This window comes from Columba livia, chromosome 4, assembly GCF_036013475.1.
Source record: "Columba livia isolate bColLiv1 breed racing homer chromosome 4, bColLiv1.pat.W.v2, whole genome shotgun sequence".
In the NCBI taxonomy this organism is placed as follows: domain Eukaryota; kingdom Metazoa; phylum Chordata; class Aves; order Columbiformes; family Columbidae; genus Columba; species Columba livia.
Genome location: NC_088605.1, coordinates 63554743 through 63698921, shown reverse-complemented (window position 1 = coordinate 63698921; position 144179 = coordinate 63554743). Strand labels below are relative to the sequence as shown.

Sequence of the window (144179 nt, the reverse complement as noted above, 5' to 3'; positions counted from 1 at the left end):
AGGCACATTTATACTGACAGCTAGCCTGGATTCTAGCAGAAATGTGATGTGTATCTAATCCTCTGTCCAGACTGCTTAGTCCCACAGGTACTTGTTTTAGCAGATAAATTAGACCCCCTAGCTTTAAAGTTCCAGACCAATGATTTGGACACCGGCAGCCAGCCAACCTGGATCACAGCACACTGGTGTCACAGCTGTCTGCTTATTGCAGAAAGGGCTTTGCACGTTTTACATTAGCACAGCTTTGCGTTTTGACTTGAGCTCTCCATGCGGCATTAATTTATTGAGGTGACCATGATAGCCCTAGGCTTCTGGCTAATAAGTGCACTTTGCTACAGGTATTGCTAGTGTTATAAAGAATGCATAGTGCCAGCTATTAAAATGTAGGTTTTTGCCATTATACCGTTGGAAATACTTAATCTTTGTGTTATGCTAGATTCTTTGTTACAATATGTATATATTTTTTCCATTAGTGGTGCACAGCACTTGGAAAAATCTAGAGGCATAGTCAACTCTTTCCAGGTTTGAATTACTCAAATGTTAAAGTACCAACTTCAAGCAGGTCTGTTGGGAGTCCAGGGCATGTGCTTCAATTGGAGATGTTTATAGATTCAGTTTCATAACTGCTAAGAGAGCTGTACTTTTTGTGTTGGAGACAAGAGAATACCATATGTGAGGATTAGGGTTACCGAGTTAGCAATTTGCAGTGGTAAATAAAGATGTCATTTTTGAGGTTTTGCAGAGAGTACTGTTCTATGTAGGACTTTGGCATCCATTCAGCTGCTTTAAAGCAAAAGCACTTGATCCATGAGTACATCAGTCTCAGAAGTGCTTTACAAGGAAGTCCAGTTTCCCAGGGGTCTTCTGAATCTCACAAGGACTATGTTCTTCCATTCTCAGTTCAATAATTAATGTCTTCCCACTCTTCATACCCTTGCATACTTCAGAGATGGCAGAGCACTCAAATGAAATTTGGTTTTGTTAATAAGACCGTATTATATATATATATTTCTATGTGACACAGACCATGATATTTTTAATGCTGAAGGTTATTATTGCTATTATTGACTCTTGAGAGCTAACACAAAAAAAGCCAAAGCCTCTTTCCTCTAACATACAGAGAAGTATAGCACTTCATTCTTGGCTATAGGTCTTCTTACTATGCTTGTCGACCCTTAGAAGGGCTGAATGATGTGGAAATAAACTGTTTCACAGGAGACTTCAAGGAAATTTCTACTTGAATGAGTGGTGGTCCCATTTTCAAGGCTCATGGTATGGCTTCTAAGTTAGGACAGCATGATTTTGGTTTAGTCCTGGAGCAATCATGGGACAGAGGAAACTTCAACGCAAAAGTAAACAGATTTCTGTCATGGGTCAGTTCTGATTCAAGAATGGTGACATGATTTTCTGCAGCAGCCTTATTGGCTTTGTAGGCTTACTCACCTACTGCAGAGCTGCCTGCTCTCTGGAGAGTGCGCTTGCAGCTCTCTTAGGAGATGTGTAGAGCCAGGCAGTCCTCTGTCCTTTGTCACCTGAGCATTAAAGAGTCTCTACACACATCACAGAATCACAGACCTCTGAAGATCATCTAATCCAACCCACCTGCTTAAAGCAGGTACACCTAGAGTAAAAGGTAGTATGGTCAAGTTTTTTTTTCTTGTCAAAATAGTTATATTTGTTTTGCAGTCATAGAAAATCAGGCATATATTGGGCAGGTGTCAAAAGTGGCTGCAGAAGAAGAATGCTGGCCTTAGACTGGCTTAGACAGTTGGAACTCAGAGTGCATAACATTGCCCCCTACTGTATAAAACAATATGAAAATACAGAAGGAATAACTATAGTGAGGCTGTGCTGGTTTGACTGAAATTGGGTAAATTTTCTTTGTTTGGTTAGAAGCCTTTATTTTTCATAGCTAGCATGCTCATTATTTGTACTCAGTTGGAGAACAAGCAGATAACACCCCAGCACAGAGCTCATGTTTTTAATTGCTCTGGTCTGAGAGCCAAGGACACTCTGAATGCTCTGCCTATAGGTGTGAGGCAGATCTTGACTGACATTCAGACTGATCAATGAGAGTATTTTATCCCATTAACGTCATGCTAATTATTTAAGAAGTCAGGGCCTTCTGCTTGACCCTTCTGATATCTCCTGCTCTCTCTCTGGGTGTAGCCAGGGAAGTTTGGTCGGAATGTTTATCTTGGACTTTTTGCCATTTTGCAGAGGCCTCTGGGCTTTTCCACCCTTTTCCTCTCTTTTCTCTATCTGAGATCGGCTTTAGGACCAGCTGTGGCTTGCTGGGATTGGCTGCTCAGTTGTGGATGGAGTTTGTTTGGAATTGCCTTGAGTATCTGTTATTTCTATTATATATATGTATATATATTTACTAGTAGTGTATTAGTATTTTGTTTTTTTATTAAACTGTGTTCATTTCAATCCAAGTTTCTCCCTTCCCTATTGATTCTCTCCCAAGTTGGGGGTGGAGGAGGCAGGGGTGAGTGAGGGGCTATTGTGGTTGTGTTGCTAGCTTGGGTTAAACCATGACAGAGGCAGAGTTAATATTTAATCAGTTTTGTTGTTGGTTTGTTTGTTTGTTGTTTTTTTTGTTTGCTTTGTTTTGTTTTCTTCTTCAGATTTTAGCTGTATCAACTCTGCTTAGCTAGTACTGTCTAGCCATGTAATTTTACGGATGCTTGGACAGAACTCCTAAAGTCCTGTAGAGTGAACGGAGAGACACGAAGAGTTGTAGCTAGAGGGCGCTTTAGCTGCTCTGCCAGTGTCTGTTAACATTAGGCGCAGCTCAGAGTAGCTTAGGTTAGCCTAGCTTAGGTTGCTCAGTAAGTCTTGCTGTCTAAATGGGAAAGCAGGGAATCCCAGGCATCACAAGAATACATGTAATACATACATATATCATAGTGCAAGACAGTTAATATCTACCAGACGAAATGAAGCTAGTAAAATAAATCCAAGCCCTTCTAAACTTCGAGTGGAAACACACATTAAACAAATCTAAACTGCAGTGTACCAAGTATACATGTGGAAAACAATGTCTGAAAGAAAGAATCCTTTTAGGAAAAAAATGATGTAGCCCCATTCTTAATGTCTGGTCAAGTCTCTGGGAAAGGTTTCCCACTAAGTTCCAGTGAAAATGTTTTGACCTCCCTGAAGTCCCATCAGCTTCAAAGGAAGCTGAGACCCAAACCAGCAACTTGCTTTGAGAGTCAAAACCCTTTGAGGGGGTTTTTTCGCTTACATTTCTCTTTTGCGTACCTGTCCAGAGGGAAAGGCAGTATGATGGCTTGTGTATATCTGTAGTGTTAGAACTGGGATAGGAAAACATTAAAATTACAAAAGAATGAATACAAGGAGATAGCTAAAAGCAGTATAAGTGATAGGAAAACATGCCTCTTGCTGCAGAAAACCTTTCCTATTACAGCTTCTTCTCTCTCCTGAAAGCCCACTAGTGTTGTTACTGTTTTGTGAGCTCATGACCTGGTGAACAGAGAAGGATTTTCTCAACAAAGTACTTGAGATCTAGGAGTCAGAGGAAATCTGGATAAACTTGCATTTTGTTTCATGGTTTTATTAGGAAGGACTCACTTCTATAAGATCATGGCTCCCTAGACAGGACAGACAGAACTGCTCAAGATTGTTTCACTAATATTTCTGTTTTCTCTGACTGATACTTGTCTGAATGCAGGACTTATCTGTGGGTTGTGGAACAGCTTTAGCTGCTATTGAATGTGATGGGAATGTCCTGCTATCAAGTTCAAGGCATCAACTTCTGATTAGTATGTGCAGGTTAATAGTTGTAGAGAAACTGGATATTCCAAACTGGATTCCTTCCTCTCTGTAAATGTAGATAAGAGATACAGAACAACAGTGAAATCTGTTGGCTAGGTTAATTCAAGTTCTCTGCTATGCAGGTACAGAGAGATTTAATAAATACATGCATGGTATGTGTTGTGTGTTCATTTCTTCCCATATTTCAGGCTGGCAGCTTTAACTAAATTAGATGTCAAGCACCTGCTGTTTTCTTCTCATCTCTATTACAACATTATTTGACATTCTGGGACATCTCTCTAAAAGTATTCAGAAATGAATATATCATAATTAGCTTGTCATAGATAGTGACAGCCTTAAGGAAAGGGGAAGTAAGTCAAACAGAACAAATCGCAAATTGGCAAGGAAAACAAGAAAAAACCCACAAAAGCTCTGTAAAGTTCCCAAGTACAGTGGCTTGGCTGGTCCCTGGCAGGGAAACATCAGCAGGACCTTGCATTCCAGCTTCATTTAATCACTGCTGCTGCTGTCACTCCACAGAGCTGGAGCTGCTTTCGAACCAGTTGCAAAGCATCTCAAATAGCTTGCTAATACATGGAGGTCTGTACAAATGTCACCAGAGAATATACTGCGAAGGAAATGAATTACACATGTTTTAATTTTAAGTCTTCCCCTCTTGTGGACAACTTTGTGTTACTACCATAGTCAGATGGCTAACTCAGTGCTTTCCCATGACTTTACAGCAGCACCTGTCTCTGTATCAGTCATTAGCAAATGTAAGATTCAGCAGACAGAAGTGGTGAGATGTTTTAGCCTTGTAGCATATGTTTTGCATTTGTGATGGAGATGATAATGAGCTGCTCACCAGAATCTTTGAGTAAGCAATTCTGTGCTTGTCTTCTATTGACATTGCAAGAGTGGACTTACAGGGAAGTGCATATCAGAATATGTTATGAAACTTAAGCCCACTAGTCAGTCTGAAAACCGCTGCTCTGCACTGAACACAATGCCATGTAGTCCAGAGCGTAGTAACCACTTCACTCTGCTAGGTGTCTGAATAGAGCATGGGAACTAGAACTTGGGGTCTTTTGCTTCAAAAACTAATGTTTGCACTAACAGTGTCGTTTACTGAGCATCATTGAACTTACTACTACTGAGTGTAGTAAGTGGATTTAATATGCTTTACCCCAAAGGTTTATCAGCACAAGTAAACACTGGAGTTACTGCCCTCCCCAGTCATATGATATTTTTGAATATTATTATATTTTGGAAGATTTTTTTTCCTCTTGTCTGATGGATATAGTGCAGTGTCTTCCAACTGTCCAGGCAAGATGCAACCAGAGTGAGAAAACACTTTCTGAGGTTTACTCTTAGAAAAAATACTGGAATTTAAATAGTGGACTTCTGTCTTGTTTTGCTGTATTTTATTTTTTCCACAGTCTGTAGAATGATTTCACTGCTGTGGATTTTAGAAAAGTGACAGAACTGAACCTGCCTCTCCTGGCATCTAGTCTTGTGCCCTGTTAAGAATTACTTTATCCTCTAATTATTTCACAAATGAAATGGAACTCTTGAGAGGGGAAAAAAAGATTTCCACCTGACTGGTAACTGCTTTATACTCCAGTGGTAGAATTCCCTTGATTTCAGTAGAGCTTCATCATTGCAAACTGGGCTAAACAGTGGGTTTGTGTATTACAGATGGATAAGAGCTGTCACTATCTAGTGCCACCTCTCTTGTCCTGGGTGCTTTGTGGGAACTCAGGGAAAATGAGCCATCAGTCAGTGATCTGTGCATTTAAAGAAGTGTTTAGTGGAAGCAATGGTGTACAAGGTTGCGTGACTTTCTTCAAAGGAATATTCAAGGTAACTTGTATGACTTAATCTTGCTGAGAGACCTGGTAGATTCCTGTAAAATCCAGAAGCAATGCAAAAGATGACCTTGATATCTTGTGTGATCAAGAGATAACCATGCACTTCCATTTGGAAATCTTGCTTGGGATGATTACCATGCTGGAAACACGCGAAGCTTCTATGAAACAGGATTTATCTTTACCTTGAATAAAATGAAGTATTTTTAATATATTATAGTTCAGTATTGAACTGAGTTCTCAGAAAGTTGAGTACAATATTACAGGACTAGAATTTATTACTCAAATTTATACAATGGAAAACTTTCTACATTCCAAAACTGGAAAACAGTGGTTAGGATGAAGCATGAAGGACAACTTGGTTCAAAATAATTCCTGTCTTTCAAAAGGAGAATGGAAAGAATAGACACTGAGGGAGCAGTGATTGCTCTACTACTTATGTGTGGAAGAAACTTTATATTTATAAATTTGAAATGCAAGAAAATCTGACTTATGAAAGAGAAACTGATACTGTGGGAGCATAGCCTCAGCCCAAATTGAATCCAGACTTTTCTGAAATGATGTTACAGGGCATACAGGCCAATATCAAATATGGTTAAAACTCACTTTATTCCTTCCATCCTCAAAAAATAACATTTTTCTGAGGGGCTCATTCTGTTCCAGGCAAACAGTGACAAACTAATTCAATCAGGACATTATTATTGTTTTTGTAACACCAGGAATTGTATCGTCTTTATAGACAAAGGAGGAAAAATGGTAATGTCCCTACCTCAAGGGCTTAATTATTGAGAGTTGTGAAGCTGTAGAAGAGTAAATTGCTGAAAGGGGGACAAGGTGCTGAGGATTGATCTGTCTGTGATATCTGTTTTGTTAAAGCTAAGTGCTAAGATGAGAGCCCATTTCTATATAACTTCCTGCTTGTCAACATAAAGCTTCTGGGTGTAAATCTCGTAGTATGAAGCTGAAGCAGGATATTTAATAGTGTGGATTTATGCTGGAGTACGAGCACCTGTGGTCAAGTTGTCATTACAGCAAATAATGGTATTTGTTTTGTGTTGTGTGTAGCATATATATACAGCTGCCATTTCCTTTCTGAAATCAGGCAGCAGCTGAGCTGAGTGTCCTTAAGGTTTTGGTAGAGAAATATATGTTCCTTTAAATCGCTTTGATTGTCATGCAGTAACAAGCCAATTCTAAATAAGTTTTTGTTTAAGATGATGCTGGTCACCAGATCAGGCTGAGGAAGTTGATGAGGCCTTCTATGGGCAGCTGAGAGTGGCCTCACAGTCACAGGCCCTGGTTGTTGTGGGGGATTTTAACTTCCCTGATGTTTGCTGGAAGGACCATTCAGCCAGCCAGCCACAGTCCAGGAGGTTCCTCCAGTGCATTGATGATAATTTCCTCATGCAGATGGTGGAGGAGCCGACTAGGAGAGGTGCACTGCTGGATCTCATCCTCACTAACAAGGAGGGTCTGGTCGAAGCAGTAAAGGTTGAGGGCTGCTGGGTGGCAGTGACCACGAGATGGTGGAGTTCAGCATCTTGTGTGGCAGGAACAGAATAGCAAGTAGAATTGCAACCCTGGACTTTACCAGGGATAACTTTGGCCTTTTCAAGCAATTGCTGGTGGAAATCCCATGGGCAAGACTGCTTGAAGGAAAAGGGGCCCAAGATAGCTGGATTGCATTCAGAGATTGCTTCTTCCACGCTCAGGATCAGAGCATCCCCACACGTAGGAAGTCAAGGAAGGGAGCCAGGAGGCCTGCGTGCTTGAATAGAGATCTGTTGGGTATGCTCAAGCAGAAGAGGAGAGTTTACAGGTCATGGAAGCAGGGGCTGGCCACTTGGGAAGAATATAAGGCTGCTGTTAGAGGATGTAGGAAGGCAGCTAGGATAGCCAAGGCCTCCTTAGAATTACAGCTGGCGAGAGGGGTCAAGGACAGCAAAAAGAACTTTTTCAAATACATAGCAGATAAAACTAATACCAGAGGCAATGTAGGCCCACTGATGAATAGGGTGGGTGCCCTGGTGGCAGAAGATACAGAGAAGGCAGAATTACTGAATGCCTTCTTTGTCTCTGTCTACTCTGCCGGAGACTGTCCTGGGGAGCCCTGTACCCCTGAGACCCCGGATGAAGCCAGGTCAATGGAGGAGTTTGCTTTAGTCGATGAGGACTGGGTTAGGGAGCAATTAAACAGTCTGGACATCCATAAATCCATGGGTCCAGATGGGATGCATCCGCTGGTGTTGAGGGAGCTGGCTGAAGTCATTGCTGGACTACTCTCCATCATCTTTGCCAAGTCTTGGGAAACGGGGGAGGTGCCTGAGGATTGGAGGAAAGCAAATGTCACTCCAGTCTTCAAAAAGGGCAAGAAGGAGGACCTGGGTAATTATAGACCAGTCAGCCTCACCTCTGTCCCTGGGAAAGTAATGGAACAGCTTATCCTTGGTGCCATCTCAAGGCATATCAAGGATAAGAGGGTTATTAGGGGCAGTCAGCATGGCTTTACCAAGGGTAAGTCATGCTTGACCAACCTCATAGCCTTTTATGAGAATGTAACAAGGTGGATGGATGATGGCAGAGCGGTGGATGTGGTCTACCTTGACTTCAGTAAAGCCTTTGACACAGTCTCCCACAGCATCCTCACAGCTAAGTTGAGGAGGTGTGGTCTGGACAATAGAGTAGTGAGGTGGGTTGCAAACTGGCTTAAGGAGAGAAGCCAGAGAGTGGTAGTCAATGGTGTGGAGTCTAGTTGGAGGCCAGTATCTAGTGGAGTGCCTCAGGGGTCAGTACTGGGGTCAATATTATTCAATATATTCATTAACGATTTAGATGAGGGAATAGAGTGTACTATCAGCAAGTTTGCTGATGACACCAAGCTGGGAGGAGTGGCTGACACGCCAGAAGGCTGTGCTGTCATCCAGCGGGACCTGGACAGGCTGGAGAGTTGGGCGGGGAATAACCTAATGAAATTTAACAAGGGAAAGTGTAGAGTCCTGCATCTGGGCAGGAACAACCCCAGGTTCCAGTATAGGTTGGGAAATTACATATTAGAGAGCAGTGTAGGGGAAAGGGACCTGGGGGTCCTGGTGGACAACAGGATGACCATGAGCCAGCACTGTGCCCTTGTGGCCAGGAAGGCCAATGGCATCCTGGGGTGTATTAGAAGGGGGGTGGTTAGTAGGTCGAGAGAGGTCCTCCTTCCCCTCTACTCCGCCCTGGTGAGACCCCATCTGGAATATTGTGTCCAGTTCTGGGCCCCTCAGTTCCAGAAGGGCAGGGAACTGCTGGAGAGGGTCCAGCGTAGGGCAACGAAGATGATTAAGGGAGTGGAGCACCTCCCTTATGAAGAAAGGCTGAGGGAGCTGGGTCTCTTTAGTTTGGAGAAGGGGAGACTGAGGGGTGACCTTATTAATGTTTATAAATATATAGAGGCTGAGTGCCATGAGGATGGAGCCAGGCTCTTCTCGGTGGCAAACAATGATAGGACAAGGGGTAATGGGATCAAGCTGGAACACAAGAGGTTCCACTTAAATTTGAGAAAAAACTTCTTCTCAGTGAGGGTGACAGACACTGGAACAGGCTGCCCAGGGAGGTTGTGGAGTCTCCTTCTCTGGAGACATTCAAAACCCGCCTGGACATGTTCCTGTGCGACCTCACCTAGGCGTTCCTGCTCCAGCAGGGGGATTGGACTAGATGATCTTTTGAGGTCCCTTCCAATCCCTAACATACTGTGATACTGTGATACTGTGTGGTTTTGAAAATCTTGTGAAATCTGATGGATGACACAGAAAATCAGTAGCCTGTCCTTCCCATTTTACAGGGACTTTCCCTCAAGTTTAGGTCTCAACAAGACAGAATAAATTAATTCAGAATCAGCTGGAATAGCTATTTTTCCCATGTGCACTTCAAAAACAAGTGTTTAATTTTTTAAAAATTTGTATTAAGGTGGTTCTTGGGGGTGAAGACCATAATAAAACTTTCTTAAAAAACAAACAAAAAATTGTGGGTCAATAGTTGTTAGTCCAGTGGCTACTAAAATAGCTTCTGATAGGTTTGGCATTTCTAGGGCTGCCTACTTAACTGTTTGTAAACTAGTATCAAATGTCAGCTATTTTGCTGATAATTATTTCACGTCATTTGCAAATATTTCTCTGGAAAGACTGGTTAGGTATAAGGTGTAGGGCAAAAATGAACCAGTTGATACAACTTGATATGTGCAAGTAAACAGAGATCCGTGTGGATTTGGGGACATGTACAGGCAGGAGAAACCTCACTGGAGGAAGATGAGTTTGAGCACATGGGTATTTTTTTGTGTGGTGCTTTTCCCTGTGAAGCCTGGCTGGATGAAGAGCTGGAATTGCAACTGTTGCTGCCAGTAATTGCCAAGTGGAATATTGAGCTGGAAGGTTTTTTTGTCATGAGGTGAGCATTCCGAATAACTCTTCCCTGCTTTGAGTCCCCTTTAATACTCTGGATTGTGTGCTAAATACTGTATCAGAGGATTGAAAGAGAATGGAAAGGAGTGGCTACTTTCTTCATCCTGTCCATATTTTGCCCTCAAATTGCTGCAATTTGTTACCTTTCTCCTCAAACAGACCTTGCTTCACACTTGAAACTTTGGAAAGGGGGGTGGATTTCTTTAGGTTGGGGAAAAAATACTTTCTTCTTTTTAAGCATTAGATTATTATTAAGTGATCTTATTTTTGAAATAAAGGTTGTCTAGTATACCTATAATTCTGCCTTGAAAGGCTATTTTCTCAGTTTATACTGGAATCAATTTTTCTTTGCTAGCAGATTTTTCCTTTCTGCTGTGTGAACACATTTCTCAAGGAAATAATTGACATCTTAGGACAGGGTCATAAGGATGTAACTGTGAATGATCCTGCATGTTTAAGACTCCCATTGAAATAGTATGTGATATGTGTATACTGAGAACTGACACTGTACCTTAGATATTTTTAGGAAATGGCAAATATACAGATTTTTCTCACTTTGCAAGCCCAAGAACACATACACAGCAGTTTCATAACAACAGTGTTTCTCATCATAGCTTGCTTACCTGAAACCTTCCACTAGAAATGAAAATATGGGTACACCTTGCATTTTATCCTTTACACTTGTAGCATGATGAAGGCATGGCACAGCTGTCAAAAAAAATGTCTAGTATTTATGAAATTACCGGGTACAACAAAAATGGCTTAAATGTACAATTACTGCCTGCTGTATATATAACAAAGATGATGGCTGCTTATACTTTTTCATGTCTAGGAATATAAACGGTAGAGAAACCTGTTGCTTTGGTATCTTCAAGCTGATTCAAGCTTCATTATTTCCCCAAACATTTACACGTGCTGTATGTACAGATCACTACACCTTTGCTGTACAGTCCCTGCTTCCTCTGTGAAAGAATTTATCAGTGGTCTACTAATAGATATTTCAAGACTAAAACTATTTTGTTTCCCCTGTCTTTTGATTAGAAAATTCTGTGATTTTGCATTCAGCTGTGTACTTCCATATTAGAAAACTTATGGTCAATTTATTTCACTATGCTGTGTTAGCATGAAAATGCAATCAAAGAAATCCCTGTGAGTGACTGCTTGCTTCCCATGGCATAGCCATTCCTATATGTATGCTCTTTGCCTCCACAGGGGCCTGGTATACAGCTGCTAAGAAACTCTTCTTAAAAAGTCCTTCCTTGCAGTGATTCATTTCAGCCTAGCAGTCTGTAAGGGGCTAATTATAGCCAGCTGCAATTAGCCAACCAGCCCCACGAGGGGCTAATTGCAGCCACGAGCAGCCACCGTGCTTGACTGCAGGGGCCAGCGAGCAGCCTGGGATGAAGGCAGGGGAAGAAAGGCATTTTTCCCTGGGACTCAGAGGCATGGCTGGAAAGCGCAGTCACCCAGGGAGCTCCTGCCCTTGCTGGCCTGGCCATGGGGCTGAGGGCAGAGCTGGGGATGGTATGGGCAAGTCCTGTGCCTGGCTGTCCTAACTGCGGAGGTGGCCTTTAGCTGTTTGAAAGCTTGCCGTTGTAAATTTTGTCTGAATAAAACTTGTCTTCCGCTTTCAGAGCATTGTCACTTGTATTTTCATGGGAAGGCTGGCCCACGCCTGCCTGCAGCTCCCTGACCAGAGCTGCCTCCTGCAGCCCTGTGCTCGACAACAGCAAAGTCCTTGGATTTTCCTTTTGCAGAACTTGGTGACCTTTAATGGGACAGTGCCACAACAAGAGCCAAGTAAGAGCAGGAGTGCTAAGAAATAATGTTTAAATCAAAGGCAATGAGGAATGACAACAATGGGGTGGCAGGAGGGAATGCTTGAGAGATAGATGGTGCTGTTCTGAGTGGTTTTAGTCAGCAGTAAAGGTACTGGCTCTGCTGCTGATGGGTGAGCAGCTGGATCTCCATGGTGCCTCGTGTGCCTGCATTCCTGATCTTCAGGCCAAGCCTTGGTTAGCTCCCGTTAGGGGTGCAGGGAGAGGGGAATGGAAAAGGGACAGTGCACAGACAGATTTTGTTCTGGGGTGTGACTGGGACAGAGCTTATTTATATACTCTTTATAGATACGATCTCTCACTGCACTCCTATTTATTGATAATGCTTTTCCCAAAATGGCATTTTCAGGACCTGGCCTTCTGTTTAATCTCAGTAACCATACTTGGGCTGAAAAATGCTCTTCTGTGTGCATTGGGGAAATACTGTCTTTTCAGACAATCATTTAAAAGACTTGAGGAACTGCAGAGGCTGGGGGAACATGGAAATAAAGAAGCTGGGCTTTGCCCTTTGGAAGTTTGTACAACGCCAGTCTTTTGTGATATTGAGTCTCACAGGAAAGTCTTAGAGATAAATGTAGTTCCCACTGCTACTAGAATCCATTTTTCACTGAGTTACATGAGAATGGGGTCATGCCATACTGTGGTTTAACAAACTAGGATCTTATTTTGAGAAAATTCTCCTGAGTCCCTCCTGGGGTTCATTTTACATGGTGATACATGGCATTGATATGTCCCTATAAATACTTTGCCTTCCTGAGATACAAATAATCTAGCAGTTCTTAATATTCATTTTCCTTGGCTCTGAACTCTACCGATTATTTCTTCAGCTTCACAATTTTAGTTCCAATGTCTTGATTCACTTAAGTTTATGTGGACTTTTTTTTCCCCCAGGATAACTCCTATTCATGTATTTAATCACAATTCCTAACATCTGCTGTGAATGGCAAGTATGTACTTCTTGGAGCAGAATTAGAGGTTATCTTTAACATAAAGTATCTATTAGTCAAAGGCAATTGCATTTAATGCACTTTTGGTACTAAGTTACAGCAGGCCCTTGACACAAGTTGTTAACATGTTTCAGAAGACTAGTGGCATACATTGGCAAAATGCTTCCTTATTTTTTATTTTTATTGGTGTAATTAAGTTTTTCAAAGATCCTTGAGTGTTTGCTGGCATGTGTTTTGGACTATTTTCTGTAAACGGAAAGCCTTTTGGTTGCTGGAGCAGGAAATGTGAATGAATAAAAGGGTGGCTTAGAAACTATCTGCAGCAATATTTAAAACCATCTAATAATATATCAGTAAGGAAAAAATGGAGATGGGGGGAGAAGGACTTCAGTAAACATGGATCATGGAGGCAAGATTTGAGGCTTAAGATACTAATTAATCTTCTAGGTCAACCTGAAGACTATGTAAGGCGGCCAGCCTTGCATTTGATTTTATGATATCGTTTGCTTTTGTCACGTTTCTCTGATTTTTTGTTGAAATAACACAAGAGCTGTTCACAACATTTTGATAGAAGCCAAGATATGTGCCCCTTTTTAGGTCAAAAAGAAATTGCAAGTACAGTCTGGGGCTGATTTCAATCTAATGTCATTTTTTTCCTGCTTCTGATTTAGTGTTTACATACTGGGTTTCCTCTAGCATGCATTTTTCCATCACATGTATTCTCAGCTTGTGCTGGAAATGCTCGCCCTTACTGTGGTAGCTGGGCTTGAGCTCTGTTTCTGCAGATGTTCTGCAACACATGTGTTATGTCAGTAGTGCGGCCGATCACATGGGAACACAACAAATTATAATAATTACATTCTTGTCCATGACGTTTCTACTTTGCACGGAAAGGAGCTGGTGATATTTGTTTGTAATTAGCTTTCTGAGCTGCTGTAATTATACATTTGGCAAACGATGGCATTTTACTTTTCCTCATTGTTCAAAAGAACAGATGACTGTAGATGAACAACCTTGTAGTGGCTCTGAATTACATTTCAGTGTTTGCTGTTTAATACTGCTTGATCTGGTGTTATTACCTTTACTGTTTTTGAGTGTTTACTTGTGTTCAATTCGATGGATTTTATAATGTTGGCGTATCTGATTGTTCTGGCTTCAAATTCCAGTTAGTATATGAACTGCTAAGTTGTCTCTCAGTGCCATTGTGTATATACACATGCCATGTAAGCCCATCTCTGTTTACATACCATGTATGGGGAGCTGATCAGGATTTGATATTTTTATCTTGTGCCCCTGACTGTTTCACTTGCTTTACGTCTTTTTTTAATCTCTCTCTCCAGGATTTACAGTGGCATTTCAGTTTCATGAGGCAGTGCGAATAATTGTCATTAAAAAAGATATACTGAAAGGAAAACACTTTGTCTTACAGTATTCGTCCTCCTACCCAGTGCAGAGCTTCACTCCAGCCCTAACAGAAAACTTCATATTTTGCCAGACATTCTCTATAACTGGAGAAGTCCATGCTGCTGTGAGCAGAATACATGTATTTGGTTAGTGTATGTGTAATGGCTGAATTTCATTAGTGACCGATGGAGAACTCTCTGTAATTTTCAGTTTGTGAAGTACACAAGTTTGGAATGCAGGTTAACAGACATATGCTATTGAAACATACTTTTCTGAAGTTTTGAAAAGGTATTTGTTCTTTTTCTCAAGTTTTATTAATAAAGCCAGCTCTTGTAGTACCATGATTATATAATCTCCTCTCTCAAAAGAGATGATTTACAGAAAGAGCTGGGAAAATGTAGACATTCAGATAATAATGTCCTATGAAGTCATGTCATTCAGACAACAATTTCAGCCCAGCTCACTGTTGTACTCTGGGGAGCTCTTCTTTGGAAGAATCACATTTTTAATGTGATATTTGTAAATAAATTACTTAGACTTTTTTTTTTTTTTTTTTTTCCCCATCAAAATGAGGTTTTGAAAATTAAGTTGACTTGTGTCATCAGATGCCATCAGTATAGCAGCATTTTTGCGTATTATAATGCTGTACATTTAAGTCTAGTAATAATATGTCTTTCTGGCATAACCTGTAATTCCTCATATACCTTTTCTTGGCTGCTTATTCCTACATTAATCTAATTTGCAGCCCTGTGACTTGTAGTGGAACACCTGTATGTGGAGCCATGCTGTAAACTGGATCACCATCTGAGCGTCCTCCTCTCCTAAAAGGATGATGTTGGTTGCAACTTTGTACATGCTTAGAGAGTGAATGCAGGTACTGTCCAGGGGATTGATACAGATGTGTATTATACTTTACTCACAATTATGAGCCTGGAAACTTAAAATCTGATATTTCTAAAGGTCTTTGTATGCTTTTATTACATGTGCATCATGATACCTCAGATATAAATATGCACAAATTTGGGACTACTTGGAAAGATTAAAGTCCAAACTCTTAAGACCAGTTCAGCTGCAGGTGTGCCTAAGATTAAAATAATAGCATTTCTGCTTGGATGTAGCACAAGACATTAGCAGTATAGTGTTTCCAGCAACATAATGCATCATGAGAATTTTGGAGGGTGTAAATCCTTATTATAAAATCTACAATAAATTTATGTATTTAAATTACTGAGAACATTTTCCCCTTTTCTTTTAACTTGTATTTATGCGCTTCAATTATAGTTCTGGGCTTCATTTTCCTCCATGCACTAGAAAAAATTTGAGCTTATTAAATCCCAAGTCTTTTCAGTGTCTGTCACAAATGTAAATGAACAGTCTGTAGTGTTGCATGCTCTCTGGATTGCTCTGATGATCATGTTGCCATGGTGATAACAGAGCATACAGGTTCATGAGACAGTATTAGTAATGCAACAGTTTGAAACCTAATCGATGTACTGCTACTTCTCCATATTTCAATATCACTTCAACAAAATTGAATTCTGGTCAGTTGTCAGTCTAGTTTATTTCCTATGGATTTCTTCTACAAAATTTCCCTCTTTATTCTAGGTACTGGTCATGATATAGTAATTGAAATCTCTAGTGGTCTGTCATACTAATTACATGACTCTGTCTTGTAGCAGGCAATCTTTGGCTGCTGTATTCAGCAGAAAGCTGGAGAGAAATATTTTGGGCTGAATACATAAATCATAAGTTTTGTGCAGAAAAGATTAATTCTTTTTCAGAAGATTCATCTTGGATAGTTTTGTTAATTTTGACAAAGTTCAAGCATGGTGTAGAACTGGAAAATGACTGTGCCTGTTAGAAGTAAGTTAAAGCTGTCAAACCAACCAAATGAACCCTGTCTCCTAGATCTTAAAAAATACATTGACAGGAAGGTATTTTTCTCTTACGAAACATTAATCAAAAACATGTTCACAGCGGTACCTCAGATTCTCTCGCTTCGGGGAGAAATTTGACTTTTAAAATAATGTCATCAAATGATTTTTGATAGTTATTCATCTATTGATAGTATCATTAAAGGCAAACAGTGAGATAGGGATCTATATATTTTTAGAGATGAACGTTGATATGTAGTTAAAATAATGCAAATTCTTCCCATGTGAACAGCTTTGATCATATTTGTTCAAGAGTAGCATCATAAAACCCTTAAGTTTTATGTACTGCATGTTAGTGCTAAAAATTATACACCTATTTTTTTATTTTAGAGTGCCATGTTAATGACATTTGACATGCACGATCATACTAAACTGAATTTGCACCTATGAGTTGTAAATCACAAAAGCTGTTCTTTGAAGGTTTTTAATATCACAAAACATCATACATGTATAACACAGCTGTCCCTAGACTGAATAAAAGCCTATAATTAATTTCAAAGCTGCTTCTTATGCCACAAACATTCAGAAACAGCTTTTATTTGTTTATGAGGCATAACATGAGGGTAAATTCAGCTTGATACGCTCTCCAGAATCTCTTCTGGAAACAGCACGGCAGAAGATGTTGAAGCTGAAATTAAACTCTGCCAAAATATGTTTTCTACTATTTTTTTTTTTCCTAGCTAAGCAGTGCCATTTATATGCAACTGGTTACAATTTTATGGTAGTGATAGTTTAAACATCTGTAGCTCTTTTCATTTTACTTGAATATATTTAATCATTGTGTGTGGTTTTGTTTTGTTATTTTTTTTTTTAAATGAGCCATTTTTCTGAACAGACTTGAAGTCCTGGGTAAAAACTGCTGTTAGCAGGTCACAGACTGGAAAAGCAGGGCAGTGAAAAGGGATCTGTCTTCTGTTGGGTTATTCAGGGAATTGTCACTTGAGCAGGAACCGGACCTCTGAAGCCCTTGCTCATGATCTCTTCTAGCATCATGATTGCTCTTCAGGCCTGAACAGCTTACAGTGCTGTCACACACACATTAGAGAAGACCGAATTTTTAGTTCTGCATATACTTGTGTGTGTTGTTTTAAACTACTAAACTAAAACCAGTTTGCATTATTTATTTAAATAAATTTGGAAAGCACAGGATATGGAAAGACAAGAGATGAAGCCGTTTAAAAATGTGTGATTAACTGACTGCAAAGTTAACTGGTTTATCAAATTTTGTGGACAAAATCAGCCTTATTGACTCAAAACATGTATGTTGGAAGTGCAGGATCTATTTCTTAACAAGTATTTAGAGCATAAGCTTTCAGAAGTTATATAACTTCAATGTTTTAGCTTCCCCCCTCAATAAAACATCTTTCTCAAGTTATGTTGTAGGGCTACATGATGATTCATGGATGAGGTCGTTCAGCGCACAGGGCTCTCCAAACTCCTTACACACAGACTTACTGTATCTCACACAGTGTACCAAATAAGTATTTTCCTTTTAACCTCCTGCTGAACATGTGGGATGCCTGTAAGAAACCTTTATCACAAAACCAGAGATTTAGAGGGCAGAACATGACCTGATGGGAATACAGGGAGGAGAATCACTGTGAGGCAGACCTGGATGTGCAATCACTCTAAGTCTCATTTCAGCCTTCCAAAATAGCTCTTATGAAGGTTGCTGGTAACAGGCTGGTTTGGGGCCAGATCTTCACAGCTGAAAAACTGAAGGTAAAGAGTTGTTACTTTTTTACTGTCCTGTTTTCACATGTAGCTGTTGCCAAAAATCTGCAGGGCAGTAATGAGTCACGTCTCTGGAGTATGTGTGCACAAGAAATGTGTGCAGTCAGAGCCCAGAGAGTTGCAGTAACTACTCTGTTTGACTCTTTCAAGGCTCCGAATCCCAAGGGACCATATAGTTTGCTCTCCCACCTCCCCCTCTTCAGATAAGCCTACAGTAGTTTGGAAAGTTTCTCAGGGAAATGCAATTAGTAAAAGGATTTAATAAAAGCAAAACAACTGAATATGAGGAGAGGAGTCACTATTCTTTTGTTCTTCCTATGTAATGTAAGATAATAGTGAGAAAACGATTACATTACAACTAAATGAATTAAACAAAGCTCCAAAACATAAATTAGAATTTAACTGTGCCATTAAAAACTAATTTAATTTGCAAGCCATCATTACTAGATAATAAAGACCTACTGCAAAATGCACAACAATCTCTTGTGAACACAAGAAAAAAAAGCAAGCAATAAATCTCATTGAGCAGATGAGTTTCTGTTACATTAGTAGAGGAAAAAAATGCTGAATGGATGTTTTAGTACATAATGAGAAGGAGAAAGTAATAGAACAATTGGGCAGCTTAACTTTAGCCATAAATGGTTTTATAGTTAAGGGAAGACTCTAGGACAGGGGTGTCAAACTCATTTTTACCCGGGGGCCACATCAGTCTCCCAGTTGCCTTCGAAGAGCCGAATGTAATTTTAGGACTGTAGAAATGTAACTACTCCTACATTTATACAGAGAATATTAGAAGAAAATGTATGCAGTATTGATGTTCTTGGTATGAAGCTTTTAAAAATCAAAATAGCTTATGAATTTACAGTAACATTAAATTGAAAGACATTAGATGTTATCTTTAGTTTCAGAAAAAACAGTGAGTTGAAGGCTCCAGCCAGCTTCTTACATGGAGATTTATGGCATGGAAATACAAAGTGTAAGTGTACATCAAAAGGTGCTCACTTTCCTCAGACAAAAATAACCTTCAGTCTGATTAATATTTTTCTGTGTTCCTAGAGTTTCATCTAGTATTGAATTTGTGTACTACCTGCATTAAAACCTGCTTCCAGGTTTGTGTATGCGAGCAAACCTCTACTCTGCTTCTGCAGTTAGCCTTTGGTTTTGGTTTTCTGTATAAACTTACGCTGGTCCCTATTACATCTTCCAGTACACAGCAGAAAGCATCATAATATCTGTATTTCTTGATGCAACCCAAGGGCGGTTATTTTGGTGCGGTGCCACTGGCAGATGTGCCAAGAGCCAAGTCCTGCAAGAGCTGCTGAACAGTATTTTGGTGCCATGCTTTTGTTAGACGGCAGTGCCAGCAGATGGCAGTCTGGTACTATGCTTCTAGTCTACTAGTGGTCAGGTTACAGAATTTTAGTTTTAATTTTGATGCAATTAATGTTGTTGTGAAGAGAAATGCTTTTAGCTTGATTATTCCAATGATTTTGTTTCCTTCTTTCCCATTTTTACCAAGGCTCTGGCGGGAAGTCTACCCCTCTGCTTTCTCTTCTGCATGATACCAGAGTTCAAACTTCACCCCCAAAGCATGGGAATTTGAAATTGAGCGTAAGTGTATGGAAGTTGCTGTGTAGTCAGTCCCTGTGGCATTGATGGGACTATATAATTTGTAAGCTTTGTATTTTAAGACCCATTCCATCTGAATAATTTTAATAAGCCTACTGCAGTTCTCCCTGTAGTATTGTGAGGTCAGACACTCTCTCGCCTCAGTGGTTGTGTCGTTTTGATGTATGAAGCTAAAACAGCTGCCATGCTCAATCACAGAGGCATAAGAAATATACTTTTTAATTTAGTCCCCACTCTTGCAAACACTTAAGCACATGCACAGCTTCAGGCATGTAAGTAGTTTTCTTAGCAGTTGGAGCTACTCAGGGTTACAGTTATCTATAGACTTATACATGATTGCAGGATCGGGGTATTGCTTGTGAATCAACATGTAGAACTGGCCAAGGTACTCCAATCACGCTGAATACAGAGCTGTATTAATGATAGTTGGCATTATTTTACTGAAAAACATCCTGACTCATTGCAGCCACCAGGTTAAGAGTCCTCAAAGAGAAAGACCATTCTTATCTCTAAGCTTGAACTGTTCATTTTATTTTTGCTTTGGTTTATTATTTATGTGTTCCCATAAATGCTTCTTGTACTGCTTCTGTGGGTGCATACATAATACTCACCAAAAGAACATCTTACAATACAACAGCATAGACCTTGTCTTTTTAGCGGTGTGACTTTTCCTGACAAGAGAAAGCATTTGGGAACTCGGGGGATTCTAGAAGCTGAGGCTGAGCAGAATAATTACCCAGTATCTCCTGGGCTGTCATTTTCACCAGCTTGTCTCAGTGCAGACTTGTGCAGAGCAGTGGAAGGGAATATGCTAGAACATTGGCAACGGTTTCCAGGAGGAGCTTGAAATCTATCAACACACGTGATTGCATTTGGGAAAAAAATTAATAATATCTTAAAGCTTTTTCTAATATCACTTCCCACTCTGTCTAGACATGACTTCACACTGGAGACAAAGCTGGTGATGTGCATTAATGATATTCTCTGAGTGTAACTATTTACACAGCCATACTACGCCTGAAAAGAGATGGTTAACACCAGTGACCAGTGAATAGAGTTACCTGATGAACTGCTATAATCTGACCCCAAGGCCAAGCTTTTACTGCTTGCGTGTCTTTGCCTCTCCCCAAGCTGCTTTGATGTTGAATTCTTAGACAGCATTAAGCTACCACCACTGTGTTTTCTAAAAGTGAAAAAAACCCCTAAACACAGTCTGACGAAAAGAGATTGATAGGTTATAATATCTCCACAGGATGATGCTTAAAGAGTAGGCTTAATAATGCTAGTAAAGTACTGTTATAAACAATTTGAGTGGGTGAGAGTATGGATAAATGTACTGTGCTGTACTGTTCCTTCACTCTTGCTGTGACACCAGTCCTATTTGAAAATGTACTAGGATCAGCTGCCCCTGAATTAAAGAATATCTAACTCTGTAACTAGTGGCTTGGAAACCAGTTGGGCTTTACAGTGCATAAAATACTGGCAGAAATTGTCTCAGAATTAAGGAATGATGTGATACATTCTCACTGGTAAGTTGCCTTTACTGGTATGATTCTACTGAAGAAAATAGGGCTGCTTGTGTGACTGCAGGTTCTATTGCAGAATTAGTCATTAGTCTGTTCTAGCATATCGGGACTGGGTAGTTTATGTTATGTACAAACTATAACACAAAGAGTGATTAAAAACCAGGTAATCACCCATAATGCTAATGGACTTGTTGCCACAGAAAAGAAATGTCAATTAAAATTCTTATGAATTATTTACACAGTCTTTTTCCCCCTATAATTTGATTCTAAATTGAATGTTAGCTTTAGGTCAGAGTTTTATGTGGAGATCTGTAACCCTTCTGAGCTGCACATGCACTCATTAGCTACAGGCACATTTGCAAATGAGCTGGAGTTCTCTCTTGTAGCTGCCAGTCTATTAAACAAAGATCAGCTTCCCTCCTTGAAGCCCTGCTGCTCTGTTGCCTCCTACAGGAATACGCCTTACACTTCTAAAAGCTGTCTCCTCCCAAGGATCCTCTATCAGATTCGAGGAAATGACCAGCTGTCAAGTTAACAGCTACGACAGTTGCTTTGTATTTTACTTTGATTTCAGGCAATTAGTATCCAGCTTCTAGCAGTGGTGTAAATATCAACAAAATATAAAAGATTCGCAGTATTCTCTCTCTGTGTATGTAATGCCTAGCTTCACCTCTTGTTCTTTGAACCAATGAGAGATGTAGTCATGTGAGTAATTATGAAGTAGAGATATTTCACAAACGTGTGAAACTTCTGCATGCCACCTGAAGAACATGCCTTGCAGGCTTCTTTAACACAGGAGTGCAACGCATGTTACCATCTCTGACACTGTCATGATAGATTTGATAAAAGGGTTGTGTTGTCCTATACATGTTTCAAACATGTAGAAGGTGCATAAAAGTTGGTAATTTAGGTAACTGTCACAGTGAAGACCATGGAATTAGATTGACTGGTGTTTTTTCTTCTGTTCTATTGGTTGTCTGTTGCTGTGATTTAATTTTTTGCATATCAACACAAGTATCTATAATCTGAAGGTGATTAAACAATGCTTTCCTTGTCAGGCTCTAGTAGACAATTGAGTGGCTCCTGTGAGGACAAGAGAACCACCAATGAAATGGAGACCATGTCCTGTCTGCAGGAAGATACAATCTTTTCCTCTTGTACAAACTTTTTTTCACTGCATTGTCATATCTGTTGATTGTGGGTTTTTTTATTACTCTTTTTTACTAGCAGCAATTCAGTTTTGAAAGTTTCACTTGCAGGTGTAGTGTTTACCATTGAGCAGGATTTTTTTCTTCCTGATGTGTCAGTAGCGTTGCTGGACAAGTTCCACTGGTCGGATCAGTTAAGTTCATGGCCAGGCAGGTGGTACTGAATATCTTGCAGGAGCATCATAGAGTGTAGGATCAGTTTAAATGTAATAACTTGTGGAAAAAAAACCCCAAACCACTACTGCTAGTATTTACATATTAAATAGAAAGACCTTGTACAGTCTCTTTGATCCAAATAAACTTAGCATTGTTGGGAGTCAAAACAGAGCTTGTTTTTGCATGCAAAGTGTGTGTATTTGACCTAGGAGTCACTGAAGGACAAAATGCTATTCTTTTCCCCAAAACAACTGCAGAGTAGACCTGAGCCTTGATTAGCTATTTCTTTCACAAATGTTCCCCTATTTGGAACATTGCTGGAGTCTTTGATTTGGTACTAGGAATTTATTGTTTGTTAAAAGTGGGTTTCATTTCATTGTTGAGCTTTCAGGATCTGATCTTGTATGCTTGCCTCTTCCAATGACAGAGGCGTGTGTGAGGGAGGAAACCTGTTCAGGTGTTTATTACATTTTGTGGATACTTTCTGCTGTAGTTGCTTGTGTGAAGTAGAGAACTAGTATGTTGACCATAGAAATGTTGTCTCTTGCTCTTGTGGAATTCTGGGAGGGTTTTGCCTTTTTAACATTTTTGAATTGAATGGAAGAGGGGAAGGATGAGGAGTGAGGAGCCAGACTTTTTTTTTTTTTTTGCTAGTATCTTGGTCTTGTGAAGTGCCTGCTGCAATCCAGTGGCACAGAACTGACTTTTTTTTCCCCCTCTGGATGTGTTAATAGTACAGACAAAATACTTGAGGTCTTGTCTCTGCCCCAACAAATACTCAGGGATTATGTGCAAAGTGGAAATATTCCCACAGAAAAGGACAACAGAAATCCATCAGAGAGTAGCAGGCCCTAGGGTGTTCAGGCTGGCCTTCTGCAGGCTGCGACAGGAGGACTCAACACTTCCCTCCCTGTCAGGCTTGGTGTGGGATCCAGATTTTAATTGCACAGTGCAGGTAAGTTTCCTGCCTGAAGAGATATTGTGAAGGAAAGGGATGCTCCGACCCTCACTATGTTTTCCTTGGCTTTGTGACATTTTCCTAATCTATGTTTCTTAACCCTCCTCAGAACAGTTTTTCATCCACAACCACAAAGTTAAGCAGAAATCAGTCTCATGGCAGCTAAAACTGTGTTACTGATGGGTAAAATCTTCAACAATAATGACATCTTGCTAGTACTGGCATGGCACAGAAGGTTTGGGGTTGAAGTGGTGTTACTGATGCTTGGGAGCTCTCAATAGTACAAAAGTTACTGGGATAATCCTGACAGCTCTGGGATTTTGTATTCCTTAGTAAAGCCTGTCTCAGACGTCAGGGTTTGGTTTTTATCTTTCCCTTTTCCTCTTAACAGTATGTTTACTGGTTTCACAACAATATCCTGGGATTTGTGCTTCTGTAAAGCCAGCAAGAATGATGTGGTTAATCTTCCTCACTGCTTTACAAATGTATACCCTTTTTCTCAGTCTTCCTAACTAAGTATTTTGTATTAGCCTATATGTATTTCTCCTTGTCATCTTCTTCACATCCTATTTTCTCAATTCTGTTTCATTTTATTAACCAGAGTGATATACATATTATAGATGTCACTTCCATAATACCTAAGCTAGTCCAGTATTAGAATAATCTCCTTTAATTTCAACGTGCTTAAGCATTGTTTCTTGTCCCTTTTTTGTATAAAATCAGCCAATTGACCAGAAGTTGAAGAATTTCACGTATTCTTTTCAGTTCTTACTTCTGGTTGGTGTTTTTTACCATACAGCAGCAACTACTGAAAAAAAAAAAAAAGGCTGGCAGAAAAGGGAATATTTTAGAGAAATGTGGGTTTACAGCATACTATTTCCTGCATTGAAATGTTAAAATGCAAACCTTTTCAGTAGTTGCCTCTCTGTCCATTGAAGATAGAGTTCCCTTTTCTTGTTATTTTGAGCACAGATTCATTATCTTACCTTTTTCCAAATTGAATTGCATAAGCCACTTATCTGCCCATGATTCTAGTCTAGCCAAGTCCCTGGGAATTTTATTGCTTTTCTATTGTGTATTTGTTGATCCACCCATTTCGTATCATCAGCACATTTCATCACTTTTACTGCATTTTCTTCCTTTCAGGTTTAAAAAGTAAACAAAATCAATACTAACGTTACAGTATTTCACGAGTCTACTCCTTCTGCTTGGAAAAGCTTCTAGTCCTAAGGACCTTCTGGCTTTAGTGTGCTAGCTAGTTTTGATCCATTCAAGCAGCTCATCTCCTATATTGCACATACTAATGTGACTATGCAATAATTTGCAAAACATCTTACAGCATTCTTCATTGGAAGTCAAACACTGCTTCAAGTCACGTCTGAAACAGCTGACCAAAAAATTGTTTAAGCTCTTTAAAAAGCAAATTGGAGAGATTACCCCTAGAGGTTTCCTAAAAAGAAGGGCTTTATATCTGCCGCCTCTTTGCTCATTCTTTTCTCTATGTTACGAGGCTCTTCCGCATATCATTATATTACTGGACAGTTTTTTAGCTGGTGAGAACTGGTGAAGCTCGACTAGTCTCTGTGGTGTTATGATGATTTATGCTTGATTAGCACCTGACTCAGGCTGCTTAAGTAACGAATGATGTTAGTGCCCTGCCGTGGTGATATTTGCTGAATACGATTTTGTGACCTTGATATCAAGTATCACGGTTCCATGCATGCATGACGATCTTCCATCATGATCAGACTCCAGATACTCTGTGCCAAGAAGACAAGAACTGGCATTTGTGCAAGAAGGGTAACTCTCAGCTCCAAATGCCTAATAGACTGTTGTATCTCCTTGCAGTGGTCACTAAAGAGATTAGACAAACAACAACAAACTGCTGCTTTTGCTTTCTCCAGACAAGACCCAGCCTATTTTCCAAAATATTTGCAATCAATATCAAAGTAAACACGGGAACACTTGAACACTGGAACAGGCTGCCCAGGGCGATTGCTAGTCTCCTTCTCTGGAGACATTCAAAACCTGCCTGGACACCTTCCTGTGTAGCCTCATCTAGATGTTCCTGCTCCAGCAGGGGGATTGGACTAGATGACCTTTTGAGGTCCCTTCCAATCCCTAACATTCTGTGATTCTTTGTCTTACAAAGTCATAAAATATTACATTGCAGGAATGCCAGCTATGTCATGTTTTACCTGGTATTTAATGAGAAACCTACGCATGAACCTGCATCTGGAATGAGATTTGTTATTCAGTGAACCTATGAGGAAAGAGCTTGTGAAAAAAGGAGGGAGATCTATGTCTGCCTTTCTTTTTGCTGAAATGCACAAAACCAGCTAGCATGAACAAGTATGTTGTAGGGAATTTCATTTTGAATGAGGACTGGACCCTGACATGGCAGTTACATTTAGAGTGGGCACTTGGTGTCATTGCACCAGTCATTTAAAAAAAAAAAACCCAAACAAACAGGGAGAGAGTCCACCCTTAGAAATACGAGTTTCAATAAGCAAGACCAATTCTGGAAGCAACGGGAGGGAAGCATCAAGATGTGAAGTAAATTGATTACAGTCATACTGTAAATAAGTGGCTTTAAAGCAGTTTTATTTATATCCCTTGAAAGAAAAATACATTTTAAGCAAGGCTTCAAAAAAAAGCTGAGAGATTCATATCTTCATGAAGCCCATCCTATTATATCCAGTGGCATGTACAAATCAAACAGAATTTCTTCAGTGGCCTCTGACTCCACAATAAATTCCAGACACAAAAGAGGTGCTATCCTTTCATTTCCACAATATGAATGTTATCTTGCTTTCCATTTCTAGTTCATGTACTTGTGTTTGACATTGATAGGACTTTCTGCTTGTGTAAAATACAGAGGACGAAAGGCTGGTCTGCATGTTGCAAGCATTATGGGCTGGATTTGTTTGCCCTAAAAAAAAGAAGAAAGTCTATACTTTTGCTTCTCCAGAAGCAGTACTGTTTCTACACTGTCTGGCTTTTGACATTCACCTGATTCAGTTTAAATGCTTAATTGTTTTGAGGTGAGTTCTTTGTCATTATTTTAGGACTGTCTTCAAGGTCTGTGGACAAGGTTAAGAAGCAGGATAACAGCAAAGAGCCCAGTCTAGCCATGTTTACATCTTTGTCCTTTCTCAATAACTGTTATATCTACTGTTCACTCCCTGAATTGCACAGCTTAATTGTGTTTGTCAGCAAAAAAGGACAAATTGGGTTTTAAAGGTGCATTGGGGTTTTTCCTCCTGACAAGTCTGTTGGCTGTAATGAATGGAAGCAATGCCTCCTGCGTTTTGCAACACATTTGGACTGGAAGATCTATCTGGTCAGTCATCCACTTCATTCTTCTGTATTCTGTGTTTCCTAATATTCTATCAAAGTGCCGGGTTCTCTGTCCTCACGAACCCATCACTCAAAATTACTGTGTTCTTCCATCCAGGAATTTTCACTGTTACCATTAATAGAACTGAGAAGATGCCAGTCACCTCACTGAGACCAGTTCTTGCCTTAGTGAACCTTATAGTTTGCATAATAGGTTCTGTAGGCTTGATTCTCCATTGCTTTCACCTTGAGTAGCCACCCATGCCCATAGAAAATGACTGTTCAGAATGGTCTCATTTAGCATCCAGTCAGGATAAATGTCAAGGAGTGCAGGACAGTGTGGATCGAATGTTTCTGTTTTCAGTGTATTTCAGTGAAAATGAAGAATGTTTTTTTCTGGGTATAATTTCCTTGATAATGCTGTTTTGAGGTGCCATTTTCAGGAATGAAGCATATAAATAATTCAGATACTGCCCTTCCTAATTGTATAATGCAGCATGTTTTACATATTCTTAGCTAGAATATAACTGCTGTAATCCTTTTCTGTGCAGTATTAATTCACTATTGCTGTCATAGTGGGCAAATAGCTTGCACTACTACAGAGCACCTCGCTGGCTAGTTAAGGAGATAGCCACGAACTAATTTACTAATTATGTTCATCTCAAGATCTTTAAGCCCAACAGGATTTCACAAAGGAAGTGAACACAAATTGCACTGTAAGGTGAAAATAATGCAGGCTCTATTTTAACAGTTGCTGCCAGGTTCATACTAGCAGTCTCTAGTACTCCTACAGGTTTTTGTTTTGAAATTTTCAGGGAGTCAGTAAAAAGAGGAACCTGTGAGTCCCTATTAGCTGTTACAAGTCCCACATTGCTCTTTAATTAGCAAGTAAATAACAGTGCTGAAGACCAAGAGGGCCACAGTTCAAAGTGAGTGTTTTTGTGAGAGAGCAGTGAGAACTCTCCCTTTTGAGGTGCATTAGCGATGCGGTTTCATTACTTGCTGACTGTACTCTAACCTACAAATTAATTCTTTTTTTGTTCTAAATGCAGTTATCCATGTACCCATGTGTTGGCTTTCTTGAGAAGGTAACCAGATTAGGTGCTGGTGCTGAGGAACACCTCTCCAGTTCTCATAGCAGCTGACCCATCACGTACACTAAATGGAGTTCATTTGCGATTTGGACAGAGGCAGAGTAAATTAAATTGGTCAGATTAAAGCAGACTGCTACTAGTAGTGCATTTCATGGATGCCTCCTGCTCTCTGTCTGACTTGGTCTCTGTGAAGCTGCTGCACATAAAACACTCAGAAATGACAATTTTATATATTTGGAAGAGAAAAAAAAAATCATAGCCTGAAATAGCACATTCTTTCTTTCTAACTGACAAGCAGTATCATAAAGGCAGCTGCTGGGAGCATAGCATATCTGTCAAAATGTAAATTGTTTGTGACTGAAGCACCCTTCTGCAAAGATACAGCACCTTCCTCTTCAAAGGAGCTGTGTTGAATCAGAACTGTACAGATATCATACCTTATTGTAGGAGAGCCTGTAAGTAAGCTTTTAAAGCTATATCCCATGGTTTTCTCAGGATTTATGGCAAATTATGTTCCAGGATTTGTTATTTTTACTGCATATTACTACAAAGTTGGTTTAAAAAAAATGTACAGATGCAGTGAACCTGAATGGAGCCTCTGCCTTTCCCCCAAATAGCATCAGAATGGAAGTATTTTGACCTGATCCTCCCTTTCAGAAAATTGGCTGGTGCAGATTGTCTCTAGATGGCAGTGGAGCTCTTTCAATGACGGATTTGCTTCCTTCCCCCACTCTTTTTACATTTCTTCTGGAGAGTCTTTTCCAGCAGTACTGCACTATGATTTAACAGGGCTTTGATGCTGTAAGATGTTGGCGGGCACAAATCAGACTTTTTTTTTTCTAAAAGGATAATATACTGCTTTTTCAAAGTCAATTAACACTTAGGGCAAATGAAATGGGGAGAGCTAAAGGTCAATTACTAAAGGATGGCCACAAAAACCTTTCTGGTTTACACAGCATTCATCCAGGGACTGCAGATCACTGGGAAAAGAAAGGAAAAAGTAATTAGCTCATTTCATTTCTTGATGGTTACCAATAAGATGGTTTAATATAGCTTATCTGTGTGATTTTCAATCAAGTGTGACTGGTGCTAATAATCATCCTGACCAGCCCAAGATAGTGTTATTTCAAAGCATTGTACAGTCATCACAGTAGCTGGGAGATTGTTGTGGCAATTTATGCACCAGGCAAATGTTAGCATAGAGAATAACATTAAAACTTCAAGTTTGGAGTGCACTTAATAAGCTTTATGTGTAAAAGAAATACTGTAGCTGGGCAGTCCAGCCACTAAACAAACACAGGCGTGAAAGAGATGAAGAGCCAGTGGCATTTTTACTGTCATTCATCATTCTATTAAAAACAAGTAGGTAAGTTAAAGCTGGGCCTTTGGAGGTATGTGGTGGTGATTCCTTGGTTTACCAGCTGTTGCCTTTTCATGTCATGAGCACAATGCTGCTTTACAGGTGGACTGCTGTGGATGTAAAGATTTTATCAGTCAGGGCTCAAGTGCTGCTTAGACGTACTGGCCTTTGTGCTACTCATGTGAGTCACTCTGACATCAGTGAGGCAACTCACCAGTGAGAAGTACAAGCAATGTCTAAATCCTTTTGAGATGTGTTTGGAAAAGGGAGACTAATGTCAGGAGGGCACACAGCTTAGAGGAAACTTTGATAAAAATAATAGTAACCCCAAATTAAATGACTGTTCATAACAAAATGAGGTAGCAGGTAACTGTCTCGTCAGCTTAATGGTGTCTAAACTTGAAAATGGCCAGACTGGAGTTGAATCTATGCTTTCCACTTGCTTTTTGTGTGTCAAACAGCTTTCTAGGCAAGACTCACGCTCAAGATAGCAGTCACAGTTCATTCCTGTCTTTTTTAAAAATAACTCTGCAGAATTTAATAACGTTTTCCGTTTTGAATAAGGAGTTTCTGTTTGCAGTCACATGAAAAGAAAAAAAGGCCAGTGCTACAGGCAGCAGGAGATGATTTCATGCCTACCCACTCAAAGAGGGTTTTACAAGAGCACAAGTGCCAGGCAAAGCACATAATGAGCAAACCCTTGTGAGGTAAATTATTATTTGGGATTCTGAATGGGCCATTAATGTGTAGGGGAACCTATACTGCCAACTAGTTGTGTGTGGCACTTGACTTGCAGGTAAGTAGGCACTTTACCTGATAGCTGTCATCCCTGCCTCATGTCACTGTCTGTGACAGCAGGGAAAGGAAGAAACAAAGTGCTGGACCTAGAAGTTGTGATCGCTTGTTTGCTGCTGTGTCAGAGACAGGCCGCTTTCTAGCCATTGATGTGCATGGGTAGTGCACTAATTGTCTGCCCTCACCTACGTGCAGCCAGCAGTCTTTGTCCTTTGGGTTTGAAAAGCACAGCAGCCCAGCTCTTGAACAACAGCCACTGAGGCACAGTGCTTAATTTGGTTCCTTGAGTTTACAAAAGGAACAATGATCAAACGTGGAGCTCCCGTTCCTCAGCTACAGACTATGTCTCACTTTAAGGATATATGTAAACTTTTGTTAGGCTGCAGATACATTTACATTGCACAGTCCAGTCCAAAATGAGCAATTTTGCTTGAAAATGTGGCAGCTGCGTGGATGCAATGTTTTCTCCTGACTGATCAATCCTCTTGCTAAGCTGACAGGTAGATAATGTATCTTTCTGGGGATCTGTACCATGTAGGGCTGTTTCAGTGTGTCTGCAGCAACAATGTCCGGAAAACAAAACATGCCCACGGCACACGTTCACATCAGTTGTAGTGTGCCTACAACTGATCTGCATGTGTATCATAACTCAGTGCAAGGGTCACATGTGGGGAAGGGTGCACATGTATCTTTTTGTTCGGGAAGAATACCAGCTCTGCTGATGTTGTCTCAGATTTGTCACTGTAATGACCATAAAGCAATTTTGGAGAACCCTCTGCAGGGTTTTGAACCACTTCATGAGAGCATGTGTTCTGTTGGTCACATGTTGGGGAGCAAGAAATTCCATCAGAGCTTGTCTGTAGACATGCAGGGAGATACATTTTCCCACAAGCAACTTAATTGTAAGACTGCCCCTCCTCCCTTCCTTTTTTGGACTTATTTTGTTCTCTGTTGAATGAGATGAGATCTATACTATGCTATTAAAGAAAAAGAAAATTTGGATGCAACTTTTGTCTTCACAGCTTTGAATTGGTAAGCTTGTGAGAACAGCTGTTCTTTATTTCAGCAAAATCAGGAAATGCAGAGATGAGCAACAACAAAAAAACCCCTGGGTGATCAAAACCAGTCCCTAAAGCTTTGTTTGTGTATACTGTCTTTGCATCTGAGCCAGCATCTGTTAAAATCAATGATACTTGCTTTTCTTTGTTGTTGATGGAAACAGCTTCAGGCAAAATTGGCAAGTTATGTTAGACGGCATTTTCCCAGTGTGTTATGTTTTAGGGAACCCACTCTGCCACCAGTATATATAGCATACACGCCATTGTTTTACCTGGAGTGAGTAAGCAATAGATATACCGCCAGTTTTTAAACTATTTGGTTTTAGTGTATGGATTTAACAAATACTTTTGAAGTATATTTTCAATACATCTTCATCTAAACCTTACAAGCTAGAAAAAATAGATTAGTTACAGTTCTCTGCAATAGTAAGTTTCTTTAACAAAAATGAAACCTTTTCTCATGAGTTGATATCATGGCTCATTTCAGACAATCTGATCTTCCTGAATACATGCATATAAAACAGGATGGCATGTGGCCATTGCCATTTAAGACTCCTCGTGGTCCTACTTGTGAGCCACTCAGATCAGTCAGAACCTTTCAGAAAACATACATTTTATTCTGAAATCCCAATGATCAGGTAGCTGGAGAGTAGTGATTTATGAGAAAAGATGAAAGTCTCCCAAGAATCAGTCAGTAATGCATTTGTGCTCTTCACTGCTTTGATCGCTATGGATAGCAGGGCCAGAGCTATGAACATGTATTTACTGGTTATTTCTATTATTTCACTATTTCCAGTGGATTGTAAGGAGAGTAACAAAAATTACCTTAAAATAGCAGAATTAATATTTTGTATCTCTTAATTCAATTGAGAGTTTTTTGTGAGGTTGATAAGGCGCATTAATTCATCTGCTGTTTGGCTGGAAGATGCATCTTTCATTTTCATTCAAGCTATGAAAGATGCAATATTTTGGTTTCTTGACTTCCTTAAAATCTGCACTCTTGTGCCTCTTGCCTATTATAAATAGGGTTTGGATTATTGGAAATGATTTGCTGGATCTTATGTTAGACATTGGGTTAATGTGACAAGTTCAATAGGAATTAAGAAAACCGCACAGAATTGTTATCTATTTCCTTTGTGTAGCTAGGAAGCTAATTCAGAAGGTCTGTGAAGATGTTTCTTTCTGGAATAAAAAAAACACGGCATGAGGATAAGGAAGTCTAAACACCCTTCTCAATGTCACTTCTCTGTCACCTTGGAGCTAGAAGGAAGTCTTAGTGTATCAGAAACCAGATGGAAGCATGATATGTTATGGGCTTCACAGGATTTGTCAGGATCAGGAATATTCAGATGCGTTCCCAGTCTTTACTTACTTTTCACATGGGAAGACCCTGGCGGCTGGCTCTTCAGGAACCTGTAGCTACAGGAGCCTGAGGCAGCACGGCTTGGAGGGAGGAGGTAGAGAACATCATGAACTGAAGGTGGGTGGTGTGTTTGTGGAAGAGACTCCCTGATAGAAAGCCCCTGGTAGTCTCTTTTCCTTGGACAAATCTATAAGAAAGAAAGGAGATGAGTAAATAAAAACTGCTTCTTTGGTTCAAGCCAGCCCCAGAAATGGTTGCTTCCCCATGTGGAAACCAACTCTTGATTTAATATATTTGTCCTGTACCCAAAAGATCCCTAAAATACTATTGGAACTTGGAGCAATTAATTAATTAATCAATTACAAAATTGGGTTTACTATGAGGCAAGTTTTAACATAGCCCTAGTTTTGTGAGCTTTGAAAGTGAAATATCGCCCTGCCTCATTCTGTTCCCAGTGTCAGACTTGGAACAGTCATTGTCATTCTTTTTGCTTCTGGAAAGCCTTATTACTCCTGAGGCAGGAGTAGTACTTAGGTTTTACTTTTTTATTTTATTTTCAGCAATGCTTTAATTCAAGTGCCGATTAAACAGCGCATGTTGAATGTTGCTGAATGTCTTTCATGTAATTCATATGGTATTTTTATCACGTTTCCTATGAAATGACTTTTAAGCAGTGGATTTAACCGTACCTTCCCTGTCAAGCACATACAGGTTGGTTTTCTGAGGGTGCAATATTAAGTTCTCACACTGCTGAAGGAGTGATCAATGACCTTCTTTCTGGAAGATTGTCCATTTGTATTACTCTGGGTTGAGTGCTGCATGTTTCATGATTCTAAAGCTTCTAAACCTTTTATTTATTTTTAAAGGGAGGAGCTTTTTTTTTTTTTTTTTTTTGTTTTTTTCCAATACCATAAGGAATGATGTGCAAGAGAATATAGAGCGTGTCAGAATCTTTTTAGATTCATCATTTCAATATTTTCTTCTGCTACAATGGTTTAATTAGAGTAGTCTTCTTTTGGTAAGGGCTTTTGTATATCTTTAATGAAACTGAAGAGCATGAAATGTGGTTTCCCTGCTTTTAAATGAAGCCACTTTTAGAGAAATAAAATGAGAAATGAATAAATTGTTGAAGTCACAGTGCATGAAATTAAGAGAGCCCTGACTATATTGGCAACAATTTTTTTCTTTAGTATATTGATGACCATATAGCTAAGTGGTGGTGGGCTAATTGTGAAGAGATTTTCCTGTTTTGGTTCATATGCCTTTGATGGTTATGTTGCCTTTTGGTTCATCTGAGCAATTCATGGTCCTCATTCTGCAGATGTCTTGAGGTAGGTGGAGCTTTGTGCTCTGGTGGAGTCTCACTGGCTCCAACTACATCTTCTGTGCATAGAAGATGTGCTTGCAGGTAGGTAGTGCAGGGTTCTGCACAGACCTGTGCCTTTTCCTGGACACAAAGATTTGCAGAATCTGATTTTTTAAAAACTTTCAATGAGTTCCTAGTCCTCCGTGAAAAATCTGGTCTAATGCAGTGTGGTGGGTTAACGTTGGCTAAAGGCCAAACACCCACCCAACCCGGACCTCACTCCTCTCCAGCAGGACGGGGTGAGGAAACAAATGGATGGGAAAGCTCCTTGGTTGAGGTAAAGACAAGGAGACCACATAGCAGTTACTGTTGCAGGCAAAACAGGCTCAACTTGAGGAAAATTAGTTTGTTGCCAACTAAAATAGATCAGAGTAGTGAGAAACAAAGACGGATGTTAAAACGTTGCTTGTCCTCTCACCCTCTTCCTCTCTTCTCTGCTTCACTACCCGCACCGAGCAGCACAGAACGATAAAGGGGGTATGTCATGTTCTGAAATTGGGCTTTTCTAAACTATCCCCCATGAAGTAATCTGCTTGTTCTGAAGCAAGCTGACATTTCTTTCTAAAAGAAAGATTGTTTTCAAATGATAAAGATTTATTATTATTATTTATTTTTTCTCTGAAGCAGATTTGCCGCAAAATGCTCACCATGGCAGTTTTCTTCTGCAAACTGCACTTTCATCTAAATAAAAATATTTTACAGCAGTTTGCCATTTGCAATTAAAAAAATTCTAAAAGTACACATTCAAATTGAAATTGCATGTTATTTGGATGTTTTTTGTTAGAAATTAACTTAGCATCTATGAGTATGTGTTTAATACCCCATAAGCCAGGGCGCACTGGATGGTTAGTGGGCGGCTGGTGTGCCCAATGCAGTAGAACTGTCCCAGAAAATGGTCCCTGAGGTGCTTTCTTTGCTGCCAGGCAGTCTCAGCACATCTTGCAAACTGTGGAACACCTTCCGTATCTTCTAGAAAACTTCAGACTCTTCCAGGGCTTCTGGAGACAAAATCCTTCATGAAAGGGGAGGAGAGAGAAATTACATTAATTAAAAAAAGCTAAGGCCTTAAAAAAAAATGGGAGAGTAAAATAAATCAAAATTCAATAGAGATAACAGTGAGAAAGAGAAATTCAGCATTCTCAGAGTCTAAACCAAAGATGCAGTAGATTTCAGAATAGGACCTTTTTAGACCATTTTGGAAGTATAATTTTTCAAAATGGAACAGAAATTCTGACTTTCCACCACCAAAAAAAAAAAAAAAGTCAAGAGATGTTTTACTGAATAGAGTCCTAATTTTGAATGAGTACTCATCAGAACAGATCAGTATTCTACCACTTTTGCTAAACAGAACATTTCTTTTTAAAAGCGCTTTGAGAGGTGTTAGATTCTTTTGAATTGTGACATTTCCCCATGCATTTTCAATTTTGTGTGTGTCCCTGAGCACTGTTTCAGTAACCTAAAAGACAAAGTTCGTGTTCTTTATGACAGTAAAATCGTGACTCAGCAGTTCCTTGGTTTTAGCAATGTCCTTATGCTGCTGTTGCACTTTCCATAGAGACTGACTGACTCCAATGGAATTGAAGTGCTGTGCTGATTCGGGGTCTAAATCCGCACAGTTCCCCTGAAGGTTTTAACCAGCTGAAGATCTGGCCTCACATGAACACAACCGTATGTATTTAAATAAAAAGTCAGTGCCTCTTCTGGTATTTTAATAGCTTTAAATACATGTCTCTAGTAATAATTGCATGGTGTCACATTTGACTTCTGGTCAGCGTAACAAAGCTTGCAAGCTTACAATGCTTGTAAACCAGTTCTATAATGTTTTAGTGAGGAAGATGAGAAAAGACAAATATTGGTTTCTTGGTGAGGGAGAGTAGAGTGGGAATCCATGAGGTACATTAAGAATTTGGTAGAGAAGAATATAATTTGGCCATGTAGTTTTAACTATAAGCAATGGAAGCTTGACTGTGTGTGGTGACTAAATGGTAAATCACTAACCCCTGTCAAAGATGCTGGGTCTCTAATCCCTGTCTTAGAAATTAAGGATCAATTTGTGTAACCAAAAAATTATGGTTAATCAGGAGTACCGCTGCATGAGAATGGGAATAATTGTTTGTGGTTTTCATGAGAAGATTGCCAGTTTGCAGATTTGAATTGCATACAAACTTGTTTTTTATGTCTGTAATTGAAGATGTGTTGTCTTTAGGGAGGATTGACTTGACATTGACAAACTTCAACAGAATACAAAGACATGAAAATGGGTTTGTGTTTGCCTTGAAAATGATTCACTGGCTCATACTGTGATGTTTCTTTTATTCTTAAGAATGCCGTAGGATGTTAAATTTACTTACTTCTACGTGAGAATAAAGGTGCTAGTTACACAGCAGTGGCAAGTGGTGTTGAAGCACAAACAGGCCATGCAGAAAGACTTGGATTTCCAAAAGAGACATATTTTATTTTTGAGATGAAAACTCATACAAAAGATGATTTTGAAGTGATAGTGTTCATGAAGTTTTCCTTTTAATGAGTAAAATTTACTCTAGAGCAGACACAAGGTGTTCTATAGATTTTATTATTTAAAACCTGATATGTATTAGACTAAGAAGTGTGTATGCTTTTAGGGTGAGCTTCATCCTGTATAGACATAATTTGGGAATCTTCTCACATTTTTTGAGGTGATACAGTAATGTTTATTACTTATATTTATTTAAAGTACAATATGTGTTGTTAAATGACAGACTTTTTTGCGTTTTTTGCCAGATTCCCGTGTATTTTTATTCTTAAAAAATGTACATCATACTGTTTTGTTTGTTTGTTTGCTTGTTTTTTAATAGCACAGAATTGCATTTCTTCTATACCTGTTAGGATCACTTTTTTTGTTTGTCTTTAATCAGGGGAGTCATTTCTAGATGATATAGGATAGTGTAGTTTCTGAGACCTGAACAGTTTGTCAATGAAAGTCACGGCATGATAGAAGAAGATAAGGAAAACAGTGTGAATTCTGAAAAAAAGGGTACCGTTAGCTCAAGGGCGTTGTCTGCTTCATATAGCTAAACCAAGACTGAGTTGGCTTGGAATATAGGCAAAATTTGCTTGCGTTTGTCTTTAGCTGCCTGTAAAGATGCATTTATTTTTATTATTACTATAGGCTTTGGAACATGTCAGTTGCTGCTAAATGAATGTTACACTAATTTTCTTACTTTAGACATGTAATAAAAATAATGCACAACTACATATTGATGTTAACTGTATTAAAATGATGGTAAAAGCACAACTGGAATATGGTAACTAGTAATGTATAACGTATTTAATTTGTGAGGCTACAGATGTACAGCAGAGTTGCATTCTGCAGTATGCTGAATGTATAGAGCAAATGCATTTCCAAGCATTGATACAATGTTCTGAAGAAAACAGAGTAAAGCATATTATTTCCTTGCAAAACTACCTTATACAGATAAACGATTATAGAAACTAGTTCAAACACAGAGTTTAGTGAGTGTTCATCACAAGAGAAGCATGCCATTGATGGTCTCTCCTAGCCTGGAGGTGAAAGATGCAAGAATGACTTTCTGTTTTATTTCACCCCTTCAGTTCTCTTCCATTTATATGAGAAAGACAGGAGATCAGCTCAAAATTACAACCTAACCCATATTTTCAAGTGGCAGTTTTTGAGACATGAACATCAATAACATGTTGTTATAGACCGTGAGTCAATATGGGTTTATAGGGGCTTCTAGAGAATGAAAATGTGTTTCCTGACCATAATTTTGAGATTTACATTGCCTGTTTAATCATATTGTTTGTCCCACTTATGAAAAGGGATGAAAATGAATGTAGATATAGGAGATCCATAACAAAAACATATGGTGAGTTGCTCAACACATGAATTTTCATCTGATTGCACCTGAGGATGAATGAGTGGGTTATTAATGCCTTGTCTAAAATACATTTGCATTTATGAATTGGCAGAAACAGACGTATTCTCTGGATGACTGTTAAAGTGCCTGGTATACCACCAAGGACTTCAATGACTAAACTGTCAATGGGTATTATTATTAAATCCTGGGGACTAAAAAGCCTCAAAGAACCGTGTTACAGTTTTATGAAGATTAGATTTTTGTCATCTTTACCCGAACTGGATTTCACCTTACTCTGTGTAATCGTCTGATTTCTTCGTTTGCCCAGAATGAGATTCTGTGATACCTGAGTAGCCTGTAGGTTAAATGTACCTTATTACTGTAGTCAGAACTTGGCCCTTGACACCCCTCTCCCCTCTGCCTGAGAAACTGAGCGGTTTTCATCTGGCTGTAGATCACAAAGAAAAAGAAGGGCAAATTTCTAGAGCGGAATACCTTGCTTTGTCAGGAGAGTGTGTTGCAAACACATCTATTTTGGCCATTAAACCAAAGAGAAAATAGTAGTCACTGCAATAATATTGTGTATTAGAAAAGATTACTTAAAACATTCAAAACTCACCTGGATGTGTTCTTGTGTAGCCTCATCTAGGTGTTCCTTCTCTGTCAGGGGGATTGGACTAGATGATCTTTCAAGATCCCTTCTAATCCCTGACATTCTTTGATTCAGTGATTCAACATACATGCAAAACCCAGTATATTATATTACGCTCAGATATTACAACATGAAGTAAGTAGAGATGTTACTCTGAAGTGAAAAAAAACTAGAAAAGGCACTTGCTGACTGCATAAAGAATTTTCTTTGTAAAAATAAGAATACAGCTGCAAACAGACTGTCTGCCAGTCTCTCACAGAGGAACCATGCATGTGACAGGTGGCCTGCTGTAAAACAAACCTCCTGCACAGAAGACAAAGGAAAAGAGATTTTTCAGTGAATATATGAAATGTAACTTAAGGCAGAAGTGAAGATTTTTGTTATATTTATCTAAATGGTCTTTATTCAAATTGGGCATAATTTACACCTAAAATAAGAGTTAATAAAACCGTTGTGGCTTCTTCAGGTAATATCCATCATTTCACAGAACTAGAGTAGTTTCAGAAAAAAACCAACAACAATGAACAAATGAAGAAAGCCCTCTTTGGAGCTGCAGTTTTAGTGCACACACAACCTGTACGTGTCAGTAACTGCGTGTTTACTTTTCTTTCTAACCACATGTGCAATTTTAAATAAAAGTTCCCGTGTATCTGCATGCAGCTTGGGTAGGATATTTAAAAGCACTTCCAATTGGCCTTTGTGTATTCTGGTGGCAAATCTTTACAGTAGGTTTAGTGGAAGCAGAAGCCTCCCAGAACAGTTAGTAAGTCTGACTACTTTTTACACTTGCTCTATTATTTTATTTTTGAACAAAAACCCTGAAATCTGGCCAGATGAAGTAAATCTGTTCATTGGAAATCAACTTACATAAAATAATCCCTTTAGTAAAGTAGCTACCAGAAAACTTCACACAGACCAGAATGGTAAAATAAAAAGTATGCAGCTTTATATTAACATTTCATCTACATGGTGTCCCTACACATAGAGATTTCCTGTATAGCATACTCATCACATGTGGCAGTTTAAGATCATCTAAATCCTATTGTAACAGCTTTCTAGATGCTAAGGTGTTAATTTTGGTGAAGACCTTACTTTGTGTAAAACTCTTTGTTTTTCTAAAGCATCCTGTTTATGGGACCATTCCCAAGAAGAGAAAGCTCAAAAAATCTCTGTAACACCTTTGGATTAAATGAATACTGACAACAAAATGAAACAAAACAGTTGTGAAGTAAAGAGAAAGGATAAAACCTGTCATTCCCAGACTAGATTCTCTTCACTTACATCCAGACAAAAACACTTTCTGGAGGTAAGAATTAATTGTGTGCTACTTCTTTCCCATTCAGTTTGAAATAGTAATACAGACCTTTGATTTTTGACTTTGGCATATCTTCAGTTAGGTATACACTTTTTTAGCTTCTTTGAAAAATAACTTGCAACTCAAAGGGTTTTCCTGGATGTTATTTTTCAAAAATGACACTAGGTTCATAGAAGCTTTTTGCTCAAGAGTTGTTTGGGACTTGTTGAGGTTAATAATAATAATAATAATAAAAGAAGCTGAAAGTATCAAGTAGTCACTTGTTTACTCTTCCTACGCAGTTTGGGAAAAACATACCATTTACTTTCTGTTGGAGGCTCTATATGTATGTCACGTCATACATTAGCTGATGCATAATACAGCACGTTAAAAAGCAAGTCTGTATTACTTTACCTCAGCTTCTAGATTCAGCAAATTAATTTTAATACATGTCACGTAGACTGTGAACCTTTAAGTGAAAGTACATTTCAGATACAAAAAAAAGAAAAAATCAGGCTAGTAATTAGAACCCAACTTTCCTTGCATTGACAGAAGCCAAGTAATTTATTAAGTCAATGTAGCAAAGTAACACGGCAGCATCACACTTGATTGAAATCTTGGCCAAGTCTGACAGATGTTTTCAACTCATTGTCAATCTCAAGTATGTTATAATGAGTTTCAAGTGGCTGGAGCTCCCCTGTGCAGATGCCACTGTTACTGAAACTACAGGAAGAATCTTTAGGGCAATGACAGCATGGAAAATTCTTTTGAGTAAGTGGTGTGTCAGAAGAAATCCTAACTAGTGGCACAAGTGCTTTTCCTGAAGATGAACCTCACCTTTTGAGTACGATGAGCTTGTGCAAAATCAACTGGGTTTTGCTGAACACCCCTAATTACCAAAACATTTGATTATTGAAAATAAAGGCGAAACTTTGGAAGAGAGAATTCCTTAAGTGTTACAGATAATTCCTGTTTCCATGTTACTTAGAACAAAATTGTGGAACATTTGATTTTTCTGCTTACACATCTGGGTCTGGTTAGGAGTCAGAAAAACAAAAGTGTATCAGAATAGAAACAACAACAGATATTTTATATTGGGCTAAGCAGACATGATGGTGACTCTTTAACTGTGATAGGATGATTGATGCAAACTGGATCAAGTGCAAAGCTGCTGATGTACCACTTACCTAGTTGGACAGAGGTTATGTATTGCAGAACAGAGAAGTGGGATGACTGAAAAAATGAGATGGAGATACAAGGGGTGTCTAAGGTGGCATTCCACTTAATCCTTCGGTTTGACAAGGTTTTGCCAGGCAAAAGACCAAACTGATGCAAAACGAATTTTGGGCAAACCAACTTTTGGTAGGTTGCCATACGAGCAAAGTAGAAGCACCTAAAAGTTGGTGAAGCATAAAGTGACTGATTGACCTGACCAGTTTCATTTTCCATCTGCTCAAATGAGTGCATTTGCTTGTTCTTCATAGCTCTTTCTTCTTTTTACGCACATTAGCAGCATTAGAAGTCTAGTATATAGTAGGATATACTTTAATATTTAGAAGTTACAAGAAACCAGTTAACATGGAGAATGGATATGTCTTTTTTTTTTTTTCCTACTTAAAAAAATAGACAAGCAGGTTTATCCCTGAATGGATGATAAATTTTGAATACAACTCATCGTTATCTTCGTTGTTCAGTTGAATGTGAACAGCATTATATTATCTAACTTAGTTATTAGCAGCTGGACTGAAACACCATTAGATTTCCCAGTGAAGGGAAATCAAAATCTTTCAAGCTTAATCATACTAAAAATCCTCCCGAATCAAAAACAGGTTGTGGAAATTTTTAATTTAGGGGTTTATTGGTTTTTCTCTCTGTCACAGTAATACCTACATTTACATATGTAGTTTTGAAACTATAACTTTGTGGTTCAGGCACAGCTCTGTGGAGATTGTTTTGTTTTTTACTTCTTTCTTTTTCACCTTAGCAACCCGTGTGGAGAGTGAAAAACTTTCCCTGATAGACAGAAGAAAATATTTTGGAAATATGAAGCTGTAGGCTCTTTGATAACATATTTTTTGTTGACATATTTGTCAACGTTTTCTTTGTTGAAGCAGCATGTCAAATGGAGTGCAGTATTGCCCGGTGTAAAAAATTCAATTTTCTGTAATGCTTGCTTGGAATCCAGCATGTTCCAAAACAGCCTTTTAAAATGTAAATGACCTACTAAGTGTTCTAACTGAAAGCTCTGCCATCTTTAATGACTCTGTATAATGTCAGGGCAAGGAAGAGGGTATTAGCTGTGAAGAGAAGCTGGCCAAGGCATTTTCTGGTTTTAGGGGTTTTCTTTGCTTTAAAAAGCATGCCATCTTTTATCTCCACTATACAGTAGGTTCTGAATAAAATACTTTTACAAAATCATTTTGGTGATACTGAAAACACGCTAAAGCACTTCTTGAAAACCAGTTTGAGTAAATGTCTGGGATGTACCTAAAGTAGCAATATATAAAAATTCAAAAGGAAACAACCCATACAGAAAAGAATTGGAATTGGGTTTTAGGTCTCAACATGTATCAAAGAGGACTCAAGTTTATCAAGGGATTTTGTTTAGATCCTTCAATGACTAAATGATGTAACTATAGAAGGATATAATTTCTGAAATTATTGTATTTATTTTTAGGTGATTTAACATTTGGGATACCTGTGAAAGCAGGAGCTTCCTTCTAACAAAAAGGTTTATTTGCCATATGTAAGAAACAAAAGATTCACACTTTAATTAGGTTTTGCACTGGTATCTGAATTTCATGTTTTGAAGAAGTATGTTAAAAGTGATGTTTCTGAATGGTGAGTCCAGAATTCCCTCTACAGCAGGGTCCAATGGCCTCACCTGCCCAGAAGAATATGCTTGCCTTAGTCTCTGAAAACTGCATGGAAAACAAGAAGCAAAATTGATTTTGTGCTAACAAGTGCTCAGCTCTCTTTTTTCCAAAGGTCTGAGTTAGGTGCTCCAACCCAGTGTCGCTGGAACTTGTACTTCTACCTCACTGAGGTATGTGTGAAAATACAAGCCTTTAAACAGTTCTTACAAAAATTCTTTGATATGTATTTAAGGTATCATAATTTCGTTGAGAAACCTGTAGCTCAACCCCAAATATTCAGGGATTTGACCGTTTGACTGTTGCTTACATCAAGCATGGTGAAACTATGTAACTCCTTTTCGGAGCTTTCTTCTTCCTCCAGCTTTACTGCTCTCATCTGATGCATCCCCTGTGCGTGGCTGGGGAACATGAGCAGTATATGGCCAGAGGTACTACATAAATCTGTAAGACTTCCTTGCAGCCAGCTACAACAGAGAAAATAAATGAGTGCTGAAGTGGTTGCCATAGGTTTGGAGGTGAGAGGACAAACAGGGAAGAACTGTGTTGTTTGGAGCAATTTGCCAGGTGCAGCTGTGTGTAACAAAGTATGAAACAAGGCAGGTACTTATGTGTCTGTTCCAGTGTCAAGGCTGTAGCTATCGGGCTGGACTGTAGAACTGGAAGTTCTTCTGGCAGTGTGCCAAACCAAAGCTATGCTGATATTCTGCTGTTAGGTAGCTAGTATCGCTGTTCTTTGGTAATCACAACCTGTCATAATCAAGTACACAAGTCACTGTTTACTTAATTCCAAGGAAGAAAGAACAAATATCCCAAATTTTAAATCTGTTCCACTGATCTGTTTGGATTCTGTTAAGGTTATGGGAAAGTTTGCCTTAAAAATGAGCAAAGTTAACTTGCCTTTTCACCACCTTAATTCAATGACAGGATATTCTGATTCAGTTACCATAAAGTAGATCTCTGAGAAACCCAGTATTTGAAATTGGGATTCATGTTTTCATTGGAATAAACCACACGTTGGGTTTCATCTTATTAGGAAAATCAGGCATTTGCTTGAGAAGGCTCTGGTGCCTCTGAAACACAAGGGCTGATCAGTACTGGTGTGTCACCAGCTGGAGCTACTTAAGCTGGAGGGCACTTCGTATTCTTCCCCTTCCCATTGGTAATTGGCAAGTGTATTTTCTGCCTACAATCAATTGCTTTTATATTCTGAGTAATGTTTCTAAGTAAGAAGAAATATTACAGCAGCTGGAGAAGCTATTGATTTTAGGCACAAAATGCCCTTTCCAAATGCCACTCCAGATGACTGAAATGCAAAGAAAATCTGTGACGTCACTGACATGGCCAATAAACTTGTCACTTGGCAAAACAAGGAATGAACAGAAGTAAATGGATTTCTTAATTTAGGTTCTGTATGAAGTGTGGCATACAGACAAGGAAAGGATCAAATGGGGGCATCAAATCCAAAGACTGTTCCGTTAAGCTAGTAAGTGAAAAAAAGCCCAGATGTATAAGAGAGCATCAGATGCCTCATTTTGTTTTAGGAAAGAGATTAGACTAGCAAATATAACTTTTACTATCCTGGAGACCAACAGGAGGTTAGAAATGCTTTTGCAGCCCACGGACAAGTATGTGTGTTGTGGTACATTTCTAGATTCACAGATGATGTGGTTTTAACCCTTGGTGTATTCACCTAGATGGCAGCCATCATGCAGAAGTATCAAGATAAATGCTTTTGTTCAGTAAGTCTTTAATTTACAGAGTTGCATTTGCAGGGGTCTGAGTATCATAATAATCTGTATCTCCAGTGTTCCTTGTCAAGAGTTGATTATTTTAGCTATTATTGGAAACGCAGAATGGAGGATAATGGGAGTATCTTGGAGGTAATGTATCCAGTGTAGACTCTGCTCATTTTAAAAGAGATCAAGAGAAGACCCAATGTGGTCTTCTGGGTACCTTTGTTATCATGAGACCTTTGTTATCATGAGTGTGTCAGCCATCCATCTGGTTCTAATGTATCTGTGTTATCATCCTGAAAAGCTATATAGAACTTTTTTGTGCTCTCTGAAAGTTCTGGCAAAAGAAGAGGAGTAGGAGGAATGATTACCATTTTTTTTTTTCCTTGTGAAAGGTTTCAATCATCTTTTTGTGCTTGAAGAAAACAGTTACTTCCTAAACTTCCTAGTTTCTAGACCGGTGATCTTAACTCATCTGGTGACAGTCCCACTTTTCTTACAAATTACAAGAATCTCATATGAAACTGTTTGTGATAGAAGGCTGAAAATACAGATGTACAAGTCCTTGAGAATTATGGAGGTCAACACCTAGATTTTGATTAAAGGCTTAGATTTGTGCGAGAGCCAGTTTATCAACAAGAGCACTGATGTGGTGGCCCATGTTAACAGCCTGGTTGCTGCGTTTTGAAGTAATTGGATCACGTATTTCTTATTTCCAGTTCCACTCCCAGGTGGGATACCTTGTAACCAAAACTGGAAGCTGTGGCTGTAGGAACATCTTGAGAATGGTCTGTGAGTGATCCTCTGGTTTTATCTAAAAAATGTTTCTGTAGTATTTTACCATCGTCACAAAAGTCTCCCTCTGTTTAAACGTTGCTGCTTCTTGAATTTTATACTAGGGAGATGCATGAGAACCAACCTGGTTTCCCTCTCTTCAGGTGGCACTGTGCTCTTGCTGAATATTTTGAGTGATAAACAGAAAAAGAAACACACATAGGATATTCAGCGAAGGAACTCCTGCATCAACCTGTGTCAGTTCAGAGGAGTGGGAGAATAAATTGTGAATTTTGAGTGTTCTCTGTGATTTGAAAAAATCTCCATGAGATGAGATGCTTGGCAAATACATGTTTTATTCATTCTCTCTGTTTTAGTTACTTGTGCATTTTATAAGATGGTCTGCAGTGTCACAGAGACTGTGGTTCTTCATGGCATGTTTTCTACACCTCCATGTTAATGTTAACAAACGTAACCAAAACCAGCTAACGTGTGTATGGCATAGTATTATGTGTACATTTTAACCAGACTTAAGCAAACTCATTTAATTTCTAAGTGCTTTCACAGGCCACTGGGACTTCCAGGTTTCATATGTCATTGGAGATCTTAATTGCTGTTGTCAGAGAGCACTAGTCTTTTTATTGCAACAGTACCATGTCTTAACCAACTGCTTCCAGAATTCAAGGGAATTTATGTCAACAGTTGGATCCAAAATCACCTTGGAATGTTGCCTGTTTGAGTCCTTTTTGGGCAGAATGGCGACTTACTCCCTTTGCCTTTGAAGGCTGAAGGGGCTGCCTGTCCCTCCCCAGAGAGCACGTGTCCAGGGTCACAAAGTCATGAACTAGTGGAGCAGCCTGTTGGTACGTCCGTTCTAAAATGCATTATTGAGTACTATCATAGTTGCACACGGTGTCACTTCTTCGAACTGAAGTCACCATGTTTATATTCTGTTTGACTGTATTTAGTCTTCATAAATTTTCAACTTCTCTGTTTCTCCAGTATCAGCTTCCAGCATTTTAAGTGTTCTTGTTCTCAATGTTCTGTTAAATTAAATGTCAACAGGTGATGACTCATGCTTCACTGGTGCAATCTTTCACTTTATGATGCAAGATGTGCATTTTTTGACTCAAAAATTTAGTATTTAGTGACACTATTTGAATAGTTATGAATTTATGGCTTCATGCCCAAGCCAGCTGTACTTCTCTGAATCAAATGTAAACTCTACACTGCAGTCTGCTGCCAGAGGTTGCTGTAAATTTTCTCCTGTGATGTAATCCCAAATTTCAGAAAAAATCTGTCACTGTATCAGTGCTAGTATCTACTTAATGAAGAGCAAAGGCGGAATTTCTAGTTAGGGTTGTCTGCACAGGTGGCATTAGATGATTGGTATGGGAAGATGGAGCATCCATGAATAATGGTGGTGTTTTGTGAGCTTTACATGTGGCTACTCTGTTTGCTTCTGGGAAGCATCAGTGTGCCTGCTCCTGTGCTAGGAAAAGGTCTTGTCCCATAATCAGACAAACCTTTCAGGTTTAATTTTATTTTAGTCCTTAATCTGAGGCTGTTTTTTAAGCCTTGAGCTGTTGCAGGTGAGAATGGCTTTTGGGATCTACTAGAACCCCTTTTCAGTTTCTCATAGATGGCTTCACACTGTACGAAAAGAACATGGGTACTGCCTTCTGTGCAGTGTGTCTAACCTTAACTTGAAGGCTTTGCCAGTCTAGAATTTAAGATGTCAACAGAGGAAACCAGGCCCCCAGGTATTAAACAGTTTCAAAATATTGAGTGTTAAGGAAGTGGAATATCCTGCCTTTCTTCTTTGGCTTCAAGTAATACACTCTTTGGAATGAAGTTAAAGTAACTCACTCAATATGGTAAGAACATGGTCATGAGACTTCTTGCATCACAACCTTTGTTTTAAGTAGGAGGCTGATGAACATTTGAATATGTGACCATCTTTCATACGTAGTTTTAGAATTAGAAATTAGTCATCCTTTAGAACCTCAGTAGAGAAAAGCTTCAGTGGCCAGTGCTGAAAAACTCTGATTTGATATTTGAAAATGGAACAGCCAAAGAAAGATTTTAAAAAAAAACCACCACAACCAACTTGCTACAGGTTTCATCTTGTAGGCTTTCATAAAAAGGTGAGATGAAAGACAGCAGATGGATTTGTCTTTTTACTTAGCAGCAAAACTACGAATCGGCTTCATATAAACAGATCTGTCAGCTAAATATAGCTTGACAGTAATTCTGTAAGATTCATCAAGTCAAAGGAAGTGATTAGGTCTGATGCCATGAAATACTTTGGAAGTAGGAAATCTCATATGATTTCAATATTTCAGACTTGAGTCCATTAAATACGACTTTCCGATGAAAATGCTATCCTGTATTGCAACAATTTTCATCTTCATATAATCTTTAGAATGCTGTATAATTTTTATACCTTTCACATTCTCATTTCCAGTAATCTTAAGCATTACTGAAACAATTTCCAGAGTGCAGATAATACTGTGACTTTCAACTTTTGTAAAATTGTGAAGGTAATTTCTTAAGTTTTTAAAGCAGTTTTCTTGGGTGTTAGTCTAACAGGTCTGTTTTACACATTCAGGCTGTCAACATAATAGTGTCTTGAGCTATAAAAGCTCCAGACAAAACACATAGTGTAAGATATTTAATGAGATGCAACGAAGTCTTGCTTTCTTCTTTTTGTAATGCCCAAAGGTGGGTTTGCACTGCCATGAAATAAATTCAGGCATTTCCTATTACATCAAGGCTCTCAGATGTAATTTATTCTAGTGTAATGAGCTCTGTCTAAGCTTCTAAAATGGCAAACTTCTAATTAATTGCTTCTGAAAAAGCATGTATTTAAAAATGCCTATGTTCTCATCCACTAAATCAGATAGGCTCCTGATTCTCATTGACTCAGTAGAAATCAGATGCCTAAAACGCCTTCATAGATTTGTCTTCTTTTACAGGATTTCCCTGCATATAGAATTCAGTAACAATGATGTACCTAAGTCCTGTTTTTGTAAGTGACTTTAAGCCAATTTGAAAAATATTTAGATGCCTTATAATAAGTTTGCCTTCTCAAATTCACGCATGTACCCAAATCCTGTTGACTTTACTGCAAGTTAGGTAGCTAAAATGCCTTTTGGATAAGATTACTTTTAGATTTTTCGCATTAATTACCAGCATATATTAAATATAATAAGAGATGCTTGCAAGTGTTTTATTTCTTTGCTTACATGTATCTTTCTCTTGTACTGTTTAAAGCACAGTGTATTTTTTTGAAACCTTTACAAGACTTGTGTACTGGTTCATTCAGCTGTCATAAGTCTTTGAAATGACAAACTGATAACCAGTACCAGAAGAGGATGTCCTTGTTAATGAGCCTGGAAGATCAGGTCTGAACATGCAGCACGGGAGAGTTGTGCTGCAAAATCTCCTTTACACGAAGCAAAGGCAGGCAGGGATGGCCCATGCACAAGCAGATCATTGGGCAAACCGAGGAAGAAACTGGCACATTATCTTCTATGGAAATTAAGCTGGTTGTTAGAGTGCACAAACTCAGCAACCTGACAAGTCCCCTGGTGTAGTAGCTCTACCAGAACTGTGTAAAAGTGGGTTTTGTTGATATTATACTGCCAAATCATGATTGTCTAACTTTAGGCTAATGACTGTGATTTGACAGGAAAGAGAAGGATACCAAAACTGCCAAGTTCTCTGTAATTACACTGATCTCGGGCACTCTTTTTCCTAGCTGTACTGAAGAATAAAAATCTAAAGTTCTATAAGGAGTATGGAATTTGTGAGCAAATGAATAGTGTTAGTGATGTTGGCAGTGTCTCCTGGAGGAGAATGATTAATAAAAATCCTTCTTAGTGACGCCTTTCTCACTTAAAAATAAGCTAAGTGTGTTTTTTAAGAGCCAATTTAACACAGATATCTCAGAGCAGGTTTCCAAACCAAGCTTCTAGGGGAATGGTATTATATTTTTTGAAGCAGATATCCCAGGTTAGATATCTAACTGTGTTGTTAGGCCCTTAATTAGAGTTCTCTTCTACAAGGGCTCCTGGGTGACTGCAGGAGTCACCCTGCAGGGAGCTCTTTATAAAGCTAGGTGTAAGTGCCTCAATTTTCAAGCTTCACCTCTGCAAGAGAAATCCTGCGCAATACAGAATGGATTAAATCCATGGAACTCTGTTTAATAGGGTTCTAGGGACCTTCTTTAAAGTCTTATAAAATGTTGGTAAAGAGTGAGATAAAGCAAAATGCAAGAAGAATGTAACTTTCTTTGAAATCTTCCATATCAATTCACTATATGTGTTGACTGGGCTATAGAGACTCTTAAGGAAGTTATTAAAAAGGAAAGTCCCTAGATATGACTATTTGAAGGGTTTGTTCAACTTACTGTGGGGCCTTCGACTCTGGATTGGGCAGTGTTGCTTGCCCTAAGAATGAGGAAAAGATACAGTCAATTGTTATATATTTTTAAACACAGCATTAGGGCTGCACAGTTAAAATCATGCAAATATTTATGTTAGGACTTTGATCAGAAGTTTATCTGTGTATTTTACTCTGTTTGTTATTAAAAGCATACTTGATACATTACTGTTTAGTCAGTGGCCATCGTCATAATGAACACTGAATGTACCATACAGTATAGATAGATATGTTTCAAGTTAAAATTTTACAAAATTTCCCGAATAGTTTCTTTCAGAAGAAATCATGGCAGTTGTGGATGAGCTTTTGTTTTTCTGGAGCGTATTATGGGATATTTAGTCCTGTGATGCACTGGTTAGCAACGCTATAATAGTTCATTGATTAGATTAAGTCTGCCTAGAGTGAGTCCTGGACACTCTTAGAGCTCTGCTGCATTCAGGGACTTAGATGTAAAGTTTAATGACAGTGGCAGCAGGAAAAAAGATATGTGCTTGTGTACTGTAACTCAGGAAAAGAAGGAAAGAACATAACAAATATGAAAAGGAGAAAGATATTGGTTGTTATCGTATCTATTTTTCTTTTAAGTCTAATTAATAATGCTAAAAGGAGACTGAGACACTGAGCTTGTGTACTTTGCATGGGTTCTAGGGACCTTCTTGATTGAAAGAAATGCTATTGGCTACAGCAGGTAACATATCCCAGCTCAGTAACATGAAATACCACCCTGCAGTCATATACTTGGCTGATACTGAGGCAAAGAAGTAGGGGAAGGATCTTCTGGACAACTTGCATTACATAGTTAACGATGTTTCCCTTTTATTAATCAGAAACCCACTCTTCCATTCTTCAACCATTATCTTGTTAGCTAAACTCAATCTCAAAATGTAAGTGCTTGTCTTTGATAAAACACATTATGTACATGAAACTTAGCTTGGTGCTCTGGTGGGACAGAAATGGCATTCAGGTGGAACTAATGAGTGCTCCTGATTAAAGGGAGTCTGCAGGTGCTACTAATGATTGTGTAAGAGGAACAGAGGCTAGAGAGTTTCTTTTTTGCTCTTCTTTTTCTCTCCTCTGTGCTTGGAGGGTTTATTTCTGTCTCTGGAGGAAGGGAAAGGTTTGTTCCTGTGGAGTCAGAAGGGGGCTGTTCTGTGCAATGGAGCTCTATTAGTAGTTTTTGCAGTGAAAATCAATCTAGGACTTGTTGAGCCCCAGCCTGTGTTGTTATGAAGGTAAGTTGCCTCTGGGTGTGGAGTTGGGGCACTGCGTGTGCTACAACAGATGTTTGTGCTGGTTCCTCTTATTACTGTTGGTTTAGAGATAAAGCGATTTCCCAGTCTTCGTTAAGAAGTGGTGTAGTGAACAACTTGATTTCCCAGTCTTTGATAAACTTATCATGTCCAAAATAATGCTGTGATGACCAGCTAAGGTTGCTAGTGGAGACATTCTCATAGTACTGTAAACACCTGTTGGTGTTTTTGGTAAAAATGAGTAGTCCTCTAACAAAGCTTGTCACTGGAAAGTCTTTCCCTCCTCTGGTCGAATTTTTTAGTGTGGTGCTTCCTTTAAAATAACCAAAGCTTTTGGTGTTTGTTTATATAGTCCTTGATTCAGTAAGAAAAAGTATTGATTTTTTTTTTTTTTTAAATATTTAGGATCTTTCAGTCACTGTGATGTGACGGACACCTGTCTTAAAATTTGCAAAGCCTAAGTACTAATTGTTATTCCACTAAAACTCTGATAGTCAGTGCTGTTTCACAGACCAGTTTTAGTCCTTTTTTACTTCTGCTTCTGCCTTCTGTAGGGTGACTTTAGTGGTGATGGCTATAATGTTTCCCAAAATAGAGCAAAATTTGTATTATAGAAATTGCTTATTGAACAAGGGTTTAGTGTCTTGGATAGCATATGTAAAGTAGACTTGGGTAAAGGTAGTTTAAGAAGTTGGTGTTGGAAGTTACTAGGGCTTCAGCATTCTAGAATTTCTCTCTGTATTCTCTGACAGGGCTGGGTGCCATTAAGCTTCTAATGTGGTAAATGTCCGCAGGTTTGCTGATTCTTCTGGGTTCCAGGAAAGACCCGGTTACCTGTGAAGACTTTACTTGCAATCGGGAGCTAGTCATGATTCTTATTGTGGCCATTGCATAGATAATGCAAGTAAATGAAGAGACACTTTTGGGCAAGGATATTATAAAATATTATCAAAATATCTCACAGAAAACCTTTATGCTTTCCCTATTTTCTGCTGAGGAGTGAGCTGATCCTGTGAACTCAGATATACATGCGTAACTACTTGAAGAGATATATTTTTTTGTGATTTAGGATATTATGGAAGACTAGATTCAAACTGTGATGTTAATGGTTAATGACGTCTTGAGTGAAGATGAGGTCTTTCAGCTAAGCCTGGGAAACATTTGAAATACGAGCCCAAAACTTAACAAGTAACTCAGTGAAGCAATCTTCCTGCTTTATGGTGTAGATACAGCACAGCTTAAACAACTAATGATGTTTTTTTTTTTTTTTTTTTTTTTTTTTTTTTTTCCCCTAATACCTTCAGTAGTACTTAGAAATGTAGGAAAAAAGATTTGTCACTTTCAGAGTCCTGAGACCTGAATGAGTGACAAACGATCTTAGTAGAGGTTACAAAATAATAATTAATGGTGCAATATGCTAAAATGGATACGTGTGGCAGGCTGAAAATGCATTCATGGAACTTTTATCTTCAGGAAAAAGCCTTTAATGCTGCTCTGAATATGAATGATTATTGGAGCGATATATTTTGTTTAAATTTTAACTGTGCTTTTGTTTCTGCCCCCCCCCCCCTTTTTTTTTTCCCTCCTTAAATATGCAATATAATCACTAAATTAATTAATCTGCCAAGAGGGTAAGGATTCTTATGAATCTCATTTCTACACATGCCAGAGTAATTTCCTGGAGATCAAAGATGACGATCATTAGCTAAAAGAGTTTTTAGGACTTTGTGAATTCCAGATCATGAAAACAGTAAATGAGAAAGTGTCGGTAGTTGTGAGTTCTTGGCACTTGAATCTATTGTTCTGGACTTATATGGCCACAGATATCTGCTGAATTGTAAATTCTGTATTTTATTCAATACTATGTAACAGTCTTCTGTGACTGAAAAGATAAACAGTTGTGCTGATAGTACATTGTACTGTCCATGTTGATCTCTTAATAACCCACAATTGTAAAAGAGCTCATAAACGATGCTAATAATTTCATTTCTTTCTGTGATATGGAAAGTAGGTTTTGAATATCTGTTTTGCAGCACGGTGACTTTTCAATAGCAGGAACTGGATTACCTACCTTGACTTTTCCCCCCCCGCCCCTCATGCTTGTCTCTCTAGTTGTCATAGAAGGATGTGCTCCCATTCATACATTCTCTGCAGTAATCTGTTGTTAACAAAACCAAAAGGTATGCTTTGTTGGTGACAGCAGGCACAGCTTCTGCCTAAAATCCCATTTTTATGGCAGTCTGACAACTGCTGAACACTTGACTCCTTAAGTAGTATTGAGGCCCTCAGTGTCCTGCTTCATTCCTGTAGAAACGTTAGAAATCAGCCAGCTTCTGGATACCGAGGATTGTTACACAACCCCATATTATTTACCATCAGCTCGCTCTTTAATTTAGGGATGTTTAATACTGTTTAACAGCAGTTTTAGAACTTGTACCACTGAAATAATAATCCAGAGATGGGTTAACGTGTCTTGCTGTGGAAGGTATTACCAAAAATTAAATATAATCTTTCACATGTTCCTGATGATAGCGTCACAAACTATTAGGTTGGTGCAAAAGTAATTGGAGTTTTGGACCGTGAATTTGAAATCGTTATAACTAGGCTCAAACATATCTTTATTGATCAAAATAGGAATCATTACAATCAACACATTTTTGCCAATGAGAAATAAGTTTGTTCATTCCTGTAGTATAAAAATTCGTGCTTCAGGATTTGATGAACTCTTGGAAAGCATTTTCTGCATCTGGCTTGTTGTGGAAGCATTTTTCCTGCAAAAAGGTGAGATTCTTAAAGAAGTGGCAGTTGGTTGGTGAGAGGTCAGGTGAATGTGGAGGGTGAGGCAAAACTTCACAGCCCGATTTGTTCAACTTTTGAAGTGTTGGTGGTGTGATGTTGGTTGTTGGATGTTGTTGTGGAGAAGAATTGGGCCCTTTCTCTTGACCGATGCCGCCTGCAGGTGTTGCAGTTTTCAGTGCATCTCATAAATTTGCTGAGCATACTTCTCAGATGGAATGGTTTTGCTGGGATTCAGAAAGTTGTAGTGGATCAGACTGGGAATGGGCCACCAACCAGTGACTGTGACCTCTTTTTTTTTTTTGTGGTGCGAGTTCGGCTTTGGTAAGAGCTTTGGAGGTTCTTCTCGGTCCAACCACTGAGCTGGTCATCGCCAGTTGTCGTATACAATCCACTTCTCATCACACATCACAATCCGATCGAGAAGCAGTTTGTTGCTGTTGTGTACCATAAGAGGAACCTTCAAAACAACTATTTTCTTTTTTTTTTTTTTTTTTTTTTTTAATTTTTCTTGGCTACTTAGCAACTAAAGCATCAGTGTGTTATCAGCATACTTTTCATCTGAAGTACAAAACACAGCACTGTACCAGCTGCTAGGAAGAAAATTACCTCTATCCCTCCCAAAACCAGGACACATGTTCAGAAGAAAGGTCTAGTCTGATGTGTTAAGACTCTTCTGGAAAAGAAGAAGAGAAGCCTGCATAGTTAACATAAAGGAAACAGAACCAGGTAGACAGTTTTACATATGATAGTAGCTTGAAAGTGTCTAGTTTTGCTGCTATTTTAGTTTAGCACTTCTGTTGAAATATAAGGTAGCTTAAAAAAAATATCAATTTATGTCTCTGGGGAAAGCAGTATGCTGAAACAGGGCAATGAAATCTGCAGATTGTCAGAAGTTTTTACTCAGCAGAGGGCTTTAGAGTGAGGAGGTGCAAGAACTTCAAAAGAAGGCAGCATGTCTCCCGCCCCACATGGCATTATGAAAGAAAGTAGGATAATTTTAAAGTGACCTATGGTGGTAGCTGTATGATATGTCTCAACAGATTGAGATGTCACACAGGAGCTCTGCTGAATATAGATTGTCAATATTGCATGTGGTTCTGTGCCTTTTCTTGAAGCATGTAGTGCGAAAATGAGATGGCTAGGTGTCTAAATCACAGAAATGACTATTCTGTCTGTCTGTGTTACGGATAAAAACCAATAATGACATACAGAATAAGTGACCTGAGATAGAATTTTAAATCAAATAACTTACCACTTTTGTATCTCTACTGATGACATTTATTAAGAGAGCTCTAATAACAATATGCAGTAACTTATTGACGCATGCTTTCACAGCAGTACAGCGGGAAATGCCTCGCCTTAGTCCCATTACTGCTACCAGAATTTCAGGCCTTATTCTGTACCCATTCTTTTGGAAATTTTACACCATAAGGCCTCAAGCATTTGGGGGCAGAAGGATGTCTGGCAACTGCAGCCTGAGAAATGAGAGCTGACCAAGTAAAGTGTCCAGCTGCAAGACAGAGCATTTTTGTTTTTAATTTTAATTGTGTTTCTGCTCAAACATACAATCATTTGTCTCATTAATAGGGTAGTTTTCACCAGATTTTTTTTAATCGGGTGTGTGCTAACACAGAGAAATTAAGTTGTAATCATACTGCATAGACCTTGCGTCTGCTGCTTAACAGGTGGAAGTTACATGAAAAAAATTAACTTATTTTCCTCAGCTTTTAAACATTCAAAAATAAGTGAAAATATTTCAATTTCTGTGCTTAACATATCCCTTCTGATGAATGTCATTTATATGGTAGGAACAGAAATTAGAAGACCTTCAGAATGTGCTTTTCAAAACCTAGAATCACAAAGCAGCTCAGGCAATGCTTAACTTCAAGTGCTTGTGCAATCATGTTGCTCTCTACTAAGCTGGTGGTATAATTAAGCAAATGCTTTTTTAGTATCCTTTAGTGACACAGGCCCAAAATATGTGCTCTTTTTCCTCCCTTTTTAGTAACTATTTTAAGTAAAATGTTAAAGTGGGATCACAATTTTGATCTCTGCTGATCCCCTTATCCCCATGCTGTTGCTTTAAATAGTGCCTTAACAGCTTGTGAAGACAATTAGTTGGGAATTTTTGCTAAATCTTCTCCATCACAATACAAATTTATGAAACTTAGCTATAAAAATGCATTCTGTTAAATTCAAATTATTGGCTTTTATGGTTGGAAGAAAAGACCTGTTCTAGAAAAACTGTCATTTGTATCTTATGTCTGCAAATGGCAACATGCCACCTCTCAAGGAGAAGGTTTGTTATTGGGCCATATTTTTTAATTCAAATTAGTTTTGGCTCTACATAGCTGTACCTTGAATTTGTCAGGGTGTCTGTCAGTTTATTGTTTGTTGTGAGCATGTTTTGCTGAAGGATGTAGTTGAACTGAAACTGTGATTAAAGACCATGTCATTTTTTGCCAAGTTGGTTGCTTGGCGAAGTGTCAGCATAAAATCAGCAGCTATTGCACATAAAATAGCCTGTTTTAATTCAGTAGTGTACACTGGGTCATATTTAGCATTGGTTTAGCTCTAATTGATTCCCTGGAAGTACACCCAGGTTTAAGTTAGCTCATTATTTTAAGACAAACCTGTATTATTTGCATTGTGGGGCACCATTAGGGTTTTGGGGCATGTAACTGCTGTAACACAATTACTGAATGGTACAGCACCAGGTTCAGGTTCAGTTGCCAAGGTGCCTTTTTCTTTTGTCCTTCTCTCTACTTTTTTTTTTTTTTCCTCCCTCTTTTTTCCCATTTTTTTAAAATTATTTATCTATTTATTTATCTATTTATTTATCTATTTATTTATCTATTTATCTATCTATTTATCTATTTATTTATCTATTTATTTATCTATTTATTTATCTATTTATTTATCTACCCCCCCCCGCCCCCTCCCCTCTCTCTCCTCTCTCTTCTCCTCTATGGAAAATTCACTAAATGTGCTGGAGGTTTAAAGCACAACTGTTTTGTCTGAGGAGCTCCTGTGTGTCCCAACAGTGTTCAGATTGCATTTTATCATTATCTCTTTAGTTTCAGGAGGCATCTGAGCTTTTGATACCATCCCTAAAATTCAAATGTGTTCTTTTTGGGAAAAGATATGGAGGGATTTGTTTGGAAAGCAATAGCCCATGATTTTATGGTTCCTTGTCAAGTTGGAAGGTGATTAAGAGCAGAGTGTTAAAAGGCTTTGCCCACTATGTGACTGTTATCACTGTTTATAAATACACCTGAGTTAAAAGTAGGTGGTATTGTTATATAAAATGAGAATGATTAGGTATTTATATGGATATAGCATGATATCTTTGGTGTGAATTCCCAGTATGATTAAGTACTTATCAACTGGTTTATATTAAATGACAATATAATAGTCAAACAACCATAATTTAAAATGTTGCCGTTATTTTCATCAGGGCTACCACAACCATGCTACAGATAGATGTGGTTTAAGAGAGAGGGATTCTTTTTCTCTGTGTTGTGTTTTTTTGGCTCTTTTTGGGCTGTTTTTAACTGTTTTGAAATGCATTAGAATTTCATCAAGAAATGAGTAATGATAATTTAGAAATTTTGGTATAACGCTGTGATCATAGGTTAGGAAAAACAACTGCTCGTTGCTCTGCAAGGATTCTGCTGGCTTGTGCTGGGACCTTTCATGTGTTGCTGCCTCTGTTGAAATAAATGCTGTCTGTGGCTAACGGTCCTTGTCTTATATGAACAGAACTGAAAAATAAAAAAAAGCAACAGTGATGTAATGGTGTTTAGTAACACTGCAGTGGAAGCCATCAGAAGCGTGCACCCTAACTAAGAAGCATCTATAGGGAGATAGGGATGCCTACATCTAGTGCACTGAAGACTTGGGAGTAATTAAAGTACATATTTAATAGACTCTTAATCAACTTTATTTGTGGTATTTTTGATTTCAGTATTTACGTAACTTGGTGACATGAAGCCATGTTTTATAAAATGTGGTGATTAGAACAGTATTTTTTTCTGGTAAATACCCTTAAGACATTAACAGAAGGAACTTTCAAGGGGACAAACTCTCATTATTTCATTGACACCTGCTAATGTAATTTTAGAGCTGTATGGGTGTAACTACACCTACATTTCTACAGTCCTAAAATTACATTTGGCCCTTTAAAGGCAATTGCGAGGCTGATGTGGCCCCCAGTAAAAATGAGCTTGATACCCTATGTGTGTTAAAAACCAGTCTCACTGATGCTGATATGTGGGACAGAGCGGGGGAAATTTATTTCTCATAAAAAAAAAGTAGGCCTTTCTGTGAAGGATTTTTCTTTGGGTCATTCCATTGTGTGTGTAGGTAGAACAGCAAAACTTTCATCCATGTATTTTCAGGCTTTGTTGTAGTCCTGAAGTTTTGCAATCCTAAATGAGATGCTAGTAACGGGGACATTACAAAAGGATAAACTGTTCGTATGTTTGCTGATATCTGCTTAAAAATGAAGAACGAGTCCAGAAAGCTCTCTTGATTATGCTGCTAGAACTCATGAAGACATTAAATTATTGTAGAAACTAGAGTTTGGATGTCAGCAATGCTAGGCTTCTTTATAAAGTTTTCTTAGTCTAATTTATTAACCAAACAAGCCTTATAAATTTGTTTTTAAGTAGATGTTGTAGAGAATGTCATTACATGCACTGATCTCCTGCTGTGGCCTGTTACGCAGCCAGCTGAAATTGTCAATAAAGCAAGCTGTTAGAATTGGGGGGAAAACAACAAAAAAAGGCATTAAGTGTTAAATGATATTAGGGCATCCAGTTAGTATGTGGGAGGGTGGGAAGAGGAGGTTTTAGAATAGCTAAGCCTATATATAAGAAGACCCCAGTGAAGATGAAAAAAATAGGTTAAAATAAAGGCATCATTTGATTAGAATATTTGTTAATATTTATTTCTGAATATTCTGACTTGGAAGACCATTATTAGGGAGCATGCAGTAGCAGGGGGAATTTATGAGACAAATATGGTACTTTTGAAAAAGCAAGCTTTTGCTTTTGATTTTGAAGGCACTTTGAGAGGAACAGAAAAGAAGTACATGTAGAAGTAAAGAAAGTGTGAATGGGGAGACAGAAGCTGCCACTCATTTTCTGTTCTGATTTTAGTCTGTGACCTGAATCTATTATGTCATTTATAGAACGTCAATGGAATGCTGGAATGAGTTGGATATGCTCAGCAAAATTATACACAATTTTTCTAGCCTACCTAGAAACACAGCACCATTTGGATGGTTATCCTAAAAAAATAACCCCCCAAACCTGCTAATAGTTGAAACAGAAGCTCCAGGGATTCATTTAAACACACTGATGTGGTACAAACAGGTATTGTCTAGTTTTGATGCTTTGGTCTTTGACTAACATGTAATTACAGAGCTTAATCAAGGCTTGAATTCATGGCCTTACTAGTACATATTAGTTTTTAATTATTATTAATAAACAGTCTTTTATTTCTTTTAAAAATGTTTTATGTGATTGCTAGAAGGGTAATGACTGTATTTTCCTCAAACTAATGGAATACCTGTGCTAAAGCTTTAGACCAGTTAGGTTTCCTTAGGTACAGTTTAGACTGTAGGAATAGGAATCTGAGTAGGCTGAGTATTTGCCGTAGTGTTTGTTTCCCTGTCCTCAATGTGAACTGCAATAAATTATGAAAAAGAAGATATTACTGTTTTTTGTTGTGGTAGCTCAGGGTGCCCAGTTCTTGAGGCAAGACTTGTCATATTTCAGGGGCTGGAGGAGACTTTCCCATGCCAGATCAGATGGTTGATATATTCAGTCTATTTTCATTTGGCAGTGATCGTTGCATTTTAAATGAAGGGTATCTCTTTTAATTTACTCTGAAATTTGTTCCTGTTTTCCCTGGAATAACTGCTTAAATGCACAGTTAATAATCATTGATAAAAACCTGGGTAAAAGAGAGAGAAGACCTGTTCCCTGTGAAATAAATGGCGAAACTCCAGTTAAAAAAACTTGCCTGGGCAGGATGTTACCTCAGATGTATGGGATGTCTTTCAAAATTCTTTTACGGATCTAGAATAGAAGTATAAATCTTTAAATTACAGCATTGTTTTCTGTCTGTGCAAGCCACAAGTGTGTCTGTGCCCTGCCACATGGAGTCTACAGTGTACATGGACAAGGGACATGGATGTTTATGTAAAGTAGGTTTGTGTGTATGTCTAAGCTGCTGCTTCAGGAGCAATCTCTGATCACGACCTGAAGTTGTGCAGGGTGGTTTATATTCACGTTGGTCAGGACTAACTCATTCTGTGGTGGACTGGATCCATCCATATTACACAGCTTTCACTCAGGCCTGTTCTGGGTCATCAACTCTGATGACCAATTTGTGGTAACAAGATCACTGAAACCGTTTAAGTGCTTTGAAACTTCTGAGATGTTCTCTGCATTGTTTCTTTTTATTTGAATTATATTAAGCCATTCAGTTGAAACTATGCTGTTTGGGTGGAACAGCCAATTACACAAAGCTGGATGTGGGTGAATATCTGTGACAAGTGCTAGTATAGACAGACATCTGATCGAGGAGGGTGTGGAGCACAACTGATCTATTTTTTGACTCTTTGTCCTGTTAAAACACAGAGTAGCCTGTATAGTCTATGGAAGACTAGATTTAACCTACTTGTAGAACAGTTTTGAATGAGAAGATGCATTTAATTTGTACCTCATCAAAATGTAGTTTTTGATAGAACGTAGTTTGCTTTGTGCCTTTTAAGACCCCAAATGGTGCCTGCCTATGTTTTTTATAACATTATCTCCTTCTCTTTGCCTAAGCCACCTCTCCTTTCATTGTCCCTTACCAAGGTGACTGAGGTGAGTGCTGGACCTATACTTGCTGGTTTGAAGCTGTTTGTGTGCTGAGTTGGATAGCTGGAAATTTCAGTGGCTAGTTGGCTGCTGTCTGTGGCAAGACACAAAACCTTTGGGACAGGTAATAGCTGGGTTATCTATTGTGTTGAGCAGCTGATTTTGATGTAATGTGGATTATTATGTGTCTGAGACTATGACCTTGTTTTCATATTTCAGCCAGATGTCACTAATGGGTTCTGAACTTATTGACAATTGGGTTAGCAGGCTACTGTTGCTTTTCCTAAAAGACTAGGCTAAAAATCTGCTTTTTTAAAACTGTAAGAGAAAATGATCTCTTTCAGCAAATGATTGCCACTGATTTTTAAGGACTTTTTTTTTTTCAAAAGTCAGCTTCCACCTTCCTTTGCTAAAGTAAATTATGTCTTGTTTACTTCAAAGGCTGAACTTTTAGAGGAATAAAACCAGAATGTGTGTCCTTGGGAGTCTTATTTACTAGAACTGGAGACTAACATTCTCCCTGTTTGACTTCATGTTTTATGGCATTTTATGCTTACAATACCTGAGAATTTAAGCTCTTTGAGTGAGAAGTAGGTAGGTGGGGAAAAGTCTTATGTATCTGTAGTTGCTTATTGCTCCAGAATCTTAGCATAAGTAGAGTCTTAACTGAACACTACACAGAGGCAAGATTCCGGGAATGAGGTGCAACTAAGATGTTATTTTATTAGCCTATCTACTGTATGTTGTCATAGTGATAAATCATATATGTGAAGACTGGCTCTGGAAAGCTATTTACATCATCTTCTGTGTTGTGCTGGGATCCCATTACCATTCTCTTCTAAAATAATTAAGTTTACGGAGAAAGCGAAGAGGGCTATTTAACATCTTTCTTAAGAAGACATTTTCCGTGGAGCCAGAAACCCAACTCTGCTGAACAGTCAGTTTGTTTGGGAATCTGCCAGAATACAGTTTCTGCAGTCCTGTCTGGAATTGTCCCTGAACTATTAGAAGATGGTCTTCCCCTGCCCTCCAGCTAAACCTGTATCTAATCAGACAGCAAAATTCCTCTTTTCCCCCCTCCAGTAACTGATGTGTTAATCAGGGTATCGAAATTCTTTTCTGCTTAAGTAAAGGAAAAAGAGAGCAGTTATGCAAAATATACTGAGAGGCGGTAGGTTTCTGCTTTGTATGGTGGTGTTTGTGTGTCGTTGTTGATTGTGTGAAGTTTTGTTTGCTTGGTATTTCCGCGCCCACCCTCCGTCCCCCAGTTCCCCCCCCACATGATGCAAAAGGGGAAATGTTCTTCAGAGTGATTAAGTATCTTTGGGAATAATGCTTAAAGACACCAAGTATCACCTTAGATTAATGGCCTGATAGACCTTATGAAGCCACCTTGAGGCTAGATATATTACCAGGTGAAATTTGGAAGCTGTGTTTTGTGTTTTTCTTTTTTCCTTGGTCCTGAAACAGCTTCTGGATTTCTAATTCCATTTTTAGGGGAGGGGGGCTGGTTTATGTTTTTCATCTGTTATAACATGCATATATTTTTCTCTTCTCCAAATTGTGCAAATCATTGTTCATAGCTATCTCTCATGCATGGAAAGGTATGTTTGTGAATGACTCTGGAAGTATGATACGCCCCTTCCAAGTGCAATCCTAATATTTCACTGTTCCTGCACTTATTCACATGTATAGTTTCCATTGCTACTTATAAAGCTTGCTAATTTTAATTATTAGAACTTCTGGATCATACAGCATTGCCAACATCCTCCCTTTATTCTGTATCTCTTAGGAGCAAGTTCCCTAACAAAATACAGATACTGTGAACTTTTGCAGAGAAAGCAGCTGTGTCAAAATCCCCGGCCTTATTCTGTTTTTAACTCTTCCTTTCTGAAATTAAAGGAGCTTAAGGAGCTTAGGACTTCTGCTTAATGCAGAAGACTGGTACATAATGCTGTACATTACAGAAACTTGAAAATTCCAAGCTGTCATGCATCAGATACATACCACACACTTTGCATACTTTTCAGTGCAACTACTTTATATAAGGTCCTTAGAACTAAGAATTGTGGCCTTAGTTTTTATTTTTCTGTTTGAGAGTTGTTAAATAAAATAATGCAGTCTATCTATGTTTGCAGTGAGCATAGAATACAGCCATGTTGTTAGGCTGGTCGGAACTAGGAAAGGAAGCCAGTGTATAAGCTTCCAACTTCAGGTCTAAATTGTGCAGATCCATTTTTTCCAGTTACGTATTTATTATTTGTTAGTGCTGTTGTGGTAGTTGTGCAGCATCCTCCAAAGCAAACAATCATGAAAGTAAAATGTTATCATCACTAGTGTAATGAGCCATGAGACTACAACTTTTAAAAACTCAGCAAATAACACTTTCCATAGGCAAACAGTTCCAAGTCATTGTGCAAGGCATTCAAATCATACTGGAGTTCAGAATCAGTGAAAGAAAAGAATGAGTTTTGGTGCTGTTGCAGTGGGTAGAGAAACTTCCCTGGCCTAGGACAGACACAGAACTCCTGTTGCTCTGCATATATGGATCTATTAGGAATCTTCTGTTTCTTGGCATTTCCCTACAGAACAACATAAAAATTTTGTAATGAAACTTTCAGTGCTAAAAAACATTAAATTAACTGGAGATCTGAAGCCTGATACCTATGGCTAGTTTTTGGCTCTATTAGGTTGATGTAAATACTTCAAAATGTTGACAATGGCAAGCAGTGCTGGCTTTTGGAAAGTTTGACTGGGAAATTTTGATTGAAGGAAGGAGAAGAGAGAAGGTTTATCAGGTGTTCTGTGGATTCTGCTTATCAGGTTCAATGCAATCATTTATCTACTTCTCCTATCTCCTGTCATCTGAGTTCTTATTTATCTGTCAGCTCTAGACTTAAGCGATGTTCTTTTGAACTATACTATCACTTTGCTGCAGCTGTACTGTGCCTAGTAGAGTGGGAGTTAGGCCCATAGATGTTACTGGAACAAAACCAGATAACAAGGATACTGGAGGACAAAAATTCCGACATTTCATGAAGCAGTGCTTTGCAGTTGATACATGAAAGGGAACCGCTCCAATGTGTTCTGATAGAATGATTGACAAATCATGATTTTAAAAAAATTGGAGGACTGGAGGGAACTTATACATCTGTAATCAGAAAAGCAGTACTAAAATCCCATTGAGTGTCCTGTGTGCTCTATAGCTTAGTGTCTAAGGATTTAAAGGCCAACAAGAGAAGGCAAACAATATGAAGTAACAGGATGTGCTTGTTTTGATCATGTTAAACTTTCATAGTTCTCTTCAAGTCCTTTGTTCTACCCAAAATATATAATCTTTTGACTTTCAGCTTTGGTAACATGTAAAAATCATGACAGCTTATTGTAATTTCAAGTAATTTGCTGCTCATTTATCTATAGTATAATTAAAAATGGAGTTTGAACTCTGTTTCTTATGCTCTTGGTAAGGACATGAATTCAGAGCAAAATTTGCATAATAACATTTGCTTTTGTCAATGTTCAGAGCAGGAATATAATTAAAAAGGTGAAAGGCTTAAGAGATGATGGTTCATAATGTACTTATTAAAACTGATTAAAATAAAATGTCTAAGGAAAAAGGATTAAGCAGCTTTAGTGTTTCATTTTTGATTTTTCTCATTATATGTGTGGTGAGCGGATGAGTCAACAGTGTTACAAGAGAGGAAGCATCCTAAGCTACTGCTGCTTGGGCAAGCCTATTCAGTTGCAGCTTTTAACAGCTGTTCCCAAGCTTCATTAAGACTCATTATGAGTTGTCATGTAGTAGAGAACTTATATTTTCAGATGATCTGTGCACAGCAGTAAAGATAAAAGTCTATCTTAAGGCTGCACTAAAAAGAACAGAAGATGGTACATATTAAAAATAGATTACTGAAATCCCCTAATTAGCTAGCATAGACCTTAAAAGCAAAGCAAAATCAGTGAGTTTTAAAGAGAGATGAGGAAAAAATGACTCATCTAGGGCTGGACTCTTTGACTCAAGCCTGGTGTAGTCACTAATAAGTATTATTTACTGATTGTCCTTTAATAATGTATGCATACTTAAACACATATTCATGTGTTCTTATTTCTCCAAAACCTAATGCCCAGCTGGTCTGCTGAAGAATTGTCTTCAGATCTGGTATGCGACAAAAGAAATGAAAACTAATTTCAGTCTAATTTTTGTTTGAAACTGTGCAAAATGTTTGATTCTGAATTGACACATTCTATGAATTTAAGTTCTGAGTGTAAGTAAAGCTTGAAATGTGATTACCTCTGACTTCTGGGGAGGGCAAAAGGGGGAAGGACAATGGTAATAACTCAGATCTCAGTTTTGCAGCACTACAAGTCTGTTTCCGTGCCTCACTTAACCTCCTATAAACTATTAATATTTGTGTTTCCTGTTTTGAAGGGTGGGTATTGTAGAAATTTTGAAGATAATGAATACATCTTCCACAACAGAGCTAGGAGGGGAGAAATGACAGGATCGACAAAGTTATTCTTCTTAACAGAATTTATCAAGGTGAGAGGAGACTCAGTAAGGGTTGTCACTCTGGTAATTTTTATCTCATCCCTCTTCCTTGAGGATATTCTGCAATGTGGGCATAATGCCACTCATTTGACTGAAGTGGTGATTCCATGTGAAATAAGCTATCAGCAAGGGGAAGGGCAGGGTGTAAATAAGACAAGAAGTCCCAGGACAGGCATCTTCTCTCCATTGACTCCCTCATTCAGAGAAGACTGAGCAGGATCAGACACCTGAAACTAGACTTCTTCAAGTCTTGCTGGTGATCTTCTGATAATCTCATTGTTTTGATATTTACAATGAGGTGCACTAATATTTTCAGTCTCTTCTGTTGCTGTTAGAAAAAGATCTGGGCAATAAATTGCTTTGTATGAAGAATATCTATAGTGTTTTGTGAACTTGTGATCACAAAAGTAAAACAAAAATTCCAGATAAAATTAATCTGCTGCTGCTGGTCTGCGTCACAGGTACCATTTAGCACCAGCCTAAAAATAACCATGTCCAGTTGAGCTGCTGTTATTCTGCCTGTAATGCTCAAATTCTGTAATACTTACGTTCAGAGTTGGGTTCTGAAGGGAGAAAAATTCTGATGTTGTTCATCTTCATAAAACAACTCTTCCCCTTGTTGCAGGTGTTTTTATTTGGCTTATACAGGCCTTTTTTTTTTTTTTTTTCTAATCCCAATGCTGTCAGTGCCCTTAATTTGTAATGAACATTTTGCAATAGATAATTTCACTGGCTTTACTGTATGTTCATTTCATAAAACTAGAACATTATCTGGTTTTGTAAATAGGTTGTTCTCACTAAGGAGAGACCATCTAATGGGCATACGATTGTCTTTCAGGCCAAGACTGAAATGTGTTGACAGAGAAGCATACTGTGCTTGCACATTGCCTACTTACAATAAGGCTAACAATAAGTATACTGAGCTGTCAATATCAGCTTCCTCTGCATGAAAAATTCCAACCCCCCCACCCCCCCCCAATTAAAACATTATGTGAATCAATTGGGGGGAAAACCCCAAAAGTACTGTCTTCCTTGTGTGCCACTGGCACTGGATATAAACAGGGTCTCTTCTTTTTGGAAATGATGCATGGTGGAAGGTCTATAAATAAGAAAAATACCTGAAGCGGGTGGATGTTGTGAAGGTGCAACCTCACAGCTGAGGAAAGCTTGTAGATACTCAAACATGAAACTTCCCCAGGCCAAGAGGAGAGATGTGAAAATGGTCTGCGTGAAGTGCCTGAAAAGGTAACTTCTAACAAAAATGTCTGGAGGAAGAAGGGTAGAAGAGTCCAGCAGGAAGGTAGAAAGGGCACAGAAAATAACAAATCACAGGAAGAACAATATAGAAATATCTTCAAGACTTCAAGAAACCTTTTAGCAAAGATTAGGTGGGATGGAGAAGGCTAGAAGAGAAAGAACATGAAGGAGAAGAGGGAAAGACAAAACGAACATTTTGTTCTTCTTGGAAATATGTTCAGGCAGAAGTTGCTTCATTTATGAAGAATCTTCTCCAGGCAGTTAATTAGCTTTGTCAGTCAGCTGTCGTAAACCAGATTATTGAACTGTTTCATATTTGAAATTCTTTAAACTAACATCTTGACATTGCCGGTAGGTGTGTCAATAATCTGAAGACATGAGAAGAATTTATTAGCTTTGGTGTGCCTGTCTGTGAAATGTAGCAGAGAGTTAACTTCATACTATCCAAACACAGCTTGAGCTTTCTCCTGAAAGGTTCTAATTGCATTTTGAAAATGCTATTAGCTTACTTAGAGGTGGCAAATAGTAATATCATTGTGTGGGAGGCTGTGTGTACATAATAATGAATCCTAATGGAGCAAATAGCAGATTCATGAGTGTCTCACTGCTAAAAAGAAGAGCGAAAGGGGGAAAAAAAATTCTTATTATTTTCAGCTGGCAGCTTCCAGCATTGTCTGCAATGATTCGAGTGTAAATTTAAGTTGTTTTGATCGCTGTCTAAATGCTGGGTTGGGCTAAAAGTATGTTGTAAATGGTCATACGGGTTTATCTGTTTGGTGTATTTACTTTCCCGTAGTAAGATGAAAGTCTTTATTCACAATAGAGCTATTGATTCCAGGAATATATTTCACAGGATTATCTGTGCGTGTGTGTGCAAGTGCAGCATTATTACTGTTTAAGGTCTTTCTTATGCCACTGGACTGATCAGACATACACTTTTTTTTTTCTTTCAACCATATTAAACACCATATAAATTTCTAGTAATAAAAATTATTATTAGTCCTATGAAGTATTCCTTCTCTCCAAATTGGAGTATGCTAGTTTTTTCATCATTTAGATAGTAGTGTCCTATCCCATCTCCCTTTCTGACTGCTGACTTGATATTCTGTACTGGCTGGTCCCTGTTTCCTGTGGCTGCAGCCAAGTGTTTTGAGCTTCAGTCTCCTTGCTAAATTGGTATTTGTTTTATTTACTTTTTAAACTCCTGTTTGCTGCATTTTACTTTCTTATTCCATTCTGTTCATACACTCATATGGTTAATGTTTAGATATTCTCTCCTCTGTTTCTTAATTCTGACTGATTCTTCTGTTCTGCTGACTTCTTCACGGGAAGAGCCATCTCAAAGAGACCTTGTGGCCTGTAGCAGCCCAGAGGATACAAAATGCAGGGAAATTCTGCTCCAATCCTGCAGCTGCTAGAGCATGCCTAGAATGGCTGCATTCTTCAGGGAATCTAATTAAAATAATGAGATTAAGCCAGATCATGCTCTGCCATGTACAAAGCAATATTTTTCTGCAGCCTTATAACTTGGCCAAATTTACCTCTCTCGGGCTGCTGGCCATGATTCTTTTGATGCAGCCCTGGATACGGTTGGCCTTCTGGCCTGCAAGTGCACATTGCCAGCTCATGTCTGATTTTTTTCATCCATCAGCAGCCCAAGACCTCTGCAGGGCTGCTCTCAATCCCTTAATTCCCCAGCCTGTATGGATACCGGAGGTTGCCCCGACTCAAGTGCAGAACCTTGCACTTGGCCTTGTTGAACCTCATGACCTTCAGATGGGCCCATTCCTTGAGCCTGTCAAGGTTCATCCGGGTGGTGTCCCTTCCCTCCCACTTACCAACTGCACCACTCAGCTTGGTGTCATCCACAGACTTGCTGAGGGTGCACTCAATGCCACATTCGTTAAAAAAGATACTGAACAGTCCTGGTCCCATTACGGACCCTTGAGGGACACCACTTACTACTGGTCTCCATTTGGACATTGAGCTGTTAGAAGGCTCCGTCTCCAGAGTTTACAAATATAGTTTTGTAAAATAAGTTGATGGACTGTTTTGATAAGTGGTTTCATAGTTGACTAACTCTTGTTTCCTTCACGTGGGATTTAATCACCTAGGATTTGCTTCACTGGCAGTGCAGCCATGTGGGATAATGTGTGGGTGAATTCAGAATGCTGCCACCTGAATTGGTACTCAAGACGTGCCTATCAGAAGTTTTGGGGAAAGATCTATATTCTCAGACAATTGGCTAAGTAGTGTTTTTCATAGTTCTGTAATGAGATCACCATTGTAAGATCCTAAAATGCTAGGTATAAATCAATATTATGTGCATGTTTTTCTATGACCAAGATTTTCTCAATTCCAAACACAATCATGTCATGTATCTCCAGTGAAATATTTTGTCATACTCCAAACAGTTTTATAGTGTGTGATTCATGAAGAACAACAAGAGTGTAAAAATATTATGAAATTTTCTTCTGAAGTTCTCCAACTTTGTCTGGCAGATGGTAGTACTGCTTGTAGATCATTCTTTACAAAGCAAGCAGTGTATAGCTTTGCTAACTTTATAATGCTGTACTTCATACTCATCTCTGACCAATCTGGTACATCCACTTATAACTAATAGTTTCTGAGGCTTAGCTGTGCATCTAACAGTCAAGACTTAAATCTTTCTTATCATCCATCTTGCCTCTACTTATCTTGCATGAATAGCCTGTTCCTATGAGGTGATAATTAACCTCTCAGTTTTTCTTTTTAATCCCCTTTTGACAAGCGACTTATCTTCTCCCTTATTTTTTTTTTTTAAATTTTATTTTATTTTCTGAGAATTTTTATAACAATTTATTGTCCTTCTCCCAAGTTGGTCCCTGTGCGTATTTGTCTTGTGGCTTGCCTGCAGTAGGAGTGTGCTTCTTGTTTGCTTTCGCAATTTGTTTGAAGGTTTGCCCGCTTTATCATCTTGTAGTTTATTATTGTGCCTTCTGCTCTTACCACCCATCTGCCCTTTTCCTTCATTCTTCTGTTCAGTGTAACACCTGCACTTTAAGGTTATGTGTCCTTTACAGTGCTAACTTTTTCCTACTTCTATTCAGTTTCGTACATAAACCTTTGGGATTGTAGTAGAAGACTGTATTTTTAATAAATCATAGTTGATGGGTTCCTCAGGTAAGTAGGTAGTCAAGATGTAAGATCAACAGCTAAACTAACTCTAATGTCTACAAGATTTAGATCATGTTCTGCTCCTTTAAAACTAGTTTCAATAGCAGTTGATATGTGCACTGTGGGTATAAGCATGTGGGTTGGAACAATACATGAGTTAAACACTGTTATAATTTTTACAGAAGTGTATACCATTCATTTTTATTTTAACCTATGAAATTTTATAAGCATGTCAGTTTTTAAGCTAGTGTTAGAAGATATGTGTGCGCTGAAAAACATAATCTTGAATATTATATTTGGAGGGAAAAATAATAATAATAATAAAATAAAATCTGCCCTGTAGAAAATGAAATTAGAGAGAATACATGTAAAAATAGCTGTAAGAGTTACACTTTCATATTTTAGGAGACTTCTTGCAAACTGAAAGGTTGTAGTCACAGCGTTCAGAAATAAGCACCGCTGATGCAACTTGGTGCAATGAATGGTCATAGAAATTTTGGCAGAAACTTCAAGGAGTCCAGGATTTTATCCCATATCTTTAAAAGAGATTTTCCATATCCGATGTCACTTTGCATATCAGCCTGGATGATAAATGATGACATTATTCCACTGAAAAGGTACCCTTGAATTTCTTCCTCTGGCTAGAATTTTAAAGAAAGATTAAGATAAAAAGAATTTTTAGGCTTCACTTTGCAAAGCTGCCCAGAGGGTTGATTGCCTAAGTTCAATGTAAATCATTCTGAAAAGCCTGGTCTCTTTCTCTCTTTTCTTTGTCCTTGAGACTATAGAAATACCAGTTACTGTTATTACTGATTTATTTGCAGTAGCACCAGACCTCCTGCTCGTTCTGTTTTCAGACTGTGATGTTAAAGTCACTTGCTGTGTAAAGGAAAACTTTTGCTCCTTATAGGCCGGGTGTGTTGGAATAATTGGAGAACTACGTAGTGTTGGAAAGCAAATCAAGGGGTCATGTAATTTGCTCACTTCTTGCAAACATTTGTTTGCTCCTACCATTTGAAGAAAACAGGCTGTGTTGCCTCTCACTTGCAGCATCTCATAACAGAATCTGAAGGAAGAATGGGCATCAACAGCTAAGATTAAATTACGCCCCCCCTCCCCCCCAACATCAAAACACCCCTCAGAGCCCAGCAAAACCCAAAAGAACCCCAAAAAGATAAGGGCTACATTTTTACGGACTATAAGTTATGGTGGTTGTGTGATGTGGTGGTTTCGATTTAGTGGTTTGTTGTGGTTTTGTTTGGTGTTACTTTTTAGTTGTTTTCTGTGTGTTTGTTTGTTTAACTTACTGAGATAGTGTTAATTGCTTTAAAAAAATGAATAATTAATTATCACCAATAAGCACTAATCCAGCAATGCATTAATTAATTGCATTTCATTCCCCAAAGTATTTATGTGAATTATTTTTATTTTTATGAATTCTTGGACTTCAATGGATAGTTTCTATAGTATGGTCCCAAGTACAGTATATACTAGGCAGTAGTACACATCAGTTTTGTAGTAAAAATTGGTAGGTTTTGCCCATGTATCTCGAAACTCCCTTTTTTAAAGAGGTAAATCCCAATAGATGATCAATTTAAATATGAATTTCTCATGTGAGAGAACTTGATGCTGTGAGTACTATCCGAAGAATCTTTACCTGAGTTGGAGAAAACATAATAATTTGAAAATAATGGTGAAAAAGTATCTTGATAACTTTCAAGACTTGCTATGCTTTAACACTTTCATTTATCATGAACAAACTAGCCACTTATACTTTACCATAAATGCTAAATAGATGTAGGATTTGATGAAATAGCAATAATTTGGTTACAAAATATTTAATCAGGAAGTTACATATTGCTTCTTGAAAATGTTAAGTTTCAAGCCATCTCTTAAAGGTGTTTCTAAGTTGTCCTGTATTACTTTTTTTGAGATATTTTATAGTTTTGAATAATTCTTATGTAAAAAGGGTATTTTTTTCTTCAGAAACAACACCAAATCTTTATGGAAGTTCTACTTCTGTTATATATTAAAAACAAATCTAATGTTTTTCTGGTTGCTTTCAGCTCTGAACATGGACAAATCTCTTAAAATGCTTTCTGAAAATAACTGAGTGCTTAAAGCTTCTTTTAACTGTTTTAAATTGCACATTTTGCTTTGTAAGCAGTTAATGAACAATTATTTTAAACTGGTGAATGTGAAAGAGCTTGAGGAGGAAACCAGATACCAGGATCAGCTGTCAGCATCATGGAGCATAGTTGCAAATGATGGTGGTTCCCCAAGGGCAAGATTCCTGGACTGTGGAAGCAGGACCTGTGTGGGCAGGGGATTCATTTACCCTCTTGGTGTGGTTTTAGTTGGAGAAAAGGAGGACAACTTTCTGTCCTTACTGCATTTTTGAATAACTGCCTTCATACAACACCTTGGCTACAAAAATGCTGATAAACCATTCTTATTTTGAAATATGGTGATGTGTTTCTTATGGATATTCTTGCTAAAGGTTTAAGCGTTCAAAAATCCTTGGAGGCCTACAGAGAGCTTGGAGGTTCATTCTTTTTCTTATACTGAAGGAAGAAAAAAAATGGACAGATTCCTTCTTATGGTAAAGACTGTAAAATTATGGTTGTCCTGTTTGCTTCAAAATAATCACTTGACCTTACAAAACTGGTAGGTACCTTTAATAAGGAAAGAGCATATATTACAGTGGATTACCTTTCCTAGTAATATTTTAAAATTTTCACACCTTATGTTTTTGTTCCTATTTAAATATGTTTTCATATCAGCACAAAATGTGTACATACAATTCTGTAGGCGTTTTGTGTGTATTGATTCTTCTTTTTTTTTTCCCTTGGTACTTTAAGTGACAGACCCAGTTTTGGTTTTATGCCTTCAGTTTGTGATCAGCTCTCAGACTGCTTCCAGGAGTTATTTGTCTAAGTCTAATGTATGGTGTAATCAAAGTAATGTAGTGTGTCTGTTAAACTTGGCCTTAGAAACATTAGTTTTGTTACATGCTTTGTGTATGGAAACGTGGATGAGGGATGGATTTGAAAGCAAATGTGTTTTTCAACTGTCTTATGTACTCTAACTTCAATCAGTCTGAGAAATTAGTGGTATTTGTGTTGGTTCCAGTTGTTTCTATTGAGATGAGAACTGGGTGACACAGACTGGTGCCTTTGACATTCCTTATTCAAAGAATGTAAACATGTAAGATTTAATTGATCTGAAAGCCATCAACTGCTGTTTAAAAATGTACCACTGCCCTGACAGAAGCTTCTCCTGGCTTTCTCACCTCTTGATGGTTCTGGTGCCTCCCTGGAGCCATTCACATCGCGGAGCCTCTTCAGCTCCCCTCTGCTCCTTTGGATGTACAGGCAGGTGTCACTCTGCTTTATCCTTGTGTTCTCCTTCAGTTCTGGGACTTGTAGTTCATTGTCACATTTGTTGTTGGTGCAGGTGGTGTTATTTTGCATACCACTGACAAATGAGCATTTAACTGCTTTTTCATTTAGCTGAAGGGAAAAGTAGTGGCCATGTCCGTATGTGCTTGGTGAGCCCCTGCCTGCATGGAAATCAAGAACATGCTTTTTGGGAGCCACTGCTCTTCACCAGCACATTACACCCCAATTGCATCAAAATGAACCGGAATGTTATTAATCTCCAGTTTCCTCAACATTTTAAATGTAATCACGTGCATGAGAGAGTAGTGCTGAAGGAGCTCAGTGTATAAGAACAGAAAAACAGAATACTGCAGTGGATCAAAATGTATTCACTGACTCAGCATAGAATTTGAAGATTGTAATTTATCATGCTGGGGACAAAAACAGCTGATACAAGCAAATAATGATTTTTTTTTTTAAAAAAATACTTTTAAAGCATGTACAGTTTGATAGTTCAAAAAACCTACATGTTTTAAGTAGCCCATGCTGCTTAAAATAGAGTGAAGCACTGAAAGAAATACAAATAAGTTCTGGAGGATGGTGACAGCTAGTTACAGAACTGGTGAAATTTCAGAGCACTGGGTACTGAACAGCAGTTGTAATACCTGAAAATATATAGTAGGTTTTAAATGTATGAATAAATTTTATATGTATATATATATAAAATATTTTATATACATAATAACATACATTATTATATATAATTTCAAATCCATGTTTTAAAGTCCCATCCATACATATATACATACATTTGATACATGTATAAACATAAAATTTAAGATCTTTATACATAAGGAGTAAGTGGGAGATGGTTAATCTGTGGAGTAGAGGAATTATTGACACTGTTTTTCACATGTATGGGGAAGAGAAAGGACCTAAAGGGTCACAAAAAAGGAGAACAGAGAGCTTACAAAGTTTGGAAAAGTGAATGAAATCACTATTCATTTTGAGATTTGATGTGAGCAAAAAATGTTGGAACAGCTGAAATGCTAAAAGGATGGAAAGCAAAAGGATAAAAGTTATTGATTCATAGTGGTTGTAAATGGCAGGTCATTTTTGAACCATGCAGATGGATATTAGATGTATGTTTTTTCTGTTAATTCTGTGCCTAAATGGCTTAGTGGTAAATTTCTAAAGTGATTAATTTGATAGGACTGAACAGGAGATCCAGCTCCACATTTGAATGTCTGGTCTAATTTAAATGTCTTCAGCGAGCTGAGTGTGAGCAACTCCTTCAAAGCAGAGGGTGCTAAAGGGAAGGCAGGGCTTTCCACCAGCATTAGGTTGAGGAAAGATCTGGATTTGGGTTGAGACATTATAGCAGACATAGTCTGCAGGGTTGCAAAATAACTGTCAGAGCTGTACTGGAGCCGATCTGTCAGAATCTTACCAGTTTTCTCCTGTAAGTGGTCTATGCCGGGGGCTCTGATCCTCACAAACTTAAATGAAGGGACTGCATGTTTGTCTCACTTCAGTGCTCTCCTTTAAGTAAATGTTTTCCCTCTATGGATTATGTGTCTGGCTTTATTGATTAGGTAGTGAAGGTGCCCTGCCAAGCTGGGCTCTGAAGGAGGTCTGGAGAAATCTGGCATGGTTGCCTGGCTCAGATGGGGATCCTTTTTTGCTTTTGAGACATTGGCAAATCACTCGATCTGCTCCAGTTCCCCAAGTACATTCTGCAGAGGAAAGACTGTTAACCTTGAAATCAGCCTAACTCTGGAACAGCTTTTCTGCTTGGAGTGAAACAGCAACCTCCATAACCCAATCTGCTTTGAAGGGGGAGGGAGAAACTATGTGAAAGCATAATGGTTCCTTTCTTGCTCTGAGCTGCTATTGTAGGTAATTAAAAAAAAAAAAATCTCTGTCAGGCAAGATAAGCATTCTTAAACAACTATCTAATAGAAGATCTGTACATAAAAATACTTGTAGTTTTCGGAGTTTCAGAAACAGCCAGTAAGTAGCTGCTTCAGTGCAAAATCCACTAGCACCAATCTACTCTTCTTGCAAGCTGAGATTTTCAGTCACCCACTCTGTGTTTGTAGCCCACATTGAACAGCACGTCTTCAAAGCAGTTTCTGTGTGGAACAGTCCACAGATAAAGTGTATTCCTGCAAATCTTTTGCTGACTGATTCAAAGACCAAAGTGTGTCTATTGACAGGTTTTTTAATAGCAAGAATCTATGGCTATGGAAAACTTTGTGATTTGCATTTCCCTGGTCCTGTTGGTATGGATGTTGTTTGAAAACTCTTAAATCAACCCACTGTAATCAGATGAAAAAGGATTGTGATAGCAGGACCTAATGATTTCAGTCCCCCAGACAGGGATTTTCAATGTTGGTTTCATACTAATTCAGTAGAAGAGGAGAGTCCTTTTTCTTTTGTTTCAAAAAAGAAAGGGGGAAGAAAAGAGAGAGAAAAAATAGGGAAGGTGGAAAAGATATACATTTAACTTTCTTTCTCCATCCATCCCTCTTTTATTTCTTCTTGCAATTATTTTAGTACCAAGGAAATCAGTAAGGGATGATCAAATGACATTAAAAGATTGAAACTTGGTGTGTTATCCCTCTGTGCTGCCAAACTTGCCAGTAACTTAGCATGTAACGATGCTGAAGGCCGTCACTTCAGTCTTGCATATGCACAGGCTGACCATATTTTCTGTATAGTACAGAAAAACAACTGTTACTGAGAAGTGTTACTGAAGCCAGCAGTCGAGGCCAGTGATGTCTGTGTCTTCGTACTCAGATTATTGTTTCGTAAAGAGCACTTCTGCAACAAACACTTTAGCTGATGTAAACTGGACTTTAATCCTTATGTCATAACTCTAAACTTAATTCTGCTTATCTTAGTACTTAAAAGACATTGTCTATATTTCACCCAATATGGCCGTTTTCCATGATTGTTGCATCTGTGAATTCAACTCCAGATAAATTTTTATTTTTTGGTAACTCGTTTCAATTTTGATTTGGCAAATGCAGAAGGCTAGTAGGCTTGGAATAAATGGTCTCAAAATGACATGGAATTGAATGCCTCCAGTTGTCATTACTGCTTACAGGAATAAAGGCTGCAGGTTGCTGTGAACTGGCAAGGAAGCCTGTGCAGGTTTGGGACTCGTTCCCCAGCTTCCATCAATTGGCAGTGCTCTGACTGTGGAGCTACACCTGAATAAATCAGTGGGGTAAAGAGCTTTGAGGGGTAGTTATGCCCTTCAAATCTGCATATGCAGATCACTCACTAGGCCACTGATTATGCACAGCGGTTTTTAAGTCACTGCTTATCTTTGCATGTGAGAAAATGCACTGGCTCTAGAGTAACAGTGTCAAGATGATATGTGCTTATGGAAGAGTTTTTTCAGAGGTACAGTGATGGAAACACTGTCATCCTGTCAGGGTGGCCGGATTATCAAATGTTTGATGTTATTTGCACAGTGTCCCTATGCTTACCACAAAAATCAAGGTTTTTGATGCAATAGTTTTATGTGAGGTTTCAAAATGAGCTCAAGTAAATGTAGCACTTGGTTAAAAAATATAGCACTGTTATTCTCAATAAATTTCTTTCAAGTGCATTTGCAATGAATATCTTCAGTTTCCTTTTCTTTGTGAAGATTCACATTTCAGCAAGAATATGAGCTACCTTCACCCTAATGAAAGCTTTAAAATCTATTTCAGAGTGCTTTGTGGCAGTCTCACTTAACCTAGAAGCAATATTGGTATCTCTCTTCTTAATTACTTTTTTTTTTTTTAATTAATGAGGCTCCCTACCATTATTCAAGCAACAAAGTAGGCACATTTGGTCATGCTGTTTTATTTCTCTCCCTGCATGTTTCTTTTTAAGGTGGAGTGCTTGCTGTGCTGAGGACTAAACCTAAGCTAGGTGGATGTTAAGGCATTTAACCTTCTTCATTCAAAATTCTTTTGAGCGGAACTGTACTTTTTTGAAGCTAGCAATGTGGTTTTTTTTTTTGTTTGTTTTTTGGATGTGTGTGCTGAAGGACTTGCCTGTACACCTAAATAAATAACGCAAGAAAATCAAACAATGATTTTGTTTTCCTTTCTGACCTTATAGTCCATTCTTCCAGTCTTTTAAAATGTTATGAATATTAGGCAAGAAAAGGACGTTCTACTTTTATGGCTTTATAATTGCTACTAGACACACGTGAGGACCAGAAGAGTTCACCTCATGGAGTGTTCTTGATATGAAGTCCCTGGACTACCCTGAAAAATGTTTTTGACCATTAAGCTCTTGGCAAATCTAGTATTGCTGGTGCTGAGCAAAGCCCTGAGGCACTTTGGCATTAATGAAATGGAAGAAGCACCTTGTGACTCTAACTTTAATCACTGCAATGAGCAACAAAATTACGTGCAATAAATCTGAGATCAACCACAGGAAAAAAAACAATTTTTTCACATAGGAAGAACTCTATGAAATTGTATCTTGCAAAATGGAGTCATAGTACATATTAACCACAATTTATAGAATTTGAATGCACATAAATTTTTCTTGCGTCTGATTATTATACTCTTACTCCTGAAAGGAGAAAATACTACTTTTTTTTTTTTTTTTTTAAACTTGTATTGGTTTTGAGAAGACCATAAACGGGGAGTGGAAAGGTGAAATCCTTTCTAACTTTCACAGTGAAGGGCTCAGCAAGATACCCATGTCACATATGTGTAGCTATTTAAGAGCTTCTAGTCTGCAGCATGTGTTATTTCAGAACATTCTGTTTCCAGCATGCAAAACCAAATATTCAAGTTCAATGCTTACAAGATGATCAGCTCTCAGTTTCTCTTGAACATTCGGCCACTGTATGTATATCTGCTTTCTTTCCTTGGCTAGGTGAAATTGAAGTTTGAGGATGGATGTTGTGCTTGAGGATTTACAGCTAGACAAACCTGTGTTCTTCTTTCTTTTAAGGTTCCTCACTTAGCAAATTCACTCTGACCTTCTCCAGGTGATAGAACAGATCATTTATAAGGCTGTGTGTGCATAGCTGAGTGTTTACAAACATCTGAATTGTGTTTTGAAAATTTCTTCAGCAATCATAGAACTGTAAGTTTATTTGGAAAAAGGGCAAAGATAAACCAGCTTGAATTTATGTAATTACATGAGGTTGGGACCTGACTGTCGAAGAAAAACACAGTGGACTGAGGTGTGTTGCAGGAAGTACTTGGAATAGTTACTATTGTAGGAGCTCCACAGAAATGACTAAAATGCATACTTCATTCTTGCCATATATGAGAAAAATACTTTAGGTGTTTTAACTCTGGTTAGTAGGAAACTGACAAAAGTTTTTCACGCAAATATTAAGTCTAGGAAGAAGCAAGTTCAGGATACTAAAGGAAAACATGGCTAATATCAGTTCTGATACATGTTACAGAACAAATCCTCTCCATGTAGTTTGGATGAGCTGATGGTAAAGAAGTTGAGGGTAAAGGCTCATTTCATTTCAAAGCAGCAGTGCAATAGATAGTGAATACTTGTCCATACATTGGCAATGTCAGGTCAACGGCAATGAAAAACACTTTGCAAGGCAGGAAAATCCAGAAGTGACTTAACTGTAGCACCAAAGTGGTGGCCTTGGAGCAGGGTGCTAACAAAAGGGGTGCTTCAGGGAAATGTACCAGCTAAAACCTGCACCTGTGCTGGGAGGTCCTGAGGATGAAGTTACCCATTGATTGCTTGGGTACATGCATGTGTCTGATCTTATTGAAGTCATTAGATCACCCCTGTGCTGGAATGAAACTGTCTTTTGCCAGGTGACTGGGCTGTGATGAGTGTGTGTGGTGAGTTGTGCTGCTATTGCTTTGGAGTCTGAAGTGGCACAAAGGTGCTGAAATACAAGTGTTGTGAGGCAAGGCTGGTATTAAGCACTTGCCGAAGTGCTTTCCTGCACCAAGATGTAGAGGCAACTCTAAATTGTAGCTGATGTGTACTTCATGTTAAAATTTTCCTGGGCGGTTAAAAATTGAGTGTAGTGTCTGATTGACCTGTCTTTGTGTGTGGCAGTGTGCTTGTCCTCTGTGTGTTCTCTTGTGGGGTCAGGAGGCAAAGATGTATCGGCATTTTTCACAGGACTTCAGGTAAAGGTAAGCAGGAAAGTGAGAGAAGCTGAAATGTGACCCTCTGGTTGGAAATACCAGATGTGAAAACAAGGTTGTGATGTTTACTCAAAGGATTTTCTCCTTGCCAAAAGACACTAATGCTTACAAGACTAGGTGTCCCAGCAGCATATGATTAGAATTTGTGATGGCATTTGGATGTCCCTTCTAGACCTAACAGTTGTTATTCTGCTTCTGGCTTCTGTGTCATAAAACTTAAATGAGAACCTCTTATTCTTTCAAAGCGTCAAAAAGGTTTTGTAAATAAAGTTCTGCAGCGGAGAGCCTGGGCTTCTGGGATATTGAGAAGAGTTGTTGGATGATAGTCTGTCTCTATGCCAACCCATAAAGAGGATATAGTAAAAATGGAAGAAATGCAAACTGCGTCCTAAGTGAGTGAACTCAGTCATATTAAAATACTGCAAGTGAGACAAAGTGTCATAAAACAGAGGTTTACGTTTATGCTGTAATTCATGAAGTTGTCTCTACCACGTAAATGAGAAACTGCATTCAATGTATACTAGCCTTTGCTTTCAACTTCATTAGTTTGATGCATTTGACAGTAAACGTAACTATTTAATTTGGAAAAATTTCAAAAGCTTTTTGCTGCGTTGTTCCTTTTTCAAAGAGATGAAATTGTCTTTATTATTTGTAACTTTGTTTGCAAATGCAGAAAGATCTCTTAATAAACGGTTGTTGATGTATTTAGGCTACTATCTTGACAAGCTCACTAAAGAGTCAGTCTAAATTAAACTAGACCACAATCGTAGTTTATAATTGTAGCTAATTTGAAAACTGGTAAGATAACAACTGACTATTTCTTACACCTTTTTCTTCTTTTTCTGCTTAAGGTTGGAATATTGCTTATTAACACTTATATTCAAGGCAATTAGGATATATGTTCACAGTTTTTTTTCATCAAAATTTCAACAGAAATTTAAAATGGTTCTTGATCTAATCTGGCTAATGAAAGACTTCTAGATCTTGTTGAAAAGGAATGCAAAAAGAAATGTTAGAGAATTTGAAAGGAAATGTTTCATGTGCAGATATTTTTCCCCTCATGTTTTTTTTTTTGCAGATGCCGGGGGACATTTAATAACTTAAGGGACTGACTTCTCAGTATAACAAAACCCCATTACATATGTTTATTTTCAAGGATGCATGGTTATAATTGAAGAACTTTTGTTTTTAAACCTTTAACTATAAACTTTTAAACATCAACCATTAAATGTACTTGTAGTTCTTGAAAAGGAAATCCATGAGCTTAATTTCCTGTATCACATAATAGAAACAGCACATAAGCTCAAGTATTTTGCTTATTTAGGATCAAAGTGCATACAAATAGTAGCTTATGATGTTTCTTGAAAAGAAGTAACCAAAGTTACTTACATGTTTATGTGAGAATAATGCAAATAATAAAGAGAAAATTAAACTAGCGAATATTAAAACGAAGGAGGGCAGTCTCACTAAAAGAAATAATGAAGGTGTATGTGGGGTTTTATAGTTACATAACTCTATATCCATCTATAAAAATAAAGAAAATTACTTACAAGTTGAATTGTGAGGACTTACCAGGCAATTAAATTTACAGTAGGAAGAAATTAATAGAATTTTGATTTTCAAAAAATCTCACGTTATTAGGTAGGTTATGGAAGATTGCAAATATGATAATGCTGTGCTGCATTCAATATGGGTAAATTAGATGACCAGGGTAATTACAGGCTTGTCAGACCAATATTAATCCAGCCAAGATAATGAAGAGCCTGATGCAAGACTCAATTAATATGAAATTAAAAGAAGTTATAAGATAATTAATGCTGATTGTCATGCATTTATAGACAATAGATTTTCTTAAACTCACTTATCTCTTCTGATAACATGTTTGGTTTGTAACTGTGGTGTTATTAATGCAATGGAAGTACTTAGAGCATTTAACTTGCTACCATCTGTCATTTCAGCTAAGAAAATAAGCAAATGTACAGGCAGCTAGTGCATATTAAATGGGTCGATAATGGCAATTGATAGGGCTCAAAATGTGCTTATAAATTGGAAGTCATACCAGACTGCATTTCTAGTGAAGTTTCTTGAAGCCTAGCCCTCTCCTGTTTCATACTTCACGATAAAGTGGATGAAAAAAAGTAATTGTTGAAAAGTCTGTAAATGCAAATGACTGAGGTAATGGCAAATCTTCAAGAGAGGAAGGGACAAGAGAGAGCTCTTTGATCATGTTGATCATGTGCAAAGTTACGTATTTGGAGATAATGAATGACTGTCCTGTGTTCTTGGTTGCGTTTGTGTCTCAGAAAGTAGTGAAGGTTTCAGATCCCTAATGTCCCTGATAAGCCTGAGCCTCTGCCCAGATGCTTAGGACAGAGCTGAACTATGTCTTGCTCAGCTCCTGTCCCTTAGGAAATGATGTCTCGTTGTCTGGGCTCTGATGCTGGTTTGGCTCCTGCAGTTGCTGAGGACAGGGTGCAGCCTGCTACTTTTGGCCTCAAATAACGTATATAGCTATGTTCATGTTTTAAAGCCTGCTGCTCCATATTGTATGGTCATTGTATGCTCCATGTTGTAGTTCATGTCAAGTTTATTACAGGCTGAGTATTCTGTTCTCTCTGGGAAGCAGAGATAATTCTCAGTTTAAAAGGAAGCCTGATTTTCTATGCAAACTAGGAGAATAATGAGCCATCCAAAACAAAAAAAGGGGGGGGAATGTATATAATCACTTTCAATTGAAAAACAGTTGAACTGAAAAAGATGAATAATTTGATAAAATATGGTAGCGAGATGTTGAAGTAGATCATGCTCTTCTAAAGAGAGAGCAAGATGTGATCAAGATGAAACAACTGAAGAGGTATAAATGAAATTTTGCCTTTAAAAAAAGTGCAATCTAGTTTCCCTTGTTTTAAAAATTCAGCTTCATCGCTCTTTTTTCTAGATTCTATTTTGTAACTGAATGGCTTCTATCCAGGGATGAATCTCTTCTTTAAAGAGATGCTTAAAGAAATTATTATCCCCGGGGGAAAAGAGATATGTGCAAAGAGTATGTATGGTAAATACGCTTCATCACAAAGTCAAGTCTTGTCCTTTACATGTAGTGCCCACTGTAAAATTATAAGGGGGTGATAAATGAAATGTTCTCTGTAAGAATGTGCAGGCTCCACCCCCACAAACTTAATGCTAGTGGAAACTGGTAGTAAGTCTTTAATGACTAAATCCAATGTGTGTGTGTGTGTGTGTGTATACTTCTTATGCATAATAAAGTGTTTGATAAGGCAGTAAGCTTAAGAACATCCTTTATCGTGTTTGGGTTTCTTAATTAAAACTTGAGTATTTGAATTCCTCTTCTCCAAATACTGGCTTAAAAAGGAGATGAGAAAAACCAAACACACACACCAAACAAGAAAACTAAACAAAAATGAAGCAGAAAAAGAGGGTTCAAAACCATTCCTTGAAAATACAGAAGAAACTTTCTTCTGTAACTCATGCATTCTGATGAGGCTGACCTCACTTTTTACTGGTTGGTTAATGCTTGTCATAACTCCTGGCTGATTACAAAATATGATTTTAACCACTTATTTTTTTCTGCTGTGTTATTTAGGTCATAACCAAGTAGCAGTGAATTTCACAGACTGATTGCCCAGTGTAGGGAAGAAGGGATGATACACAGGAGTTTTGAATTTTCATTTTTTACTTGTCTGGGCAGTCATCTTTTGCAAGAAGAGATGAATAGAAATTCATAAATTATATTTTCTGTCAGTTTATATTTCTACAAGAATATCTGCCCTATCACTTGCGTATAGAGACTGCTTCTAATCACATCTATCACCTGTCTCTGAATTAACCAGCTATCGTCTGTTCCTTTTGATATGAAGAATCTTGAGGTGAACACAATACACGACTTGACTATAACTTTGATTTCTATGATGACTTTATACTATCTTTCACCTTATCCTCTTCCCTTTCTTATGTAAAATAGAAATGTATTAACTTTTTGATTGTTACAGTACATCAAACAGTATTACAGTGGTTTCAAAATTGTTGTATTTGGGATTCAGATGTTTCCAGAGCTCAATGTATCTTGAACGTGTTAACGATTCATGTGTAAATGTTAGTTTATAACATCTCCTGCACTGCCATTGGTTTTATTTTATTTCTTCAGCAAAGTTGTTTTCAATACCCTTTTCAGTATCTGGAGGCTGCATGAAGTATAGCATACTAACTTTATTTTATGAAGCAAACAGAATTTTACGGATGGGATTTTCTTCTAGTTTAGTCGAAGTCCTCTGAGAAATCCTACAGGGTAAAATTTTTGGACCCATACTGTGTATTATTTTTAGTTGCCATTCTGCAGAAATATAACTCCAGCTGGCTATTTGGGATGATGACATGCAGGTTCCTTTTTTCCATCTGAGCTGACACCAGGGAAGCAATTTCTGGCTTGATTAGATACCTACCATGGCTTTCAGACTGGTTACTTGAGGATGAGCTGTACTTATATTGTAAGGAAACAGAGCTGATTTTGAGCTTCCTCCCCTGCTGCCTTCTGGATGATGCTCTGGACTCTGCACTGCTCACAGATGTGTTGCGGTGCAGGGCCTTTTAGTTGTTTGTGGTGTTGAATTTGCTTTCAGTTAGCTTTGTTTTGGGTAGATGAACATGGACCTCTCTTTTGTAAGTCTCTGATAGGGTTAATAGCAAGGATGAGCTTGGTCGGCTGTGCCTTGATAAACCTGTGAGAGATGTGAGACACAGACAGAGAAATTTTAAGAAGGGAAAGCAAAATCTAGTTGGGAGCAGAACTATCATTCCTGCTGCTGGAAGTATTCTCTATATCAGTCACTGCCTCCCTGAAGCAAAAGACTAGTACTGAGTCAGGACAATGGAGCCTTTATCCTTAGAGGTTTGTCTGAAGGAAGAGGATTAATTCATGACCCTGATACTTTGATTTCCTATGCCCTACAGATAGTCCTGAACCGATGGGCTTACTTGGGTTCAGCAGGAGGGCGAGCCTGACAAACAAATCAGTACAACTGGCTAGCTGGAGGTTGCACATCAAAATTTTGATTAATGCTACACCCTCTTAAGTCTGTAGTTGAAACCTGGGATGAAAAACCCTTTAATAAATCCACAAAGAAGTTCAGAAAGGTTGAAATATCAGTGACAGAAGTGATCCAATCAAGATTTATGCTTTCATCTTGTTCAAAATGTCATTTTTGGAATCTGCTGAAAAATCAGCCCCTTTATCTGTACATTTCAAGTACCAAATAGTTTTTCCTTAGTGTGGGAATTTTCAGCTTTTAAATTGTACTTGAGGATTTTTTAATGGATATTAAACAGTTGTTAGCATAATGTTACATAAAAATGTGACAGAACTTACAGCATAATTTCTTCTGAGGCTTATACAGTGTTTATAAAGCCTTTTAAGGAGAGAACGTTACTGATTGCATTCTATAACTATGAAATGTCTTGCATAAAATACCATAAACCTTAAAACTTCTGCTCCCATTAAAATATAATATTGTATGCAGTTGCACCTAGTGAGGGACACAGCTATGCCAATGGCACAAATACTGCTCTGATAAGTCTTAGAAGCATACTCTGAGAATTGTAGCATCTGAGTATCATTATATTATTTTACAGGTACTTGCTTGATGTAGGAAAAGCAAAGAAGAGTGAAACTTTAGACAGTGAAATTTCAGCTCCATCTCATCACATCTTGATAGTCAATAAAGAGAGTTGTTGATGTTTTAACTTGAAATGGGAATTTGATTGGTATGATGGTATTGCTGGAACTTGCCTTCACCCTTTCTCTTTGTTCATCACCTACAGGGAACTATCTAGAGTGCAGGTCACTCCTATATATTTGCTATTATGTTTTTCTGGGCAGGGGAAAGATCCATCTTTTGATTCAATAACCCCTTTTCTTCCCCTGCCCCAATGCACTGAGAACCACAGGGAAACCAATGCTCAAAAGACAGTCATCTTCAACGGAGCTTTTTCAGCAGTTACTTCTTAATCCCCTCTTGTGAATGGACTGACAGCAGAATTATGCCTCGAGGATGTCTCTGAGCATGGGAGTTCCAGCAGTGGTTTGTGTTGTGTAGCTCCTTGTTCAGGGCTGTCTGCTGTGTTCTCACCGAATCTCCTTACCCAGAGAATTGAGCTAGATCTGTTATAGCTATAACTGTGGCATAGCAGTTCTCACAATGGAGAATTCCAGTGTCTGTGAGCTTCTTATTCCTCCTCGGGATTACTTCTTTCAGTATAATATTTCTCTCTAGTCTGCACGTAGGGCATCACTGTGATATACTGTGCACCTGTAACTTGTGAAAAAAAGATTTGTTTTGTTTTGTGCACATGCAGTTTCAGTGTAATGTAACAAAACTAACTAGCAAGCTGGTGTATTATATTCTTTTACTGTAAGCTACTATTTTACCAAGTTAAGCAAATGGTTATAGCGGGGGTTATTACTACCTAGGTTTGCTTTGGTATATCAGTTAAAACATCTGTGGTGCTCATGTAGTGTGGGTAAGATTTTTAGTAAGGTGAATATGTTCTCAGGCCAGAATTGACTGTTGTGAAAACGCCTCAACTTAGAAGGAAACATGGCTCGTTGTGAGGATGCTTATTTGCAGATGGGAAGACATGGGCTTCTGTCCTTGTTTACTAGATTTTTTTCCAAGCATTTAATAGTGTGTGTTCACTGCAAAATACATAACATGCAGGTCTGGAATGCAAATTCTTATCTTTGTGCAATAGAGGCCTAATGGCAGTCGTCTTTCATTGAGTATATAATGTAGTTTAGATTTTAGCTTCTTTTAAAGAATATGGCTTGTAATAGTAATTACTGGGCTTGGTTGTGCATCCTAACTTTAAGGAGAATAATATTTTTGTAGTCCTTCATCAATATACAGTGATTAAGCCAAGAAGAAGGCTCCCCTTATATTCTGTAGAGTGGAGGCACAGAAGATCAGCAAATCAGACTGCTGGCTATAGAAACACCTTTTGTTATTTTTCCTGTTTAACTACATGTGAAACTAAATGGCAATAACAAGAAAATTTATAATTTTTCTTCTGGCATTTGTTCTACCATATGGACCACCATATTTTTGTGAGGCTGCCTGAAGTTGTCCCAGATGTTTGTTACAGCAAAACACAGATGCATTAATATAAAGACAAATTCAAGGTGAAAACGTGTGCTTTTTAGATGTTCTGGATATGTAGAATGCAAGGAAGGTAAAAGAAAGGTTTGTTCCGTATGAGAAGTGTATTTAAAAAAGAATAACAAAGAGGCTTCACAACAGCAGTGGAATATTCTGTGAAACATAAGGGTCTGAAATTATCATCATACTGGTTAGAAAGGGAAAGGAAAAATAAGCACTGATCTCTTGAGATTTCATCCAGCTTGGACTAACTTTGAAGTACATCTAGAAACTAGGTCTTATCCTTCTTTGTCTTTGAACTGCAACAAAAATATTACAAGAGTAGCTTTGGATCAAAGAGTTCAGGAGTAAACTTCAAATTTTAGAAGATTTATGGCTGGATTTAAGATTCTGACTGTTCCTTGATTATTCTTTGGTTTATGGTGTGATAGCGTAGCTTCACAAACTGGAATGATGTTATATTTAAAAAAAGGTGATTCAAAAAGTTGAGTGGGAACTTTCTCATCTGAGTTTTTATGTGTCTTTGTAGTAGAACAGTTGTTCATACAACCTCATGGTTGCTGTAGTAGACATCTAAAATATTTATGCTGTTACAAAGAAATGCCTGTTGTCAGTTTACTTTTTACAAGTATTTTGTTTAGTTTCTATCCCTACACTTCGCATTCAGTTAACCATTTTATCATTTTGTGTTGTAATTGTGTTAATTTGTATTAATTAGGTACCAGAAGGTACTGAAAATAAAGAAATAATTGGTGAAAGTCATAACTTAATGACACACTCAATTTTATAGTGTGAGAGTATTTAGACCATGTAAACAGAACCATGTTGCAGAATATACATTTGGTGGTTCCTCTCTGAGTGTATATCCCTGTGTCTACTCCTGTTAATCTGATCTCAGAGTTTTAAAATGAAGCTTGAATGTGATTGGAATACCTTTTCACTGGAGTTCGTTAGTATATACTATTTCAGCAGTTTACTTCTCAGTTTATATTCTTTCAGTGGGAGTACCAAGAGCTATGTAACTAAGGAATAGCACACAGGTGAATGACCTAGATGTTTCATACTATTCAGCTGTGAATAACCTTAAATATTTTTAATGTTTTAGTGCATTAGCAAGCAGAAGAAATAAGCTTATATGAGAATCTCTCATCTAAATCAGGCAAATGGATATGTACCAATATTTGCTTGAATTGGATGTAGTGGTTTACACTAGGCATAGTACAATAACAATATTTAGTTTAGAAAATAACTGTCATTGCAATGTCAGGATATTTTATTACTCTTGTCTGTCTACTGAGCTTACTGTATCACATCAGGAACTGGTGGCCTGGAAATACTAAGAGAAAATGGTAAGAAATTACCCACACACCTGGGAATATGATCAGTTGGTCTAACAAGAGCTATAATGAAGTAGATTATAAAGTCATCTTAAAAACCAAAAACTAGAATAAAAGAACAAAGGTATAAGATAAAGCAAGTCTTATAATGGGTTTAGATAAGGCTGATGACACAAGATTTATGTGACTAAGTGGGGTTGAGAAAAAAAATCACAATTTGATTTTCTGCTCCAGCTATCCTGGGATTTCCATGAAGACCTGCAGGATATTTTAATTCATGCTATCATGTGCAAGGAGTGACTGTGACTGTGCTGAAGCTGGTTTTCTTTCCTTTTTTAAGAAAGAACTTTCTGAACTTCACTGGAAAGCAATCTACTCCAGGCTAATTTAGCTTTCAAGAATAACTGTAATTGATGAAGCTTATCAGTTGTGCATGATTGCAATGTTTGTAGGGTGTGCGTGTGTTATGAAAACCTGAAAAATTTTACTTGTATAAAGCCTGCAAAATAGGTGAGTGGAATTTGAGCTCCTGTAGTTCATGTGAATAGGCTGTATGCAAGTGAATGGGCATGTAGGCTGGTGGACAAATAAGCGTGTCAGTGCATTAGATCTCCTTGTGGGAAAGTGCACGCTCTCTGTTGTGAAGGGGATTAACTGCCTAAATTAGACACATAGTACACTTAATATTGGAAGAGGTGCGGATTTGTTTAAAGGAGTTGCTTTCCTTTGGGTAGGTGTTGGGTTTTGTGTGTGTGTTGGTGGTGGGTTTTTTGTTGTTGTGTTTGTGATTTTCAGAACATTGCTGCAGCATAGGGACTGAATGCAAAGGTTCCTGTGGTGCAGGTCTCAGATGTCACCAAGAGAAAACAAAAAAAAAAAAAAAAGAGAAGAGTTGAAGAGTTCACATGGCAACCTGAGGGAGGCCCTTTTCTTCCAATAAAAGGGCCCATAGGTCAGTATTAATAATTTTTGTGAGATCCTGCTTCATGAAACTGTTGATGGCTTTTTGTGGGGCACTGTCTAATTCTGTGGCTGAACTTATTTGGATTCTGCAGATGCTCAAGCACCTTGTTAGTTTTGGCCCTTCTAGGAAGCAAAGAGCAGAGTTGTCATTGCACATTTACTAACTGTGACACTTCAAAACCAGTTCTTGTCACTATTTCCTTAAGCATTTTGATACTTTTGGTTTTGATACTTTTGGTTTTGATACTTTTGGTTTTGATACTTTTGGTTTTGATACTTTGTTAAAATGTGTATATGTTAATATGTTCTCCCGCTGCTTCAGAGGTGCTGAGTAACTGCATTAACCTTGGTGTGGTTTGCAACAGAAGTGAAAATAAAGCTCAAGAAATGTCTTCTACAACAATGGTAAACTCTGACAGCACAAAGTGAGGTAGTTATGAGCTGTGGGGGATAATTTGGTCAAGTGCATCTTTCTTTTCGTATTAACTATAGCTGCTTTAATATTAGGTGTGTTTTAAGTCAGCTCTCTTTGAACAGTTCATACTGTTTGGGTTGGCACAGTGAACTTGGTTGTTGACAGATTCACCAGTGTGTTTTCTTCTTTTATCTTCAAATCCTACATAGAGGACTCAAAATCACTGTCCATTTTGCTATATTTGACTATTGACTGTCCAAACACTGCCTGTTTTTAGGAAGCTAGACTTTGTTTGAGCATCTGGACCATCCAATTTCCTGCAATCCCAGATTACTTTTTACCTTGTTGGTTGACACAGGTAAGCCTTTAAGGCTACATAGCAGGCGTCTGGTAGAGATAAGCAGTTAGATGTTTTAACGTTTGATTGCACTATACAAGTTGTGGTGAGACTCTGAGGGGAAAAACATATGCCCCTGTTCTTAGGTGTGGTGTCTGAGTGCCTGGCACTTGATATCTGCTTCACATGCCCTTCAAGCTCTCTGTGCTCTTCAGAGAGTGTGGAAGGGACCCTCTCCAGGGTTGGAGTGGTCTGACCTTGCTCTGTGCTGGCTTGGAGCTGTGTAACCTCTCATTCAGCACTAAGCCAGAGCATCATTCCTGCTCAAAACTGTGGTGTGAGGCTCAGGCTTGGTGATGGCTAAGCCACGCTCCAGTCATTTAGAAGTGACCTGATAACGAAGATTGCCTTTCACTTGCAGAATAACTTAGTGTGCATAAAATCTCTGGATGGTGCAACAAAAGGATGAATGTGCAGTTGTATAGGAGCTGAAGTTGGCCTAAACAGTGTTGTGATGATCTGGTCTTACTGCTTATGGCATTTTCCTTTCCTCTACCCTTCCACTTTTACATGTAGGGCTGCTTTAAGGATGGTTAGCAGCTTCATCACGTTGCTGTGTATAAACTATGTTAGAATCTGTAGTGAATGATCTTGAAGCTAAGTATTCAGTTCAGCTCTTTACAGATGTGATAATTTTACTGAATATTCTGAAACACTCTGAATACTGAAACTAGCCAATGCTTTCCACAGCACTTTTGAGAATGTAGTTTATTTTTCGTGTTTTTAATCAATTGACAAGAACAAACCTCTAACCTGAAGGCTAAATTTAACAAAATTCCCTTCAACTTCAGTGGAGCAAAGTACTTATCCATCCTATGAGCCTTTGATTTGCTAGTCTTTGATTTTTATTTTTGTTATAATTTTTATTTTTTATAAATTTTCTCCCCTGAATGTTGGAGCCATTTGAATGGGTCTGTTAAGAGGCTGTGGGTGATTTTCAATCTTCGACATCAGCAGAGGTTTGCTTTCCTAAGACTACATATAACGTGTATCTAACAGGAAAGGAGAAAAGAAATTTAATCTAGTTGATATTAGGTTTATTGGTGTTATTAGCCATCAATCTTAATAATATCTTAACTCCAATTTTTGCACAAATTTAATAACATGAATACTTTCAGTCTCTTGGAAGAGTTGCAAAACCAATTATAGAAATGTCAGAATTTCCATAGGAAGGTAACCTTGCTCTTAGCAGTAGCAGGGGAAAAAAACCCAAACTGATAGTGATTAAAGTGTCAGGATATAATTGCGTTTTCTTCCAAATAAACCATCAACTCCCAATAAATAATTAAAACGAGCCATGTTCCTCAGGATGCAATAGTGCAGTAGCTGTGATTAAAAAGTGCTAGAAGCCATTATTAGATTTTTTTTTTTAAATGATAAATTTTCTCTTATTGTCAGATTGTCAGATTTTATTACCTTGGTGTTCTTTGGGGTATATGTTCTTTTCTCCAGGTTTATTGGGAAAGCATAACTTGAGTCACAAACTGTAATGAGATATATGCTCCACAATGATTTCAAAAGTGACCTTTGAATGATCTCAATTCTAGAAAGAAACGTGAATCTAGACTTATGAATAATAATTAAATTTTTCAAATCAGTGTCCCAAGAGCCATAATATGTCTACATAAAACTTTGACATATATATTAAAGAGTCTGGTTCTCCATTTCTCTTCATATTGTCTCTGGCTAATTGCTTACTCTTTGACTTAATAAGACATTAAGTTTTAATAAACAATGTAAAACGTAGAAGAGCCTGGGGAGCATAATATAGCCATGAGAGTGGACTGTATCCTGCTTGTTGGTGATGATGAAGCATAAACTAGATCAAAGATATTTTGTCTTCCAGAATCCAGGGAGATTTTGTGGAACTGTCAGGTTGCATGGTTGCTATTAGAAACTATGTATTTCTTTTTCTCTCTGATCCGGGCTGGTTGTAGAATCATACAATCATCTCTCTAAATGATAGACTGTTGAAAATGTACTTACTTTCTACTTTATAAATGGAAGTTCAAACATGAATCTTAAATTTTCATTTTGCTTCATGAGTCTCTTCGGTAGATTAAATTTCTTGAGCAGGCACAAAATAAATGGAAAGTGAGTAAAATGTTCTGTAAAACAAATGGTTAGCAAAAGTCGTCATTGATTGATCTCTACGAAGTCTGTTTTTAATATTATATGTTTTGGCCAGTGAATAGGGCTTCTTTTGAAATCTGGTTGCCATAAACTTACTGTCTGTGCCCTGTTACGTTATAAGGTCTAAATCACCTAAGAGCAACATCAAAATAGAAGTTAGGCTATATATTATAGTACTACCTTGGACAGTTGAAGGAATGGAGTTTTAGCCGCCTGGAGAATTTAAGATACAATCTGAGAAATGTAGGTGCCTTTGCATTAGCTGACAAGGGTTGTTCAGGACCAGAATTTTGGACATAAGACACACAATTCAGCTAATTCTGTAAGTGCTCCTTTGAAACAAAAGAAGATCTCACTAGAAGAAAATGGCTCGCAGGTTCATTACAAGCATGAGGGTTAGAATGAAAATAAATGTTCCCAGTGCATTTTAATCCTAGGTCATGTGGGTGAAAATTTCTTTCAAGTCCAGGTCAAATCTTTGCTGAATAGGAATAACCACATTTGTTTCATTTGGAAAAACTTTGTCTAGTTTGCTAGATGTAGTTCTCTACACAATGCCAATATTAAATGGGAGTTGCTCTGAGAAACTAACACTTAGCTATCCAGATTTATAAAGGTTTGTAAGGAAGAAACAACCAAAACTTCTTCCTTCCTCTCACTATCTTTGTGAAGATGTGAACATGTAATTGATTGTTAAGCCTGGGATGTAGTTGTCCTGTATAAATGAAATGAGCTTTGTAAAAATTAGGTAATGGGCCAGTGTGTTCAAAAACTCTCTGTAAGTGAAAGCTGTTGCCTTCTGTTTCCAAGCCCAAACTTGAGTACATGTGTGTGCTCACACTACTGTTCTATCAATGTATGCTTGCCTTTTCTCATGCTGGTGAGATAAATTGGATATTCACCTTGGAAACTCTTCTAATTTCATTTAGTTTTAGGGAAGTGGAGTGGATGTAATTGATCACTGCACAGCATATGATATTGATAACTCTAACTTTTAGATCCTTTCTTGAATGTAATAGCGAAGTAACATCTGCTGTTCTGAGCACCACAGATCTGTCCCTTTGAGTGTAAAGGTTTGCTGAGCATTGATAGTTTACTAAATATAGAAAAAAATTAATAGCTGATGAACAACTGCTCAATTGCTAATGTGTTATCCTCATAGGTCACACTAAGGACTTGTCTTGTTCTCTGGGAGTTGATCTCATTAGTAAAAAATTACATAATTTGTTAATTTGATAGACTCTGTATTTCTGTTTTTCTTCTCTCTGCAGTTCTGTAATTTCACATGAAGCCCTATACACGGCTTGTACATCCCAGTAACTTTTTGGAACTTTCATGAAATATCCTCTTTAGGTCTACAGAAATGTTCCAGGAAGATCAGTGTCTGTGATTCGCTTACACATAACTGCTTTCCAGATGTTCATTATCACTGAAACAAACTACAGAGGCAGACACAACCATCCAGGAACATTTACCTGTTTTCCCATGTGCTCATCTTACCTTGATCAAATCCCTGGTCTGTGTAGCAGGCTGTAAAAATGCAAGTGCCTTACAGCATGCCCTCCAGGTCTGCTAATGAAGTCTAATTCCCACTGGGTAACAGATGACAGGATGCTTCAGAACTTGAAATATTCTTCAGAAGATTTAATTTATCCCATATTTGGACTTCAGGGAACCTGGCAAGAAGGACCTGAAAGCAGCTCTTAAATAATACAAGCATGTTGGTGATGTTTTTAATCCACTTTTACTAAAACCAAACAAACCTGAATATCACTAGTATGGGATGCTATTGCAGTTGCCCCATAACAGTATGGACATTGCAAACTTCTTGCTAAATGCATATTTTCTCATCTTCCCTCCTCTGATAATGCATTCTGCTGGCAGACTTTCTCATTTTACTCTCTCTTTTTTTCTGTCTATTCTATTCTTCCTTATTTTTTTCCCTCTCCTCCTGTTGGATCTCACCTTTGTCTCCCTTTTCTCCTCACCTTCCACAGCCTCTTGTTTCCATTTCTCCAGATCAGAAGACCTTTCTGCACCTTTTACAACTGTCATTCTCCAATGGTGGTTAGGAGATTCATCAGCAGTATTATGATCCTTCTTCTTTTCTGGATTTTTAAGATATATCTATACATCTCAAGGTATTTGTGTCTTTACACTAAATAAAGCATCTTGACGGAGAAATAGGCTACTTCATTTGATTGAGGGGTGGGAGGAGCTAAGTATTTGCGTAGTGGCATTGGGTAAAATACATTCCTATACTCTCTTATTTTTCTCCCAGACAATTTAGAACTAGCAGGTGTGATTACACAGGATGATCTGGCTGATCATGACATACAAGAGCAACTGCAGATATATGAAATAGTGATTTCTATTTTGTTTGGTTCTGGTTGGAAGGTATGAACTGCAACAAAAAGAGACATTTAAAATATTTGTATCAAAAGGGAGAATCACAAAAATCAACTGAAATAGTGAGATTCCTCTTACAAAGAGGATCTCAGTTATTTTGAAAATCTGTATTCAGCAGTATATAATCTGCATAGAAGGTCAAAGGTCTATTAAAGTAAAAAAACAGTCAATTAGAATTTCTGTTGATTTTCATTGATTCTAAACCATGTAGTAAATGTAAAAAATGAACAGAGCAATTGCAGAGCACATAACTTACAAGTCTGCACAAATTCAGATTTCACTGTTTGTGTTCAACTGATGTAGTTGCTTCTTGTGGTATTAGCAGTTTGTTAGAACACACAACTTCTGGTATAACGTTTCATGACTGGGCCTGATTCTTTGTAAACTGGTGAATACTGCTAAGTTTCTTTCAGAAGCCGTTTAAAGTCAAGGCGTTGAAAAGGATACTTCTTCATCCTATGCCACTTTTGCATTTAAATTATACCAGGATGTATCTAATGCTGTTTTGGTTTAGAAAGCGGTTTTACACATATTCGCTATGTGTGTAAATGCTAATATAGTGTGAAATACAGTGAAGAATTCAGGTATGCATGTGAGTAAAAGGGGACCAAATTTAACAAATGTAAATCCATTCAGAATGTGACCAAATGTATTTTTCCTCATCTTCCTTATTTCATGATGGGAGCTTGTCTATGTATTTTAAAGTTTTCAATCAAGTTGCATCCTTTTGGTAACATAGGAAAAGTGCTTTCAAATAGTTATTAATATTTGTTAACTTTGTCTACGAGATTGGGTGTTAGTTGTCATTTAATATTTCTTTTCTTTCTTGGAATTCAAAAGTTTTACTTTGAGACATCCCAAGAACATTTAATCCCTTCCTGGCTTTAGAGTAGAGGTGTGATTATTCCAGGCATCCCTTCTGAAATATTTGTATTTTAATGCTTCCGTTTAGTTTCCTTCAAGTCTTCTGAAGATGACACATGAATGTTCTGAACTGATTAAATGGAAATTAATGAGAACAATAAACACAAGTCAAAACGGTTCATAGAGTTTCAGTTGTGTATAACAAGCTGAAGCAGTAGGCATGTGTATGTTTAAAGGGAGTGCAAGAATCTCAGGATCACTGAGCAAGACACTTATCTCTGCAGCTGGGGGTGGGGAAAGAAGGAAAAAAAACAACCAGCCAAAAAACCCCAACAACAAAACCCCACAAACAAACAAAAACTCACAAAACCCCCAAACAAACCAAAATAAAAAAAACCCCACGCCAAACAAACTACCTAAAAAACCCCACCAGAACAAAACCAAACACACAAAACCCCCTAAAGAAAACACAAACCAAAAACCCCTACCATCAGCAGGCTGGGAAAAAAAAAAAAGTCTTTTAATTTGTTCTTGCTTTCACAGGTTAAGTGATTTAGCATAGGACCTGAATTTTCAGTTTGTAGCAACTACATTTGTCCTAACAGGCCATGTGTGTAAATAGATTAACCAAAGTGATTAATGTAGGAGAAAACAAGAAAGGCAACTCTTGGATTGGGCAATCACACGTTTCATTATTTTCTGAACCGGCTTGAAATTCACGAAAACAGCAAACACTGGAAATAGAGTGGATTATCTTTTTATTTTCTGTGCCTGCTGTTCACCTTGGCAATCCTCTTGTGCTCTAACTTCTTTTTATCATTCTTATGTAATTTCACACACATACAAAGGCTTCTCCATATATAGGTTTCTGTTATGCTCCAACATTCAGAGGTTTGAGACTGTTTCTAAAGATGTGGGTGTTTAGGAATCTCGAAGGCTTTCAGAGAATAAAAGCAGTTCCAATACTGTCATTACCAATGGGGTGTGCGTTTGACTTTTTTTTCCCCCCTTTTTTTGGAGTGACGCATTTTCTCATCAAAACAGGCTTTTCTGCAGTCTGTGAAACTGATATGTGAATTTATACTTTTAAATGTTTACCCTTTCTAAACCTGTGTGACTGCATGAAGGGTCTTTAAAATAACTTTCTTTCAAACATTGCAGTATGTGCTTATGTATTTTATATCGTGTATTGCCAGCTGAAGGACACTTTCTAAACCAATATGTGCTGTAGCATTACATGTATGATCTGCACAGGTGACCATGACCTGGTCATTAGACCATATGTGTCTGTCTAAAGAGCTTTGCACTGTTAGTCTGAAGTATAATAGTTGAGGTACTTTCCATGTAAATGTGTATATTGTGATATTGTGGTGGTCGTTAGTAACTCACTTCTCAATAAGAATTTAAAAACAACAACAACAAAAACCCAAAAAAACCAAACAAACAAAAAAAATCAAATAATTGCTCAAAGACAGTTTATGTAGTCTTGAAAATTAGCTGCCAAACCTTCAAGTCATATAGTATTACATTCTTCATATATTTCTGTTCTCCTACGTCATCTTTGGAGCTCATTTCTCAGTTCCATCCCACATATTTTTATCATTCTAGCAGAACACCCTAGCTGTAATTTTTATCTATGCTCTCTTTCCTTTTTCCCCCCTCCATCTGACAATTATCACACCTACTGACATGTAATTTTACTGTCTTAATGGTTGCGTTTAAATTCATTATTTCAGTAGACTCCCACTGAAAGCACCCTAATCATGACATTTTAAATGCAACTTCTGTGTCCAGGTTCTTTCAGCTAATCGGGCTGTTTTGTGACTCTTGGTGGTGGCAGGTGCCTGCAGTTGTCTAGGGACAGAGATTTTGCCAGGGGAGCAGGTAGTGGGCTGGGGATGCATGCAGCAGAGGTCAGACAGCTTTTGAGTCTGGGCATAATTTAAGGCGCATCTGAGAATTCTGCTTTAGCCTTTAGTTCTTGTTTGTACTGCGTTTCCAGTCCTGGCTGGGGGTACCTGCACGAGCTCAGGGCTCCCAGAGAAGCCGCAGTTACAGGCCCCTTGCATGGCTGTACAGCTTTTTGTACTCATGCTGGTTGGCACTGAGATCCAAACCAATGTGAGTTCAGAGTTTTTGGTGTCTGAGGTAACTATGAAATGAAGCACTTCACCTGTGGCTCACATAAAACCAGCCTCCCAGGAGGCAAAGATAGTTTAAAGTTATTCATACCTTCCATTCTGCCTCAGCAGTTCTGTCTAAGAACCTGTATCTTGAGAAAGCACTTCCTTCCAGATCTAATCCTTCTCATTTTGTAGCTGTCACTCTCTCTTTTCCACTCTTAGTTCTGCAAATAGATTCATACAGATGTGTATTTCCTGCAAAAAAATTGTGAGTTTTGGTCCACAAGTTAAGGAGCTGTGTGACTGCTGTGTTACTGAGTGCTAGTTCTGCTGAGAAGCTCAGAAGTTTGTAGTGATGTGGCTTTGGGACTAGACCTGTCTGGCATAGGAAAAGAGATCTGTACAGTAGTACAAGTACAGGGTTTCTCTGTACAAGTCTTGCAATGGATCTGTAGTCACCAAAAGGCAAAAAACTTAGCTAAGGGATGTAATAGTTTGTCCATCAGCTAATTATTTGCAGAAAAAGGGTCTGAGTGATGCATTTACTCTGGAATAAATCATAAGAAACTGGTAATAACAAATGAATTGTGGAAAATGGGCATGACATCTTTTTCGCTGACTACAGAAGTAAAACCTTTGTTCTGATAATCCCAAAATGATCCTTGTATATGTTCTTCTTTAAGGTTTCCTGGATGGAAAGCTTAGGGAGAGTCGAAGCAAACAATATCCTTGTTACCAGTTACTTTTGCTGCCAACTCCAGCTCAGATTCTCTGAACAGACATAGCCAATTAGCAGTGTTTCCCAGTCTGGTACTGCATGTAAGTGATTTCCAACAGAGAACAACTTTGAGAGGTTCCTGCAGGATCAACCAATTACTGATACTCCAACAGCAAATCTGGTAGCACTACATAGAGCTGTGCTGAGCTGGAAGGCATTCTCACCTGTTATGGTATGTCTTTGCTTTACAGGTTTTTACACATTTTGGAGATGCCAGTAGGTGTAACTAGGAAAATAACACTGTGATTGTGATTTAACATACTGTTTCAGCAACGCACTCTTTTGTTAGATCGATCATGTAGCACGCTGGTAGGTCACGTAAGCAGGGCTCTATCCAGGAAAAAATTGTGTGTAGATTCTTTATGTGTATATGATATACGCATGTTTTCTTACTCTCATGCCTGCCATTTTAAATTTAGACTGATAATAAATGTGCTCTATGGATACAATCTTGTAATGCTTACACAGATAGTGTTTATCCATTCTAATAATGCTGCTCAAGCGGCTACATTTCTCTTGTTTATTGTTTGCTTGGTGGTTTGAAATGTTTTCTTTTCTTTCAGAGTAACTTACTATACCTTATTTTTTGTTTACTCTTGCATCTATTCTTAATTGCAAATCTTTGACTTAACAATGAGAAGGGTCTTAGCATGAAAAGGGTCAGACATGTAATAATTATTTGCTTGCATTAAAAGACTGCATAAGATCTTATTAGAAGAGCACTGCAGTTTAAGAGGGTTTGGACCAAAAAAGGTAGTTAGTAGAGTTAAAGGCCACAGCATCTTTAGGTACAGAAGCAAAGTAGTCTGAAATACGCAGCAATAAAAAGTGGATGTTTAATGGAAACTTACAGCTATTGTTGCTCGAAAGTTGAAAATCTATTTTGTGATATTGTGATACTTTTTTTGCTGCTGTTCCTATTAATATCTGAAACATTTTTTCTTAATTATACTGGGGTACAAATTTTGCCATCTTTACTAGATTGTCCAAATGTAGTTTTACTAAATCAGGTAAAGATGTAAAAGTTGGTTCATTGCTTTGGCTTACTTGTTTTGTATTTAAGCCTAATTACTTGGACAACTTCTTCAACCATGTTAGCTACTGTCCAGGATAACATTTTCTTAAAATGCATCAAAGCTAGAGGTGCATGTGCTGCTTCATTGAATCACTGTGGTCTGTGTTTTAATAGAAAGTAGAAGGAATATTTGAATCTTCAGAAGCTACTCTTGCCTTTAACTGTTCTAGTCAATATCCAAGTCAATATTGCTTAATTTTAATAATAAGCTCAGTGGTCTGGAAACAGTATACTTTTACCTATTTATTTAGCTCATGCTCATATCTATATAGAATACTTACTGAACATATAGCAGCTTTTGGCACTTTGAAAATAATTTTTAATTAACTTCTCTGCTTAAATTCCTGCAAGCTAAACTGTAGTTGATGAGTTATCCTAAAAACAAATCCTGAAGCGATTTCATAAATATAGTAATTTAACCCAAATTAGATTCTCCATCAATAGAGACAAATTCATTATTTAATGCCATATTTCTATGGCATTATTTTGTACTTAGAAATACCTGAGTATTCCTATATATGCATCTGTAATTCTGAGAGAGAGAGGATCGGAAATGGGATAGGAAGCCCTGATGCATACACGGGTATGTATAGAAATGGAGGTGTCCGCCAACCCAGCCCTGCAACTGTGCCACAGAGCCTGGTATAGTGCCAATGTTCTGCATTTTTTAATAATTTGCAACATAACTGAAGTACTTATTTCATTTTTCTTCCTTCTCAAAACTATGTGTTATTTATATTGAACATTTTGCCTGAGCTGAGAAGAGAATTTCTCAGTTTGATGTGACTTATTGGAGTTACTTGCAGGGGATTGTAATAATAGAATTGAACATATTTCCCCAAAAGGATAAGAACAGTACTCACCTGTTGTAGAGTTTAATTGAATGCTTAATGTATTCTTCAGAAAGCAATCTGTTCTCTCCAGAGAAAACACTGGTTGAAGTTTAAAAAGTACCTTTTGTACTCTGATCTCTGAGAACAAATAGCCGCACTGTGGTTGTTCAGACAGGAACAGCTGTTCCTATCCTTTCAAAGTCTGAACTGTGCTGCTTTTCCTCAGAGGAATGAGGGGAAAAAAAGGGGTTCCTGACCACTTCATGGTATTGACCACTTGTGGATCTCATTCTAGGTAAGGGAGTTTCTGTTTTGAGGAAATGAGGACTGAAAGCTGTATTTGGTGGCTTCGACAGCATAGGCTTAGCATGCAAAAATGCAAAGACAAGATTCTGAAAACCAGGTCTGGGGAACATGTTTTTGTACAAGCCTGATGTTGTATTACCTCCAGATGGTGATCTCAAAGTATGCCTAGTCAAATTGATTCAGCAGAATGGCATGTGGGAAGAATTTTGGGTTTTCTCAGAAATGTGTGAATCACTTTCTATCGCATCCTTTAACAATAGAGTAACTGAGAATTCCCTCTTTGGGCTTCTGTTTATAATTTTGCTAAGGGCAAAATAAACTTTCATAGCCTTTGTTGGTTGTGGTGTAGCTTTTTTTTATTATTCATCCTTTTAGAAGTGACGTAGAAAGGGTACTTTTCAGCTGGTTTTATTGAGCTAGTATAGAACTGTGCAAGTCAATATCTGAAAAAGAACTGAACCTGAGGTCTGAAACTTTATTTAATGGAATCTAAGGAAAATGATTGTACTTGTACAGGCAGAACTGATAACAGTTTGATATATCTTGGAATATTTGAGTCTCAGGTAAATATACATGTATCTCTGTCATTGAGTAGAAGAGTGTAATAAAGGTGTTTTGATGATGACTGCGTTAGCAGTACATTGCAGCTGGAGAAAATATTTTATGTCCAATGACATAGTGAATGATGATGACTGATTTTTAGGAGGTAAAAAATGTAAAACCTGACACACCATTTCTTTCACTGTCCTTCAGCTACTTTCGTTCTTTGCAAGCTTGTTTTTGTGAGGTGCAAGGGACAAAAAGCTATTGCTGCAATAAATTACTTTTTTTGCTGATGGACTTTTATGGAGGTCTTTTCGCTTGGAGATATTGTTTCATTCATCAGTTGGCCAAGTTCCTAAATTCTGCTTGTTCTGCTGGAGCCGATTGCTTGCTCTGTATTACAACGTAGTTGCTGCAACACTTAGTAATGTGAAAACTAACTGGAGCTTGTAGGGGGGCTGATTAAGCTGCAGAAGACTACTTGCTTGTTGCTGATGAAGACTTGATCTCTGTCCCAAGACTGATCAAAAGTGTAAGTGAAAGAGAAAGAGGCAAGGTAGAAGAAAATGGAACAGCAGAGATGTGATTTAATGTGCTGCATACTGATGGAAAATGTGTAATAACCCATTAAATAAAGATATAAGGATTATCCCAGCCTTTGTGTACTATTATCAGCTAGATTGTTACTTCTAGACAACATGTATTATTAAATGCATTTACGTATATTTTACTTAAAAGAAAGTCATCCAGCACGAGAGACTTGCAGTTTTTCTTGCCAATCTATCTTAAAGTGCTGATATAAACTAAATACTTGTTTGGTTGTTGTTTTTCTAGAGCAGTATCGGTGGTGTTCCTGCTGCTCACGCTGTGCATGTCCTCAGGGACCAATGGGCTGTGTTAAACTTTCCAGGGAGGTTCTGTGATCAGAAAGAGTGGAACATTGCACTTGGGCTCAATGCTCTGCCAGAGATCTGGTGTATCTCTAAGGTCAATCCTGGCTTCCGCTGGCTGACAACCAGTCCTTGCAGATGGGAACACCTGACTAGAAGTAGGTAATATCAAAAGCTGTCCTCAGCCCAGGGATACGAGGTGGCGGCATGCAATCAAATAATTACGAGCAAAAAATTGTGACTGTTGTATCTGCTTGGACAAAAAGTTTCCCTTTAGCTCTGCTCTTAGTATTTTCAGTGTCAGTTTTCAGGTGATAATGGAACCTTAATGAACCTGGTTTTAATTTTGAATAACATGACAGCTGTTATATAATTCTTCTATTAAGACTACTGTGGAATAAACATTAGAAGTTTTAAATCATTGTTCAACAACTCCTGACCTTTCTGCTGGGTGGTAGCCACATCTGCATATAGTGAATTTTTAAATGCCATTGAAATATCCTGATGGTATTTTAGGCTCTCCTTGTGTGGGTATTGTATAAATAGTAGACGAGCTGTGTCTGGAATACTTTTGGGATCTGGCTGTGGGGGCAGAGTGTTCCTTTCCATGATTTTGCAATTGGCATAAGAGTGCAGGCATCTCGGAGGGAAGTTTCCTACTATGTTTAGTTTACTAAACAAAAGATCTAACCACCTTTTATCTTTGACAGTAATATGAAGGAACCTTCTGGCTTTATAGATGTTTACTAGTATTTTTTAAAGTGTCCCATCATTTTTAATTTATTTTGTGTACTACTGCATGAAATAATTCCAAGATGAAATCTAGAAAAGCAATCATATGCCAGATTATTTAAATCAGATGTTGTTAATGTCTTTCATTTTTATATTTTGATAATAAAATTAAATAGCTTTGCATAAAAAGTTAATTGAAAGCTCCACTAAGAATTCTTGTTTCTGTGGGACGGAAAATTGCTGTGAAGCTCTTTGACTGAACATTTTAAACAACTTCCCTTCAGAGACAAAGTTCAGGAATTAAAGAACTGATTTCACCCACCCTCTATAAATATTGCCTTAATGTGTGTGTTTTTTTTTTTTAATCATTTGCCAACATAAAATTCAGTTATGGTAATAATCATTTTTTTTGACAGCTGTAATAGCTAGGATAAGTTGTACCTTGCAAAATATGTAAATAATGGAAAACTTAGTGACAGAAGTTTCTGTAACCCAGGGGACTATGCTGTACAGCAAAGATACAAGGGTTTAGAAAAACCCATCTCTTTGACTTTTTTTTCTCATGGAAAGGTATGCCATATGCTAAGCTACTTGAAAAGCCTGGTCTTGTCTTTTATTTATAGGTTGTGCAAATCTGAGTGTAGGTGGTGGAATTATTTCCTGAGATGAACTTGTCTAAATTAAATTCCTTTCTGTTTGTAGAATACTTCTGGACAGCTTGATAGGTTTTAAAATTATTTATTATTAGCAATGTTTCAATAAAGACTTTGCAAAGCAATCTACAGGAATTGGCTGCCAAACTCCCATTTAATTCAGTGAGATTTGAGTATGTTACTACTTCAGTATTCTTTAAAAATTCCAGCCTTTATGATGCTTTTCAGAATCATGTGTTACCATCTGCTTAGTTTAAGACTGTTTTCTGTTCACACTGCTTATCTTGGTAAGGCATGATGCATTTATAGTAGTAACTAATGAGAGGAGAATGTTTTATTCTAAATTTTGAAAGAAGAAAACGCAAGATCTTGCCTAAGGGGTTGTACAAAGTGACAGGCCTTTTCTGGAGTTAAGTGGGTCGAAGGAAATGCATGTATTTTAAGAATGTGATCAGTTAATCTGCTTTTTTTTTTTTTTCTTTTCTTTCTTCTGAGTTCTCTCTAAGAAACGTCCTCTCAGGTCTGAGGATTTTGAATGATGCAGAATTTTAAGCTGATCCATGTAGCCATGTATGGTTTATACCTGCTAACTGTGGCACCAGCGAGTAAAAAATGGTTTTGAATTTCTGCCCATTTCCCTCGAACTTAAGACTCTTTTCCTGAGATGCTGAGGATGCTGAAAGTGACCCAGAGCTGTGTAATTGTACTGAGGTCTAGAGTTTGGAAATAAAGATTTTTCTGTTAAAAAGTCATCACATTTATAGACTGTGTGTATATGTATGTATTTACTCCCCAGTTTTTGCTTGCACCTTGTGGTGGTGCATACAGATATTTCCAGCCTACAAACAGCAAAACATTTATAGTTGTTTTCTAACCATGTTGAGTTTGTTCATCTGCTGTTATTACCACCTGAGTGACACAATGTCTATCAGACTTCATAACCCTTTGCCATTTGCACTAAGCTACTGCTCTCCCCTGCCTAGTGGCTTGCCAAGTGCTTTGTCACGCTGCTGCATCAGGGTGAAGGAACATGTGGGGCAGCTGCATCTTACCCGGTATCTACATATGAAGATAACAGATCCTTATATATAATACTTGATTATTAAAATTGTAGCTTCTCTAATCTAAGCAGTAAATGGATGAATTTTCAATGTGTGCATGTTTTGAACTGATTTTTGGCTTGCATGCAGTATATTCCTACATAGAAGAGCTTGTCGTTGTGGTTCTGTATGTAGCATATAGCCATGTAGGCTCCTATATCTGGGCAGAACATTTTTTACATATGAATGAAAGATTATACAATAAATTGTTACAGAAAGAAGTCAATTTGTATTACACTTAATTGACTTTTTAAATCCAGAATTCTTTTGGTCAAATTTCTAAGTTTCCAATCAAAACGCTGCTGCTTAGTACTTCAGTTTTGTATATATGGTGGTTTCATTGGGAAAACCAAGGAGGGGACTGTAAAGATTTTCACATTCTTTTCATTTCTTTAGTTTACTTTCTGTTTTTGATTCTCAAGGAGACAGAGAAGGGAAAGTTTGATTGAATAAGGCATTTAGAAAACCTCTAAAACACCATCCAAAAACTTGTGTGCATTCCTCAGGCACTGTTCTTTGCAAAGTGGAAACAATTTCCTGGAAAACCTGTTTTTTTTAAGCAACTTCCCTAATTTTTATGTGGTGTTTTGTATGGTTTTAGAAGACACATAATGATCCAAATAGATTTCTCTAAATTTATTTAGGTTTTTGTAAAGTTCTTGAATAAGTTACATTATTATTCTTACGTATATTGTTGGTCTGGAACAATGATAGATAAAATGTTCAATACTGGCTCTGATAATCAGTGTAGCATGACATATCATACAGTCAAACTTCCCCTTGCTATTTTTGTCAATATCTACAGTGTTAACTCTCCAATACTTTGCAGTTAAAGATAACTTTTGCTTTTGTTGTGTCAGTACTTTCATGTGGCCTGTCTCGGGCAGGAGGATTAAAACCAGTTATACTTCATCCATGAACCAGGTGCTTAAACCTACTTACAGTGAAGAAGGGTTCAAGAAAGCAGTTAAAGTTCAGATTCTCTGCTTTGATCAGCAATGATTTAAAGCCAAACTTGTAGTGTCTGAGATACTTCAAGTGATTTTTCTCTTATTGTGGGTCTGAAGGAAATAGTTAGGTTGCTTAAGCTGTAGGTTTCTTCAGAATTCTCATTTGCTTTTGTCAAAAGAACTCTATGACAGATTTCAAGTAGTCATTGGGATGCTTTTTGCCAACTGAGTTGCACTTTCTGCTGGTGTTTACTGGGATAACAGAATACAAGCAAAAGTGACCTTGGGACCCAAACTGAAGTATATGTGGCTGTACACTATATATACATGCTATAACTGAATGCAGACTGGTCCTTTTAGGATTCACAAATATTTTTCTGTACATGTGGGTTTTTGTTGCTCTCCGAGTCTCTAAATGGTAATGGCTGGTGACCACAGGTGCTTGCTGCCTGTCGCACAGCTCTGGGTTGAGATGGGTGTCTCTGCTGCAGGGCTCCACAAAGCCCAGCTCTTGGCTTTCTGTTCCATCCTTGGTGTTTCCCCTTGCTGACTATTGTGGAAAGGCTTTTTGGGGAAAAGCTTTAGGGTGATATGAAGTGTTTCTGATCTCAGGACTTAAGATATACTAATTTAAGATGTTATTGCAGGAGCATCTTCATTAAAGAAGTAGTTTTAGTGAAGAAATAGCTTTGAATGCATGTAAGGAACAATATAAAAAGTTTTTATGGTGGAGCTCAACATTTAGGGTGCAGACCAGGACTATAATTGTGGTACGATATGATGTTAAAGGGAATGCATTAGGCTTACAACTCCGTTTAGGCTAATGAAGATAAATATTGTCAGTGAGAGTATCTGATGATTCCTTTTACAGAAAAGTACCAAGTAAATTTAAATGTGATCTAAAAGTCATATCAAATGGAGGCAAATGTAGTAAAATAAAAAATGTGGCTCGGAGAAGAAATCAGTCATGTTCAGCATTTACAGGTACACAGCAGAAAATATTTCCAGAGAATTTACCATCCTACTGTGGAGGAAAATGAAAGGTACAGGTGTTATCCACTGTAAAGTTTTGTTAAGGGCAGATATACACAGTTCCCGTGCAGACCATCACTGTTAATATAAAAGTCTATTCAGATAAGTAGCTGTTAATATGTTTGCTTCTATGCAGTTGAGATGGAGACTGTCTCTGACATGGTCATACACAAATCCTCAAACATACTAATTATCATAGATGTTAGTGACATGTCCTTTTTCTTCACCTATGATTAACCTCAGAAAAACCTATTTGTTTAGCTAGTAACGTCCAGTTACAGTTTTCCCCTTGTGCAATCTCCATTTTTATACATTTCCAGTTCCTGCACTTAGCATCCTAGCTATTTTAGCCATGTCCTCTTGCGCGTGTCATTGAATACCTATTTTCCGTCTCAGTGTAGCTTTCAATAACATATTACTCTGAGTCAGCTGTACATTTTTCTTCTTTTAACCCTCTTTTTATTATTATTATTTTTAAAAAATATTTTTTTCATTTGCTATTCAATCCCTGTCTATATTGTTATTCTTTACCACAGAGCAGTGGGGCTTCTTCCTTTGATTTCATTAATGTGCCTCTTCCTTCAGGCTTTTCCTTTATATTCTTTTTGTTGCCAGATTATCTGTTTTCTGTGATTTCTGTTCCAAGGCTGAATGCTTCAACCAGCCAATGGGATGGTTTGGTCAGGAGTTAATGTGCATTGCAAGTAAAGGTAAAATATGATCTGCCAACCATATGGCAAACCTTGGTGCAGTTCTGAACACATGCGTTCTCCTACTGTGAAGACTATTAGTTAGTTTAATAATAAAGATGTTTACATTAATTCATTCCAAACTACAGGATGGGAATACTGAAATGATTGAAGAAAATTAAACCAAAGTAAATTGGTATCTGTATCTCACTAACTTCTCTCTATTGCCTTTCTAGATTTTTGTACATTAAATTTCTTAAGTAGGGATAAAAATTGGAAATAATAGTCCAAGTAAGCTGTTTTCCAATAAATAGTAGGAATGTCTTCTCTGATTAAAGAACAGTAATTGGCTGTTGTATTCAAATGCAGTTACTTCATTTCTTAATTCACTTTACTGAGCTGTCAATAAATTTCAGTCCATTAGATGTGGAATTTAATTAGCTAGGATCATGATTTACGTGATTTCTGACTTCCTTGTTATTTACAATTTCTAGTAAATGTTGCCTTTGGCGAAACAAACATACTTAATTTATAGCCAGTGGTGAGCAATTATTTTTCATTTTGGCGACACTAAATGTCACTAAAATGATGTCTGTTTTAAGGTTACAAATGGACTGTTCTCTTGCCGGAGCCTGCAAATGTGTTACAATAATATGGAATCTGGAATCCTTAAGTATCAAGGACACGCTGTAAAGCCAAAGTGATTTATCATCTTAAGGAGCTGAAGGTGTTGTCTTGCCAAGCATGATGTCTGTGTTGGGCTTGAAGCTGGGAATGGGAACCCATTGCCTTTCCTGGGTTCTGTAAGACCGTGCCTCCTGAGCGCCTTTGAGGTGCCTTGGCTGATGGATGGTTATCCTGCTCTCATGTTTAAGGGACTGTAGTCTTTTCTTTGAGACAAAATGGATGAAACTTTTTATATTTGCAAGGACTTGGCTGGAGGAAAATAAGGATCTGAGGGGAAAAATGTATAAAGGCAGTTATCAAGTTTTACACAAGGGAAAGGCAAGGGAGTGCATGTTTGTTCTCAGTTACTCAAACATTGTCACTTACTTAACCACTCTCCCTGGCCAGTTCTTTTCATCCCACAGTATCTCTGCTCAGGATCTGTTTCTAGTTCCTCTCTGGTTTATTTCCAGGCTGTGTGCTGGCTGCAGAATGACTCTGCCTGCTCTTTTCCTGCTGTGAGAAATGCTGTTCTGTGAGGCGTTGGCAGCAGCTGGTCCCCAGCCAGCAGCTCTAGCATGGAATGGTGCCCTGCAGCGGTTTCATTGGCCATGTAGACCCAACACAGGTTTCTGCCAGGTCTAGTATCTCTGTGCTCTTGTCCCTTGCATGAGATAGGTGCATCGATACTCAGCTAGAGGGAGGCTGACCTTTCAGTGAGATGAGCACAAAGTAGACTTGTGCAAGCCTGGTGATGCTGAAGGGGAAGCAAGTGTAGCTATGGAGGTTTGACATTATGTCCATCTTTACAGGTTTGACATCCTTCTGTAGTTTGCCAAACTGTCACATGTACCAGTACAGCACTCCCTGCAAGAACTGGATGGCTTTAATCTTGGGTGGTGTTTTGGGGAAGAACATCTGTTGGTTAAGACAGTTGTGAAAATGGGATTTTATAGGTTCACTTACTTAAAGGTGAATGATCTGTGGCTTTGTCCTAGCCTTTAATAAAAAAAAGGTGTTACTCCAAATGGCTTCAGATCTACTAGCAGTGCAGGTAAAACTATATGCTAAATTTCATGCATGGTGAACACTTAAATAAAATAAAATTAGAATAATTTTATTTATTGTTATGAAAATAGTTTTTTTCATAAGTTGGGTAAAACTTGCAGTGTTTTTATTCCTGGAGACACCCAATGGAACAATGGAGCTTTTCCTACTATCTGTGAAGTATGTTGAAATACCGATAGACTAATGTTCAAGGAATGTAGTTAGCCAAATCAGGGCAGGAGTTTGAGAGACAGTCTTCAACTGGCATGTGTGAAGAATCCTCCCTGTTTGTGCTTAGCAGTTTTGAGTCCAGAGCTGTATATGCACGGGTTTTTTTGCTGTTGTTGTCATCTTTCTTTCTTCCCTTTTAAAGAAGATAAAGCGAGTCACTTCACAAAACAAAGTAGAACAGACTACAGTATTCATCTGAAAAGTGTTGTGTATGTATGCAAACAAAAGTGTCTTCTATTTGTTATATATGTAACTGAGAACTTCTATGTAAATGTTAAAAAGACATTTAGGTAAACAGATAAATATTAAATTATTGTAATAGTGTTCATATATTGAATAGAAACATATAAAGTTATAGTAGGATGTTAGTACAGATAGACTTCTAGGAAAAAATTTAGAAAAAAATTATAGATATAAAATTTCTGGCAAGACAGCTAATTATTACCTTGTAAGAGGTAACAGTTTTGCACAATTTTTATTATTCATCATGTACTGCAGAGAAATACAAAACCCAAGACATTAATTAAAATTATACTGTCTTAAGTATATGCCCATTCATTTAGAAATATGAGAAAAAAATTCCTAGTTCCATCACAATATGCTACATGAATGCTTATGAATTTATCTTAAATAAGGTAGCAGACTTAGGTATCCCTGTGTCTTCATTTTACAGGACTGTGAAAGAAATTTGAGCTACTGTATTGCTAGATTTATTTGTTATGGTCACTGAAGGAGCAGGTCTCCTCTCTTGGAAGGAAGGATTTTTATAATAGCCAAAAGGATACTTGACTAGCTGTTTACAATATTGATATATTTCATGAATAAATGCTGATGGAGTGATGTTTGTTGGCATGTTGGCAATAAATTAGGAAGTACTTTAGTTAGATATATGCACATAGATCAATTGGGAATTATTATAGGCAGGCTATTGGCAAATCCTATGAATTCCCTGGACCTGCTTAAGAAAAGGCATGAAATAGTTATTTTGTTGGATGCAGAGCAGGTCTTTAATTTGGATAGAATGTGAATATATGTACAGTGTTTTAGGCAAGCACAAGCTTTAAAAATACATTTGACAAGAACTAATAAAAAGTACAAATATGGAACTTAGGAGAATTTTTCTTTTCCTTAAAATATGTGCAATTTTATTGCTGAAAGGTATGTCTAGGAAAAGTGAGCAATGGAAGACCTAAAAAGAGAGTTGAGAAAAAAGCTGAAACAATACGGATGGAAATTCACATACTTATTAATACAAAACTTCTTACAAACTACAGTGCTGGTGTTGTCTGTGTCTGGTAAGATGTGAATACATACAGTCACTTATTATGGATTGAACGTGTTTGAAGACTTAGAAGAAGCCTGTTAGAAATGAATCATAATAGTGATTCTTGAGCTGAATGACAATAACCCATTAGATTTGTGGTTTTTTATATTGGAATGTTTTACAAGTGCTCTTCTCTGTGTCGTTTCACTGCTCAAATTTGTAAAGTAACATCATTACTCTATTCAGTAGTAATGGATTCTCTTTATGCATTTAGTGAAGATGAAAGTTCCCCACTTCTTAGCCATGTTTCTTGTTTATAATTTTGAGATTTTCCTCAGATTTTTCTATTTTGCTACATTTTTAGGAACTGAGATTTTTTTTTTTTTGTTCTTTGTTAAGTATTGCTTTATGTTGTTATTACTCACAGTTTCTACCACCACATTCTGACGTGTTCCACATATGTTTGGTTTTGTTGAATTTCTGATGGTCAGATACTGTTTAAAAAGAGAGGCACAACCCTCACTCCTGCTGCCATCAGAGATGTACCTGCTGGTTTGGTAAGGTAATAATTTTAAGACATGTTGTATTCTGGAATAGCTTTGTTGCGTCATGGTTGATAAAGGCTGGAGAATGAGCTACATCTTCAATACTGAATTGTCGAAGTGCTTTTACAGCACTGACTCAGATGTGATATTTTTGTGAGAAAATCAGGTGAATGTCATAGACACTCTAAAGGTAAAGTTATTAGATGGACTGATTGTGTGCAGGAGTGGAGTTTCGGACGGGATTGGCTTCCATTTCCTACTCCAGTAGACCATAACTCATCTAATCAGCTTGCTTTGTAGTTTCCTTTTCACTTTAGGGGAGCAGATGGCTTCTTTCACTTTACTGTGTCATTGCAGTCGGAAGTGTTCGAACATCTGACCTTCTTATGCCTATAAGGCAGGGGTGTCAAGTTCATTTTTACCGGAGGCCACATCAACCTCGTGGTTGCCTTTGAAGGGCAGCATGTAATTTTAGGACAGTAAAATGTAGGAGTAGTTACATTTTCACAGTCCTAAAATTACATGTGGCCCCTTGAAGGCAACCGTGAGGCTGATGTAGCCTCCGTTAAAATGAGTTTGACACCCCTGTTCTAAGGGATATATCCGAGTTTCTGTGTATACTTTTACAGACAGCAGACAGGAATAAGCAGCATTACTTTGGTGAATCAGGTGTTCCCTGCCCACTTACTGCACTGCGAGCCTGCATACAAAAAATACAAACTCTCTTCAAAATTGGACAGTAAACCACAGAAAGTTGGCATCCTATTGAAGAAGGATCCTATAGAGAAATTAAAATGTAAAGTACCTCCTCTCAGGAATATTTTCAGATGTTTTTTAGTGGAGGATGGATGAGCTGAGGCAGATGTCAAGAGAAGTGTGTTTTACACCTCAAAAGCTGTCACAGCAGAAGTGCTAGCCTGTGGTTCAGTGATGGAACATGGAGATAGCAGATGGTGTCAGAACAGAGATATCTGTCAGAACAGGGCTGGAGAAGGAGAAAGCTGCAAAGAAGTAACAGTTTTGACTGTAGGTTTTAGAAGTGAACCAGGGAAAGTCAAAATCAATATGCCACATTGTAGACAGTCAGGAAAAAAGGCGCAGCGAGTTTAACATCATCCTAACGGATCAGTCAGCAAACACCCAGGTTAGTGTTCTGTTTGTAAGCTGAAGAAAAGGGCTGGTTGAAAATGGGTATAAAAAGGATTTCAGTAGATTTGTCCCTGTACTCGTGAGTATAGGTGCTACTGCCACAAGGATGCTGAAAGCTTAAATGAGGATAGAAATGGAATGTTTTTTTGTTTGGTGCCCAGCTCACTCCTTTCTTCTGAAGATGTGGTCCTCCTCCCTGCCCCTGTGAGTCTTTGCATTGCTTTGTGCTTCTGAAAGGGCCTCTGGAATATACAGAGACAAAGATGAGAGATATTCCTAACCTGAACCAGAAATAAGACTTCCCTACTGCTCCCCCCACCTCCCATCCTGCCCCAAGGTAAAGAGTAGAACGCTTTTGGCATTTTTTTTCCTACAATGGCAAATTTGTTGCAATAATTTCCACACCTGAGGATGAGCTACCAAGACTGTGGTTGGACTTGGTGAATCATTAGCATTCTCAAACGTTCTTTAAAATGTATTATAATAGCTGTGACTGTTGTTATAACTATAATGTAATGGTTGTACTTGTTATTATAATATTGTTAATCCTTGAAGCGGTCAGGCAGTTGGACAGTTGGACTAGATGATTGCTATAGGTCTCTTCCAACTGAACTACTCTATTTGAATTGTTTTATTAGTATCAGAAGGTGCTAGGCAATACATCCCATGTTAGAGATACTAAAAGTGTGTGCATTGCTGTGTTTTACCTCTTAGATGCCATCCAATGCTGACAGGTCTTCTAGCTGCCTTTCGAGATTTTCTGAAAAGCAGCTAAGACATTTGCATATTGTCTGTATGAATGAAACATACAAATGTGTAGCAAAAGCCCAAAATATTAATTATGACTGCGGTCAGTACAAGGTGTAAAGCTTAAAAAAATGTCACTACCCGAGATGCCATTCTCAGAGGAGTGTCCCCAGAAAGGCAAGAGTGTTGTTTTCCACTTATGTTCTCTGTTTGTTCCCATGGGAATATCTAGTCTTGACCTTGTGGAAAACTTGCTGTGTCATTTATCCCATGATATTAATAATTTATACCTCCCTTCTGCATTTATATCAATCTTTTATCCTTCAGTAGACCTTTCAGAGGAAACTTTGTGTCTAAAAAAGATAATGAAAACAACAATAATGCATTATTTTTTTTAACCTTTAAGCGTAACATGGTGTAAAGGTCGATGTATTTGTCAATGTAATACTTGAATATAAAGGCAGTAATTTAGTTTCCTGATTGATACAGGTTATAGTTCTTTATTATGCTAATAAGACTTGATAATAAACATCTATTATAAATGCCATAAAATTAAAAATAGATTGTACCAAAAATATGACTAGGTTACTTTAAAATATTCTTTTTCTTTTTTGTCTGTTTTGATTATGTATAAGCAGGTAAAATTATTGTAAATCTTCCTTAATTGTTGTGTATATTTCTTTAAGAAACGTTTAACAAAGTGCTATTTAATTCATTTATGAAAAATAATTGGTAGTTAAAGTATTCTAAAAAAGGTATTTGTACTTTCATTGCAGTAGCAGTCTTTTCTAATTCTGTGATCTTGAAGTACTGGATGGCACTATTAATATTTCAAGTGGATGCAGGAGCAATTTTTACTTTGGAGTAGTAGATAACATTATGGTAAAATCTTTGAGGTTTAATTTCCTCTTATGTTAAGCGTGACTGGCACCCTTACAAGCAGCAAGCCTGGCACTGCAGAACCCTGGAGCCGAGGTACACACCAGAACATGAAGTGACAGGGATGTGCACCATCTAAAAAACCGCTGAGTGGATGGAATCTCAATTAGTTGTTCTGATTAAATAGTAAATTAATAGGTAGGGGACTTCACATATCTACAGGGGTTTGCAATATATAACCGAAAAAAAGGAAATAAATGGCCTTTTATATATGGAGTAGCTTTATGTCAGCAAATGCTTTAACTGTAGTTTGAAAAAAGTATTCAGACCAAGAAAACAAACTCCCTTGCCAGTCAAATCTCCCAGCCAAAGCTCCTGCTCATATAATAATAATTCTTGTTTACTTACTTTTCATTAGGAATCACAAATAACTTGACATGGAGGAGGTCAGTATCCTGCATCACCTGGGCCTCAGGCCAATGCTGAGACCTCTGGGGTGCTGTGGCTGATGGAAAGGTTCTCCCTTGGGACTGATACCTCTGCTGCTGCTCTGCACATCTTGCCATAAGGTGCACAGCAAATCTGTGTTGGCAAAATTCCTGTGAAAGTCGTACCTCAGACATGAAAGAGAGGCTAGCTGCAGTTTTGCCAACTATTTCATTTTATCTTAGATTTTTATGAGTTTTCTTCTTGCTTTTTCTGAAAGCTTCAGCTAGTGTGTGTATATATGTGTGGGTGGTTTTTTTTTTTTTTTTTTAAATAAAAGAATATATTTTCCTTTAGGAAGGGATAGGTTTTCATGTTTATGAAGAAGGTTTGGTGACATAAACAGTTGGAAAACCCACTTTCAGGAGACAAGAGTTGCTTTGTTAATATTATGACTTGGAAGTCTGACGTGGTTTTTAAGCATTTTTTGCTGGAAATATTTTCTGTGACTTAAGGAAAAGAGAACAAGGAAGCAGGAGAAGGTGGTTGAGCAGAGCTTTTTTACATCTGATTCTTCATTGCTGTCTTTCATGGCAGCCACAATATACCTCTGATTTATTCCTAGCAGCTGTGAGTAAAGGAGCTTTAGCCAGCTCACTGCAGCCACCTCTCCCTACTGCTTTTGAGTGTGGTTGGAAGTAGTGACGAATCAGAGCTATAAAGTTCCATTTCAAAGAACTCTTAGCTGATGTTGTGGTTTAACCCCAGCTGTCAACCAAGAGCCATACAGCCTCTCACTCGCTTTCCCCCGGTGGGATGGGGGAGAAAAACTGAAGGGTAAATGTGAGAAAGCTCATGGGTCAAAGTCAAGAACTTTTAGTAGGTAAAGTAAAAGCCACATACACCAGCAAAGCAAAACAAGGGATTCATTCACCCCTTCGCATGGGCAGGCAGGTGTTCAGCCATTTCCAGGAAAACTGGGCTCTATCACAGGTAACAGTCACTTGGGACGACAAACACCATCGCTCCGAATGTTGCCCCACATCCTCCCTCTGCCTCCAGCTTTACATACTGAGCACTGTGTCATATGGTATAGAATATCCCTTCAGTCCTTAAGTTTTTTTACAAATATTGGCAACATCTTTCAGTATTATGCTGCAGGCACACTACAACTTGGACTGACACTCGAGACCTTCTACTGGATCTTAAGAATTGAGAACTAAATTTAAAAGTAAGTCACATACACACAAGCTCACACACTCTCAAACTTGTACAAACCCTAACCAGCCCCTCATAGCTGGAAATACCTTGTCACCTCTACTTGGAACTATTTTTTTTTTCCTTGGGGGAAATAAAATCATTGTGGTCTGAATGAGAGATCTGCAAGGCATGCTGACAAACCCTTTGAGGCTGCTCTTGAAACGGATACTGTTTAACTGTTTGGGGATGGTGGTTTTGTTCACTCCTCTTTTTAATTAACATTCCAGTAGATACTACCGATTTTTTTCTTTTTCATGGTAGGCTGGATTTGTTTGCTGCTGGTCCCTCTGCTTTGTCGCATTGTTTCAGTGTCTTGTAGCCAAACATGACTTGTGTAATCATACAGCCATGTTGTCTATGTTCTCTTAAGTGTTTGCTGCATCATGATATCTTAACCAGATGCAGATGAAACTGAAATATATGTCTTACAGCTAAATTAATGACTGGTACTGTAATTGAAATGCAAGGCTAAGAAAGTTCTGCTCTTGGCTCTGTCACAAGCCTCTAACAATGGAACTGAGTAAGTCAGTTGTGTTCTTTGAGCTTTATTTATCTCCAAATAGAAATGAGAAAAGGAACTGGCTGTCTTCTTATCATTATGCCAAAGCTTTGTTTCCTGATGCTTACTGACCACGAAGGACCATTATATTTACCATGGAGAGAAAAAAACCCAACAAAATCTATAAAACAGAATTTATATCATTTGCTGGTGAAGAGAAGTAGGATTTGCTACCAGATGTGTTACCTACGGTATCACATAGAATCCTGCACTGATAACGGTGGCATTAGTACGTTTTGGAGGACATAATTTGGTAACACTTTGTCTTCAACAACCCTGGGCAATTCATGTATTTGTATCAGGTGAGTGACTTCAGACATGACTTTGAAAGAGTTTCAAGATCTGTTCTTCAACCTGTGTTTTTCCTGATAGAGGAAAGCATGCAGTAGGATGAAGTAGAAGTTTCTTCTGATAAAAACTTCTTCTTTAGCATTAATTTACTCTGAGTGAGATGGGGAAAAGATGGGACAGGACAATGTGACGTGTCTTTTTATAATCGTTCTAAAAATTCTTCCAAACAAGGTTTCTACTGTTATGCTGAAGAGAGAAAAGGGTCATAAAAGTATCTGTTTTGCCTCTAGGTGTGTGGCTTTATTTGGTGCTTGCCTAACTTTAATGTAACCATGGTGGGGAGGTCAAGGAGAGGTAAAGATTTAAAAACAAAACAAAAACAATGAAAACCCGCGATTAACCAACCAACCAAAAACCCCCTAAAACCCAAACTGCTCTCCTCACACAAACCAGCCCCCATAACCCCAGCAACAAATACCAAACAAAACAAAAAGCAACAATGAAGGCAGCAAGACCCATCCTCCATTTTTCTAGACTGCCTAACAATAACCTCTCCTGATCATATTTGATAGAAATTTTGCTTAGTAGTGTATACTAATGTAGGGGTCGGTGTGTGTTGTGGCTGTTTGCTGTGTGTGGTGGTGTGTAGTTGTTTTTGTTTGTGTTGTTTTTGGTGGTGTGGTGTTTTATTTTGTTTTGGTGTGTTTGCATATTGTTCAGAGACATTCTAATAGTTTATGAGCATATTTTGGTTCCAAACGCCTTTGCTGAGAACCAGTTGCCTAGACTACATTTATTGGATATTTTCAGTCTTTGTGTTTGGCACCAGTCTTTTTCTGATATACCAAACAGGAGGAAAAACTTCGAGGTAGGCCCTTTTGCAATGAAAATCCTAAAAAGAATAGAGTAGTTCCCTTGCTTCTTTCCACTTTTTCCTTACGTTTCCAATAAATGGTCTAAATCAGAGTAATTTAAATTGCTGGCTGATGTAAATACGTATTGTTCAAATTAGTATTGCTCTGTATTGGACAATAGTTTGAGTGCCCCTTTTGATGGAAAGAGGAGAGAGTAGGAATGGAGTGTGTTATGTATCTAGTACAATGCAGAAGTGTTACTGTCAAACACAGTGGACTATTTGAGCACATTCTTGCATGGAATTGTTTTTAATTGCACTTAGAGTTCAAAAAGTGCATTTCATTTTTGGTATATAGAAAGCTGCTCAGGTTTCCTTGCATGTCTGCATTCTTCTGTGGGAAAGGATAGTAAATACTCTTTGGCTTACATAAGCCAGGTCAGACTGCGGTTGGTCATAAAACAGGTTTGTAAAACTGGACTACTTGAACATCTGGTTAGGGGAATGGAAGAGTTTCTGACGCTTTTTCAGTTACATTTATACTATTCCTTTCATTCCTGAGTTGTTATTTAGAAAGTTAAAAATGCAGGTCTCCATTCTGTGGTCAGACTGATTAAAATGCAATGTTACTGTTTGACTACTGCCACTACTGGCCTTATCAATTTTTAAGATGTTAAACAGAAGGGCACGGATAATACCAACTTACAGCTTGGTTTGTACATCATAGAATATTCACAAATAACGTTCCCCCTATTTGCTAAGTCCTGATCCAGCTTTTCTCCCCATTGCATTGCTATTACCATTTCAAAGGAGAAAAGAACAGAGAGAATTTACAATATGCATTTCTCTTTTGCTTTCTCTGTAATAAAATGCAAACAACTTTATTTTCCACAAGGCTATTGCTGGTTTGCTTTTAATCAAATAAATATCATACCCATTAATTATTGTTTGATTTAATTATTAATTGAATTATTGAGAAATAGTTCTTGATTCACAGAGGTTTCTCTTGAGCCGTCCAACACAGTTATAAATAAAGAAGGCTGTGAGAAAGTAGTACTGCAAAAGTTCTTGGTTAATGTTAATATGAAAGGACTCACCATGGGTTATTTGCATTAAGTAATGGTGACCTGAGATCAAAGTCAGAGCCCACTGGAACTTGAGATTCCAAGGTAGCTGGATTCCGAGATGTCTACTGAAATCTTCCAGAAATTAAATATAAGCTACTGTAATGGGCTATCAAAACTGTCAAGCTGGCTCAGCAGAATGAGTGATGTATTTAAGTCTGATCATTTTCAAAAGCTCCGTGAAACTAGAAGCATTCCATCCAAATGGCCACAAGCGACTTCTGTATCCGATTATCAAAAACAAGCTTAACAAAAGCTGTCAAGTGTTGAATTGTGTTTTGGAATCGTGTTGCAAAGTGATAAAATTGTTGCGCTTAAAGAGAACTTTGTACACAGATTAATAAACATTTCTCCTTCTTATTGATTCCAAAGAAGTAATTAATATCAAAAGGAAGTAATTCCATTTTTAGCTCATGCATATATAAAAAGTTTAAATGTTACTTTTGTCGACAAGTCTTCAACAATGCTGTGAAGTGTGCAAATACAAAAGGTGAAGATTTAACATTAAGCAAAGCCTGACAGACTGTAAGTGCTTACAGATCTGCTCTTGTAGAAAATCACTGATTGTGTAAAATTAATTAGTATAATTCTGATCAGTGATTCTCTCTCAGTAATAGTTTAACTGGAATTAATAATCAGCTTCTCTTTGTATTTTTTAATTTATGCTTCTGACTTTACTGTGTGTGTTAAAAATAGAGCTGAAAAGAATTTTTAGGGAGCCTTGCTGCAAGCTCTTATCTCTTTAAAAATAAAATAAAGGCAAGACAAGCTTATGAGAAGAAATATAATTAAAGTCACAGATGAAATTAAAGAGGGTGGGAAAAACGAAGACAGCAAAGATTTCTCTCCCCTTTCGAATCTAAAGCACTAGAGGTAATGAAGCTGGGGAGTAGAGGGCAAAAAAACTCAAACCACTTTCTTTTTTAGTTGCTAGAAAACTACCTTGAAAGTGTTCAATTCAACTGAAATTTCCATTTCCTAGGCCTTTGTGAGCTTTGCTGAGACTAGGTCTCTCAGTCTCTGGTTTTAGAAAAGTATAGCTTAAACATGGAATTATGAAGTTAGGAAAATGTAGTGAGCATCCATTTTTGTTACAGGTACTCTGGTCCTGTGTTACCAGCACTTCTAGTCTATTAAAGAGTTTTGTGGTAACTGGCTGTTTTTCTTGTTACAGTCAATAGTCATAGAAGAAATTTTTTTCATCTTGAAGGAAAAAAATAAGATTTTTACCTTTTAAGAAGAAGGAAGATATAAGTTGAAAATGTAAATGAGTATGTCCTCTTAGAGACCAGCGTTGAACGGAAAAGTCTAAAATACATAGTTTAAAGATGTTCCCATGGAGTGTCAAAACTTTTAGGAAGAGATGACTTTTTCTTCTTTAGTGTTTAGATTGTTTCAGGAAAATTAATTTAAAAAACCCCAAACAGCTGCTTTTGAAGCACTCTGAAATAGATGGTGTTTGTTACTAAGAACAATTCAAGAAAGGTGTATTTTGTGTTTTGGTGGCACAGAAAGATGTATTCAACAAAAGATTTTTATAATATGTCTATAGAAGAAAATACTTAGTTTTAATATTTAATTTCCTATTGAAGTTGGATCTTGTGGAAGAAAGGACGAATGATTTCCTATATTAAAAAGTTAACCACAGCAGTTCAAAATTATTCATAGACTTTTAATTTTCTATATTGAATTTTGAGTGCTTCCTGGGACTAGCAGATGAAGGTGAGCATTATCTTCAAACACCTGTATTATTGTTTCCTCAGCTAAGACAGAAAATAGTGCACAGATGAGCACCTAATAACTTTCTATATTTATTTGCCATTAATTGAATTTTTTCTTTATGCTTTAGGTGTTAGGAATCCTTTAACGCTTAGACTTCAGAGAATTGCTTCTATACCAAGATCTAAATCTTTCATCCTTCTTCAGATGCTTCACTTAAATGACTCTAATCTAGTCTACCTGGTAAGTATTGTCCAGGATCCTCTGTGGTGAGAACACTATCAATGTTTTTAATGGGTACATTTTGTGAAGTAGGAGATGATGTTTAATGTCTTTTGTAAAGAGATGTAGTCAGAACAGAAGGTAAACTTTTATGTGAAGAAACACTTATTTTTTTCATTGATTCCTGGTATTAAAATAGTCAATGGTATTGGTTTATGTGGTAAATGGTATGAAATGTTGAGTCTTGTAAATGCTACCAAAATTACAGTGCAAAGTGTTCATATATACTTGGAAATGAGTTTTCTCAATTACATGACAGTGCCCTGAAGGAACATCATTAACCTGTCTTGCGATTTCTGGAGAATTCTGCTGATACTGGTAAGAGCTTGATACGGGCATTGAGTTTAAAATGTCCTTGAAGTGTTATGAATCAAATTCTGGCCAGTCTGCGTTTGGAGTAAATCACTTTATAAACATATGTCAGTGTTTTATGTTGCTGCAGCAGAGATCAGAGTAAGCAGTAAATATTTATTATAAATTCTAACAAAGCATTTGGCTGTGATGTTTGTGAACTACCTAGAGGGTCTGGTTGGAAAAAAAAAGGCTTTTATTCACATTATGCACACACTATTTCATGGTTTTATCAACTGCTTCAGCCCTTCTCAGACTTCTGGAGCAGAACCAGTGTCAGACCACATTTGCTGAAACTCATAAATGTCTAAAGAATGTCTAAACTACCAGTTTTGGTAGTTCAGAACTTGGCTTATCTAATTTTATTTGCTATACTGCACATCTCATATTTACTACTTGTAATAATTTTGCTTTCAGGAGCTTCTCTGCTTTTCCAATGCTTTTCAGTAGATAACAATTCATGGTTTTTAGTGCAACCTGTATCACATGGATAAATCATACCTTCAGACTTAGTTGGCTTTTCAGTCATGGATTAAGCCAGGCTAAAGGATGGTTAAACTTTTTAAAAATTTTTAGTTTTCCTTTGTCATTTAGATAAATTTTTGTTTTGCTTGTTAGAACAAACAGAACGAGAATATTTTATGCAACATACTTCCTAAGACATCTGTGGTTTATGTTATTAGTATAAATTGTGAGTTACATAGCTGAGAATTTTCCCTTGGAAAAATTGTCACCAGGAGAACTTGTTATGATTACAATTTTTTTCCACAGATCATATTGTTTTGGGTTTTTTTAAATTTGCTTTGTTGCAACAAAGAAATATAATCAGAAAACAAGTCAACCAAAAAAATAAAAAGATACTTCCAGCAGTTTGATGTTGCAACAGCCCTTATTTATTGAAATAGCAAAAATTAAATGAAAGAAAAAGAATGTGTTAAATTACCATTCTCTTCTGGGATGTCATGAACAAATATACTTGTAGGGTAAACAAAGCAGATAAAATTGGAAATTGAAACCTAAAATTAGATTTTCATAAGGATCTGTAGTGGAAAACTCTAAGGCTTTGTAATACCTATTTTGTTTGCTTTAAAATGAAATCAGATTTTAGAATTAAAACTATTTCCTGTGATCAATATCTGACAGTTCCTTCTTCTTCTTCTATGAATCAACCAAATTTTAAATTATCATAGCAACTAAGCTGGGTCTTGAGTCCTAAGCTGTAGTAATATTTTGTCTGCAAAGGTTCAAAATTACTTTGTTTTTTTAAAAAAGTTATGATAATAATTTGTCCTCTTATTCACTTAAACAGTAATACTTTGTATTGGGAAAGAACATTTTCCTTGGAGGGAAGGACGTCTGTAAAAACTGATGAAGTTGCCTGTGTGCTGACTGGCTATTGGGTCTGAAACCACTAGACTGACGAATACCATTCATGTTGTCTCTCTCAAAGTGAATTGGCTGAGTGTCACAGTTCAGAGACGCATCTTCCCCACTAAGCACTGTGTCTGGGCAGGTGGGCAGAGCCAGGCCCTTGGGGAGCACAACAGGCACAGCAGGAGCCTGGCTGAGGTGTTCTAGGGTGCTGCTTCCGTGCTTCTCCAAGTAGATTTGTCGTATTTTTGCATGTAGATGCTTGAGGAACAGGTCTGTTCATTCTGCGGCACACCCAGTGAGGTGTTTCCCATTCTCAGTTCAGTGTAACAAAGAGCTGTGTGTTCTAGGAAATACTTGAGTGCATCCATTGGGCCAACTGATCATCAGCTTAGCAAAGGTCTAAATGAAACATTGCGTGCTGCAGTTACCCTGTCTTTTAGTACTTCATGCTGTGTCGCATCAGTAGACACTTGAGTTGTGGTACTGAAGAACATGAGAAAGTGGTCAATGATATATTATAGCTGCTTATTTTCAGTGCCTTGTTCCTTAATTAATTCCTTCTAGGTATAAGCTTGGCTGGTATTATGTCAGCCTGGGACTGAACTTTTTTTCACCTAATTTGATCAGTTAGTCAAAACATGTCTTACTACATTCTGAGTAATTGCCCTTGAACAAAAAAAGGTATCACATAAAGTTCAAATGTTTTGAACAATATGTAGAGCATCTCTAAAGAGCAGGTAGTTTTCTTAACTGTTCAGCTCCTATAGGTCTGCCACTTTTTAACCTAACTTCAAAGTCATGGTGTTTGAGATGGCACTTCCAATGAACCAGGTTTGCTTATGTGATCATAAATAGTAGGTGTAAGTCAGACATGCAGTTGTCATTTCCATATCTAAAAAAAGAATTCACAGTAAAACAAGAAGATGGGTGCTCTGAGTGATTATTCTGACTTATTGTACTCCATATGCTCAGTACGTTTAATTAAAATAAAATCTTTCCCTGGGCATTTGGATAAATCCTGGCAAATGAATTTTGTTGTTTTCTTATATTTCACTATCCGTCCTCATCTTCTTCTCTTGAAATCTGAGTAGAAACTCATTAGAACAGAGGGCTTTTTATAAAAAAAAAAAATGAAAAATTGTAACTGTACAGCATAAAGCTCAGCGGAGAATCCTTTTACTTGTTCTGGAACATTTTGATGTGCCACAGGACATGCAGAGCTGAAAACAGCAGAAATAAAGCATCTCCTTTAAAGAGACTTGCCATGTTGAAGAATTTGGGGGAAAAAACACACCAAAACTCTTTGGTAGTAGCACTGAGAGGGGAATACTCACGAACTTCTGCAAACGTTATTCTGCAAATGCCATTCTAAACAGACCTAGCTCTATGAACAGTAACGTGACATTTATAACTGTACTAAATAATGCAACAAAAGAATTTTGAAGGTTCATGTGAACCTTTCTACATGCAGACTTTGCAGTTTCTTAAATTATTTACCATGTTTAGAAACCACCTCAGTGACTCATATTTTTGAAACACAAAGCAAATATTAACTGTTGAGTTATATGAGAATTTTGAGTTTACATCAGAAGGCAGATTATGTGAATTCTGTGTGACTTGTGGTTTTACAAATCAGTGAGGCAAACTACTTTTTCATTTCTACCAGTGCAAACCAAAGCACTTGATTTAATTTTTGTGAGCTAGGATATACCTGTTTAAACATTCTTTTACACTGAATTGGAGCATCACAGTGATATTTCAGTAACGGAAGAAAAATAGGTAGCCGATTCTCTACAGTCCTGTACTAGTGACTGCATATTTCATGCTGTCAGAATAAAATATCCAACTTATTGTGGACAGAGTATGTAAATTATAATGAAAGTGGTTATTATTGGCAGTTTAATTAATAGGTATATTATCAATAATGTTATCATTAATAAGTTTATTATATTGTGTTCTTACACTGGACGCCATTACTGACTTTCTTTAGTCTGACCAAAATTAATGGGATATTTATGACAAACCATCACATTACAGATAATTTGTCTAGTTTAATTTTTTTTTTAATATCTCTTTATTTTGCAAAACTGTGTGAGTGCCTGTATCTATTAATATATATCAGGGCATGGATGTAGGTTACAGGGATTTTTGTGATACACTAACGATTCAGCTACAGTTAATGATATTGTAAATATCCTATAAATTGCTAAGAGGTATTGGTCTATTTTTTTAAAGAACTGAGTACTGGGAAGAATGCAAAGCTCTTTCATTTAGGAGCAAGAATATGACTATTGTGCCATTAAGCTTGCATTAAACATTTATTGAAACAAGTCCTTTTCAAACTAGATTAGTTTTTGCTTCCTTGGGGAATAAAACTGTTTGACACATAGCTTGGAATAGCCCTTTGTAACCCCTTCTTGCATATAGGGAAAGAACCGGTTTATGAGCTCAAACTGACCAAATGTTGCTCACAGTCCACAGAGCACTAGGATGGACTGGTACACGCTTGACTTTCTACTTGGACTTTTATCAAGATGAACATCAGGGAAAAGTTGTATGCATTCTCAGGGTTTGCTTCTTTGTTGTGTCGTGTTTTGCCCTTTAATTGTGTAGTGGAATATATTAGAGCAAAATCCCAACAGTGTTCCTTTCTAGACTATACCACAGTTTGACTGCTCATAAGCATATATTTCAGGTACTGCAAAGGTTCTTCATAATTATTTGAAAGTCTGTCAGTATCCCTGGGGAAGACATAATTTGTAACAGAACAAACAGTAATATTTACTTCAGCCCCTTGTCTTCTTGATGGATAGTCTTTATAATGGAGGTATTAATGCATGTATGCTAAGGCTTAGTGTCAAGGATTAAAATTTAGTTGTGCAAACACTTCCTCATATTTCAGGGATTTGTAGGACAAGACTGTTTTGCTTACACAGATTTGTTCTTAAAGTAACTGTTCTGGAACTTTAACTTAAGTCATAACCATATTTTCAGCTGCTACAATAGTGTAACATGAAGTAATTTATTTAAATCTGAAATGGAGTGGTCAAGACTTCTGGAGCTGATCATTGAATTTGTGTCTGTTTAAACAAAACTATTGTACAACAAAGACAACAGAATATGTGACATATTTTGGTAGGCAATGTTTAAAATACCTCAAACTATCTGGTTTCCATGTGTAATGCTGGATCAAGAAAAACAAAAAAACAAAAACCACAACAAACCAACTAATGAATTGCATTTAAAAAAGAGAAGCATGTGAACATTCTCTTCTGCAGTAAGGAACAATGGCAAAATAATTCTGCTTATAATGGGTGAAAATTAAGAAAGGAAAAAAAAAACCCACCCTGATGTTTTTCCTTAACCAGTCTGTTATTTGAAAATAGGATGAACCTGAATTATCTTTAACTATTGAATATGAGATTTTTTTTTTTTAAAATGAAAAGTGGTTGAAACTGCTTATACTGGAACTGAAAGCTTTCAGTTCACTATAGAATTTGTAGGACAGCACAATGACCTCCTGAGATTTCCTGGTTTATTTTTTAGGGAATTAATTTTCTTAAGGATTAATTTGGATACTGCTGCAGGCTGTGTCAGATTCTCAGAGTATTTGCCTGATAGCTGTACTCAATCTAAATAGGCAACAAAAAAAACTTATAAAAAAGCAACATGACGATCAGCTTGTGAAATGTCAGTTTTAATTTCTTGATTGGCTCACCAATCTCTCCTCTCCCAAGAAAGGATAGGAAGGGAAAAGCAACAGTTATTTTTGACGTGCCCCTAGGTAATTACATTCTTCATTGTCAGACAAGAATGTGAATGCTTGACTGCACAATTCAGAAATTAAAAGCTGCTGCACTCATTTGGAAGGCATGTTTTCTTTTGGGGTTTGTGCCACCATTTAGAAAAATCTTTGTCTCCTTTTAGCTGCGATCATCTCTCGGGGAACCAAAGGAGATATTTTTTTAGCAGTATTGTTGAAAATGTAGCTGATCAAAAACATAGTAGCACATTTCTTCATTCAAAACTGAAAGGAACTTTCAGTGGGCTTTTGATTAAAATTTTAGTCATATAATAATAGGGAAGATAGAGCAGTACACATGGCAAAAGATCCTACTGGACTGGTTTGCCTGTTGGAGCGCACCGGGACCAAGTAACTCCAATGTTACCAGTGAGGTAGTTGTCAGACCTCGTCCCTCCTTTGTGGTACCTCCTGCCTGTGCCCTGGGCAGGGATGGACACTGGTTACCTTGGTCACCATCCTGTAGGAAGGTGGGACAAGAACTTCCTCGTAGAGGAAGAAGAGGAAGGACTCTAATCCCCATGCCCCAATTTCTGATTTCCTTCCCTCTACAGATTTGATCATCTCGAATTTGTACCTGCAAGACACTGTGTGGTATGTGGGGAGCAGCTCCCTGCTACTGGATTGTCCTCACGGTCTGTAGCCTCTCCCCTGCCAGACTACAGAGGACATAATTAACTGGCTCTTATGGGAGACAGAGGTGGCCCGTTGCTTTTAGTGGGGAGGTAAACAAGGATCAAATTTGTCAAATGTTGGACCCAAATTTAGAAACTTAAATCAGAGTTGCTTTGTTTTCTGGGCAGTGAACTTAGACTTTCTGCAGCAGGTGTACATTTTGTGGGTGTTTACCTGATTCGAAAATGGGGCTGCTATGACTAAAGTGCTAGGTACACATTTCAGCAGCCTATCTTTAGCTTTAAAATTTGAAAATTCTGGCTGAATCTGTCTATGCAGTATGTTTTCCTGTTCTTAATTTTCATATTTGCACAGCTCTGTTATTTAGACAGTTAACAAAAGACTCTTCTAGCTCAAACATGTGAGCCTGCTTCTCAGCTGGCTCATTTATTTCCCCTTAAGTATATTGATCAAATTCATATCAGATAATGTTTCTGAATAGTTTTCCCATTCTGAACTTTATAGGGTTAAATTTTGTGGTTATTTGTTGAAGTTTTTTATATGTTTCACTTAAGAAAATTTAATTTGATCTTCTTTGTAGCTCACTAACTTCCTAATCTCCAAAGCCGTATTATCATCAGCTTAAAATAAGCTATGCGCTGATTGATTGACTGACAGGGAGAAGTTTCTCTCATTTGGCTGGAAATGTGTCCTTTGCCAGAAATAAGCCTTTTTATTTATTTATTTATTTATTTATTTATTTATGTATTTATTTTTTGCCAGCTATTTATTTCCTGAACATTTTATTCTGCTTGAATGTTAAAGTATTTGTTTCTGTACCATTATGCAGGGAAATAGCTTAGTACTGCTTTCCCCATATTAAAATGCTGCATGTGCAGAACTGCTTGGAGTGAATGTTTATGAATATATGTTCAAAGCTGCATATTCAATATAAAATTTGAAGTCAAACCCAGATATGTGTAGAATAAAGCTTTCTGCCTTTTACTAGTTCATGGCGCTATCATTTATCTGCCTCACCACATAGCGAGCTTTGCAAATAAGATAATTTTGCAGCAGTCTACAGCCAAATCTTAACAGCTGGCTTTCTGTAGTGCTCAGATTCAGATCCGAGCTTCTAATGTAGCTCTTCTCAAATGCCCTTTATCACCAGGAGAAAGGGAGAGACAACTGCTTTGCATTTTTCAGATGTAATGTGTTTTGGGGTTTTACCAAGACCAAAGGCTCTTGATAACAGCTGAGAATATAACAGTGAGGAGGAGAAAGCTTAATATTAAATACAGTAGATAAAACTACAGATAACCTTTGGAAAGGAACACCTGAGTAACATGTAAAAGAATATGTTTAAAGAGATCACCCTTTATTTTTACTCTTGGTGAAATGAAACAGTTTATGATTTTTAAGCTTATGAGATATAAGATTGCTCAGCAGGGGTGAGAAATAGTTTCATCACCTACAGGTAGAAAATTGATTTTTACTCAGTGTAAGGTGATGTATAGTATTGCTTTAAATCTGTAATCGGAAGCAGAACACGTCCCCTCATGCTGTACAAAAATCAATTTACCAGAGAAGAAGGAAACTTAGATATATTCTAAACTGTGAAATGGAGCGGAAACAAAGCAGTTCTGGGGATAGCACTTGGTACTAACTGTAATAAGGTTTATTCTACAGCTGTAGAGGAAAGTAGACTTTTTTTCAGTTCTCTTCATTGTTGGTATGTAGCTCTCAGTCTTCATAGTGCAACTGGATTCATAAAGCAAAACAGTCACAATATGGTTTGCTTTGCTTTTTCCTTTTAAGTCTTTATCTGATGATTTTACTTTTTTTTTGCAAGAAAGGCTACTTCAGTGTCTGAATAGTGTGAAGTCAAGCTAAAACAGTGGGGCAAGGTTTCAGTTTACTTCAAGTGGTCTTTTTACTGAGATTTTGACCTCCATGATGAGTGTCCTGCTCAGTCACCTAAGCAGTGAAAAAGTATCAGCGGCATGACCTTTGCTGTTTGCTCCCAAATTGAAGTGTGTCATGGTGGCAGGCGGTGGGAGGTCAGCACCACAGCAGCCAAGGGAGCCGGCAAAAGGTCCAGCCTGGCTGCAATGCAGAGGTGCAATCGCATTTTGTGTAGACGTAGTTACTTCTTCCTGGCCAGTGCAGCAAAGTGTGCAATTGCGACAGAGTGACACTCAGCCACGTATTATATACCTTCTGGTTCAAATGGGTCATGTTGAAACAGAATTTGGTTCCTAGCCCAGATAATTAAACCTTGCTCAGGTATGGCAACAAGAGCTGTAGGCACATTTTTGCATTGTGGTTTAGACATATTTGTGTCATATGGATACCAATGCAAGCAGAGCAAGTTTGACCTTAACCCACTGCTGCAGGCCTGGCAAACCAGTATTGAGCCTTGTTTTGTTGCAGCTTCACTGCTATTAAATCCCAGTCTCTTGGGATTAAAGATCTTGTTTTACCTGCTGGACTGCTATGAAAATGTGCAATGTCTCAAAGTCATGTAGTGTTTTTGGGAGCCTGGAGAGATGTTACCCAAGGGAACAAGCAGGTGGCCCTGTTTTTTGGAGGCGATTAAATAATCGTTTTATGTGACTTGGAGGTCTTAGTCCTGTTCGGGTGGACACAAAATTTTTCTAGAGCATAGTCTTGTGTAGTAGCACAGAGTCACAGACAGACTCTATGTGAGAGTGACAGTTGTGCTACTGGCTGTTGAACACAAATTGTAGATGGGTTCTGATGTATTAAAAAAAATACAGCAAAAATTTTACAAAATATATAAAGAGGAAAATGTGCAGCAAAGAATAATGGAGCACAGGTGAAAGAGTAGCATTCTGAATAAGAAGTATAAAGGATGGGGCAAAGAAACTCGGAGTAGAAGGAAGAAACAATAGATCTGCACCTCTACAAGTTTGTGTTTTTATGCACTCTAGAATCTGCTTAACATGTATTGAAATTAGTTGGAAAGTTAAATGAAGAGATATAGGAACACTAGCCTACATCTCTCTGCACTTGGGTCACTTTAAACTGACCCAGTTTCCACCAGATTCCCAGACTTCACTGCTGACTACAAACACCAGATATTCTGCACACCAGAATTTCAGTGAACACTAATGAAACTAGAAATCTCTGTACTTGTGGATGCTGGCAATGTAAATGCTCCCTCCTATCACTCCAGGGGGAAAATGACTTTCCATCTAAAATAGGCAGTGACTGCCCTCTACCAAAATTAACAAGATAATTACATTTGTGTGTGCTTAAGACACTCTGTAAATGGATGAATAGCAAGAAAGACCAGTATAATGCCGGCATCACAGCCAGTGGTATATCAGTTGGTTATGCATTTCTGTTTATTGAATGACTGGACACTACTTAATTATAATGGGATTTTAACCCCATAACAAGTTCACATTATAAGCATTATTCTCACATTAGACAGTGGAATCTGGGGCAAGTTCAGGCTAGGTAACTTGTGTGAGAATATACTTGATTCCTTAAATGTATGGGTTTTCCTTTTAAAGAAACCCATCAGATCAATCCTAATCATATCATAAGATGTGGTATCACTGCACATCACACAAATTAACTTCATGGAAGCTTTCTTGGAAAAATTTGGTTGGTTTTCTGTGTGTGTGTCTGTACAGATACCCTTCCAAGTTGAGGTCTGTCCGTGTTCAATGTGAGCTGCAGAGTGTACCTTTTTGACAGCTTAGTCAGGTAGATAGCTACATCTCTGAAGTCAAAGAGGAATTATCTTGAGAGAGATTGAAAAACGTTATATGTAATCTTTTCAACAAGAAGTCATTAAGCATCGCCTTTGGGGAGATGCTGAGAAAATTTCAGAGTAACGGAAGTTTATTTACTTTTGATAGTGTAAATCCAACAGCAGCAAAACCTGGCCATTTTGGTGAGGAAACTAACTCCACAGCTACGTGAGCTACCAAAGCAATACCATTTAAAATGATTGTATGATGAACAAAGAATATCTGGCTACACCATTGAGGTGCTTCTTCTAGCAAATTAAAACCTTTCTATGGAATTTAAGCTTACCTTTTAACCTTGTCTAAACCTAGTGATATACCAGTCTGATATACCTAATTCATGGCACTGGGATTACAGAATGTCCTGTCTTCTTAATCAGTACCTTATCACAACTATCAAGTTTTACTGCAAGGAGATTTCATACGTTAAGCGCTTTTTGCATTGGAAAGCAGGTGCTCTGTGTGTGTGGAATATCTTTGTGCATATATGTATTTGTAAAGCACAGTCAGCAAGCTGAACAACTTATTGTGTCATGGGATCATCAAAAGTTTAGACAACAGATTATACTAGTAAGACATCGGATTTGCTTGAATTTTTACTCTTCTGATACTGTATACAAACTCTTTTTTGTTCCTGGGTAAGAGACTGAATTTCACTGACTAGGCTTATTTAAAACCTGTACGAATTTCAAATTTAAATACTGATTTTTGTGTTAAGATTTCTTGCTGAAAGTGGAATCCAGCCTGTAAACCTATGATGGAAGACTTTAAGCAATTGTCACGATTTTTTATTCGAATGACAGAATCACAGAAAAACATGACTATCTAATGTTGTGGTAGCAATTACTATAAAAATGGTAATAAAGCGGAGGTTACTGAAATGACCAAATTGGTATTAAACTATTGTTCTTTATGCTTTTTTATGACAACAGTAGTTGTTTGTTGTGTGGGCACAAATGTTGATAACTTAAGGGTAAACCTTCTGTGTTGGCACATAACAATATTGTGTCTGTACACGCGTCTTGCCCTTATGCTTGTCTACTAGTGGGCTTTAGTACAGATGCCTCATAGAATTGGTTTGGTTAGAAAAGATGTTTAAAATCATTGAGTCCAGCCTTAGCCTGGGCTGGGATCTCTCTTGATTAGCATGGGGCCAGAAGGTGGGGCTTTAGAGGTGGATTTTCCTTGTCTTTCAAACTTAACATTTAGTTGTCAGTGTCTTCCACGTCATATGCTGAATTTACTGGTTAGTTTTGGAAGATACCAACAGCAAGGACATCTTTTAACTCGTAAATAACTTGAGTGCATATTAGGAAATGCTTCTAAAAAATTCTCAGCCTGATTTTTAGACCTGACTTCTGTCTTTTCTCTGAAATATTTTGGATTACCCAGTCTCCTGTTTATCCTTATTTTACTCTCTACTTTCCTACATTACTCTTCCCTTTGAAACCTAGTCTTTGCATGACAAAGAACAAAGTCATATTTTTGATTGACAGCTGTAATTTAAATGATTCCCTTTGAGGGAACCATTTGTAATGGCTTAGAATATTTGCTTTCTTAAGATTCAGCATTACTTTTTTAAGATTCAGCACTCTTTCTCACCAATGATACAATATTTCTTAAGAGGTTTACCTTGTCAGACATAGTTAAAATGTAAATAAAGTAAATAAAATGGATTTGAAGCCACAGGGTGCCTTTAATAGCTTTTTGTCTCAGATGTGAAATAAATACGAACTTTATCTAAACTGCAGATTTTTTTGCGATTGCAGAAAATGACAGTTATATTCCTCTGCTGTTCACTACAGCCTCTTCTGGCTTTAATTTTTGGAGTCAAGGGGCAACAAGTGATACCTATGGATTTTGTGTTAAGAAGACGTTCATAAATTATGGATGAAGTGGGACAGTTATTGGTATTTAAAGACATTGCTCTTGTAGATGAATATTAACCAGGGGGAAAAACCTGAAGGAATTCTGAATAAAAACTTTCTGAAATAGAACAACTGAACAAAGCTTGCATGTTTCAATAAATAATGCTATTGATACTGAAATGATAGACTGTTGAAGTATGCATATTTATGTACCAGATTCTGCCTGTTCTTTATGTAGAGAAGTCATTCTGCATAGCAGAACTCCTTAACAGTAAAGTCAGCCTTCAGAGTTCATTCTGAAGGTGGTCATTCCTAAGCAAGCAGATTGAGTGAAACCTTTGTGAGCACCTGCTCTGACCTTCATGGCTGAGGCAAATTTATGTCGTAGTTGGAGTTTTCTGCCCAGCTGGGGGCAACCAAAACCAGGCAAACAAAGGTTGTTGGCAACCCTGTCAAGAGCTGTGTTCTCTGCTAGAAGAGATCGGCATAATGTCCGCTCTCAAAGGACTGCATAAGCTTGTTTACATTTTAGAGGGTTAAAAACAGTTAAGATTTTTATTTATTTTCTTATAAAAGAATGGCATAATGAAAATATTCCCAATGAAATCAATATGCAAACTTCTAAGCAAGAGTAGACTGACAAGGACAGTGGGAAGGAAGTGGAGATGTAAAATGGACATACAAGATGACAGAAGAGTCAAGAGTAGAAGAAACTAAATACAGATGTAATTTATACATTAAGTATGCAGACCTAGTTGGACCTGCTATCCGTTTGTTACATTTCTTTTCTCTCCCTCATTAAAGTCATTATCAATTCTGCCTGCCTGTCCAGCCCAAATCTGAAGCTTTTGCTAGATCTTCAGAGCTTCTCTTGACTTTGTCTGTTTTGCACAATAAGAAAATGTACTCATTTTACAGAATACTAGAAAGAAGCCTGTTCTCTTTTGATTCTTTTTTGTAGGTTATTTTGTTGTATTGCCCTAGCTTTCTAGAGCATGTGGTAGGGATCAATGCCCTATTGGAGAAAGATTTAATGAGTCTTTAAAGAAATTGCTGAGTTTACTCATTATTTCTGAGTCTTAGTAAAAGAAGTGTAACTGATCATTTTAGAATAATTCTGGCTTTGTGAGTTCTCAAAAATGATCGGTTTCAGATAATTTATCCCTACTTCAGCTAATTATTTTTCTTTAATTTTACTTTATTTTTGGTGATTTGTGCACAGTATACTAGAAATCTGACATGCAGAGGCTGAAACAGTAATTACAGAGTCACTGTGTGGAGCCTTGTGAGATGATGCTCTTACTGTGAAGCATTCTGTTTTGTCAATAAGCTTACATCGATACTTGGCAGGTCACTTATGCAGTTTTAATGTTTCAGAATATAAACTAGACAAAGTGACTAATATCAAATTGAAACTGCTTTGCATCTGCAATTGACAAATCCTATTTTGAAAGCATGCATGAACATGAGGATCAAACTTAGCTTTTAACATTTACATTTTTTTTTCCAATGGGGAAGTATCTGATCCACTTCTCATTTACCTATTGTTGATTTCCTGATTCATTCCTAATCCCTTGCAGCTGAGATGTCCTCACCATTGGAGAAGCAATTAACAAAATCCCTGACTGCAGTGTATGAAGCCATCTGTTAGGGAAGCATAAAAGGTTAACCTAAATCCCAGCACACAGAGATGTCAGACTAGAACAAATCAGCTTGGAGAATTACCTGCAGGCGCCACAAGGCTAAGGTGGAGCATATGTATGGTAAAAAGGTTGTTTATGACTAACAGAATTAATTTTTCAGGATGAGAAGGTCAGGCATGCAGAACTGAAGGCTGTTTGTAATGAGCAGATATTGGTTTAGGCTCCAGATTTCACCCAGCAAATACCACGCTGGATATTTTTTTTTTTTTTGTGGCATGTCCAAACTGAAAACACTTAAGTAAAGGTTATGATTACAGAGATGCCACTAAATGTCCTCTGTGGAAGGATTTATTAGTCAGGTGCATTTTAAGCTACATCTTTTTCCAAATATATTTTGTATTAGATTCAGCATATTGGTCAAATAGATTCTCAAGAAGGTTATTTCCTCTTTTCCTATGTGACAGCATAAGCCATTTTAACCCTTCCAACTGGAGTCCTTCAGCAGCCTTCAAATCCAGTGCGTGGTGATGCAGAACATATCGCAATGTGTATATTAATTGTCTGATTTTCAAATCCGAATGCTGTGCATTCTATGTTTCTTACATATGAGACAGTGAAACGAATGGCATATATACATATCTGATAACTGTAAAATTTTGGAAGCATTCTGATTGGATCTTTGTATGATATAAACAGGTGTTGCTCTACTGCCTTTGTTGATTGAGATGGATATACATGTTCACATACTCACTTCCAGCTGTTTCCTGGGATAAAGTTTAATTCCAGGACATTTTGATGTTCTCCATGGGATTTGTACTGGTGTGTGATTTTTTTTTTTTTTTTTTTTTTTTTTTTTTTGGTCTAAAATCTGTTCTAAATTCAGCCTATTTTGTACTTAACATTTGTATGTATGCTTTTCAGTATGTAAACACTCATGCATTAGGCTACGTATGCTAGCACTGGTAGAGCTGGCACAACAAAAATGCGTATATGCTGGAAGGAATTAAGGAAAAAAAAAAAGCTACCAAAGAGACTGGAGATTGAAGGGACCAATTAGTGAGAAAAGATTAAATGGTCTGATTGCACCCTTTTCATGCAGGCAAAATTCAATGGAAGATTATTTGGTGAGGAATAAGAGCCAAAAGATGAGATGTAGTCAGGGAAATAGTAACTGAAGGGAGACAACCATCTCAAATGCTTGAACAGAGAAGAAATGTAAAATGTAGTTCAGAGCAACATAATGAAAAAAAAATAGCTATAGAAAATTAACAGAAAGAAGGAATGTGAATAGCAAAATAAGGAGAAAAAAAAAAGTATGAAAATGGAATTCTTTAGTAAGTAGGTAGAGTGGCAGCTCTGGAAAAGCTACAGAGAATTAGTTGCTGGGATAATATAAAAAGCAACCAAACACTAAAAGATGTGAAGGCTAGAAAAGTCAGGTATTTTGAAAAATGGAATAATGTACCATGGGTGGTGTTCTTATCTCTGATATGTATGTGTATTTATGCAAGTATGGATGCAATAATGCTTGAAAAGGTTAGGTCTTGGTGAGGTTGTTGCCTGGAAGATTAAATGTTTGACTTAAGAATGCCAAGAAGGTGGAAACGTAAGGTTTTATCTTCATCTTAATTCAGTTACTCTATATTTTGTTCATATTGTCAGGTACTTAATGTACATCAAGTCAGATTTTCAGTTGGCTTTTCTTTAAGAGCTCATTCCATGTGAGTGTACATCTATACACACACAGCCCATCCAGCCAGCTGTGGCCTTTCACTGCTAAATACTTGGGCATATGTAAGTACTGAACCCTGGAAACTCTGCTGAGGGGTATGCTACATAATCTAGTGGGCTTCTAAATTGTGATTACTTTCTGTCTTCTGTAGGTATAATTACAAATATTCTAGACTTGAAATACTTAAGAAAGAAGTTTTGCTTTTTGTGTGTGTGTTTTCTAGTCGTCTGGAAAGAAGTGATTTGTTTTGATTGTATTATAGAATTTTTCCTACTCATCAGAAACCACAGCAAAAAGTACCTTTCTATGACCTTGGTGTTATGTAACCTGAGAAGTTTATGTTCATTACTCTCTTTTGCATTTTGTTCATTATGTAAGTCTTCAACAACTGGTAAGAATTTTTTTAGACGTTTTACTTCATTTTACATACTGCCTGTAGATAGTTCTATCACGAAATGCAAATTCCCCTCTTGGAGCAAAAGGAGGAGTGTCAGCATCAATAATGAAGTAACTGGTTATTAGATTTGCATACCGACCAATGTGTTCGGGGGGTTTAGATTATTTCATTACTGCTACCTCCTTCCTGAAGGTTAACGCTCTGGTTAGACAACCTTATTTACCACTGCTAGTATCTCCCATGATTGATTGAGTCATCTTATCAAGGTTTCTGATTTCCACCCCACCCACCCCCCCATTTCCTTTAGAGTATACCCACCTTTTAGAAATGGGCTATGGGGAAAAACCGGAACTAATTCAAAACTCTCTGAGTATTTCTTTGTGTTCAAGACTGAGTAGAAATATCCTACGTGCATTTTGTCACTATTGTTTTTATGGGTATCTATAGTTCAGCTTTTCAGTCCATGACATACCATTACTCCTTGAACTTTCAGCTGTTCTTTGTATGCCACAAGTTCTCCATATACATGCAAGTTGTCACATGCTAGACAAAAAAGTATAATTTGGCACTGAGACGTTTTTGATTTTTAAAAACAGTTTGCTTTACAAGTTGCTTGCCATAGCTCTAGCAATGAAGGGGAAGGATGGAAGTTTTAATGCTCTGTAATTTTGTAATGGATTATATTTAATTTTATTTCTATTTTAATCTTCCACAAATAAACTTGTTATATTTTCTTCATCTGAGTTCAGTGCATGCAGCCTGAACTCTTCTCTTTACATAGTCCTTAGTGACAGTTTTGAAAAGAACTGTCAATTTTACAGAAGTTTTCCAGTGTCCTTTTTAAGGAAAAAATTTTAAAAAAACCCAACAACCACCCCATAAAAACAAAAACTGACGCCTTGCACTATGTCAACTGAAAATATGAAAATACCCAAGTGGGAGATGGGGTAGAATTTTGTCAACTGATTTGAAATACATCTGAGCTCTGGCTAAATATCTTAATTGACAATTCATATTTGGGTAGGTTTTTTTCAAAAACTTGCCTAATTGAGGTTTATTATTCTTAACAACCATATCAATATAAGCTAAGTTACTAATATATTGCTACACTTGGTTTTCCACACTCTGCTTGCTCTTTTCAACTGCTGACTCCTAATGTTAAGGTTTTCATGGCTGGAGTCTTAGACCCATATTTTCTTATCTGTATCAGAAGCACTGAGAATTCAGGAACTATAAGGAATAAATGTACCTACTTTTTGTATGCTGGGTCTCAAACCTAGTGTTCCAAGTGATATCAGGACGTACAGCTTAGCATTTGATTATATTTGTGTTTACACTTACTGCCATGTGAAGAACATTTGCTATAAATAGTAGTCTGAGAAGGAAAGTGTCAAGAAGTGAAACACTGTAAGAATTAAAATTGACACTGTCTTTCATCAGCATCGAGACTGTCAGAACTTGTATGAGCCAGCCCTAACTATCCGCAGCAGGCAATCTGGTGCCAGCCTGCTGTTAAATAACCAACATTTAACAAGAAATAGCGTATAGATGTACTGTGTGGTTTAAAAGATCGTGTTAAGCATCATTAAAACTGAGTTTCCTTAGAGCCTTATTAAAAAAGACCTTTCTCTCCCTGTAATAAAACATTTCTCTCTGACTGTTTCAATTAAGGCTCTAACAATACAAACAAAATGCCTCCTAATTCAGGACTACACTGGAGAACTGTTGTTACTGTCAAGTTGCAAAGGCAGGTAGAAAAAATGAACTATCTTTACAAACCCCTGTCTAACCAGCAAATGAGAAGCTATATGGCTATATTTTCTTAGTTTTCTTAGGTCCATCATCCCTGTTACAGTTTATATTTGCAAATATTTCAGTGCCTGTGGTTTGCTATTTTTGTCAGCTGCAATCCCCTTTATGTACCTTGTTGGGACCAAGGTTTAGGATTCCCAGAAGCTGACAAGCTGAGCATGTCTCTGCTGAAGCTGGTTGAGTGAGGGATGTTCAATTGCAAACTGATGGTGTGAAGTATTCTTAATATGTCTGGAAAAAAAAAATAGTAGTACATCTGTTTGATAGCGTATCAGTAACCTTAATGTGTTTGGGATGAAACAAGTTCTTCTGAACACTATTTGGCTCGGTTTTTGAAATACATTTCTATTGCATTCTCTCTGTGCCTGTGTGGATTCCCACTGACTTCTTTTTGGTTGATGAAGCTTACAGCACTGGAAACCTCACCATTCGATACAGTGGCCAAAATGAACTTGCTAAATTACATTCTCTAAGGTGTCAGGTCTTAATTATAAGACACAAAGGAAAATTGCATCTGTATGTTAAAAATCTAGCAGCTCTTGGACAGCCACAACAGATTAGAAGCCTAAAGAGCTTCTTAAGTCTTTTGGACTCTTGAAATACTAGGAGAGTCCTAACAACGGTGATAAAATATTTGGCATGACAAGTAAAGCATCTATAGACTTGATCTGGTGTGACTGAAAGGAAGAACAAACTCCATGTAGCCTAAGAGATGTTTTCTTATGCTAAAACTAAAAGCTGTGAGCAATACAGAACACTGCCAACAGTGGCACTAAGTGCTTATAGTATGGAGATTGTTATATCATACTCAATCAGTGAAATAATGATTGCTCTTTGAACTATCTGTAGGAAATGAACTATTTTTCTGAGCCAGATGAGACCAGTTACTACTGATGTGTTTTGAGTTTTCAGCTTTTAAAACCAAATTACCCCCAAAGCCTAAGTTTCACACATGAACTCCCAAGCATTCACCCATGATGTTTCTAAGAGTTCCGGCCCAGCTCTTGTGAGAATAATAATAATTAATAAGACTTTCAAATAAAATGAAGTGTAAGTTACTTTTCCAAGCTTCTGGCATTGGTGGTCAGGAATGATGATGTGCACTGACCTCACTTATCCCTGTCTTTGCTGCCATACCTCCTAGAGGTGTAATGCTTCTGAAAGAGCTCCTCCTGCTCAGCCAGTGGTGCCTCTTCAATTTGAAGGTCCAGAATAAAGTCTCTTTCCCAACATTGTACTTATTCTCACTGCTTTGATCAGGGAACTTGTGACAATGTCATAATCAAGGTCCCAAGTCCTGCCATTCCCTATCGGCAAAAAACTTACATTCAGAGAAAAATGATGCGTAAAAATGTTAATATGTAACAGCAGATTTCTCAAAATAGGGTGTCAACAGGTCCGATAAAGATGTATGGTATTTGATTCAGCATGGGTTAATGTATATCTGATGTCTGGTATTTTTACAGCCTAAGCATAGTCCACGACACCCAGTTAATAGAAAGTTTGGTGCTGCTCTGATTCGGTGATCGTACAACACGTATATTTTAGTTGACTCTATTAGTTTTCTTTATTTTGAAAACAATAAAGATGGTAAAAGAACTTTTTAGGCTTTTTAATGTACATAGTTTTCATTGTAGGCAGTGTAGCATAGGTTTAATTACTGCTCTACTGAAGTTTTTGCTTATGTCTGTTAAAATGCAAATAATATTGTGGAGAGAATGAATGGTGTCATACAACAGATTTCATTGCAGACTATAGCAACTGGTTTAGATCATGTTATTAAAAGCTGAAAAGGTATTGATTTCTTGTGGTCTCAGCAGGGCAATGCATTTTCTCCTGTTCGAAGTAAAAATAAACCAATAAATGGCTGCATTAATGATGCTATTACTTGGTAGCAGCAGTATGTTTCTTAATGTCTTGGGCCTCAATCATGCAATCACTTACTTACTCATATGTTTTACTCTAGGCAGCTTCACAGACCCATTATACTCAATTGGGTCATTTGTCTCAGAAATTAATTCACTAAAATCAGACTTGGTTCAAGTCACACATTCACTTCTGAGTGAATGTGAATTTGCTGTGCATTATGAAAGCCTAACCTGGAGGAAGATACTTAAAACAGTTGCGAGCAGTGCAAATTGCTATACAGTTCCTTACTTCCAGTGAATTTACGACTGTCTTCATTATTAAGAAGATTTACATTTCATCTTTTACAGCAAGATAACTGACATATGCCAACACAGCAGACCTACAGCATAGGTAAGGATCAGTAGTTTCTTCTTTTTGTTACTTAGTCTGTCATAGCCATATATTTAATTCCTTCCAGTCCTCATTCCCTCTATATATGTGACCTTGTCTAGTTTTCCTTGTAAAAAACTAGAGCATCATGTCTCCCTTGGGATTTTGTTATGGGACAGATAACATTTCTTTGGCATTGAAGGTAGGTCATGAAATGTCTCTAAGAGAAACCGGAGTCAATTGTGAAGATTGGTTAAATTTAATTTAAAGTAAGTTTATGTGAAAAGGTCTCAGAATACATATGGAGACAATTTATTTTCACTTCTGGAGTGCTATAGAAATGCTAAGTGACTTTTTTTTTTTGGTCACTGACAGTTTTTGCCTGTATCAGTACATACTCTGGTATAGATAATAAAAGTTTCACAGGGAGGATCTCTGTATCCTACTTGAATATAGTCTCCAAATTGTCTGGCAGGATTGCATCAGAGATTTTTCTAATGGTTCTTGATTTATTAGGAAGTTTTGGGTAAATGTGAAGGCCAGACTCCCATCTATCCCTGCAGGTCTACCAAGGAGACTTGACTAGAAGTCTCAAATCAGGAATTAAAGATCGGACGCAGAAGGAGTCAGTAGCTGCACAGGGTGTATTTCTTCATACTCCAGGCTGTGACCAGGCAATTTATTGACTTAGAAAGAGTCAAATAGAAATCCTTCTAACCTACCAGCGTTGCTGGAACTCTCCCACTGTGCAAGAATTGGACTCCAAACCCCAGATCAGATCTCTGGATGCCAGATGGCACTTTGCCAATCTTATTACATGAGAGGAGGGGAAAAAAAAAATATCACCTTTAGATTCCAGAGCTGTCAGAAACAGTAGTGCCTCCCAGCATGAGAGTCAGCTGGTGAGACAGTCATACTCCCTGTTCAGCAGTCTTGAACATAATAAATGTGTGTGTTGTGTGTGCAGGCAACAGGAGGGAGATGACCACCTCCTCTCAGATGCAGAAAGAAAAGGCATAGTGAGAAAAGAAGGGAAAGAGTTTATCATGCCGAGCATTCCCTTAGCTGTTCCCAGTCAAGAGATCTCTGTGTCTCCACTGCATCACCTAGAGCTCCAGACCCACCAGAGTCATACTGTGGCTCCTGAAAAGACCACAGAGGAAACATATTTTTTAGTAGACCTGCAGCTGAAATGACAGCTTAAGAATAATTGTGCTTTAGAGATAGGAACAGTTTCAGCACAGGTGAACTGGACATTTGATTACTTGTATAATCAGCCATTAAGGTACAGCTTAATTTCTGCAGATGGTACAGAGAGAAAAATTATATGGTATCAGTCCTGAATACTCACTTGTTCTTAATGAGCTTCCTTCATCTATAAATGGAGGAATAATAGGAGTCAGAATCCCCTGGACTGTTAATGTGACACCTTTTGTTTGGACTTCTGAATGTCTGTGTTCCTTAGTGGCTCTAAGACCTGCTGAGGGTGTCATTATGAACAACCAGTTGAAGATTGCACCTCTTATATTTTTCTAGGCCCTGAAGGTTGGTGACAGATGAGTACCAGTGTGTATGCATCTCACATTTACTCTAGCTCTCCGTCCTGTACGCACTGCAGCCTGAGCCTGCAGTTAACAACACAGAAGTGACATTGCTGACCTCTGTATACTAAATTTTGTTTTCCAATATTCTTAGTCCTGAATTTACAATGTATCGTACCAATCATCAGAATGTTCATCATTAAAATGTCTTAAAGTAGGAATACATCATAGTCGTTGTGGGGGGGTGGGGCGGGGTGGAGTATGTGTGTGTGTGGGAAGGGGAAGATGCTGAGGATCTGAGGATGTTTCCTTAATTAAGACTTTACAGATGAGTGGAAGATATTGAAAATTGACAGACAAAATCTATTTTAAATCCCATGTGTTAAGTGATATTTAGTCATTTAGGAATGCCTGAGACTAGATAAATACACTTTTAAGGGGTTACAGGCACTGATAGAAGTAGAAAAAGATGATCTTTTGCTTAATAAATCTATAGTCCTGATTCTTCAAACTGGTCCATGTATATGGACTTTTATGTCCTGTTACAGTTAGTAGTGGCTATGCACACATTTAAGGTTCTGCACATATTCTCAGGAGAAGGTATATAATTTAGATAAGTTTCATGGAACAGCTAGTATTTTATCATTAGATCTAGTGTAAACAATAAAGAGTTCTGAAAGAGTACACAAAAATGTTATCATCATTATGGAAAGAGTTGCAAAAATCTCAATACCTTGAGTTTCTGTTAAGTTTTTCCTGCTTCTTAACACAAATTCCCTATGGTAATAATTTGTAATCAATGACAATAATATACATGTGGCTAGTGCCATGGGGGCTTTGGAGTTTGAAACAGTGCCTGCAGTGTATCTCCTGGACAAATATGGAAGAAGGTAATAATACAAGAAAACTAATATAATATATAGGTGCTAGAGTGACAGCACACTAATAGCTGTATGGAAATTAATTAGCAGTTAGTTAATTAGCAGATTGATTTCATTACTGAGTTTGCAGAAGAGCTGCAGAAAGATCTTAAATATTTCACTTGCATGGCTTTATATCTTCTGTGTGGAGTCTGACAATAGTAATCAAAATGGTTTATGGTGAACATTAAATGGTGACAACTCCAGGTCAAAACTTTAAATAAGATGTGCAAATCCTCCTTAGATGTTCTCTGTAGGTGTTCGTGTATTAATTGACTGAGGACATTTTCAGAAATGTCCCTCCTTTGCTGTCTGTGAGATGTTCAATGAAAAGCTGAGCTAAAAAAAGTCTTGACAGAAATTGCCTAACTCCTTACTAACATAGCAGTTGATGTTCATATCCAATGCAAAAAAAATTCCTGGCTTGAATTATTTTGTGTCTAAATCTACTTCACTTTTCATGGAAACAAAATGCTCATTTTGTCATCCTGAATGCATTTTTTTAAAGTGCTTTAGGTTAAGTAAGGTACATGTTTGTGAAGGGAATCCTGTGGCTGTTCCCACTAACTGTGCTTTGATTTGTGTTATGGGGCTGCCTCACACTGGGGGAACTGGATTCCTTTTGGGTGAACATAAACTGGAAGCGGCAGTTCAGGAGCGTACCTAGTGTGCTCCAGCCACTAACCACCATTCAGTCTGTGGGACCTTGTTAGAGCTAGTCTGAATAAAAAACACCGCCAAAGAATGAGAATCTCCAGAGGTTCCTTCCAACCCTAATCATTCTGTGAAAACCAAACCCAAGTAAAATAAACTTGTGTTTCTCAGTACTTACTGATTTTTCTCTTCAGATTTTGTTTTTTTCTGGACTGTACCATTTACTGATATAGAGAGAGTCATTGATGCTGAAAAGATTTATTTGAAATGCCAGTTTTGTCATCAGGGTTTATATTCGTGCCAAAATGAACCCCAAAAGAGAGCTTTATCCTGAACTGGAGTTTCTGGCTTGAGCTGTGATAGTCATGGTATTTGGTAGCTGTGGCAAAGGAAGGGTAGCAGAAATACACCTGTGTGAAACTAGTATGAAACTTTTGGTTTCCTTACCTTTGTGGCTCTGTCAAACCTAGCATCTGTGAAATCCTTGATGGTTCTTCAATGAATTTTAAAATTATTTGTTCATCTGCTGTACTTCGTTTCATTTAAGTTTCCTTCATTTGAGAAATGTGATTTCTAATGATGTCCTATAGAAGAGAGTAGCTCTTGCTGGAGGAGGTTATATCAGTCAACAGCACTCTTCTGGCAGATAAAGTTTTATAAATCCCTCTTACACAAATTTTCTGTAATAGTTGGAAACATGTGTGATGTAACAAAGTATTCTCTGACACAAAATATCCTATGGCAAAATGGTAAGTATGTGATTTATGCAATGATTACTTGTTACATAATTTTTTTAAATTTTAGTGAACGAAGATGTGAACTGTCATGGTTATGAAAGAATGTTTTAAAACTATTGGTGTCAGCTTAGTATTATTTTGTTTAGTATAAGTGGGCCATGTTTTGCCTTGAACATGTCGGTCACGATTGGAAATAAAACTGGAAAGATAACCATGGACACATTTCAATGACAGGTCAGTTAGAAACCAAGGAAACCAACCAACATCAATAAAACCAAACCCGCCAAGCCCAATTTATTTTAAAAATGTCTTGTAAGACAAGAAAAACAACTGATAATTTTATAAGTATTACTTTTAATGAAAAAAACAACTTCTTGGAGAGAGACCATCCATAAATGATTTTTCAGAATGGGAGCTTAACTGGAAATAGAAGTGGTATCATTGTATCTCAGTAGGACTAGGCACACACATTCTCGCATACACTTCTTGCTGTGGTAAGAGGACTTGTCACTAAATTTTCCTGTGATTGTCATCTAGGAATGCTGGTCATGCAGCTTATGGACTAAAATAACTATGAGCTATCTGAGCTAATACTTTTCTGAGTCTTTTGTCAGAAAGTAATATTTTAGTAGAGATTCATGGAACATTAAATCTCATGTAAAGAATAAAAAAGCTGACCAATAAGGTATTATTTCCTGGAATTAGTGATGGAAACAAATTCTCACCAACTGTGATGAACACAAGTGAAGCATTGTTGTCTTCCCTGGAGAGAGAAAATTATGGTCTTTTTTGTTTTTACAGCAATTAGTGATGATACATGGAGAGAAGTACTAAGTATTCATGACTAATCTGGATAGACAGGGCTGTCCCTTGCTAATCACAATGAATATTGGCCTGTCCATAAGGAGCAAGGAGTGATGATATCAAAGAGAACAGTCAGCTATTACCAGGGCAAACTCTTGGCCATGATTTTCTGCAGATGATAATATGAAAAGACAGAGATGAAATTAAAAGCAGTGTTAACTACCCAGGAGGCAGAAAAACACAGTTGTTTCTTTGCAGTTACTTGTGTATTGTAGTGCATTAAGACGATCTTTTTCAGTTTTACTATATGCATTTTGATTGTACAAAATGCTTTGGAATTATTTTTATATGGTGGCAACTGTATGAATATCTGGCTCCAGCAACACAGAGAACAATCAGTACATGGAGTATAAGTGAGGTTTTGTTTGCAGTGTATAGTCATTACCTTTGGTATGAATTTTGTGACCACTGGTTATGTCTTCCAGGGGAAGTGTTTAGTGGACAGATTTTTTGTTCTGTTAAGTCAGTAAAACCCCTCTTGTCCTTCTGCACCTTCCAGCAGAATTTACCAAAAGGGTAAAGGAAGTTGGGTGTTTGCTAATAAATATGTTTTTAGCATGGTTTTACAAA

The 144179-nt window shown here is 37.6% G+C and overlaps 1 long non-coding RNA gene across 1 annotated transcript; it reads left to right on the top strand.

Moving 5' to 3' along the window:
- The first annotated feature begins 50208 nt into the window (after positions 1 to 50208).
- On the top strand, positions 50209 to 140608 carry LOC110356041 (uncharacterized). Its single transcript, XR_002409088.2, has 4 exons — positions 50209 to 50660; positions 119128 to 119240; positions 138872 to 138914; positions 140430 to 140608. It is a non-coding gene; the product is annotated as an uncharacterized LOC110356041 (long non-coding RNA).
- The last annotated feature ends 3571 nt before the right edge of the window (positions 140609 to 144179 follow it).